Below are 139,781 nucleotides of genomic sequence, written 5' to 3'. Positions count from 1 at the left end.
ATGTTCATTGCTAAGCCAGCTACAAAAAGACAAAGACTATATGTTTCCACTTGTATGAGATACTTAGAATAGTCAAAATCATAGAGACAGACAGCTGTAGAATGGTAATTGTTAGGGTTAGAGGGAGGGAATAATAAGGAATTACTGCTTAATGGGCAGAGTTTCAGTTTCACAAGATGAAAGAAGTTATGCAGATGGATGTTGGTGATGGTTATGCAATATTATGAATGTATTTAACCACTGAACTGGACACTTAAAAATGGTTGAGATGGTAAATTTTACATTATGTGTATTTTTCCACAATTAAAAAAAAAGGGAAAAAATGGAATGCACGGGGTATAGCCAGCTTGGAATCAGATAAGATTGCAGTTTTAAAATTGACCTTAGAACAGATTTTTAATGAATGAAAATGAGAAATTAAGGGATCTGGAACACAGGAAGAGAAAGTCAACATAAAGGTGAATATAATACTTGGGAAAAAACAAATCTTTTCATATTTGTAGTTTATCACTTCAGACTGTTGTTAAAGAGGTTTCCTTTTTTTAATTAAGGGAGAAATAAAATTTAAAGTGGAAAATTCTGGCTTTTAGACTGGCAGCTGCTTTTACCTACTTAAACATCAACTTCTGGGATTAATCTGTTCACTGAACAAATATTTGACTGCCCGTTTGTCCTTAAAAATACATGTCTGACACTGTTCTAAGCCTTATAGACAGAGCAGTAAACAAACAAAAGTCCCACCTTCCTTGAGCTTACATTCTAGTAACTTAAAGTTATCTGTGTATAAAATCTGAAAAAATATGTACAGATTTAGAGAAAATTACATAATCTTAGCACACTATCATCTCTATTAGCTCTTTAATTTTGTGATAATTCCCTTATGCTTAAACATTAAGTTTACCCAACAAATCTGTGGGATTGTTTCACCATCTCCATTTGACACATAAGAAAGCTAAGAACAAGAAGAAAAAGCAGCTTGCTGAGAGACTCAGAGAATGACCTAAGGATATGGTATAACATAAACACAGATTTGTTTGTCTCCAAATGCTATTTTCTTCCCACCAGGCCCAGAAGCCTCTCAAGACAGGGATTGGAACAACAGAGCCATCAGTGAGTACATCTGGGATTAGTCTCGCTGCCCATGGACCACTAACACAGTGAGAGAACATGTGAACATTTCCATTTTAGATGGGTACAAACCCTACCACAAAGAGTCCTAAAACAACGTTCGGCTCAATTTCCTACCTACACTCTAGGCCCACCAGGTCTAGGTCCACCTGCCCTACTCCCTAGGTGGGAACACATATGTAGGTCTGGGGATGGGAAAATTGATGAGAGACAATTGATAAGAGACAATTTGGGGAAATGATGAGGGTGAGGGCATGTGGGAACCAACTTCTAACTGAGAAACAAACATCAAGAACCTCAACTGGCGATTTCCCTGGTGGTCCAGTGGCTAAGACTTTAAGCTCCCAATGTGGCGTGGGGGGCCCAGATTCAGTCCCTGATTGGGGAACTAGATCCCACATGTTGCAACTAGGGGTTCACATGCCTCAACCAAAGATTCTGCAACTAAAGATCCCACATGCTGCAAATGAGACCTATTGCAGCCAAATAAAGAGATTTTTAAAAAAGAGAGAGAATCTAAAACCACATAGAGAAAAAAATATATAAAGTAAGATCCAAGAGGCTAAGTAAAAACTCTATAGTCCTAAATTTGAATTGAAAAAAAAATAAGTATGCATTTATTATATATTTTTAGGGAAAAAAGGATTTCTTACCTGTATCTATTAAAATGGCTTACAAACAATGATCAATGCAATACAACAAACACTGCAAGCACAAAATTGTAATCTCTAAATAGGAGAAAGAGTACATCAAGGCTGTATACTGTCACTCTGCTTATTTAACTTATATGTAGAGTACATCATGAGAAATGCTGTGCTAGAGGAAGCACAAGCTGGAATCAAGGTTGCAGGGAGAAATATCAATAACCTCAGATATGCAGATGACACCACCCTTATGGCAGAAAGTGAAGAACTAAAGAGCCTCTTGATGAAAGTGAAAGAGGAGAGAGAAAAAGTTGGCTTAAAGCTCAACATTCAGAAAACTAAGATCACGGCCTCTTGTCCCATCACATCATGGTAAATAGATGGGGAAACAGAGGCTGGCTTTATTTTTCTGGGCTCCAAAATCACTGCAGATAGTGAGTGCAGTCATGAAATTAAAAGATGCTTGCTCCTTGGAAAGAAAATTATGACCAACCTAGATAGCATATTAAAAAGCAGAGACATTACTTTGCCAACAAAGGTCCATCTAGTCAAGGCTATAGTTTTTCCAGTAGTCATGTATGGATGTGAGAGTTGGACTATAAAGAAAGCTGAGCGCCAAAGAATTGATGCTTTTGAACTGTGGTGTTGGAGAAGATTCTTGAGAGTCCATTGGACTGCAAGGAGATCCAACCAGTCCATCCTAAAGGAGATCAGTCCTGGGTGTTCATTGGAGGGACTGATGTTGAAGCTGAAACTCCAATACTTTGGCCACCTGATGCGAGTGCCAAAGAATTGATGCTTTTGAACTGTGGTGTTGGAAAAGACTCTTGAGAGTCCCTTGGACTGCATGGAGATCCAACCAGTCCATTCTAAAGGAAATCAGTCCTGAATATTCATTGGAAGGACTGATGCTGAAGCTGAAACTCCAATACTTTGGTCACCTGATACGAAGAACTGACTCATTTGAAAAGACCCTGATGCTGGGAAAGATTGAGGGCAGGAGGAGAAGGGGACGACAGAGGATGAAATGGTTGGATGGCATCACTGACTCGATGGACATGGGTTTGGGTGGACTCTGGGAGTTGGTGATGGACAGGGAGGCCTGGCGTGCTGCGGTTCATGGGGTCACAAAGAGTTAGATGCGACCAAGTGACTGAACTAAACTGAACTGAGCTGAAATAGCATTTTTCATTAAAATAAATTAGGTATTCTTGGAAAAATAACTGATTTCAGATTTGGGCCATAAAATGTAAGATAATTTCAAGGTTAATTTCATTGACCATTCAGTCAGTACCAGAAAGCAAGGAAATATTATATATACTCGGGTCTTGTCAAAAGGACTCAGGAGTCAACTTGAAGACACTCCCATGGGTCCAAGATGAGATGATTTGAGCATCAATAAGAATGACTGCAATGGACTGAAATACATCAAATAAGTTTAAATCAGTGAGTTCAGAGAGATACTAAAATAAAAAATTTCAGTGATCATATTCAGAGGATATTAGGCAATGAACTCATTTTTCAAGCTGGTAAATAAAGAAAAAGAATAAAAATTTATTTTGCTTTTCCTGTACAAAGTGTATGCCAGGGTAATGAATGTTTGACATGAAGTTCTCTTCCTAGGATTATTCCAACTAAGAAAAAAAAGAAGGAATAATAAACATAGAATACCACATCTTATCTCTCGTTGAAAGGCAAATCTAGACAATGATCATCAATGGCTGCTAACACCACAAAAGGAGAGCCATCTGGGTATTTGAGGGGTTTTTTTTGTCCTCCTAATTGAAATATATAAAACCAATCATGAAGTATTCTTGCCAGAATATTGAACCTAGAAGTAATAATCTTCTTCACCTAATTACCAATTTACTCGAAACACAGGAAACATAAGAATATATTAAATAACATCACAAGAGGTAATCAGCAAATTCCAGATGGCCAGAAATTGTACAGGACAAATAACCCAGTTTTATCAATAAATACATTTCAAGGGGGGAAAAAAGAGGGAGGGAGGCCTACACATTAAAAGATGCTTAAAAGGTATAGTAATGGATTGCAACATATAAATTTTATTTGGATAATGATTCAAACCAACTTTTTAAAAAGTTATGAGACAGTCTCTCAAATAGTTACACACAGAGTTAGCATATAATCTAGAAATTTCACTCCTAAATATGTCAACAGAAATAAGAACATATGTCCAACCAAAAAAACCCACTTTTACATAAATGCTCATAATAGCATCATTATTATAATAGCCCCAAAGTGGAAACAAGCCAAATGCCCATCAACTGATAATTGGATAAATAAAATGTGTTATATCCATACAATGGACTATCATTCATCAATAAAAAGAAATGTGTAACGATACATGCTACATATGGGTGGATTTGAAAACATGCTATGTGAAAGAAGCCACTCACAAAGAATTACATACATCGCATGATTCCATTTACATGAAATGTGCAGAATAGGTAAATCTACAGGACAAAAAGTAGATTAGTGTTCATCTAAGGCTGAGGTTGCCAGCTGGGGCAGTTACAGTGCTGGCTAAGGAGTGTGGGGTTTATTTTGGGGGTAATGAAAATGTACAAAAGCTGCAATGACAGACACACAACTCTGAATATATTAAAAGCCATTGAATTGTAGATTTTAAATGAGTGGATTGTATGGTGTAAGAATTACTGATATATCTTATATCTCAATAAATCTGTTAAAAAATATAAAGCTACCAGAAAAAAATTATGAAACAATCAGAAAATTTTAAATATTGAATGGATATTTAATGATATTAAAGGATTACTGTTATTTGGTTTTGGTGTGATAATAGTTTTTCAGGTTTTTTAAAAGTGTTTTTATTTTTTAGAGAATATACTGACATCTACAGGTGAAATGATAAATTTGGGATTTGCTTCAAAATAATGGAGGGAGCTTGACAGCCAGGCCTGTCGAGCCTGGCAGCCTTGGGGAAGGGTCTTTACCTCAAGGACTCCCTCCACCCTCCAGGGTCCTTTCGGGTTGCCTTTCTTCATGCCGCGGAGAAAATGCAGAAGATTGTATTGCAGCTTAAGGAAGGTAAAATAGACTGTCTCCTTCCCCCAGGCACAATTAGCAAACCCAACTCCAGAGACCCCTGTCCGCTCCGTCAAGCCAACCCCCTGGCCCGATCTCTGAGCCGAGCTTCCCTTGTGGGTCACTCTGGGCACAGCCTCTTACCCTGCTAGGACCACTCTGGGTCCAGCCCCGCCTCCGATGCAAGGTTACCTCTAGCTGGGACAGCTTTGTAGGACAGTCCTGTCCCAGACTAGCTCGGGCCTCTTCATGGATCTGTGTCTGACCCTGGGCACTCTGTGACACGTTTCCTTTCCATCCGGGGCGTCTTAGTGGGCTACGTCCAGCCTGGCCACACCTCTAATTGGGCCCCCTAATTAGGCTCTGTCCTCTCCGATGGAGAAGGCAATGGCACCCCACTCCAGTACTCTTGCCTGGAAAATCCCACGGATGGAGGAGCCTGGTGGGCTGCAGTCCATGGGGTCGCTAAGAGTCCGATATGACTGAGCGACTTCACTTTTCAATGGAGAGGCATGTAGTGGGGAAGGAGAGAGAGAAAATCATATTTGTGGCAAGTTGGTCATTATTGAAGATGGGTGATAAGTGCAAAGCAATTCACTACATTATTTTTTCATATGTGTTTGAAATTTTCCAAAATAAAATGGCCAGAGGCCACAAGACAAGAATCTTTCTCAGGTTTTACCCCTGACTTCCTTTGTGAACCTCTCTTATTGCAGGGTTCCCGATTAAACTTGAAAATGACAATATCTTTATCTCACACCACTCTTGTGAGGCATAAAAGTGAAGATGTGTAAAGTTCCCTCCCCAAGTAACAGGGCTCCATTTTGTCTAACACGGACAGGGATTCCCAAAAACAATCCAAAAGAAAATCCGCTCATCACATATACTGTGCACGAAACCCAATTTTAGACAATATGAACCCAGAGTAGAGAAACACTCTCTGTAGAAATCAGTCTGCCTATCTCTAATCACTTTCCTTTACAGCAATGTGAGATACTCCCAATTTAAACATCCTTGACGTTAGGTGTCAACGGACATTCAACAGGTGGTGTGAGGAGAGAAAGATTTAGAGTGGGAGGCAGAAAAACACCAAGATCTTCATTCCTCTCCCTTTGGTTTATCCGGTAAAACCCTACTTTTCAATCCTCCCTGCACCGACAGGTTCTATTCCCCAAACTGGAACTGGAGCAGCGGGGTGTAAGTACAGAGGAGGATGAGCTCCCGGTTTCCCAGATAGGAGGAGGCTGAAAACTCAAGACTATTTGATCATGAGACGGTGACTGCCTCCTCTCTCTGATTCCCACCTTACCCGACTCAATAGAACGGGACTTGAAGCAGACGGATCGTTTGGATTGGGGTGGGGGGTGGGCAGGCACAGCAGGAAGGAAGGAGCGTGGGAGGGTGGGGCTACAAGGTACCGGAGCCAATGGGTGATGACCCGGAGGTTCCCATCCCTTCCAGCCCTGCAGTCTTCAAGCTTGAGCTCGAAACGTCCGAGGTCCGGATATATCTGGGATCTCTGCTCTTCCCATTCACCAGACTCACCTAGGGGTCCCACGCTCCAGTGGTTGAGGATGTCCGCTCTTTCTTCTTTTGTCACAGAAACTTACACAGGGACAACCTCCCTGTGAGTCCTAAGCAATTTGAAGTCCTGGGATCTCTTGAGCGTTTAAGGGAAACCCATTCCCTGGATCTTCGGAAGTCTCCAAAACCTCCACCCACAGCCTCCAATCCCCAGTCCCTAACGGACTGACCCCACCTCCTCTTGAGAAGTGCTTCAGCTGTTATGGAGTCACCCCTCCCACAAGTTTTGAAATACTCAGTTATCATCCACTGTGGGGGTTCCCCGGCGGCTCAGCGGTAAAGAATCCGCTTACAGTGCAGGAGACATGGGTTCAATCCCTGGGTCGGGAAGATCCGCTGGAGAAGGAAATGGCAACCCACTCCAGTATTCTTGCCTGGAGAATCCCATGGACAGAGGAGCCAAGTGTGTTAGTCATTCAGTAGTGTCCCACTCTCTTGCGACCCCATGACTGCAGCCGTCCAGGCTCCTCTGTCCATGGAATTCTCCAAGCAAGAATACTGGAGTGGGTTGCCGTTTCCTCCTCCAGGGGATCTTCCTGACCTAGGGATCGAAACCGAGTCTCCTGCATTGCAGTCAGATTCTTTACTGTCTGAGCCACCAGGGAAGCCCTATCATCCACTAGGCAAATTCATTTGACATAGCTCTGTGGTAAAACCTGCCATGTCTCTTTTACCAAACAGATATGGGACCCTGATGGGCTCAGCAATACAATTTGGTAGTTCCCCAAGCTGGTTGTGTGTCAATTCACAGATACACAGTCCACAACAGTCCTGGAATCTATTGAAAATTAATTTTTAGACGAATGATAGGGTTACCACTTCCCATCAGCAAGTGTATTAATATCCTTTACATCTTTATTGAAGTCACCATTTCCTGGGTTTCTTCTGGCTCAAGGTCAATCCTTGGATAAAACAAGTCGAGTAATCTAGCATTTAATTTACCATGGCAAGGAAAGGCAGGAACTCAGGGCTGGACATTTGGCTCTCAAAAGAATGGAAGCCTCATGAGAGGAAGACTGAACATCTGAGATATTTATAGAAGAAGAAAAAAAAAAAAATCTGCTCACACCCAGTGCTTAGAACCCAGTGGACTAATTTATTGACCAACAGCATTATTCCTCCAGATTCATTCCAGAAACTGGGTAAACCAGTTGAGAAGCAGGTTCTGTAGGCATCACCAATGGCATATAAAATGGTAAGTGTATATACTCAGGCAGGGATGGGGAAAACACAATGAAAGTAGTGACCAGGGAGGATGTGGTCTAGGAGACGAACTGCAAAGCCAGGCTCCATGAGCTCCCCCACCCCGCCCAAAAATGTCCCTATCCTTGGGAATAAAAGCAGCTCTGGGTCTAGAGACAAAGACAGTTGCAATTTGATATTGACTTGCCTATTAAGAGCTGCTTTGAGGGATATATGATGTCAGGCCAAATAAATAGTTAGGAAGTCACACTACAGGTTGATCAGCAATTTCAATATCACCTTGGAGGATTTCTTCGTTTTCGACCTCTTTAATGGGTGTCAGTTGGAAACTTAGGGGTAAGGACTTGGAGGATATCACAGGCTTGTCCCAGCTGGTGGAGTTGAAGGGAATCCCATGAGTGAAGCAATATACAAAGTATATAGGGATGGGAAGGATGACAATGAGTAAAAGGGCGAACAATGTGAACAGCCCCCAGGATGGGTATTGTCGAACAATTTCTTTTGACTGTGGAGAGATGGGAAAGGGGTTCAGAATGTAGAAGTTCCCGGAACAGGAAAGACTGGGGAAGGGGAAGGTCAGAGGAGAACCAGGACAGAGGACTAAGGGTTTTCAGGGAGTCGGAGAATGAGATGATAGTCTTTAGACCAAGAGTGGATTGAAAAATCTAGCCCCCCACTCCCTATGAAGGTCGGGGGTCTGAGGAGGGTGACTTACAGTGCTTGAGTCCCAGGCCAAATAGGTGATATTCTTCAGAGATAGTTGAAATACAGTGGTCACAGACAGGGCTAGCAGCACAACTGGAATTAGATAGGACCACAGCCAACGAATGATGGAGTACATAGGATGGCCCCACAGGTTAGCCATGTCTGCAAAGAAACTGAGAGGAAGGGCCACAGGACTGTAGAAGGGCCTTACAGTTGGGCCTTACCCAGGCTTGGAGGACAAGATCAGCCAGACCTTAGCCCCCGCCTCAGCTCAAGCCTCATCCTCTATCTTCTTCTCAGTCAGTCTTCTATCCCTACTCAAGAAAAAATTTCAAACATTCCTCTACTGCTCCAAAACATTTCATGGATATCAGTGCCCTCAGGATAAAGGCCAAGTCCCTTTCATTCACTGTGAATATGAGAGTGTCTATGACATACCAGGGATTCTTCTAGTTGCTGGGTATCCATAGTGAACAACACAGACTCTAAAAGAGTAACATTTGGCCCTCCTTCAGCTTTTCTTCCCTGGAGAAGGAAATGGCAATCCACTCCAGTACTATTGCCTGGAAAATCCCATGGACAAAGGAGCCTGGTAGGCTGCAGTCTATGGGGTTGCAAGCTTTTCTTAGCTTCTTCCAGCCAATATATTCAGCCTCCTTTACTGCATGTTCTCAATCTCAATGAATACACAAATGGGGTCCTTTGGTCTAGAGTGCCCTTCTCTCTCCCTCTTTGTCTGCATATTCATCTGTCCAGACTAAGCTCAACCATCCTCTCGCCTAGGATGCTTTCCCCGACTCTCCAGATGCCTCTAAATGTCCCAGGCTACCTCTACTATAGGCTTTCCTTCTTGTACTGGGATTGTCTGCTCATACATGTCTTCCTCCTTGGACTCTGCCCTCTTTGAGAGGAGGAGTTTATTCCATTCATTTGTACCCCAGTACCACAAGACTTTCTTGACACAAAGAAAGACTCAAGATACATGTGAGTGAGTTAATGAATGAGTAAACTGACTCCAAGAACCACTGTTAGCTGAAAACCCTGCCACCTGAAACTTCTACCCTTAAATTATACCACGTAGATGACTACACATCTGCCTGTTTAAAAATTGGGCCTGGGAGTTGTTTGTATTCCTTGTATTTTATTTGGATTTTCCCACTCTTCCTTCCACAGTTATGCTTGATGTTCCTGATTATCCTGTTCCCTCTTCCTTAGTAGCTTTTCCTTGCAGAATTAGACCACATCTCTCAATCTACACCTCTCCCACCTTAGCCCAAGCCATTCAATAGCTCCCATTTGGAATATTACAATAGCTCCTAACTGCTCTCTTTGCTTCACTCTTGATTCCTCATAGTCTATTTACCATACAACAATCAATCATAGGTATCTTTTTGAAAAAACAAACCTGATAATGTCAATCCCCTTCTCAAAACCCTTCCATACCTCCTCTCTCATTCTACATAAAAAACTAAGTCCTGCCATAGCTAAAAAGTCCTACATCATCTCCCATTACCTCTCTGGTGTCAGCTCGTAACATTCTATTCTAATCTCTGATTTCCTCATTGCTCAAAAACTTCAGGAATGATGCTTCCTCTTGCTTTGGTACTTACTGTTTTCTCTACTTGGAATGCTCTCTCAAAATTTTTTCATGGTTCCTCCTCTCATTTCATTCAAGAGTCTGCTCAAATGTCACCTTACCAGAGAGGCCTTCCCTGTGATCCTATCAAAGTTATTAATAGCACATACTCCCACTCTTGATCATCTTATCTCACTTTTTTATTTTTCTCCTGTCAGTTATCACCTCTTGACATTTGTATTTGTTCATTTGGTTATTATTATGAATCTCTACCACTAGAATGTAAACTCCCTGGGGACAGGGAGTTTTACTCAATGCTTGTTTTACTCAATGCTCTGTCCTTGATTACTGAAACAGTTCCCAGCACATATTAAGCACCCCAGAAATATGTTAAATGAATGAATGAATAAAAAGGTTTCTCAGAAGGCCCTGGAATTGCCTGAAGTTAAGGGTCCCTATGTCACTGTTGTCAAGTGAAAATAGAGGCAGGCAATAAGAAAGGGGTCAACCTTCCCTATAGACCCAAGCTATCACCTGCTAGCCTCTCTGGCCCATTTCACAGCCAAGTTTTCAAATATGATGACGATGATTATAGGGAGGATTGTCCAGTAGTCAGTCAGCAGTCTGATGTAGTAGCTGCCTGAAGGTCGAGTGAAGAAGAGGCCACACAGGAACATGATCATTAAGACAACCACTGGAGGGAACATTGGATTTAGATCAAGGTCAGAGGTCTGGCTGGGTAACAAGGGCTAGGCAGAGGTGATAGACTAGGGCTGGATAAGAATCTGAATGAAGTCAGGGTCATTGATGGGTATACACATGTAGGTCAGAGTACCTGTAAACAGCTTTGTATATTTCTGGACAGAAATAAAGATGTCTTGGAGAGAGGTAATGATGCTGTCCATGATCCCTATCATGGTGGACATCTCCAGATTCAGCAACATTAGGAAGAACAGGAAGGACCAGAAGACAGACCCAGGAATGAAAGACATGGCTTCAACGAAGGCCAGGAAAGCAAAGTTTGTGCTCTCCTTAATCTGTGAAGGGGAGAAAGGGCAGGAGTTAAAGTGTCCTTGAATTTAACAAAAACAACAAAAAGTACAGAGAGATATCCTATCTTTCCTGAAAATGTTCTTAAAACCCCTGTGTCACTGAGAAAACCAGATTTCCAAGCTGACCCTCTGACATGGAAAACCAATCCCACCTAGTATTACTCATAGAAGGGCATTCTGCAAACTATAGTTCTTTGCATTACCAAGGTTGCAGCTTATCCTGGTGCTTCTGGGATTTTTTTTTCTGGTGCCAACAAAAGCTGAAATTTCTGTTTTACAAAAGGTTTTGAAGGAACTCTAGGACTCATTCACCTATTTTTACTGACCTTCAAAAACTGCTCCTCTAAGTTGCACTCAGGCACATGGCTGAGGACCTCCTTCTTGATGGGGTTGGAGAGGCTGTTGAACCAGGATGTGAAGATGGAGGTTGGGTTGCCAATCAGATTTTGAGGTGGCTGGGCCTCAGGAGGCAGTATCCCCATGTTTACCAGATTCAAAAGTGTTTCAGTATTCCTGAGGATAAGGAGTTGAATCACATAGAATCATTTTGCTTCTTAGAAAATGATCTGCTTTTCCCTTATCTTCCAGATAAGAAAGGACATCATGTTACTGATCTGGGTAAGGTAGAGCATAAGATTAAATCTAGAAGCCATCCACCTTCAAAGTCATGAATTGTTATGAGCCTGGATAATTTATGACCCTAAGGGGATGGGGCAGAAGCCTTTCCTATAGTCTTCTTGAGTCTTATAGAGTTCTTGGAAACTCTGAGTCTCTGCTCCAATGATGGGGTCTCTTATTCACTCCCTACCTCTTATTCACGCCCTACCTCTTTCTTAGACTAACAGGTGGAAGTCAACCTTCTAAGCTTTGTATAACTGAATATCAGGGAGCATTTACTTAAGTGTACCATATGCATAACAGTCCCATGAAGTTGTACTATGCTGTGAGAAACTTCTTGCACTTTTTGATCTGGGTCCTGCTCTTTATTTTATCCCATGACCTTCTGCAGATCTACTCAGCTCACACTTAACTTCTTACAGTTTCAGGGCATGCGATGCTCTCTCATGCTCAAGACCAACCCAACTCCCACCATCATTCTTCACTTGGGCTAATTCCTATAAATCCTTAAAACTTCAGCTCATTGCTCTATAATAACTTCAATGGAAGGTTTGTTGATAATAGCAAAATGCAAGTGGCAGAGATCAAACCAGTCAATCCTAAAGGAAATCAACCCTGAATATTCACTGGAAGGACTGATGCTGAAGCTGAAGCTTCAATACTTGGGCCACCTGATATGAAGAGCTGACTCACTGGAAAAGACCCTGACACTGGGAAAGATTGAAGGCAAGAGGAGAAGGGTAGGACAGAGGATGAGATGGTTGGATGGCATCACCGACTCAGTAGACATGAGTTTGAGCAAACTCCGAAAGATGGTGCTGGATAGGGAAGCCTGGCATGCTGTAGTCCATGGAGTTGCAAAGAGTCAGACATGACTTAGAGACTGAACAGCAACAATAAAGCGGCATTTCTAATCACATTTTAGAAAATAAAATACTATGTGCTCTTCTGGTAATAGGCAAGTTAAATATTTGAACCAAACTTCTCACTGGAAATAATTTAAAAGACTCAAAGATATTTTTAAATCTTGAAAAATAAAAATACTGACAAGATAATAAGGAATTACAGTATTGGACAAAAATCAGAGTACAAACAAAAGCAGTGGGGAAAGAAGACTTGCAAAGCAATTTTGCCTTGAAGGGTATGTCAAATACATCAAACTATACCTGAAATGTCCAGGCATAGTTTGATGTAAAAGCACCAGAGCATGCCCAAAGTAAGGATCAGAACAGAAGGTCTTCCCCTAAATCTGGCATTTCAAAGGGTTGCACCTTCAATAATAAAAAATGAACCAGAAGCTTGCACCCAACTGTTCCACACCACAGGGAACACAAGGAGGGCTGCTTCAGAAAAGGGCAAAACAAGGGCAAATTTTTAAGGATCCTGAATGTCATAACCACAGCCAGCCCTAGCTTAAACTTGGAGCCCAAATATTTGAGCCCGGTTGTCACAAAAACTCAAGTTGGAGTCTTTCTAATGTCCCTATGTATCAAGTAAAAGCAAAAGTCCTATCTGGATGAATATACCCTCTTCTTAGGCCTTAAAGAATTCTTACAAATAATAGTCAAATAAATAGGACATGGAGAGAACCACACACATAAAAACAAGACATCATGAGAAATAACACAATAAAAATATCCCTAAAGTTACTACAAATATTAGAATTACAAAAAAATATAATACAACTAAGTTTACTATGCTTAAATAATAAAAGACAAGCTTGGAAATATTTGCAGGAGACAAGAAACTATAAGTCAACGATAACGATTTTTAAAAATGAAACAGAACCTCTTGAAATAAAAAGTAACTGAGATTTAAAAGTCAGTATGGATAATTCTAATTTCACAATTAGGCACAGGGGCACAACTTATCCTCCCACTTTAAACAACTATACAGCTGGACAAAATGTATAAAACAACTGTTTTTAGACATTAGATAACAGGCAATACAGAACTGTGATCCCTGCTGCTGCTGCTGCTGCTGCTGCTGCTAAGTCACTTCAGTCATGTCCAACTCTGTGCGACCCCAGAGACGGCAGCCCACCAGGCTCCCCCGTCCCTGGGATTCTCCAGGCAATAACATTGGAGTGGGTTGCCATTTCCTTCTCCAGTGCATGAAAGTGAAAAACGAAAGTGAAGTTGTTCAGTCGTGTCAGACTCTTAGCGACGCCATGGACTGCAGCCTACCAGGCTCCGCCATCCATGGGGTTTGCCAGGCAAGAGTACTGGAGTGAGGTGCCATTGCCTTCTCCATGATTCCTGAGAAAAGGAAAACAAATGAGGTGCACCATGTAATTATCCTGGTTTTCTGCCTGAAAGCACATTCTAATCTGCAGAGCAGAAAAGATCACAAGTAAACCATGGCAGTCTCACTGAATTGGGGAGACAAAGAAGGAGTTCAGGGAGGCCAAAGAAGTTGAAGTTCCAAGGAAGAATTCTGGAGGAAATGTAGTTATGAAGAAAAAGAGTTCTAGAAATTTGCATCCAGTCTGTTGAGTGTGTGCTGAATTTTAAGATTCACACATACAGGATGAAAATCTGCAAGGCTATATATAAAGAATAACTCAGTTCAGTTCAGTCGCTCTGACTCTTTGCGACCCCATGAATTGCAGCACGCCAGGCCTCCCTGTCCATCACCAACTCCCAGAGTTCACTCAAACTCACGTGCATCGAGTCGATGATGCCATCCAGCCATCTCATCCTCTGTCGTCCCCTTTTCCTCCTGCCCCCAACCCCTCCCAGCATCAGAGTCTTTTCCAATGAGTCAACTCTTCGCATGAGGTGGCCAAAGTACTGGAGTTTCAGCTTTAGCATCATTCCTTCCAAAGAACACCCAGGGCTGATCTCCTGTAGAAACAATAACTGGAAAACATCCAATCTGAATGGGGTATTCAGCAGAGAGTCCAGGAGGGCCATGCCTTCCAAATGGGACTGAGAGACTCCTGGAGGAAAGAGGGCTCTAGACGCACCCTACTGAAGCTTAAAATCAAAACTCAAAAGTATCAAACTGTAATTACTTGCTAGAACAAAGCTCAATCAATACTCATTCAAGGAAGGCAACAAAAAGTCAGACACTCAAAAATACAGAATTCACAAAGTCCAATCTCCAGTCAAAAATTAGTAAACAAATGAAGAAAGAGAAAAATGTGACCTTGATCAGTATAAAAACCAGTAAATAAAACAGTCACAAAATAGAGCGATAAATGACAGATGAAGGACTTAACAGTCAGGGATATTAAAATATCTATTAAAAAAAAAAAACAATGTTAAAGTATTTTTTAAAAATATGAACCTAACAAGTAGAGAAATGGAAGACAGAAAAAAGAACCAGGGGAGATTCCCTGGTGGTACAGAGGATAAGAATCCACCTGCCAATGCCGGGGACACAGTTTCAAGCTCTGATCCGGGACGATCCCACATGCCATAGAACAACTAAGCCCGTGTGCCGCCACCACTGAGCTTGTGCTCTAGAGCCTGTGCTCCACAACAAGAGAAGCCACCAAAATGAGAAGCCCACACACCACAGATAGAGAGTAGCCCCCACATGCCACAACTAGAGAAAAGCCCATCAGCAACAAAGACCTATCAGAGCCAAAAATAAAAATAAATAAATGCTTCAAATTAGTTTTTAAAAAATAACACTTGATGAAATAAAAAGAGCCCCACAATATACTAGATAAATTGAAGTATAATTAAGAATCTTCCCACAAAGAAAATTCTAGGCCCAAATGGCTCACTGGCATATTCTGTCAAATAATTTGAGTCAGAAATAATAATATTACAGAGATTCTTTTGGAAACCAGAAAAGGAGGAGCTATTTCCCAGGTTGTTTTATGAAGCCAGTATTACCTTGATAGTAAAACCATGCAAGGACACTAGAAGAATATCGCACATCAACCTAGATTCAACATCCTTAACAAAAGTCAACAGACTTAATCCAGCTATAGATAAAAATATAATACACCATGATCAAGTGGAGTTTATTTCAGGAATGCAAGAATGTTTAAACATTCAAAAATCAACCAATATCATGGATCACACTAAAAATACAGAAGAAATAAACAATCAACTCAGTAGTTGTAGAGTAACTGTATAACAAAATTCCAGCATTCATTTATGTAAAAAATTGCACAAAACAAGGAATATAAGGGAACTTGCTTAACCTAATTAAAGACATCTGGGGAGGAAATCCTGCAAATAATATGGTACATACTAGTGATTCACTGCTTTCCCCTGAAAATGGCAAAATGCGTGAATGTCCATTCTCACTCTTTCTATCCTCTACTGGAGATTCTAGTCAGTGAAATAAAGCAAGTAAAATAATTTTGTTAGAGGTTAGAAAGGAAGAAGTAAAAGTCTTCATATGCAGATATGTGATTGTGTATATATAAAAACCTAAAGCTACAAAAATAAGTGAATTTATCAAGGCCAATACCCATAAATTAGTTATATTCCAATATACTAAGAGTGAACAATTAAATGATTAAAATTTCAGAATATTATTTACAATAGAACATAAAACACAAAATCATTATAGAAAAACTTTACAAAATATTATAAGACATGCCATATATTGAAATTTACAGAATACTACTGAAAGAAATTAAAGAACATATAGGTATATACCATGTTCTTAAACAAGAAGACAAAATTTTGTTAATTATTCGTTCTTCCCAAAATGATCCATAGATTCAACGCAATCTCAACAGCAGAGCATAACTCTTTTTGTAAAAAAAAAAAAAAAAAATTGACAACCTATTTCTAAAACTTACATGGGGGACGTGGCCAAGAGGGTGGAGTACAAAGACCCTGAGCTCACCTCCTCCCACAGGCACACCAAAACTAAAATTATTTACAAGGCAATTATTGATATGAACAATAAGAAGATTAGTAGAAAAAAATCTTCTACAACTAAAGATATAAAGAAGGAAATACAATAAGATGGGTAGGAGGAGTGGAGACAAGGTACAAGCAAGACCCCAGGGCAGGTGACTCACAAGTGTGAGGATAATTACAATTGTAGAGGTTCTCCCCAGGGAGCAAGGGGTACAAGCCTCTCATGGGGCTCCCCATCCCCTAGGTTCTGTACTGGGAAGATGAGACCCCAGAATCTTTGGCTTTGAAGGTCAGTGGGGCTTATTTCAGGAGAGTCAGGGCTATGGGAAATAGAGATTCTACTGTTAAACGGTGCACACAAAATCTCATAAACTCCAGGACTCAGGGAAGAAGCAGTAATTTGAAAAAAGCTTGAGTCAGACTCACTTGCTGAGGGAGGAACCAAGATGGCGGAGGAGTAGGATGGGGAGAACACTTTCTCCCCCACAAATTCATCAAAAGAGCATTTAAACATCGAGTAAATTCCACAAAACAACTTCTGAATGCCAACAGAGGACATCAGGCACCCAGAAAAGCAACCCAACTCTTCGAAAGGAGGACCTCATCAAACGCCTCCATACCGACACTGAAACCAAGCACCACACAAGGGCCAACGAGTTCCAGGGCAAGACATACCAAGCAAATTCTCCAGCAACAAAGGAGCACAGCCCTGAGCTTCAAGATACAAGCTGCCCAAAGTCACCCCAAAACCATAGACATCTCATAACTCATTACTGGACATTTCATTGCACTCCAGAGAGAAGAAATACAGTTCCACCCACCAGAACACCGACACAAGCTTCCCTAACCAGGAAACCTTGACAAGCCACCTGTACAAACCCACACACAGCAAGGAAAAGCCACAATAAAGAGAACTCCACAAACTGCCAGAATACAGAAAGGACACCCCAAAATCAGCAATTTAAACAAGATGAAGAGACAGAGGAATACCCAGCAGATAAAGGAACAGGATAAATGCCCACCAAACCAAACAAAAGAGGAAGAGATAGGGAATCTACCTGATAAAGAATTCCGAATAATGATAGTGAAATTGATCCAAAATCTTGAAATTAAAATGGAATCACAGATAAATAGCCTGGAGACAAGGATTGAGAAGATGCAAGAAAGGTTTAACAAGGACCTAGAAGAAATAAAAAAGAGTCAATATATAATGAATAATGCAATAAATGAAATTAAAAACACTCTGGAGGCAACAAATAGAATAACAGAGGCAGAAGATAGGATTAGTGAATTAGAAGATAGAATGGTAGAAATAAATGAATCAGAGAGGATAAAAGAAAAACGAATTAAAAGAAATGAGGACAATCTCAGAGACCTCCAGGACAATATTAAATGCTACAACATTTGAATCATAGGGGTTCCAGAAGAAGAAGACAAAAAGAAAGACCATGAGAAGATACTTGAGGATATAATAGTTGAAAACTTCCCTAAAATGGGGAAGGAAATAATCACCCAAGTGCAAGAAACCCAGAGAGTCCCAAACAGGATAAACCCAAGGAGAAACACCTCAAGACACATATTAATCAAATTAACAAAGATCAAACACAAAGAACAAATATTAAAAGCAGCAAGTGAAAAACAAATAACACACAAGGAAATTCCCATAAGGATAACAGCTGATCTTTCAATAGAAACTCTTCAAGCCAGGAGGGAATGGCAAGACATACTTAAAATGATGAAAGAAAATAACCTACAGCCCAGATTATTGTACCCAGCAAGGATTTCATTCAAGTATGAAGGAGAAATCAAAAGCTTTTCAGACAAGCAAAAGCTGAGAGAATTCTGCACCACCAACCCAGCTCTCCAACAAATACTAAAGGATATTCTCTAGACAGGAAACACAAAAACGGTGTATAAGTTCGAACCCAAAACAATAAAGTAAATGGCAACGGGATCATACTTATCAGTAATTACCTTAAACGTAAATGGGTTGAATGCCCCAACTAGACTCACTTGCTGATCTTGGAGAGCCTCCCAGAGAGGAGGAAGACAAATGGGACTCATCCTGGGGACAAAGACACTGGTAGTAGCCATTTTGGGGAACTCATTCTACCACGAGGACAGTGGAGCTGGCAAGTGCCATTTTGGAAATGTACCTCTAGCTTATTAGTCCCAGGACCCAGATCTACCCACCAGTCAGTTGGCACCAGTCCTGGGATGCCTCAGGCCAACCATGTAGCTTGATGGAGACCCAGTCCGAACCACTAGAGGGCCCAGGATTCAACCCCACCCACCAGAGGACAGACAACATACTGGAATCTTTTATGACCAAACACTATGCAACTAAAAATCAACTACAAGGAAAAAACTGCAAAAATTAAAAAAAAAAAAAAAACCCACAAACACACGAAGGCTACACAATATGCTACTAAACACGGAAGAAATCAAAGAGGAAATTTTAAAATACCAGGAGATAAATGAAAATTAAGACACCACAATCCAAAACCAGTGACAAAAGAGGCGAGAGTACACAATGGGGAAAAGACCACCTCTTCAATAAACGGTGTTGGGAGAACTGGATAGTTACAAGCAAAAGAATCAAACCGAATGACTTTTTCACACCACATACAAAAATAAACTAAAAATGGATTAAAGACTTAAACATAAAGACCTGAAATCATAAAACAGCTAGAAGAAAATTTAGTATACTTTTTTATATCAGTCTTAAGAATGTATTTTCTCAGGCAACAGAACAAAAGCAAAAATAAACAAATGGGACCAAATTAAACTTAAAAGCTTATGCACAGTGAAGGAAACTATTAATAAAACAAAAAAGGCCACCTATTGTATGGGAAAAGATATTTGCAAATGATATACTAGCAGGGGGCTAAAATCCAAAATATACAGAGAACACATACAACTCAACGTAAAAACAACCCAATTAGAAAATGGGCAGAGGACTGAGTAGACATTTTTCCAGAGAAGACAAACAGATGGACAACAGGCTCATGAAAAGATGCTCAAGATCACTAATTATTAGAGAAATGCAAATCAAGACTACAGCAAGATATCACCCAACACCTGTCGGAACAGCTATTATCAAAAAACAACAATAAAAAGTGTGCTGAGGAAGTGGAGAAAAGGGAACCCTTATACATTATTGGTGCAATGTAAACTGCTACAGCCACTCTGGAAAACAGTATTGAAATTCCTCAATAAATTAAAATAGAACTACCATATGATCCAGCAATTCTACTCCTGGGTATTTACCCAAGAAAATTAAAACACTAATTTGAAAAGATATATGCACCCCATGTTCATTATTACTTACAATAGCCAAGATATGAACTCAACCTAAATGTCCTAATAGATGAATGGATAATAGGTAAAACTGAATCTCTTTGCTGTACACTTGAAACTAACACAACATTGTTAATCAAGTATGCTCCAATATAAAATAAAAAAAAATTTTAATTGATGAATGGATAAAGAAGATATATATATATATATATATATATATATATATATATACATACACACACACACATACACAAACCAAGCTTCCCAGGTGGCCCTGCTGCTGCTGCTGCTAAGTCACTTTAGTCGTGTCCGACTCTGTGCGACCCCATAGACGGCAGCCCACCAGGCTGCCCCGTCCCCGGGATTTTCCAGGCAAGAACACTGGAGTGGGTTGCCATTTCCTTCTCCAACGCAGGAAAGTGAAAAGTGAAAGGGAAGTCGCTCAGTCGTGTCCGACTCTTCGCGACCCCATGGACTGCAGCCCACCAGGCTCATCCGTCCATGGGATTTTCCAGGCAAGAGTGCTGGAGTGGGGTGCCATTGCCTTCTCCGCCAGGGGGCGCTAGTGGTTAAAAAAAAAAACAACACACACCTGCCTGACAACGCAGATGTAAGAGACTCAGGTTCAATCCCTGGGTCTGGAAGATCCCCTGCAGAAGGAAATGGCAATCTACTCCAGTATTCTAGCAGGGATAGTTCCATGGACAGCCTGGCGGTCTATAGTCCACAGGGTCGCAAAGAGTTGGACACGACTGAGTGACTGAACAACAACTATATATATATATATATATGTAAAATGAAATATTTACTCAGTCACAAAAAATAAGGAAATCTTGCCATTTGCAACAATACAAATGGATCTAGAGGATATTATGCTAAGTGAAATAAATCATACAGAGAAAGACAAATGTATGAAATCACTCATACACGGAATTTAAAAAACAAATGACTGCACATAACTAACAGAAACAGAGTCATAGATACAATCATAGTTATAGAGAACAAACAGATGGTTGCTAGAAGGGAGGTGTTAAGGCAGGAGAGAAATTGGTGAGGGAGATTAAGTTACAAAATAAATGAGTCATAGGTATAAACTGTACCATGTGGAGAATACTGCCAATATTTATGTAATATCTTTGTATGGTGACAAGATGATATCTAGACTTACATTTTGAAATGTAGAGAAATAGTGAATTACTGTGTTATGTGCCAAGAATGAACACAGTGTTGTAGGTCAATTATACATCAAAAAGAAAGAAACTCATAGAAAAAGAGATGAGATGTGTGGTTACCAGATGCATCGGGGCAGGGGGCAGGAGCAACTGGATGAAGACAGTCAAAAGGTACAAACTTCCAGTTATAAGATAAGTAAGTACTAGGATGGACTGAATCGGAGGTAAGTTGGTGAACTTAAATATAGATCAATAGTGTTATACAATCTGAGGAGCAGGAAACCATATTTTAGAACATAGTGAACAGAGCCTCAGGGGCTTACAGGATGTAACAGAGTTTAACATACATACACGTAGTTTAGAGTTCAAAAAGGAGGAGAGAATGAGGCAGAAAAAATATTTAAAGAGAGAATGATGGTTAAGTTCTCAAAGTTGGTGAAAAATACACATTTACAAAGTTACAAAGCTTAGCCAATTCCAAGTAGGATGAACATTTTTTGAATGTCTTCTCATCAGAAATGACAGAGTTCAGATGTACATTCTACCCTACTTTTATCTGATGCAACTGAAAGTCCTGTACACGAAAGGACTCTGAAAAGTAAGTGGTAGCGACAGGTAGCTCAGAGAAGGAAAGCCAAATTCAAAGTACCACTGTATTAGCAGTGAATTTACAATGATTTTTCCCAATAACATCTCCTGACCTGGACTCAAAAGTAGCCTGAAACCAAGAACTATCTATCGAGTATGGACATAATTCCAAGAGAAAAGTCTGATATTTCTGGCCCAAGGAATAGAGGCCTCAAATTTCAGAGAGAACAAGAGAAATCCCCTAATTTTTCTTGTTCTTTTCTGTTTTATCAAACATGTCAGACAATCCTGCAGCGACAGAGGTGGCTGGACGAGCACCTATACATCTGAGATGGAAATCCTCCTCTGACCAAATAAACTGTGGTTCCAAGTACACGCATAAGGGAGGAAAATCCATGTTACTTTAAATATTTTTTCTATTGTCTCAATATGTAGCCCTGGAGGCAGATGGAGTTGATGAAATGAGTAGCAGAGCAGGGAAACTAAAGCTCTAGTTTTCTAGGCAGAAAGCCAAGTAGCAGGGCTTCTTAAGAACTGGAAAGTGTTGGGGAGACTTCAGATAAGAAGGAGCTGAAGAAGGCGACCCCATAAAATGTTATATGAAATTCTTGGTAGCACAGGGTTATATCTGACCCTGAACAGCATTCCAAAGACTGGGACAACTAGAAAATAAGGTATATCACTGCCCAGCTTCCAAACTATTAGTGGCACACAACTAAATGGATCCAAACAGCACTGAAATTAAAAACTGAACTGACATTGGAACCACAGCCCACAGAAGATGGGAAGAAACTTACAACATAAATCTAGCCAGGGCAGTTCTCTCATAAAACTGTAAAAAAAAAAAAAAAATTCTCCAAAGAAAATTGATACAGTCTCATATATGTTTAAAATAACTATATACAACACAAAATTACTTGATGTATAAAGAATCAGGAAAATCTCAATATGCCACAAGGAAAAACATAATCAATACATAACAACCCCAAAATGACATAGAAGTTTTTACTATCAGACTTTAAAGCAATTATTATAATCATACTCTGAGAAGTCAGAGTGAACACTCTTGAAACAAGTAGAAAGACAGACTATCAGCAGACAAAAGATACAAGAAAAATACTAAGTGGAAAATTGTATAACTGAAAAATACAATAACAGAAAATTCACTTGACTGGCTAAATAACAGAATGAAGATGACAGAAGAAATAGTCAGTGGCCTGGCTGAAAAAGTTCCCTGAAACTTTGGAATTTGGTCAAAGTCATAAAACTTTAGATTCAAGAATCTCAATGAAACTTAAACAGGAGTTGATAAACCTGAAAAACCTATGCCTAGACACATCAAAATCAAACAAATGAAAACTAAACATGAAAAAATCTGGATTATATGGATTTGTGTATGCAGTTTGCTGTATACCTGAAACTAGCAACACTGTATATCAACTACACTTCAGTTTTTTACAATTGTTTTTAATCTGAAAGCTGCCAAAGAAAAACAACACATTATATACAGGGGAACAACAATTTGAGTGACTGTGTTTCTCATCAGAAATGGAGACCAGAAAGAAACAGTACATTTTTTAAGTACTGAAAGAGAAGGATTGTCAACACACAATTCCTCCAAGAAACAAGTGTAAAATCCTCACTCACCTAGAGCCAGACATCCTGGAATGTGAAGTCAAGTGGGCCTTAGAAAGCATCACTATGAACAAAGCTAGTGGAGGTGATGGAATTCCAGTTGAGCTATTTCAAATCCTGAAAGATGATGCTGTGAAAGTGCTGCACTCAATATGCCAGCAAATTTGGAAAACTCAGCAGTGGCCACAGGACTGGAAAATGTCAGTTTTCATTCCAATCCCAAAGAAAGGCAATGCCAAAGATGCTCAAACTACCACACAATTGCACTCATCTCACATGCTAATAAAGTAATTCTCAAAATTCTCCAAGCCAGGCTTCAACACTTTGTGAATCTTGAACTTGCAGATGTTCAAGCTGGTTTTAGAAGAGGCAGAGGAACCAGAGATCAAATTGCCAACATCCACTGGCTCATGGAAAAAGCAAGAGGGTTCCAGAAAAACATCTGCTTTATTGACTATGCCAAAGCCTTTGACTGTGTGGATCACAATAAACTGTGTAAAATTCTGAAAGAGGTGGGAATACCAGACCACCTGACCTGCCTCTTGAGAAACCTGTATGCAGGTCAGGAAGCAACAGTTAGAACTGGACATGGAACAACAGACTGGTTCTAAATAGGAAAAGGAGTACGTCAAGGCTGTATATTGTCACCCTGCTTATTTAACTTATATGCAGAGTACATCATGAGAAACGCTGGGCTGGAAGCACAAGCTGGAATCCAGATTGCTGGGAGAAATATCAATAACCTCAGATATGCAGATGACACCACCCTTATGGCAGAAAGTGAAGAGAAACTGAAAAGCCTCTTGATGAAAGTGAAAGAGAAGAGTTAAAAAGTTGGCTTAAAGCTCAACATTCAGAAAACCAAGATCATGGCATCTGGTCCCATCACTTCATGGGAAATAGATGGAGAAACAGTGGGAACAGTGTCAGAGTTTATTTTGAGGGGCTACAAAATCACTGCAGATGGTGACTGCAGCCATGAAATTAAAAGATGCTTACTCCTTGGAAGGAAAGTTATGACCAACCTAGATAGTATATTGAAAAGCAGAGATATTACTTTGCCAACAAAGGTCCATCTAGTCAAGGCTATGGTTTTTCCAGTGGTCATGTATGGATATGAGAGTTGGACTGTGAAGAAAGCTGAGTGCCGAAGAATTGATGCTTTTGAACTGTGGTGTTGGAGAAGACTCTTGAGAGCCCCTTGGACTGCAAGGAGATCCAACCAGTCCATTCTAAAGGAGATCAGTCCTGGATGTTCATTGCAAGGACTGATGCTGAAGCTGAAACTCCAATACTTTGGCCACCTCATGTGAAGAGTCAACTCATTGGAAAAGACTCTGATGCTGGGAGGGATTGGGGGCAGGAGGAGAAGGGGACGACAGAGGATGAGATGGTTGGATGGCATCACCGACTCGATGGACATGAGTTTGAGTGAACTCTGGGAGTTGGTGATGGACAGGGAGGCCTGGAGTGCTGCGATTCATGAGGTTGCAGAGTCGGACACGACTGAGCGACTGAATTGAACTGAAAAGGCATTATTAGATGAAAGAATCTCAAAAAATTCATTGCCAACATATCTTTAATATTAAAGAAATGCTAAAAGTTTTTCAGATGGAATGGAAATAATACTGGAGGGAAAATTCAAACTTCAGAAACTAAGGAAGAGCAACAAAAATGATATCCAGGTAAATATAGCAGGGTATTTTTCTCCTCTTAAGTTGGAGAATACGTATGTCAGTTGAAGGTAAAATGTATAACATTGTTTGATAGAATTTTCAGTGTATGTGGTACATATGACAACCATAAAACAAAGTGGGGAAGACAAAGGGTCTTATTATGATTATACAGTTTTACATGTCACTTAAAGTGTTAAAATATTAATTCTAATTAGACTGTAAAAAGTGCACATTTTTATTGGGTTGTTTGCCTTCTCATTGAGTTGAAAGATTTCTTTACATATTCCAAATAACATGTAGTTGATCCTTCAACGAAATGGGGGTTAGAGATTTCCCTGGTGGTCCAGTGATTAAGAATCCATCTGCCAATGTAGGGGACACAGGTTCAGTCTCCGATCTGGGAAGATTCCACATGCTGCAGGGCATCTAAGCCCCTGTGGCACAACTAGAGAAAGATCTATCACAGCCAAAAATAAAATAAATTTTTTTCAAAAAAGCTCATTGAAAGTTATCTATTTTTTAAAAATGGGATGTTGGGAGAGCCATCCCTCTGCACGGTTGAAAGTCCACTTTTAACTTATAGTCAGACCTCCACATCTGCAGCTCCTCAGTATCCAGTTCTGTATCCATGGATTCAGCCAATCGCAGATCATGTAGTAGTGTAGTACTATTGAAAAAAATCCATGTATAAGTGGGCCTGTGCAATTCAAACTTGCACTGTGCAAAAATCAACTGTGTACAGAATATATAAATTCCTCCAATTTTGTAACATGTACTTTCATTATCTTAATGGAATCTTTCAAAGAGAAAATGATTTTAATCCCAATGGTGTCCAATTATTAACCATAATAAGGGCTCTCCTAATAGCAGCAATGAGAACTCTATGAAGTATAGAAAAATAGCAGATATACAGAATGGCAGGCAATACCACTAGGCCTAAGGCAAATTAATAAGAAAGGAACAAATGTGAAAGAGTGATTTCTAGGATATCTTTTTAAATTCTTTAAAACTGGAAAACAAGAGTATATATAGTATCCCATCTTCTGTGTAAGAAAGAAAGTAAATAAGAAGATACACATTTTTCTACTTATTTTTACAAATACAAGAAGGATAAAGTAAAAAATAATGAGTTTTCTTCAGAGGACAGGTGAGAATAGGGTTGAAGAATTGGTTGAGAATTGGGTGAAGGTCAGTTCAGTTCAGTTCAGTCACTCAGTTGTGTCCAACTCTTTGCAACCCCGTGAATTGCAGCATGCCAGGCCTCCCTGTCCATCACCAACTCCCAGAGTCCACCCAAACCCATGTCCATCAAGTCGGTGATGCCATCCAACCATCTCATTCTCTGTCATCCCCTTCTCCTCCTGCCCTCAATCTTTCCCAGCATCAGGGTCTTTTCAAATGAGTCAGCTCTTTGCATCAGGTAGCCAAAGTATTGGAGTTTCAGCTTCAACATCAGTCCCTCCAATGAACACGTAGGACTGATCTCCTTTAGGATGGACTGGTTGGATCTCCTTGCAGTCCAAGGGGCTCTCAAGAGTCTTCTCCAACACCACAGTTCAAAAGCATCAATTCTTCGGTGCTCAGCTTTCTTTATAGTCCAACTCTCATATCCATACATGACTACTGGAAAAACCATAGGGTTGACTAGATGGACCTTAGTTGACAAAGTAATGTCTCTGCTTTTGAACATGCTATCTAGGTTGGTCATAGCTTTTCTTCCAAGGAGCAAGCGTCTTTTAATTTCATGCCTGCAGTCACCATCTGCAGTGATTCTGAAGCCCCCAAAAATAAAATCTCTCACTGTTTCCACATCTATTTGCTGTGAAGTGATGGGACAGGATGCCATGATCTTCGTTTTCTGAATGTTGAGCTTCAAACCAATTTTTTCACTCTCCTCTTTCACTTTTTTTTTTTTTCTCCTCTTTCACTTTCATCAAGAGGCTCTTTGGTTCATTTTCTGCCATAAGGGTGGTGTCATCTGCATATCTGAGGTTATTGATATTTCTCCCAGCAATCTTGATTCCAGATTGTGCTTCTTCCAGCCCGTGCTTCTTCCAGCCCAGCGTTTCTCATGATGTACTCTGCACATAAGTTAAATAAGCAGGGTGACAATATACAGCCTTGACGTACTCCTTTTCCTATTTAGAACCAGTCTGTTGTTCCATGTCCAGTTCTAACTGTTGCTTCCTGACCTGCATACAGGTTTCTCAAGAGGCAGGTCAGGTGGTCTGGTATTCCCACCTCTTTCAGAATTTTACACAGTTTATTGTGATCCACACAGTCAAAGGCTTTGGCATAGTCAATAAAGCAGATGTTTTTCTGGAACCCTCTTGCTTTTTCCATGAGCCAGTGGATGTTGGCAATTTGATCTCTGGTTCCTCTGCCTCTTCTAAAACCAGCTTGAACATCTGCAAGTTCAAGATTCACAAAGTGTTGAAGCCTGGCTTGGAGAATTTTGAGCATTACTTTACTAGCGTGTGAGATGAGTGCAATTGTGTGGTAGTTTGAGCATCTTTGGCATTGCCTTTGGGATTGGAATGAAAACTGACGTTTTCCAGTCCTATGGCCACTGCTGAGTTTTCCAAATTTGCTGGCATATTGAGTGCAGCACTTTCACAGCATCATCTTTCAGGACTTGAAATAGCTCAACTGGAATTCCATCACCTCCACTAGCTTTGTTCGTAGTGATGCTTTCTAAGGCCCACTTGACTTCACATTCCAGGATGTCTGGCTCTAGGTGAGTGATCACACCACCGTGATTATCTGGGACAGTGACATTTCTCTGTATCTTCTTGTATAATTTTGTCTTTGGAATCCATATTAATGTTTAATAAAATAAAATTAGGGGCCCTAAAATGTCATACAAACAGAAACAAATGAACATAACTGTATTTCAAGTGAATAACGTAACTACACTGAACTGAGGAGAAAGAACTAGCCCAAGTTAGTTTTGAACACAGCATTCTGGCCATAAAATTCAGGATAAAGACAAGTTGTCAGTGAACACTGGAACATAGGATCAGTGTAGTGTGTGTGTGCATGCACGCTCAGTCGTGTCCTACTCTTTGCTACCCCATGGACTATAGCCCACCAGGCTCCTCTGTCCATGGGATTTCCCAGGCAAGAACACTGGAGTCGGTTGCTATTTCCTCCTCCAGAGGATCTTCCTGACCCAGGGATCAAACCCACGACTCCTGTGTCTCCTGCACTGCAGGCAGATTCTTTACCACTGAGCCATCAGGGAAGCCATATTCTAGTATCAGAATTAAGCAATGGGTGTGTGTGAGAGACAGACAGACACAGAGAAACACTGTGGAAAGCAATTTGCATTATCTAGTGAAGCAGAAGATAGATGCAGTAGATTGAAGAAACATGGTCACGATATTTAACAGCTCTTCCCATCAAGAGACAAAGTCTACTTTTCCACTCCTTGAATCTGGGATGTCTTTGTGAATTCCTTTGACCAAAAAAAAGTAACAGCAGTGACAACTGGAGCAATCTCATGCTTAGGCTTCAAGACATTTTTCTGATTCCACCTTTATTCTCTGTGAGCTGCCATATGAGGAAGCCTAGGCTAGCCACAAGGTGAGGCCTCCTGGAGAGAACAGCCTTTGCTGACCCGCCAACTGTGCAAGCAGAGTGAGCCCAGCTACCACCATACACAGCAGAGCAGTGCTGCTCCAGCTGGGCCCAGCTGAATGCAGACATGTGAGTTAACCCACCCACACCCAGAAGAAGAATTTTCCAGTAAACCCACAGAATCAGAAGGAAATAATAAACCACTGCTGTTTTTAGCCACTTACTTTTGGAGTGACATGTCTCACAGTAATAGATAACTACACTCCAACAATTTCACTTATACTTATATACCCTTGAAAAATGTACACAGAGGTAGTGCACTGAGGAAAATGTATAATGTTTAGAGAAACATTGTTTCAATAGCCAAAAACTAGAAAGATTGTACAAACATTCACTAGTAGTAGAATGGGTAAATAAACTGTGGTATGTCCATTTACTGGAATATTATACAGCACTAAAAAAAGCACAGACTAGAGGAAGATACATGGCACCCCACTCCAGTACTCCTGCCTGGAAAATCCCATGGATGGAGGAGCCTGGTAGGCTGCAGTCCATGGGGTCGCTGAGGGTCGGACACGACTGAGTGACTTCACTTTCACTTTTCACTTTCATGCATTGGAGAAGGAAATGGCAACCCACTCCAGTGTTCTTGCCTGGAGAATCCCAGGGACGGGGGAGCCTGGTGGGCCGCCGTCTATGGGGTCACACAGAATCGGACATGACTGAAGTGACTTAGCAGCAGCAGCAGAGGAAGATACAACAATACGGATGAATCTTTCAAGGACAGGTTGAATTAAAAAAGTAAAACACAAAAGAATACAAAGAATATGTGTATGTAAATGAACAAATTAGACTACATAAATGGATACATTAAACTACTGCTTTGTATAAATGTTCAAATTAAACTATATTGCTTAGATAAGCATACATATAAGAAAATGGAAAGAAAATAAAGAACTAATTATCATAAAAGTCATGATAATGGGTACCTCTAGGAAGGAGGAAAGAAGTAATAATTAGAAGTCCCTCTATATGTATGCAATATACAATAAATGTTTTTTAAAATATTAAAAATACCATTACACTCCTACCAGACTGGCAAAATTTTAAAGTTTGACCAAGCTTAATCGAGTGTTGTGCAGAAAGTGAAATACACGGAATTCTCACTATCATAAACCATGTTGAAAATCAGACAACGTATGTTAAGTCTATAGGTGTGCCAACCCTACCCAGCAATTCCATTCTTAAACATATATATTAGAGAACTCTTGCAGGTGTGCGTCTGAATATGCCCAGCCTTCTAGAAGGAAAACAGTGGCCATTTGCATGGATTAGGATTACCAGCGATAAATTCAGCTTAGGTTTGCCTCCTCTGGGAGTTCTTCTCTGAGTAGCTTAGGAGGAATGAATAGCTCTGTATTTTGTCCTCCCCATGACTTCTGCTCCTCGTTATCATGAGTTTAAGACCATATAATCAAGTATCTAATTCCCCTCCCCTTCTCCTTCCAAATCTTAAAACTCTGTGAAGGCAAGGTCTATGGTCTGATTCACCTGTCCAATCTTCATGTTATACAAGGAGTACTTTCTAAATGTTTGATGAGTGTTTTTGAAATTAATGCCTAAAGTATTAAAAATGGGGATGAATTAAAGAATAAAAATAATTTAAAAATAAAGGCTTTAGTTCTGAGAGTCCTTTTAGGGTTAAGTATGATAGACTGGGTGTTCATTGGAAGGACTGATGTTGAAGCTGAAACTCCAATACTTTGGCCACCTCATGCGAAGAGTTGACTCATTGGAAAAGACCCTGATGCTGGGAAAGATTTGGGGCAGGAAAAGAAGGGGACGACAGAGGATGAGATGGCTGGATGGCATCATCGACTCGATAGACATGAGTTTGGGTAAACTCCGGGAGTTGGTGATGGACAGGGAGGCCTGGCGTGCTGCGGTTCATGGGGTGGCAGATAGTCGGACACAACTGAGCAACTGAAATGAACTGAACTGATGACAGACCAACAGAAATCCCTAAATTTAGGAGCTGATGGTAAAGAATGAAGGCATTCAAGAAGTGGAGAGTTCTACAGATGACTGTGGTTCTGGATGCGATCTGGGACTGGAGTAACCTTGAATGCTTTCATATCTCTGTGGTGGTACTCTGAGGTAAACAGTTGGCATTCTCAGAGTTTGAAGATTTCTAGGACTAAAAAAGGGCTCTAAGAAGGATACTATATGACAGGGATTCTACTGTCTGTTTTTCACTCTAGGGAAAAGTAGAGGCTTGCAAGTACACCTGAGATTGAGATGTGTGAATGTAGGTCTTTGTAGAAACTTTAAGTTAGGCTCCCTGTGTTTTGTAGTTCCCTGAGGTTGGGATCCTCAACTAAGAGGTTGGCCTTACTTCTCATTGCAGCGGTGCGTGAGCTGTGTGGCCCAGAAGCCCAAGACAGAGAAGATAAAAGGTGTGACAAGCATCATGGAGATCAGGTTAGCCAGAGCCACAATAACGGCATCATTGAGACAGCTGCTGGATGATTGAATGTGCGAGGCTATGGAGATAATGGAGCCAAAGCCGAGGCCCAAGGAACACAAGACTTGGTTCCCTGCTCCGCGCCATACGTTCACATTGTATATAGCTGATATCTAAAAGGGAGAAGACAAGTGTTAAGGGAAGATGTCAAAGAAGGAGAGGAGAATCTTAAAAGGGTTAAAATGGGGGAGAGGGGACACAGAGAGAGATAATGGGGAAAGGATGCCCTAAGAATAAGCAGGAAATGTCCTCCAAAGCCTGAGAGGGGAATGAGGAAGATACACCTTACCTTGACAATTGTCATATAGTGAAGGCCAAATACTGCCCCTTCTAGCATTATACTCCGCACGACAAAACAGAGCATTATGAGACCGCTGCTTGATACCAAGACGCACATTACCTGAATTGAGAGTGGGACAAAGCATGTACCAGTGGGAGTCAACAAATAATCAGCAAAATCAAAAGTTCTGAATCAGAAATAAGGAGGAGTTAGAAGACAGCTTCTAGCAGGGGTCAGGGGCTACTGGGAGTAAAAAGTCAGAGGGAGTGAAAAATTAGGAAACCAAGGAGTAACAAAGTTAGGTGAGGACCAAAGCATCTGAGAATGTCAAGATATAAAAAAAATGGTGGCTCACCTTCCCAGTCCACTTGAGCCCATTAAGCATGAAAACACCAAGAAGACACACGGACAGGAATAAAGGCAGGCACAGACTGAACACTGGTGGCCCATCATCCTCAATACTGTCTGAGGCCTTCAGAGTCATCCGGTACCAGAAGTACAGGGTGGGTGTCGTCCGTGCACATTCAGGATCTGAGGGGACCTGGCTCTGGACATGCCTGCTAGACAGGATGACCCCTCCCCTCTTCTTTATCCCCCCCCTTCCCCCTCTTCCTTTCCCCTCCCCCCATTTCTTCTTCCTTCCACAATCTTCCTCTTCTTTATCACTCCTTGCTCCTTTCTCCTCTTCCAAATTTCCTCCTACCTCTCTGTTTCCCCCTTCTCATCTTTCACTTCCTCCTCACCAAAGCCACTGGCGTTCTCCAGTAAGGGACATTTCTCCCATGGGACAGGATACTGGAAGGACTGACTCAAGTAGAAGAGGATCCAGGCAGTGACCACATTCAAGAACAAGCCGTTGATGAAGCACACCTAGGGGCCAGGGAGGAGGTGGCTGGGGAGGAAGGGAGGGATCAGGAAAAAGGAGGGGATTTGACAGAGGATTGGGGGACTGAAGGGATCTGACCCATGGAAGTGCAGTCTTGGGACCCATTCCAGGATGAGGGTTAGGATGGGGATGGGGTGTAAAGGGTAGGCCTGGGAAGCCCAGAACTCCTCACCATGAAGCTTGTATACCCTACACCACCAATCCAGGGGCTGATGACCTTCCACACACCAATATTGCCCTGACGCATCCTCTGGCCAGCTGCCATCTCCAGGAAGAGGAGAGGAATCCCGATCAAGAACAGCAAGAAGATGTAGATGATGAGAAAAATGCCTGTACAGGGGATTCAAGGAGGAGCTCTCAGAACCAGCTGGCTTTTTGGTACCTGGACTTCTTCATGGGTACAGAAAAACTCGTTCCCCACCAGTGACCTCCCTCAGGGGCATAGGTATCAGGGGTCAACTGTTTCCACATCCCTTACAGTTCCAGGCGCCCAGTTCTTTGGTCTCTAATTCCTGGAAGACCCAAACATCTAGTCTTCACCTCCACCCTTGACCCAGGCTTCTAGCCCCACCATCCTCCTGTTCAGATATTCTGTACCTCTAACCCCTCTCATGATCCTTCACGTTCAGGCATCTGACTCCTATCCTGCTCAGAATACCAAGTCTTTATCCTCTACAGGTCCCAGAGACCTTGGGAGTTTGAAGTCTAGACAGGCCTCCATCTTGTTAGCCCCTTGTGGATCCGTGGTTCCTGGTACCCAGACTTACCACCTCCGCTGTGAAGCCACAGGTAGCAAAAACTCCAGAGACTGGCCGGCCTCATGGTATAGCCCATCTGGGCCAGGAGGTACTCAGCCTTGTTGGACCAGAATGGACGAGTAATGAGGACTTCACTCTTCTCCTTCTCTGGCACCTGAACTTTCTCAGCTAAGAGTCTCTGTTTTAGGACTGGGGCAGCCTCTGCCTCCGTGACAGGGGTTGCCTTGGGATGGCTGGCCCTGCTCTGAGCCTCAAAAGCTTGCGTCTCCCAGGCCTGAGCCCTCACAGCCCGGGCCTCAAAAGCCTGGACCTCGGAGACCCAGGCTGTCAGAGACCAGGTGGCCGTGCCCTTGTCTTCCAAAGCGTGACTTCCGGGGGAGCTTTCAGCAGATGAGACTTTGGCCAATGATGTTCCTGAAGCCTGGGCGTCTGTTGTAATTTCAGGCAGACTTTCAGGAGCAGCTCCAACTTTCGCAAGGGAGGATTTGATTTTGTGAGTAGACCTGAAGGACACCAAAAACTAGATTTTAGGTTTTAAAGTAAAAAGATGACTGAGTTACACAACAATCCTCAACACCTCCTAAGGAAACCTTCCATTTCTGTCCCTGTGTGTATATGCTAAGTCACTTCAGTCGTGTCCGACTCTTTGAGACCCCATAGACTGCAGCCCGCCAGGCTCCTCTGTCCATGGGATTCTCCAGGCAAGGATACTGGAGTGGGTTGCCATGCCCTCCTCCAGGGGACCTTCCCGACCCAGAGATCAAACCCACATCTCCTGCATTGGCAGATGGATTCTCTGCCACTGAGCCACCTGGGAAATCCCAGATTTTACCATGCATGTGTGCGTGCTAAGTGGCTTCAGTCATATCCGATTCTGTGCAAGCCTATGGACTGTAGCCTGCCAGGCTCCTCTGTCCATGGGATTCTCCAGGCAAGAATACTGGAGTGGGTTGCCATGCCCTCCTCCAGGGGATCTTCCCAACTCAGGGATCAAACCCGCATCTCTTATGTCTCCTGCATTGGTAGGTGGGTTATTTACCACTAGCACCACTGGGAAGACCCATTTCTGTCTCTTCCACCACTGAAATTCAAAGCACAAAAGAATCTTTCACGTAAGTTTTACTTCTTAGAAACGTTTCAGTGCAAGGGATAAAGACAAACAGCCAAGCTAATAGTGAGGAATTCCACTCAAAAAGTTTCTGAAAACTTTGAGGTACACTCCATACAGAGGATAGTACTATTTATAGTGGGCTTCTGAATCAAAGAAAGGACTTTAATACTAAATCTGCCTGGTAAGCCAATCTTAGGAAAGCTGTTGTACTTCTCTGAGCTGTTTCACCTGTAAAACACTCAGGTTTCTGCTCAATTATCACCTCACCAGAGACGCCTTCCCTGCCAGCCTATCTAAAATAGTAGCTGCTGCTGCTGCTGCTGCTAAGTCGCTTCAGTCGTGTCCGACTCTGTGCGACCCCATAGACGGCCACCCACCAGGCTCCCCCGTCCCTGGGATTCTCCAGGCAAGAACACTGGAGTGGGTTGCCATTTCCTTCTCCAATGCATGAAAGTGAAAAGGGAAAGTGAAGTCGCTCAGTCGTGTCCAACTCTTAGCGACCCCATGGACTGCAGCCTACCAGGCTCCTCCGTCCATGGGATTTTCCAGGCAAGAGTACTGGAGTGGGGTGCCATCGCCTTCTCCGAAAATAGTAGCTACCTACCCACAACTCTACCTACCCACAACTCTCTCCATCAAACCTACTTTTATTTTTCTTCATAGCATTTCTCACCTCCTGATGTGATTATCTCTTGACGGTTAGTCTAGTCACATCTAACCGTGCTCCCCACCCCACTGCTCTGTTCCCAACAAGTGGATGGTGCTTTACCTCATATCTAGGGCCACTTTCCTCTCTGTTCTCTGTGCTTCCACCACTCTGACCTGTTGTTGGCTCTTCAAATGCTCTACAAGAGAATAGAAAAGGAAAAAAACAAGATGTGGAAGAGGGGAAGAGAGGGAACTGGAGTTTTCTTTCAAAGGAGGAAAGAGTATGCCACCCAAAAGCAGAGGCAGCGAGTAGGTGCCAAGACAGCACAGGCACATCTAGGGCACAAGGATAAATCAACTGTGAGACACACTGTTTCCAAAGAGTTCTTAAGTAGCTCAGGAAATGCTTACATTTCAATGATAGGTTAAAAAAAAAAACAACTCAGATATAAATTTCCATCTTTAGTTCTATTTCTACTACATTTTAAAATGCAATGAAAAAAAAAAATAAAATGCAATGAAAAAAAAAGAATTAAAAAAACGCAAAGAAAGTCCAAAAGAAAATACATTAATATATAGAGGACAAGGATTATAGGTATTTTTCTAGCCTTCCCTCTGATTTTAAATCAGTCTAGTAAATTTTCTAAAAGTGTTACTTAATTATCAATAAAAATATATATCAATAAATAAAAACTAAAAATAAAATGATGATACTGGACACAGAAGTCAAATTGAAAGAGCTCCCATCAGCCAAATCTTGGACAACTGGAGCATCAAGATAAATAATAACAGATAAGAACACACAGAATAAAATAAGAATCTATGAATCCACAGTGATATAAATAAGGAAAAGGAAAATCTCTTCCTTACAGTAAAATGCAAACTAATAAATGCATAGGAATGATGAAATTAGAAAATTATCATTCGCCATGAGTAATAATTGACTCAAGCAATAATTGTTAATCATTGCTCACACAAGAAAGTTTGACAGGGACAGAAATGAGTGCTTAGTATTAATGTGTCTCCCCACAGGATACTCTCCTCCCCACCAAATAGAAAAATAGTATCTTTACAGTCTTAAACACTACCTTAACCACATAGTGAAAGTCAGTTGATACCATCTGCTTCCCGATCTGAGGCGCTGAGAAGAACACAACATCATTTCAGTGGTATTCTTGCCAAAAATGTGCGACCAGAATCTAATCATGAAGAAATAGCAAACTGACGGACATTCTATAATGTAACTGACCTCTAGGCATTAAAAATGTTGAAGTCAGGAAGACAAGAAAAGACAAAAGAATTTTAAGTCCAAAATTACAATTGTAAGCCTGAAATTATGTCAAAATAAAAAATTAATGCTGGAACTTGAAAAACATCTGGGTTGGACTTCTAGTGTCTGATTCTCATGTAAGGGGCTTGTAAGGAGGGCCTGCCACTCCATCTTAATAAGCAAAAAATCTGAACAGACTGAAAAACCAGCAACTCTTGTTGGATCCCTAAGGGAAGTGAGGACAGAGGGAAAATCACTGCCCTTAAGACTGGAGAGACAGATAGGCAAATACAAAAATTCACTGAATAACAGAATATCAGAGGAAAAAATCCCCTTGGGTTTCCAGCAAGGGAAGGGGAAAAAAGAACCATGTTAGTGTTATCGTATTTTCATAATTTAAAAATGAAGAAAAAGAACCATTTTGAAGCACTCTAGAATACTCTGTTCTTAATGATGCCTCCCCTCAAGAGAAACTAGTTAACCAGAGCCTCATCTGTTAATATCAGAGTCAAATTGACCTAGGGTAAGGAAATACCCAACTCCAGCCCACTCTAGACACCCTGTCTCACCTAAAAGAGAAGGGGAAAAACAAAAACCTGAGAAACATTTGTTAAGTTCACAGTCCAGAAACACAGGCACTAAAAGACTGAGATCTAGTCACAGGATTATTGAACATTTCCCCTCGTCCTACAACTCACCACATTACTAAAGGCTGATTTATAGTAGTTTACCATTACAGCAAGTTCAGGCTATCAAGGTAAAAATTAAAAGGCATACCAAAAAGTAAAAAAACACAATTTGAAGAGAGAACAAGGATTAACCAGACATGGTTAATTAACTAACCAGACATGGTTGAGATGTTGAATCATCAGACCAGGGATTTAAAATAACTATGAGTAATATGTTAACGGTGCTAATAGATTAAGTAGACAGCACACAAGAACAGATGGGTAATGTGAGCAGAAAGATGGAAATCCTACGAAAGAACCAAAAAGGACTGACAGAGATTTAAAAATACTGTAACAGAAATGAAAAATATTTTTGATGGGTTTTATTTGTAGACCAAACATGGCTGAGAAAATCATCTCTGAGCCTGAGAATATCTTGAATAGAAGCCTCCAAATCTGAAAAGCAAAGAGAACAAAGACTGAAAATCAGCAGGCAGAAAATAAGTAAAGATATAGTTAAACTCACCACCACCACCAATCAAAAGGATATAATTGGCGTTTACAGATTACTTCCTCCAGTAACAGCAGAATACACATTTTTCTCAAGTTCATTCACCACAACAGACCACATTCTGAGCCATAAAACACCTTAACAAATTTCAGATTTGTTATTTGAAGTCATACAATGTCTGCTTTCAGTCCACAATCAAATTAAACTAGAACTAGATGAAATAGACTGATTCTTTGAAAGACACAGTCTTCTAAAACTCATACAAGAAGAAACAATCTAAATAGGTCTGTCTCTATTAAATAAGTTCAACAAATAATAACCTTCCAAAACAGAAAGCACAAGAACCAGATGGGTTCACTAATGAATTCTACCAACAATTTAGGGAAGAAATTATACTGATTTTCTACAATCTCTTGGAGGATAGAAGCAGAGGGAATAATTCTATGAGACCAGCATTACCTAGACACCAAAACAAAGATATTACAGAAAAAGAAAACTATTAATTAATATCTCTCATAAACATAGGTGCAAAAATCCTCAACAAAATATTAGCAAATACAACCCAACAATGTATAAAAAGAATTATACATCATGACCAAGTAGGACTTATCCCATGTATCCCATGTATACAAGGCTGAATGAATACAACATTCAAAAGGCAATTAATGCAACAACAGGCCCATGAAAAGATGCTCAACATCATTAATCATTAGAGAAATGCAAACCAAAACTATAATGAGGTACCACCTCACACCAGTCAAAATGGCTATCATTAAAAAAATCTACAAATAACAAATGCTGGAGAGGGTGTAGAAAAAAGGGTCTCTACCCCTCCTACACTGTTGGTGGGAATGTAAATTGGTGCAATCACTATGAAAAACAGTATGGAGGCTTCTCAAAAAACTAAAAATAAAGTAGCCATATGATCCAGGAATCTTGCTCCTGGGCATATATCCAGACAAAACTATAACTCAGAGAGATACATACATGCACTCCAATGTTCATAGCAGCACTACTTACGAGAGCCAAGACATGGAAGCAATCTAAATGTCTATCGACAGATAAAAGCATAAAGAAAATGGTATAAATACACAATGGAATACTACTCAGCCATAAAAAAGAAAGAAAGAATGTCATTTAATGGGTGGACCTAGAGATTATCATGTGTGTTTAGTTGTTCAGTCGTGTCCAACTCTGCGACACCACGGACTGCAGCCCACCAGGCTCCTCTGTCCATGGGGATTCTCCAGGCAAGAATACTAGAGTGTGTTGTCATGCCCTCCTCCAGGGGATCTTCCCAACCCAGGGATCAAACCCAGGTCTTCCACACTGCAGGCAGATTCTTTACCTTCTGAGCCACCAGGGAAGCCCAAGAATACTGGAGTGGATAGTCTATCCCTTCTCCAGGGGATTTTCCCAACCCAGGAATCAAACCAGGTCCTCCCGCATTGCAGGTGGATTCTTTACCAGGTGAGCTACCAGGAAGCCCAGAGATTCTTTACCAGCTGAGCCCAGAGATTACCAACTGAGCGACCAGGGAAGCCCAGATAAGCGTAAATCAGAAAAAGAAAGACAAATAACATAGGATACCATTTATATGTGAAATCTATCAATAAAGTAAGACACAAATGAACTTATCTATGAAACAGAAACAGATTCACAGACACAGAGAACAGACATATGGCTGCCAAGGAGGAGATGGGGTGGGGGAGGATAGGACTGAGAGTTTGTAATGAGTAGATCAAACTGTATATGAAAACCATATACAAGATGAATAAATAACCATGTCCTATTGTATGGCACAGGGGACTATATTCAATATCCTGTGATAAACCCTAATGGAAAACTATATGAAAAATATATATGTGTGTAACAGGATCACTTTGTTGAACACCTGAAACTTAAAATTTTTTAAAAATAAAATTGTCAAGCAGAACTGCATTAAAATTCACTGCATGGTCTAGTGATAGAACAAAGAGTCAGTAAACTTCAAGATGCACTCATATAAATCATCTAATTTCTGAAAGAAAAAGAGGGAGGAAAATATGAAAGTCATAGTCTTAGGGACCTGGGTGGCCAATCAAAAGATCTAACAATGGATAAGCAGAGGCGTTAAAGGAGAGAAAAGAATGAAAATAGGTCAGAAAAACATATTTGAAGAAATAATGGCAGAAAACCTCCCAAATTTGGTGAAAGAGATAGATTTTTATTTAAAGAAGCTTAAAGAGTACCACATAGGATAAACACAAAGAGAAAAATGTCTAATATGAGCACAGTCAATCTGCTGGAAATCAAAGATAAAGAGAAAAATCTTGAAAGCAGCCAGAGAAAAAGAACATATTACATACAAGGGAACAATACTAAATACTATGTACTTGTCATCAGAAGTTATGGAGGCCAAAGGGAATGGAATAATATTTTCAAAGCACAAAAAAAGGGGAAAAAAAGACTGCCCATCAGAATTCTATAATCAATAAAAATATCCTTAAAAAAAAAAAAAAGAAGCCGCAGACTTCCCTGATGGTCCAGTCGTTAAGAATGGACCTGGCAATGAAGGGGTCACAGGTTCAATCCCAGGTCCAGGAAAATCCCAGATGCTGCAGGGCAGCTAAGCCTGTGGGCCACAATTACTGAAGCCTGTGCGTCCTAGACGACTCCGCAACAAGAGAAGCCACCACAACGAGAAGCCTGTGAACAGCAACTAGAGAGCAGCCACGGCTCAGGGTAACTAGAGGAAGACCACAGGCAGCAACAAAGACCCAGCACAGCCAAAAATAAACAAATAATTAATTTAAAAAATAGATTAAAAAAATTTTTTTAAGTTTGTTCTTTAAAAAGGAGACAAAACAAAAACATATTCAAATAAAGAAAGATTCAGAGAATTCATCACAGCAGACCACAAAACAAAAGATGATGAAATTAGTTCTGAGAATGAAGGTAACAATATCAGAGGGAAATTCAGATCTTCAAGAACAAATAAAGAATGTTGGAGATAGTATGTATGTGGGAAATAGTAAAACTATATTTTCCCCTTCTTTAAAATACATGTGAATTTTTAAAACAAAACTTACTTGTGAATTTTTAAAACAAAATTATGATTTTAAAAAACAAAAATTATAATTGTACCAATCATAAAGAAGAACAAAATAATGCCATTTGCAGCAACATGGATGGACCTAGAGATCATCATACTAAGTGAAGTAACTTAGACAGAGAAAGACAAATATATGGTATCACTTATATTTGGAATCTAAAAAATGGTACAAATGAACTTATTTACAAAACAGAAATAGTGTCATAGAAAACAAACTTATGGTTACCAACGGGGGAAGGGAGGGACAGATAAATTGGGAGATTAGGACTGACGTATACACACTACTGTATATAAAATATATAATTAATAAGCGCAGGGAACTTTACTTAATACTCTGTAACGATGTATATGGGAAAAGAATCTAAAAGAGTGGATATATATATATATATATATGTATAACTTATTGAGAGTCCCTTGGACTGCAAGGAGATCCAACCAGTCCATCCTAAAGGAGATCAGTCCTGGGTGTTCATTGGAGGGACTGATGTTGAAGCTGAAACTCCAATACTTCGGCCACTTGATGTGAAGAGCTGACTCATTTGAAAAGACCCTGATGCTGGGAAAGATTGAGGGCAGGAGAAGAAGGGGACAACAGAGGATGAGATGGTTGGATGGTATCACCGACTCTATGGACATGGGTTTGGGTGGACTCTGGGAGTTGGTGATGGACAGGAAGGCCTGGAGTGCTGCAGTTCATGGGGTCACAGAGTAGACACGACTGAGCGATTGAACTGAACTGATTCACTTTGCTATACAGCAGAAACTAACACAATATTATAAATCAACTACACTCCAATAAAAATTAATTAGAAAACAAAAAGTTTATAAGTTGTAGGTTTTATACTGCATAGTAGATGTAAAACACATTGAAAGCAGGGGGGCATACACTGGACATATACAATTGCAAGATATCTACATTATATATGAATTGATAAAATATTCTCTCTAAACAGACTATAAAAACTTAAGAATATGACTTGTAATCCCTAGACAACTGCTAAATAAATGTTACAAAGAGTTACAGTTACCAAGGCAAAAGATAAATTAAAATGAATACTAAAAAACTATTCAAACTATCTAAAAGAAGATAGAAAGGAAAAATGGAAGCCTAAAATGGACAAAAAGAAAAATAATGAAATGGAAAACTAAAATCCAACCATATCATTTACATTAAAGGTTTTCAATTTAAGCATTCCAATTAAAAGGCAAAATTTGTCAGGATGAATAAAAAAGCAAGACCCAATTATATGCTGGTGAACAGATATGCTGTTAAGTTCAAAGATACAGATAGATGAAAGTAAATTACTAGAAAAAGTTATATCATGCAAAACTTTTTTCGAGTAGGTGAGTCTTTATTTTTCGCACACCATTCTCAAACACTATCGTGTATGTGCGTGTGCGCTCAGTCACTCGGTCATGTTCCACTCTTTGTGACCCCACAGACTATAGCTTGCCAGTCTCCTCTGTCCATGGAATCTCCCAGATAAGAAGGACTGGAGTAGGTTACCATTTCCTTTTTCAGGGGATCTTCCCGAGCCAGGGATTGAACCCACAATGGCAGGCGGATTCTTTACCACTGAGCCACCAGGGAAGCCCAGTGGCCCTATTAGTATAACAAAATTATGTTTGAGATAAAGAATATTATCAGATAGAAAGAAGGACGTTTATTCATAATAAAAGGTCAATTCATCATGAAGGTAATATTTACAAATGTGTTCAAACATAAAAGTCTCAAAATACATGAAGCAAAAGTTTACAAAAATTAAAGAAAAAATAAATTCCAAAATCATAATATTAATAGAAGTTAGCAGGAAAAAAGAAGATGAAAATATCAGTAAAGATGAAGATCCAAAAACGCTATCAGCAGCTTTGGCCTAACTGATATTTATACAATCTCAGAATTGCAGAACACATATCGACCATAAAACACATATCAATAAATTCTCAAGGATTAAAATCACACAGAGTATATTCTCTGACTACATGTTAGTAAATTTAAAATCAATAACCACATATTTAAGAAAACTTCAAATACTTGGAAATTGAAGAAAATTGGGACTTTCCTTGGTGGTCCAGTGGCTAAGACTCTGTGCTTCCAATGCAGGGGATCCAGGATTCAATCCCCAGTCAGGGAAGTAGATTCCACATTCTGCAACTTAAGATCCTGAATGCCACAACAAAAATCAAAAGTCCTGTGTGCCACAACTGAGACTTGGCAAAGCCAAATAAACAAAATATTTTTTAAAAGAATATATTACTAAACAATTCAGAGGTCAAAGAATAAATCACAAAGAAATTATAAAAATTTTAAAACTAAAGGATAATAAAATTATAAAATGCCAAAATTTGTGGAATATAGCAAAAGCAATGCTCTGAGAGAATTTTATAACTTTACACGCTGATATTAGAACAGAAAAGAGGTTTAAAGCCATTGTCTGAGGGACTTCTCTGGTGGTCCGGTGGTTAAGAATCCACCTGCCAACGCAGTGGACACTGGTTCAATCCCTGGTCCAGGAGCTCAAATCCCACATGCCATGGGGCAACTAAGCCCATGTCCCACAACTACTGAGCCCACGTGCCATACAGCCCATTCTCCACCATAAGAGAAGCCACCACAATGAGAAGCCTGGGCACCGCAACTAGAGAGTAGCCCCTACTCACCATCACTAGACAAAGCCCGAGTGCAGCAACGGAGAACCCGAGCACCACCCTGAAGACCCAGTGCAGCCAGAAATAAATAAATAGAGGACGGAACAGAAAACAGACTACTGATGAAAGTAAGAAAGCCAAAACTGGTTCTTTGAAATGATCAACAAAATGGGTAAACCCCACAACAGATTGATGGGACAAAAAGAGATATGCACATCACCAATATCGGGAATGAAAGAGGATTATTACCGCATATCCTATAGACATTGAAAGGATAACAAGAAAATATTTCATGCCAACAAACAACTTAGATGAAATGGGGGAATTCCTTAAAAATACAACTTAACAAAACTGATATCCAATGACATGGGAAATCTGTATAGTCCTATGACTATTAAATAAATTGCATTCCTTATCAAAATCCCTCCCACCAAGAAAATTCCAGGCCCAGATGGTTTCAATTAGTGAATTTCATAGAATATTGGAAGAAAAAAAATAACACCAAGTATAAGTACTTCTGAAAACAGAAGAGGAAACACTTCCCAGTCCATTTTATAAGGCTGCTACTGCTAAGTCACTTCAGTTGTGTCTGACTCTGTGTGACCCCATAGACGGCAGCCCACCAGGCTCCCCCGTCCCTGGGATTCTCCAGGCAAGAACACTGGAGTGGGTTGCCATTTCCTTCTCCGTTTATAAGGCTACCATCACCCTAATAACTAAACTTGATAAAGATATTAGTAAAAGAAACCATTTAAGACAAATATCTTCATGAACATAGATGAAGACAAAAATCCTCAACAAAAACTACAAATGAATCCTGAAATATACAAAAGGGGTAATAACTAATGATAACATGGAGTTTGTCCCAGAAATGCATGGTTGATTTAACATACAAAAGTAGCAATGTAGGGAACTTCCCTGGCAGTCCAAAGCTTAAGATTCCGTGCTCCCAATGCAGGTGTGCTGCTTTGACCCCTGACTGGAGGACTAAGATCCTGCACAGCCCACCACATGGCAAAAAAAGTAGCAATGTAATTCGGAAATAAACCCATAAGCATATGGACTTTGATTCTTGAAATAGAGTACAAAGACATCCAACTGGAAAAGAAAGGTCCTTTCTGGAATAACTGAATTATACAAATAGGGAAAAAAAGAATGAAACTCAAATCCTATTTCATGCTATACACAAAGACTAATTTTATATGAATCATCAATCTAAATGGAAAATCTAAAACTAAAAAGCATTTAAAAGAAAACCTAAGAGCCTCAGTCAGGCACGGAGTCACTTGTGGAAGGAACATCGTGATGGTTGCCCAAGGAGAACCCAAAGTTCAGTTCAAACTTATAATGGTTGGTGATGGTGGTACTGGAAAACTACATTCATGAAACGTCATCTGACTGGTAAATTTGAGAAGTATGTAGCTACCTTGGGTGTTGAGGTCTATCCTCTCTTGTGTTCCATACCAACAGAGGACCGATTAAGTTCAATGTATGGGATACAGCCAGTCAGGAGAAATTTGGTGGACTGAGAGATGGCTATGATAGACAAGCTTAAAGTGCCATTATAATGTTTGATGTAACATCAAGAGTTTACTTACAAGAATATGCCTAACTGGCATAGAGATCTGGTACGAGTGTGTGAGAACATCCTGATTGTGTTGTGTGGCAACAAAGTGGATATTAAGGACAGAAAGGTTAAGGCAAAGTCAATTCTCTTCCACCAAAAGAAGAATCTTCAGTACTATGACATTTCTGCCAAAAGTAACTACAACTTGGAAACTCCCTTCCTCTGGCTTGCTAGAAAACTGATTGGAGACCCTAACTTGGAGTTTGTCGCTGTGCCTGCTCTTGCCCCGCCAGAGGTGGTCATGGACCCAGCCTCAGCAGCACAGTACGAGAGTGATTTAGAGGCTGCTCAGACAACTGCTCTCCTGGATGAAGATGATGACCTGTGAGAAAGTGAGGCTGGGGCCCAGCGTCAGAAGTCTAGTTATATAGGCAACTGTCCTGCGATGTCAGCGGTGCAGCGTGTTTGCCACTTTATTAAATAGCTAAGCAGAACGTGTGCTTAATCTTTGGATGCTTAAGGAGATGGATGGGCTTTGGAGTGAATGTGGCAGTTTAAAAAAAAAAAAAAACCTTCATTTTTTTTTTGACCTGCATATTTAGGTGTTTTGGAACACAGTTGTTTCCTCCTTGAGTTTCAAATATAAGACTGCTATAGTCACATGACAATACTGAGAAGTGGAACCTTGTTTGTTATTGTCATTCCCATTCCTTTTCGTTTAGAATCAGAATAAAGTTGTATTTCAAATATCAAAAAAAAAGAAGAAGAAAACATGAGAGAGTACCTTTATGACTTAAGGGTAGGCAAAAGTTTCAAATGTAGAACATAAAGTGCAATAATCTTTAGAATTAATCATTTAGATTTCACAAAGTTAAAAAACTCTGCTCATCAAGAAACTTAAGAAAATTAATAGGCAAAGTCAGAGACTAGGAGAAAATGATCCCGAGATACATAGATGACAAAAGACTTGTGTTTAGGGAATATAAAGAACTACTGCTTAATTAAAAGATATAAAACAGTAGTAGGGGTATAAGAGGTACAAACTACTATGTACATAATAAATAAACTACAAGTATATATTGTACAACACAAGGAATATAGACAATATTTTTTAATAACTGTATACCGAGTATAACCTTTAGAACTTGTGAATCACTATGTTGTACATTTGCAACTCATGTAATATATCAACTATATGTCAAATTTTAAAAGATGTACAATTAGGACTTCCCTGATGGTCCAGGTGTTAAGAATCCACCTGCTAATGAAAAGAACACAAGTTTGATCCCTGATCCTAAAAGATTCCACATGTCTCCAGGCAAATAGGCCCATGCACCACAACCACTGAGCCCACACACCCTAGAGCCTGTGCTCTGCAACAGGAGAAGCCACCAGTGAGAAGCCCTTGCGCTGCAACTAGAGAATAGCCTGTACAGCAATAGACCCAGCACAGCCAAAAATAAAAATAAATAATTAAAAATTATAAAAAAAAAAACACATAACCAGTATCAGGAATAAAAGAAGGGGACATTATTATAGATGCTGCAGATATTAAATAAATAATAATAATAAATATTAACATTATTGTACCAATAAATTTAAAAAATAGATGAGATACTCAAATACCTTTTAAAAATTAACCAAGGAAGTATCTCATGAAAAATAAAGAACCCCCAAAGTCCTGTAGCCATTAAATAACTTGAAAATCTTTTAAACACACATGTGTTCATGCACACACTTACACACATACATATACAAACCTTTCTAATACCAGGTTGTCAGCAATGGCAAATTTTACCAATGTTTAAGAAAGATATACTTGTCTATAAAACAGAAAGAGGAACACTCCCCAACTTATAAGACCACCTCAACCTTGATACCAAAATTTATCTGAAAATTTTGAGTTTCAGCCAAAAAATAGCTGAAATACTTCTGAATAAAAACAAAGTGAGAAGTCATGCTCTAACAAGTATTAAGTTTTGTTATAAATTTGTAGTAAGACAGTGTGAATGGATACAAGGACAAACAGCCTAGTGGAAAAGAATAGAGAGCCTAAAATTAGACCCATCCTTATACGGAGTCTGATACATGAGAGATATGCCTTAGCAGATCTGTGAGTAGGGGCTGAACTTCTCAATAAACGGTGCTGGACCAACTAGGCGTCCATATAGGAAAAAAAAAAAAAAGGCCCCTACCTCAAATGACTGTCCATGGGGTCGCAAAGAGTTAGATACAACTGAAGCAACTTAGGAAGCATCTCAAAGGGCGTGCAAAAATTAATCTCACGTGGAAGAAAGAAGTAAATTGGAAAAAAAATACTATAAAATTCTAGAAAAGAATGGAGGCTCACTGTTATACTACTCCAGGGAACAAAATTACTGATGATGCAAATGCTGCCCTTTAAAGCACAACACCTTGGTGTTTCTCGTAAAAGACACAATGACCATAAAATTTCAATTTGAGGACTTCCCTGGTGGCACAGTGGATAAGACTCCACCTGCCAATGTAGGGGACGGGAGTTCAATCCTGGGTTAAGGAAGAACCCACGGGCCATGGAACAACTAAGCCCATGCACCACAACTATTGAGCTTGTGCTCTAGAGCCTGGGAACCACAGCTACTGAGCCCATGTGCTGTAGCTACTGAAGCCTGCCCATCTAGACTCCATGCTCCACAACAAGAGAAGCCACCACAGCGAGAAGCCTTCATACAACGCAGGCCCAGCGCAGCCAAAAATAAAATAAACAATAAAATTATTTTTAAAACTTTCATCTGATACATTCTACTACATTAAAATTTAAAACGGCTTTTCATCAAAAGGCTCCAAAAGGAGAATAGAAAGAAAAACTGTAGAGTGGGAGAATATATCCACAACCTACATAACAACAAATGACTAATATTCAAAAGATATAAAGAACATTACAAATTAGGAAGAAAAGGACAGACAACCCAATAGGGAAATGGGCAGGGGGCTGAAGAAGCACTTCAAAAATACTGTATAATATTTAAATAAGTATTAAATAATTCATTTAATTAAATTATTCCAATAAATATTACAAATTCTATGTCATTAACAGTCAATGAAAGGTAATTAAAATAACAATGAAATACCACTGCACACCAACCAGATTGGGAAAAAAATGGAAAAGTTTAATAATATCAGGTGTTGATGAGATGTAAAACAACCAAAAAGTCTCATCCTTTGTTAATGTCAGTGTAAATGGTTATAACTACCTTGGAGAACAACCTAGTACCAGCAGTAAAACTGAATACACACACACACTACGGCCCAACAACTCCCAATGTATTCTCTAGAGAAACTCTTTCACTTGAGCCAAAGAATACAGTAATAATTAATGATAACATATTGTGCTTGCTTTATGTCGAGCACTGTTCTAAATGCTCTATATTTTTAAATTACATTACTCTTCACCATAACCATGTAAGGTAGGTACTATTATTACTCCCATTTTACAAAAGTGAAAAAATTGAAATACGAAGCAACTTCTTCAATTGTACACTACCGATGAGTGGTAGTCAGGATTTAACACAGTTTGGTTTCAGAAACAGCTCTTAACCAACTACATTCTTCTACTTCTCACAAGAATGTTTTCAGAAACATTATTCATAATTGTCACAAAGCTGAAAAACACAAGTGCCCATCAACAGCAAAATGCATAAATCATAGACTTTTCAATCAAAAGAATACTATCCATATGTGAAGAAAATAAAGGAACTACAGCTACATGCAACAGTATAAATAAATTTCACAATGTTGAGCAGAAGAAGCACAATATAAAATATTCTAGACAGAGAATCCATAGTTCTAAGTTGAAAACAGAAGCAAAATCATGGCAAAAGTATAAAGAAAATCAAGGAGATGATCAGCACAAAAGTCAGACTTGAAGTTATCTCTAAAAGGTAAGAAGGGACTATGAAATGATAATGACAGAAGATCTTCCAGAGCCATGGTAACATTTATTTCTTGATCTGGGTGGCAATTACACAGATATAAGCTTTATAATTATTCATTTAAAACTCTGTTTATACATTCTATGCCCTTTGGTGGCCACAGATTTCATGATTTAGAACGTTAGAAATAAAATATAAAGAAAAGAAGAAATGGCCAGAGAACAAGGAGAAACATCAGAAGGAAATGCTGTCACAAAAAGGAAAAAGTAGCAAAGAACTTCCAATTATCAACACAATTCAAGTAAGATAAACCCTAAAGTGTATCCATAGGGAATTCTTTCATTTGGGTTTTTTTTTTTAAGTGACTTTTATTCTTTAAAGGTAGTTAAAAACCCATGTAGCATATTAGGTTATCAAATGTTAAATCATTCATAACAGTATGTGTCTTAGTACTTCTTACTTTTTTTTATTTTAATTGGAGGCTAATTCCTTTACAGTATTGTGGTGGTTTTTGCCATACAGTGCCATGAATTTGCCAGGGCTGTACATGTATCCCCCTGCCTCCCCTCACCCCATTCCCACCTCCCTCCCCATCCCATCCCTCTGGGCTGTCCCAGTGCACCGGCTTTGAGTGCCCTGCTTCATGCATTGAACAGAAATCTTAATTCGATTTGTTCAAAAATTAACCAAGTTGAGGAAGCTGGAGATATTTCTCAGATAGCCGGCAGCTTACCTAAGAAAGGCAAATCTTCACTATTACCAGATGGTTTGCCAGCAACTGAAATGAACCATAACTCAAATAACAGGAAGTACTTCTGATCCCCCGTACTTCTGATCCCCCGTACTTCTGATCCCCCTAATTCTTGCTAACACTGACCCTGACACTGAGTTCCACTAAAAAAAGGAAAACTGTGTTTATGAAAAATAAATCCACCTTTCCTAAAAACATTCAAAAAGCGTAAACTGGTCAATTTACCAGAATCTATAAGTTTTCTGGTAAATTGGTAAATTTGACTCTTACTGAGAGAAGTAATTTTGGGCGAACAGATTCTGCAAACGGGCCACCTGCAACCCCCCCTGAAAGCCCCTTTGTGTTCTAGCAGCCGAGAGGCCCTGATGGTGGCCCAACGCCTGAGACCCTACCTCATCCTTCCCGGCAGACTCTCCTCAACCACTGCTTCCAGGGAGCTCTCGGAGCTCCTGGAAGTGCCCCTTTACCTCTGTCCCTGTAACTATAAACCCCAAAACGAAAGGAAGGAGCTGGTGTCCAGCTTCCTCAAGAAAAAAGCAATAACTTCGTCCCCAACAGGCCGGTGAAGGCCCGGTCTCTGCAGCCTGGGGGCCTGAACCCATTGGCTTCCCTGTTTGGGCGGGGACCGCGGCCTGCGGGTCGCGACTTGGGACGGCCTCAAAGTCGAATCTGGTGAGCGAAGGGGCTGACACCAGTTTCCCAGGTTCTAGGGGAGAAAAAAGGAGGGTCCTCTCAGGCCGTTTGACCCCTCAGCTCCACAGAGCCCGGGCAGTCTGGGAGGCTCCGGACGGTGGCCAGTTATCCCTTGGCTGAGTCCGATGACCTCAGGGCATGACGTCCAACCTCACACACCCGAGATTTATGAACGTTTCAGGGATCCCATAGGCGCCAATTTCACCTCACCCTCGAGGCCTGGGCTCTTCAGTCTGGTCAGTCAGGCGAAAATGAGGGTGTACAAGGCTCAACTGAGAAGCTTAGCGACCGAGGCCTCAGGCCCCACAGGCCTCATCTCGCGACGCTCCTCGCTCTACCTCTAGGCGCCTTTCCCGCATTCTTCTGCGCGCATGCGCGTCCCGCGTGCAGGCGCGAGCGACTCCGTGCCTCCGCTCTTTTCAACAGCTATCTCCCTCCCTGTACATGTAAGTGCATGTACCCACATGCGCCTACTTCCACGCATACGTCCGTCCATCCCGCCTTTCCTTATGTTCCCATTTAGACAGGGTGCCCAATCCCTTCCCTTTCTACCTCCTGGCACTGTTCAGTCCAGGCTCTAAGGCCAGTCCCTAGTCTGGAGCACTGGCTTCACTTCCACTTCCCTGAGTAATGTGGAAGCAAGGGTGAGGTGGAATCGTTCTTCACATTCATTTCTTCTTGCCTTCTAACCTTTTGACAGTAATACTTAAGGCTTCCATACTACTAGCCAAACCCTAAATATATGTCCTATAAGACAGATGGGGATCTTGCCTTCAGAGTTCAGTAATATGCTGTGCTTACAGAGAAGATTCTAAAACCCAAGATTTACTCAAAATTTCTGGTCTTAGGACTGCTTTGATATTCTTAAAAATGAAGGACCTCAATTATTTTTGTGGGTTATATTTATATAGATTGTGTTTATGTGAGCTATATCTATCAATATTAAAATGAGAAATTTCTGAAATATGTATTGGCATCATAACACAAAAATCCATTGCTTTAACATAAATAACATCTTTAATAACTAATTTCCACACCAAAAATAACAATCCCAAAGAAGGGCAATGCCAAAGAATGCTCAAACTACCGCACAATTGCACTCATCTCACATGCTAGTAAAGTAATGCTCAAAATTCTCCAAGCCAGGCTTCAGCAATACGTGAACCGTGAACTTCCTGATGTTCAAGCTGGTTTTAGAAAAGGCAAAGGAACCAGAGATCAAATTGCCAACATCCACTGGCTCATGGAAAAAGCAAGAGTGTTCCAGAAAAACATCTATTTCTGCTTTATTGACTATGCCAAAGCCTTTGACTGTGTGGATCACAATAAACTGTGTAAAATTCTGAAAGAGATGGGAATACCAGACCACCTGACCTGCCTCTTGAGAAATTTGTATGCAGGTCAGGAAGCAACAGTTAGAACTGGACATGGAACAACAGACTGGTTCCAAATAGGAAAAGGAGTACATCAAGGCTGTATATTGTCACTCTGCTTATTTAACTTATATGCAGAGTACATCATGAGAAACGCTGGACTGGAAGAAACACAAGCTGGAATCAAGATTGCCGGGAGAAATACCAATAACCTCAGATATGCGGATGACACCACCTTTATGGCAGAAAGTGAAGAGGAACTAAAAAGCCTCTTGATGAAAGTGAAAGTGGAGAGTGAAAAAGTTGGCTTAAAGCTCAACATTCAGAAAACAAAGATCATGGCATCTGGTCCCATCACTTCATGGGAAATAGATGGGGAAACAGTGGAAACAGTGTCAGACTTTATTTTGGGGGGCTCCAAAATCACTGCAGATGGTGACTGCAGCCATGAAATTAAAAGACGCTTACTCCTTGGAAGGAAAGTTATGACCAACCTGGATAGCATATTCAAAAGCAGAGACATTACTTCGCCAACAAAGGTCTGTCTAGTCAAGGCTATGGTTTTTCCAGTGGTCATGTATGGATGTGAGAGTTGGACTGTGAAGAAGGCTGAGCACCGAAGAATTGATGCTTTTGAACTGTGGTGTTGGAGAAGACTCTTGAGAGTCCCTTGGACTGCAAGGAGATCCGACTAGTCCATTCTGAAGGAGATCAGCCCTGGGATTTCTTTGGAGGGAATGATGCTGAAGCTGAAACTCCAATACTTTGGTCACCTCATGCGAAGAGTTGACTCATTGGAAAGGACTCTGATGCTGGGAGGGATTGGGGGCAGGAGGAGAAGGGGATGACAGAGGATGAGATGGCCGGATGGCATCACTGACTTGATGGACGTGAGTCTGAGTGAACTCCGGGGGTTGGTGATGGACAGGGAGGCCTGGCGTGCTGTGATTCATGGGGTCGCGAAGAGTCGGACACGACTGAGCGACTGAACTGAACTGAACTGAGAAGAGTATTTTACATTTTTGCAAATCTCTTTTAACACCTGGCTTAATAGACAACAGTTGCATTATCATATGTGCTTGGGGTGTTGGGGGTGGTGCGGCTTGTCAAAATAGCTCACATGCTGTAGCTTTCAAAATACATCGCTGTATACTCAAGAGAAAGTGAGAGTGACATGGCAAATAACATCTTAATAGTATTATGAAAATAATTTTCACTTCATGAACCCCTGAAAGTGTCTCAGGAACCACCAGCAGTCCTTAGGCCACATTCTGAGGACTACAGGCTTAGATCATTATGACTGAACAAAAAGATATAAAGAAAAATGCTAGGTGCTATAAAAATACATCACAATCTGAGGGAAATTATCCAATCCTTCAACTCAGAGACCTAATTTGGAGAAAGCATGACTGAGTCTAAGCTCATACTACTCATCACACAACAGGCCAATAAATCCAGAGACAAATTGCTAGGGCAGGAATAGAAACTTTATTTGGAAAGCCAACATACCAAGAAGATGGTGGACTAGTGTCCCTAAGAACCATCTTACCCAAGTTAAAATTCAGGCTTCTTTTATATTAAGAGAGGAGGTAGGGTGTAGCTGGTTGTTGCAAACTTCTTGGTGCAGGAATCTGTTCTTGAAGCTGTCCATGTGGGTCTGGTCACAGTGTTCCTATAAGCGTCCAACAAGACGAGTTATTTTCTGTTCTGCAGCTCTTTATCTTCATATGAACGGAAGAGTGTTATACTTCTAAAGGTCAGAGCCTTGAGAATGGACTGTCATGTGTATTTCAGGCTATAGGCAACATTCTTTTACAAAGGTGCAGAGCCAGGATGACTAAGCACAGGGAATAGAGCACAAAGGTTAGACCTAAAGGAATAGATCCGATATGCAGTTAGGGTTGTTCTTCTCTGTTACAAGAGGAGTTCTCTGAGGAAGTAACACTGGAACTGAGACATAAAGGATAATTTACTAAGTGTAAAATGGAACATGAACATCTCAGTCCCTGAGGCTATGCAAAGGCCCTGGAGCAGGAAAATTTGTGAATTCTAGACACCAGGAAAAATGTCAGTCAGTAATTGTTTTAAATTGTATGTATTTTTGGTTGTGCTGGGTCTTTGTTGCTGCATGGGCTTTCCTCTAGCTGCAGAGAGTGGGGGCTACCCTGTAGTTATGGTTCAGGGCCTTCTCATTGCAGTGGCTTCTGTTGTTGTGGAACACAGGCTCTAGGTGCACGGGCTCAGTAGTTTCAGCTCCCAGGCTCTAGAGCACAGCCTCAGTGGTTGTGGCACACAGGCTTAGTTGCTCCATGGCATATGGGATCTTCCTGGATCAGGGCGCTAACCCTTGTCCCCTGCATTGGCAGGTGGATTCTTTACCACTGAGCCATCAGGGAAGTCTCAGTAAATATTTAATGAATGATGTACCCTACACTGCCCTAGACCCTCAGGATGCTGTTGTGAAAAAGATTTTACATTTTAGTTGCAAAAGCAGGAAATATAAACAAATAAGAATTTCTGAGCATGGGAGTGCTGTTAAGAAAGCAAGACAGAGTGTTATCAGGGGACAAGACAGAGAACTGTAGATAGTAGTCAAGTAAGACCTCTCTGAGGAAGTGACATTGGCAGAGACTTGAAGGAGATGAGGAAAGCAACCAGGAACAACATGAGGAAGAGCATTCCAAGCAGAGGGAACAGCAATGACAAAGGTCTGGAGGCAGAAGTATACTTGATAGGTTCTTGAAACAGTAAGGAAGCCAATATAACTGGATCCCAGTGATTGAAGGGAAGGTGGGTAATAGGTGAGATAAGAGAAGTAATAAGGGTCAGAGTATTTTATGGAGGCCCTTGGAGGTCATGGTAGGAAGCTGGGTTTTTTTCCCTGAGTGAGATAAGAAGCTATTAGAGGGTTCTGAGTCAAGAAGTGACTCATGTTTTAACAGAAGGATTCCTATGGCTTCTAGGCAGACAATAGGATGTGTGTGGGCTAAGGGTAGTTTCCAGGCATTTCTTGGCTTATATCTGCATAACTCCAATCTCTGCCTCTGTCTTCTTCTCCTCTAGGAGTGCCTTTGCTTTGAGTGTCTCTTTTAAGAACATTTGTCATTAGATTTAAGGCCCACTCAGATTATCCAGAATAATCTCATTTTGAAATCCTTAACTACATCTTCAAAGACCCTTTTTCCAAATAAGGTTAAAAAAACAAGTAGGGTCACATTCACAGGTTCCAGTGGTTCGGACAAGAACATTGAGTCGGTGATGCCATCCAGCCATCTCATCCTCTGTCGTCCCCTTCTCCTCCTGCCCCCAATCCCTCCCAGCATCAGAGTCCTTTCCAATGAGTCAACTCTTCGCATGAGGTGGCCAAAGTACTGGAGTTTCAGCTTTAGCATCATTCCCTCCAAAGAAATCCCAGGGCTGATCTCCTTCAGAATGGCTGTGAATTTGAGGGACCACATTCAACCCACTACAGTAGGTCTGGGATGAGGACTGAGAATATTAACAAATGCCCAGCTGAGGCTGATGTGTGGGGACCGCAACCAGTGATATAGAGAAGTCAAGTAAGATGGGGACCAAGAATTGACCACATGGATATCATTGGTGACTTTGACCAAAGTGGTTTTGGTGAACAAGTCAGAATGAAAGTCATATTGAGAGACTTGGAAGAGAGGAAGTAGCAGTGAGTATAGCCAAATTTTTAATGGATTTTGTTATCAAGAAGAGGAAGAAATGGGACAGAGGTGTAGAAGGATGTGTGGTCAATGAATGAGTTTTTAGGTGGAAGAAATAATAGCATGATTGTGTGCTAATAGGAAAGTATTGGTAGGGAGGGAAATTTTGATGATTCACAGGAAGGAGTCAACCATGTGATACCACACTAACAGAATGAAGGATAAAAAAGCATACGATCATTTCATTAGATGAAGAAAAAGCTCTTGAGAAAACTCAACATCCTTTCATGATAAAAATTTCCAACAAATTAGGTATAGACGGAATGTACCTCAACATAATGAAGACTATATGACAAACCCTCAGCTAACAGCATACTCAATGGTGAAAGGTTAAAAACCTTTTCTCTAAGATCAGGAACAATACAAAAATGCCTGCTCTCACCATTTCTATTCAACATAGTCTTAGCCACAACAATTAGGCAAGAAAAAGAAATAAAACTTATCCAAATCAAAAAGGAAGAAAATTATCTGTTTGCAGACAACATGATCTATTGTAGAAAACCCTAAAAACCTATAAAAAAAAAAAACCCTGTTAAAACTAACAAATGAATTCAATAAAGTTACAGGATAAAAATCAACACAAAAAAGTCAATTGCATTTCTATACACTAACAACAAACTATCTTTAAAAAAATTATGAAAGCAATTCCATTGGTAACTGTGTCAAAAACAATAAAACACTGAAAGACCTGTAAATTGAAATCTATAAGACACTGAGGAAAGAAACTGAATAAGACACAAATAAATGCAAAGATATCCCATGTTCTTGGACTGAAAGAACCAATATTGTGAAAATCCCCAAAGTGCCCAAAATAATCTACAGATTCAGTGTAATCCCTATCAAAATTCTCATTGCATTTTTCACAGAAATAGGAAAAAAACTATCTTAAAATTTGTATGGAACTACAAAATACCCTGAATAGCCAAAGCAGTCTCAAGAAAGAACACGATGGGAGACATTGTACTTCCTGATTTCAAACTTTGTAATATATACAAAGTCATAGTGATCAAAGCAATATGGTAGTGGCATAAAAACTAGCACATAAACCAGTGAAACATAATAGAGAGCCCATAAATTTACTCATGCATATACAGTCAACTAATTTTTATAAGGGTGCCAAGAACACATGATAGGAAAAGAACAGTCTCTTCAATAAATGGGAAAACTGCATACCCAGATGCAAAAGAATGAAACTGAACCACTATCATACGCCACTCACAAAAGTCGAGAAGGATTAGACTTAAATGTAAAACCTGAAACTATAAAACTAGAAGAAAGCATAGGAAAACAGTTCCTTGAGTTTCACCAAATTGGTCTTGGTAGTAATTTATTGGATAAGACACCAAAAGCACAGGAAACAAAAGCTAAAATAAACAAGTGAGATTACATCAAACCAAAGATCTTTTGCATACCAGAAGAAACAATCAAGGGCTTCTCTGGTGGCTCAGTGGTAAAGAATCCACTTGCCAATACAGGAGACACGGGTTCCATCCCTGGGAAGGTCCCACATGCAGAGTAACTAAGTCCATGCACCACAAGTATTGAGCCTGTGCGCTAGAGCCCGGCGTTGCAATTACTGAAGCCCAAGCGCCCTACAGCCCGAGCTCTGCAACAAGAAAACCCACTGCAATGAGATGTCTGCATACCGCAACTAGAGAAAAGCTGGTGCAGTAACAAAGACCCAGCCCAGCCAAAAATAAATAAATACAACTTTTTTAAAAAAGGAAATGATATATTGAAAAGACACCCTTTTCAATGGAGAATGGGATAAAATATTTGCAAACCATATATCTGATAAAGGACTAACATTCAAATTACATAAATAATTCCTATAACTCAACAGCAAAAAAAGCCAATAACTCAATTTGAAAAAATGGGGGAAGGATTTGAATAGACAATTTTTTTCTGAAGAAAACACCCAAGTGGCCAATAGAGGCATGAAAAGGTGCTCAGCATCACTAATCATGTGTGTGTGCACATGTGTGTATGCTCAGTTGCTCAGTCGCATCCAACTCTTTGCAACCCCATGGACTATAGTCCACCAGACTCCTCTGTCCATGGGTTTTCCCAGGCAAAATACTGGAGAGGGTTGCCATTTCCTTCTCCAGGGGTTCTTCCTGACCCAGAGATTGAACCCACATCTGTTACGTCTTGCATTGGCAGGCGGATTCTTTACCACTAGTGCCACCTAGGAAGCCCCACTATTCATGAGGGAAATGTAAATCAAAACTATCAAAACCATAAGATACCACCTCATAAGAGTTAGGATAGCTGGTATCAAAAAGAGAAGAGATATCAAGTCTTGGCAAGGATATGGATAAAAAGGAATCATTGCACACTTTTGTGTGAATGTAAATTGGTGATGCCACTATGGCAAACAATATGGAGATGCCTCAAAAAGTTAAAAATAGAAGCACCATATGCTCCAGCAATCCCACTCTGGGTATATATTTAAAGGAAATGAAATCAGTTTCTTGAAGGGATATCTTTTCACTCATGTTCATTGCAGCATTATTCACAATAGCCAAGATATGGAAGCAATCTAAATGTCCTTCAACAGATGAACGGATCAAGAAAATGTGATATATATATATATATCTCTATATTTTCTAATATATGTATTACAATGGAATATTATTCAGCCATAAAAAAGAAGATAGTCCTGCCACTTGGAACAGTATGGATGAACCTGAGGGGGACATTATGCTAGATGAAATTAGCCACAGATAGAAAGGTAAATACTGGTATCATTTATATGTAGAATCTTTAAAAAAAAATTTTAAGTCCAATTTCATAGAAACAGATTATAGAATGGTAGGATGGGTTGGGGAGTAAGGAAAATGGGGAGACATAGATCTAAGGGTATAAATGTTCAGTTATAAGAGGAGTAAGTTCTGATCTGAGGGTCTAAATGTACAGTATGGTAACATAGTTAATACACTATTGTGTGCTGGAAAGTTGCTGAGAGTACATTTAAGTGTTCCACACACACACACACACACACACACACACACAAACACTGTTTACTATGTGAGATGAAGAACATGTTAATTATCTTGAGCATGGTAATCATTCCACTATATATATGTATATATATAATACACATATATAAAATCGTCCCGTATACTTTAAATATACATAATCATACTTGTCCGTTATTCCTCAATAAAATTGGGGCTAAAAAAAAGAAAGCCTAGAGTTAAAAATCAGAATATTACTAATATGAATTGATTTTTTATGACATTAATAAGAAAATAAATTACATTTAGAGCCTTAAAAAAAAAAAAAGGTAGATGAGATTGCTCAGAAGAGAGAGGGGGAACTGGCTCTCTAAGGAGGTCTGGTTTTCCTGGGTACATGTCGAGATAGTAGGAACATCCATAATGTTAAATAAACATCTATGAGGATTTGGGACTTGACAAGTGAGAAGCCTGCAGGATGTCAGGGGAGATTTCAGAGGCTGCTGGCTGTGGAGCTCAGGCCTAAAGATGATCAGGTATTGCAAACCTGGATCTAACGGCCAAGGTCCTGGGCTCAGTCTTGACTCCTGTGGGGCCTCCCCTTCTTGGGGCCTCGTTGCTGAAGCAGGAAGTACTGCCCTAGGCTCAGCTTCCGCTCTGGGTGTTTTGGTACTGCCAAATCACCCCTTTGCACTGGGGATCTTCCCACTTGGGGCCTGCAGCACTTTCACTTCCCCCAGGTGCCCAGCCCCTGCCCCAGCACATGGGAGCACCTTGGTCTACCTTGTTGCTAAGAACTGGACACAGATTCGGAGAGCGGGAAATGATAGGAAGGTGGGGGTGGGTAGATAAACAGAAGAAGAAGGAGACCCATGCAGATAAGGGGCCAGAAACCAGAGAGGAAGAGGATGCAGACCTGGTGGGGAAGGGGACAGAGAACTAGAGGTAAAGAGAGTGATAAAGATCCACAGAGAAAAGAACAGAGACCCAGAGATCGAAAAGGCCAGGAAGTGGTGGAGGGGTGGGGGGGGCGGGGGGCAGAGATGAATGCAGAGATGGCAGATCTTTGCAGGCAGTGAGGTCAGAGTGTCTGTGAGGTCGGCTGCTGCCCAGGGCCAGCCTGGGGTCCTGGTGCCCAGAGTAGGTGGGCTGCAAGTACATCAGGATGCCCTATGGGTCACCCAACCTGAGCCATGGAGATCTGGGAGGAACTGCCTGGCATGTCCTTGGTGCCCATCAATTCCAAGACCCCTCAGGTACTGGGGTGTGCATCCCAGTGGGTCAGGCAAGGGGAGATGGGGATGAAGACCCAGAAGAAAGTCACCCTGCATGTAGAGAGGCAGGGGGTGGGGCTCCAGCCCCAGCACTTCCTCTTTCTCTGAGTTCTTCCTTTCTCTTCTGTCTCAGTCTCTCCCCCTCTCTCTCTCTCAAGGTCTCTCTGCCTGTTCTCCCTACTGCCACCACCCCTTCTGTCCTGTCCCTCCCACCGGTGTCTCACCCCTCTAGGAGAAGATGTCAGCCCACGATGGCTGCCTCAGCCTCGTCAAGTACCTCCTCTTCGTCTTCAACCTCTTCTTCTTCGTAAGTTGCCTCTTGGCTCCGGAGCCCAGGCCCCAGCCCCTGCCGTAGCCACCCCATTTCATTTCCCTGTGTCACCCACCAGCCATACTCTCCTCTCCCCAGGTCCTAGGCAGTCTTATCTTCTGCTTCGGCATCTGGATACTCATCGACAAAACCAGCTTCGTGTCCTTCGTGGGTAAGGGGGCTGAGGCAGTCCGGGGCTGGGTGGGGACGTTGTGGGTCGGGGTGGGGGGTGGAGCGGTCTTCCTGGAGCAGATATGAACAGGGCTCTCCTCCTAGGGGACTCCTGGGGTCTCCCTCATCCCAGGGAGGCCCGCAGTGCCCAGCTTTCTTGTTTGATCTTAGGCTCTGCTCCACTCCTTGCTACGGCCACAACTTCTGAGCCTCAGATTCTTCCTCTGGCAAATGAGTTGTGTGTACCAATAACAATAATAGTGGCCATTTCTCAGGGACTTAGGTACCAGACAGCTCAGTGTCACACTTTAGGTGACATGTAGGTGTCAGATCTTGGGCAGAGATGCTCACCAGATTCTCCCATAAGTCTTCCCTCTCTTGAGGTTCAGAGAGGGGAAGTCACTGGATGTCACACAGCAAGGAAGTAGAAAAGCAGATTAACACTAATAATCATTGTAGGAAAATAATACTGGGTAGTAGTCAAAATCCCAATAACTCATATTTAATAAATGTTTACAAGATTTATTAAATATGAGGAGGACTAGAGGACTGGTGTAGAGGAGCAGACTGAACACATGTCTCCCATGTGTTCCTCAAAACAACTTTAGGAAATAGATATCATTATTCCCTAGGTCTCAGGGAGGTTTAGGTGGCTGATCCAATGTTGCAGAACTAGTGATGAGGCTGAAACTACCGAGGGTGAGGAGGGGCTGAAGGAGGAAAGCGGGACTGAGAACAAGAGGGAAAGACAGAGACCAGGAAGAAAGAGGGGCAGAGATCCAGAAAGAAGGGAACATAGACCTAAAGACAGAGAGGGCCAGAGACCAGCGAGAGGTGGGAAGAATTCCAGGAGACAGAGATTCAGTGTAGGACAGGGACAGAGACTCAGAGAAAAGGATACCAGGAGACCAAGAAGAGGCCCCCCCACCCCAAGTTTACTGTTCCCCTCTTGGGAGGTGTGTGGGTGGGGAATGGGGCTGTCTGGAGCTGTGCACATGGAGCCCAAGGTCACTGCCTCCCATTTCTCCCAGGCTTGTCCTTCATGCCCTTGCAGATCTGGTCCAAGGTCCTGGCCATCTCAGGAATCCTCACCATGGGTCTTGCCCTCCTGGGCTGTGTGGGGGCCCTGAAGGAGTTCCGCTGCCTCCTGGGCCTGGTGAGTTCCCCTCCACCCTTCCACCTCTAGGATCGTTCACATCTTGTCCTTAAATAGAGCCCTGGCAGCCCCTTCATCTTGGGGAGTTCAGCCTGACCTGCCCACTCTGTCTTCCTCCCTGCTCCAGTATTTTGGGACACTGCTGCTCCTGTTTGCCACACAGATCACCCTAGGAATCCTCATCTCCACTCAGAGAGTCCAGGTGAGCTCACCTTCTCCTCTCCTCACCCGAGCTAGTGGGTGGGGAGGGAGAGAGTGGAAACAGACAGAAGCAAAGGCAGACAGGGGCTAAGACAGACAAAGATAAATAACAGAGAGAGATAGAGAAGACAGAAAGACAGAGACTGGTAGAGAGACACAGAGAAGGATCTAGAGACAGACAGGGTCAGAGAAAGACTCACCAACACAAAGGAAGACAAAGACCCAAAGGGAAACAGAAGCGAGGAAAGAAAACCCTTGGAGAAACAGCTCCAAGAAAGAGAAACTTAATGAGATCGTGGGAGACAGTGGAGACCCGGAAAGACAAACGGGGGAAACAGGCTGAGGGCGGTTTGGAAGGACAGAGACATAGCTAGCCATTCAGTGAAACACCGAGGCTGCCACGAAGATGCTCAGAGACCACCAGAGGCTGGGACGGCTACGGAGTGGCTGGGGTGGGTTGGAGCAGAGGGCAGTGGGGAAGCAGGTGGGGGATTCAGCCTCACTCTCGGCCTATCAGCTGAAGAAGAAAGTGAAGGACGTCGTGCAGAAGACCATCCAAAACTACCGCACTCATCTGGAGGAGACGGCGGCGGAGGAGAGCTGGGACTACGTGCAGTTTCAGGTGCGTAAGGCCCCGCCCACCAGGATCCTTCCCTCTAGCTCTGGGATTCTGACTTGGCTCCGCCCTCTGCCTGGAGGAAACTTGGCCCCGACGGGATCCAAGCTCCCAGCTCTAGGACCCTAACGTAACCCTACCCACCTAAGCCACCTCCAGCCCTTGGCGACTTGGCCCAGTCCCCCAGCTCTCAACCCCTGCAGTGACTCCTCCCCCTGGCTCGACACACTCCGCCCTCAGTCCCAAGGCCCTAGCCTGACCCCACTCTCTGCCCAGTAGCGACTCTGGTTCCCAAGGGACCAGGCCCAAGCTAGATTCCTTTCCCTGGTCACTCACATGGCCCCGCCCTCCCATCCATTATCCCCCTACTTACAGCTGGTTTGTACTGCCTACCCAATCCTCCAAAGCACGATTCTGCAGCTCTTTCCCCAGCCTCAAGACCCCCGCCCCCATGACTCCTCTCTCCCAACCTCATGTACCCCTACTGTCCCTTGGCCCTGCTGTGATCCCACCCCAGCCCAGTTTTGTTAGCCCTCTACTCCTCAATATGACCCAGTACCCAGTCACACCCATCACCTAGTCCTCTGATCCCCCAAAGCATCTTGCATCTCTCTAGTCCTTGTTCCTGACTTTTTTTTTTTTTTGGTAGTTGCTTTACAATGTTGTGTTAACTTCTGCTGTACCCTGTTCCTCTGACTTTTGTTCTTCTCAGCTGCGCTGCTGTGGCTGGGAGTCTCCTCAGGACTGGTTCCATATCCCCAGCATGAGACGCAACGAGTCCGAAGGGGACCGCGTGCCCTGCTCCTGCTATAACTCATCGGCGACCAACGACTCCACAGTCTTCGATAAGATCTCCCCCCAGTTTAGCCGGCTCGGATCACTGGCGCGGCCCCGACACAATGTAGAAGTTTGCTCGGTCCCCGCGAACAGCTACATCTACCAACAGGTGGGGAAGATGTGGAGCGCAGGACCAGAGGGGTCTGACAGGGTGGGCCTACGGGAAAGGGCTGTTTTACAACAGGGGCAGAACCCCTACAAGGGGCAAGATCTTTTGGAAGGGCGGGGGCCTAAAGAAAAGGCCCAGGCGAAAGGGCAGAATCTGGAACGCTGATACCTGGGGATGAGGTCTTCAGCTTGGATGGACTGAAGCCCAGAGACTAGAGACCCCTGATAACTAGGGAATGGGGTGGTACCTGAAAGAGGGGTTAAGGCTGGACTGAGGACAGTGGGCTCCGGGCTTGAGGGCAAATCCCAAAAGTAACCTACCTATAACCTGTCCCTGTATCCTCAGGGCTGCGAACGGAATCTCTCCAACTGGTTGACCAACAACCTCATCTCCATAGTGGGCATTTGTCTCGGCGTGGGTCTACTCGAGGTGATCTGGTCCCGCCCCCACTCGCGATTGGCCTAGATGGCCCTGCCCCAAATTGCGCGTCCAACCAGTCTCTGGGAAAGGCGCATGCATTGATAGAAGTACAGCCAATCCAGGCCTTCCTGGGACTCCACCTGGCCTAGCCTCTGTGAGCCCTGATTGGTTGCACGGGAGCAGGCGTTCCCGCCCTTCCTCACAAGGCTCCCATTGGTCCTCCTTGATATCTGGGGATATACCTTGCTATTGGCCGCAATATCCCCCTTTCCCCGCAGGTGAGTGTAGCGGGGTTGAGCCTGCTATTACCGCGCAGCCTGTTGCACCGCGAACCCCAGCCGCAGGTGCCGGGTGCCTACAGTTCGAGCTCCGGGCGCAGCGGCGTGCTGAGCAGCAGTGGGCGTAGCGGCAGTCTGTGGGGTGGCTGGGGCATGGCTGACGCCTGCCCCAACTGGGGGGACAAGGCCCCGCTGGGCAAGCTGCCTAAGGTGCTGGGGCTCTGGTTGCTTTGGGATCAAGACGAGGAACAACTTGAGACCAGGAGTGCAGGCGCAGAGATGGAGGCCGAGATGGAATTAGAGGCAGAGACGGAGGAGGAGATAGATGAGTCTCCAGAATAAAGGACCCTGGGCTTTCTCTGGATCACACTCCTTCTCAGACTCTAGACCCTATGCCAGACGGAGCTGAGCTCCCCCTACCCCGCCCTATTCGCCCTTCCTGCTTCAAACTCTATTCCCAACCCTCCCCGGCCTGCCCATATCTTTGGTGTCCCACCCAATTACCCCTAGCCCTTTTACACTAATGCCGCCACATTCTCCAAACTGCCGTCCCTGAGTCTTTCACCACCAGGCCCACCTCCTACCTACTCCCTTCTCCACACCTCCCAAGGCGAAGCCCCGCCCAACTCGCGGGTCCTCGTTTTCTGCCCCTGGCCCGACCCCATAGATTTTTTTCCCTAGGGACCCCCCGATTCTCCTGGCACTCTCTCGACCTCTCTGACCTCGTCTCCTTTCTCTGTAGCTCAGCTTCATGACGCTCTCCATATTCCTGTGCAGAAACCTGGACCACGTCTACGATCGGCTCGCTCGGTACCGCTAGGCCCCGCCCTTCCCGAAGCCCCATCCCGACCCCCTCAAGTGTCCAGGGCATTTGAGTTCCCTGTCGCCTGTAAATATTTGTTTAATCCCCAGTTGGCCCCAGCCACTGAGCCCTCATTCCCCTCGGGGACCCAGGTGTCTGCCTTTCCCGCTGCTGTCACCTTGCCCCCCGTGGGACCTGGGGTTTCCGGCCACCAGCTTCCTGCCCTGAAAGACACCTCATTTCCTTGCCTCAGCTGTCAGCCTACCACCTCCCACTAGATTTATTTTTAGCCCAAGCCCCAAATAAATCCCCTGCGTTTTGGTAAAATAGCTTTATCCTCTGTCAAAACACAAACCAACACATTTGAGCGGGGGTGGGGAGAGGAGAGGGAGGCAACACAGTCTAGCCCCACGGCACATTTAGAAGAGGGCATGAGATTAAAAAGCCTCACCCCACTGCTTGCCCAGCTGAGAAAAGTCACAACCCTAACACCCACTTATAAATATCTCGTTATATTAAAAAAAAATAATAATATATTTCCAGGGCCCACCTGACTCTGCCCCTGCACAGAAAGGGTTAACCTTCAATATTTGATGTCAGGGTTCCCGGGATGGAGGTGGTAAGAAGAGGGAGATTGAGAAGAGGGAGATGTGGAAAAACAGGGAGGGACGAGCTCATGTGTCACTGGGGCCCTCCAAGACATCCAGAACAAAGAAAAGGGAGGGCACCTGTCTGAGACAGAAACCAGTGCTATCCCAGGGGTTGTCTCACTCCTGTCCTCAGTGCCTAATGCTCTGGGGTGATCTGTCCTTTCAGACACCCCTGTGAGGTTCCAAGATCAGGATCCGTCTTCCCCTCTCAGTCCTAGCCCATTCCACTCACCACCCAGCTTTTACAGTCCTAACAGGGAGCAGTCCCCTCCCCACGTAAGAAGCATGGGGAAAGCTGGAGGTCCTGCCTGGGAGGAGAGGGTATTCTGGAGGGTGAGCCACTTTTGGGGTCCCCCTTCAGTCCCTGACCAGGCGATAAATGTGGTGCTGGGCCCCCCGCTCACTGGTGGAGACTTCAAAGACGTAGGCGGTGCAGAGCAACAGTTCCTGGGTGTCTCTGTTTGTCACCACCTGTCAAGGAGGCCAGGAGAAAGGGGTTTATGCTCGGAACAGAGAGCAGGGAACACTGTGGACCCCCCAACCAAGATGTCATGGGATAAGGGGTCCCCACCATGTCATGTTCCCCCAGGTCGACGGGATGCCCCACATGCCAGGCTCTAGGTCTGAGGGTCTGCAGGGAAGGGCCTCACATCACATGGTGTATCATGTTACAGGGTCATCACACTCCCCAGACTTAAAGGATATCCTACCATACATAACATGTTCCATGGGCTCAGGTTAGGTTCCCTGTGAAGGGGGGTCCCCTAAGCTGAAGATCCACTGTGGGGCGTCCTTCAGGTCAGTTTTCCTCTTATGAGAATGCTGTGGAACCCCCACGATATCAGTTTCCTGGGTAAAGGGGTCCCCTAAGTGACGGGTCAAGCGTGAGGTGCCCCCGTGTCAGTTTCACAGGCTGAGGGTCAGTCGTGGGCACTCCCCTCCACATCAGGGGCCCTGCTCAGGCAGGGAACCAGCGCATCACCTGCAGGATGGTGAAGTTCTCCAGGACGCTGTTCATCATATAACGCTCGGGCAGCTGCCGCAATTTGTGCAGAAAATTCACCAGGTACTCGCACATGGGTGAGCGCAGCAGGCGGTACACGAACCTTCCATCCTCCAGCTGGGCACGCTCCGTCTGAACCAGGGGTTGGGAAAGTAGGGAGGACAGTGACTCAGAGACACAGGGGTTCACCCCCAGAGTCCGAACCCACTCTGTGCGACTTCTCAGATGCCACACCCACTCCCCATTGCCGTCTGCTCTCCATTGCCCCATCTGCAGTGACCAGAGATGAAAGCCTGAACCCTCAGGTACCCAGTTCAGGATTACTGAGCCTGCAATGAAGGACCCCTCTAGCCTCTCAGAGCTGTCCTCTGAACCCTCAAAGACCTCTGAACTCATGTGATCTCCAGGTCCTCAGATACCCTCAAACCCTCCAGAGATCCCTCCATGAGCTCCCCAAAGCCTGTATGACCTCTGTACTTGAGACCCCTCAAGACCTCAGCAACCTCTAAGTGTGACCCCTAACCACCTTGCCCTGAGGATTCTTTCATATCCACAAGAACCTTTTGAATCTTAGTGACAGTAAATCTCTGTACCACACAGTAACCTTAAACCCTCAAAGTGACCCCTATAGATAACTTTGGAACTCCAGATTAGCTCTAAGTCCATGTGTGAAAGAGGCTAGGGTACCCCCGCCCCACCACGCAGACCCTCAAAGGCCCGGAGCTGTTGTAACTCCTGGTCCGTTTAGTCTGTGCCCTCCCGAGTAGCAGGTGGCTGGGTGCTTACCCACCCAGAGTGCCACCCCTCCAGCCTCACCTCCACCTTCTCCACCACCTGCTTGCCGAAGGAGCAGACCTTGGAGGAACAGGTGAGGGTCATGTGTTCCAGGCTCTCATACTGGCTGCTCACTCCATAGAAGCCACCGCTGCTGCCGCCTGCCCCCACCTCCTCACCACTTGGGCCCCAGTTCAAGTCCGCCTGGGGGATGGGGAGGTACAGGTAAGTTGGAAGGGATGGCCCTTATAAACAGTGGGAACTCTTCTCAAGTGGGAACTCTGCCCCACAGGCTGGTGGCGCCTATTGCTTTGCAATCAACCATCTGTCTTCCTTAACAAAGTCCCCACCTCTCCAGTTTCTGGAAAAAAAAACCCACCCTTCCTTCCAGCAGTTGGGTCCCCCAGTGTCCCTGACCCTCTCTCCCCGGTAACTTCCCCATCAAAGAGGCCCCGGAATTCAAGTTTTTCTCCTGAAACCTCCAGCTCAGGAGGTCAGCCCCTGCCAAGAGCCTAGTTACTAAGGAGGTAGCTATTCCCTAGCAACCAGAGGCTCTCCCTCAAGGCCCTTCATGACCCTGGTTGCTAAGACAAGCGCCTACTCCCTAGCAGCAGGGCCTGGTGAGGTCTGGGGAAGCCCGACGCCTCTGGAAAACTCTCCCAGGCCCTTTTGTCCAATTCTCAGAGGTCACATCCCGTCATAATCCCAGTGGCCAAGTGGACAAACAGCCCAGGGATCGAACCCTCACCCCCTGCAGTGGAAGCACAGAGTCTCAACCACCAGACCGCCAGGGAAGTCCCAAGGCCAGACAGTCTTAGGAACAGGGCCTGGTGGAACCCAGCAAAGCCTCATCCTCTCTTTAGAAACCAAACACTCCAGGATTCATTTGCTAAGGGGATGGGGCCATTCATCAGCAACGAGGCTTGGTGTGGTCAGATGGGACATAGGGAAATCTGAAATGCCACAAGCCAATCCCCAGGGCCGTATCAGTCGCACGACTGGGTGTAGCAAAGTCTAGTGGAGTCTGCGGAGGATGGAGGTCCCCACACCTGCACTGGTCCCAACCATCCCACCCTGTGGGCAAAACTCCTTCCTGTTCCTTGCTGCTAAGGGAGCTGACACTGGGAGCCATGAGAACTGGTAAAGCTCAGGCTGACCTGGGCAGGTCCTGAGACTGTCTCCCTTAGAGCCAGTGGCCCGAGCTGGGACTTATGAGCCCTTTTGTTTTTAGTGGTGGAACTCACCCAGAATTTGACCAGGAAGAAGGCATGGGGGGGCCCACGATCATACAGCTCCCGCAGACCGCCCTTTTTCTCAGGGAATTTGTCGTAGATCTGCCGGACATCCACACTCTCGAGGGGGGGCGCTCCAGGGCTGGGGCAGTGCTGGCTGATGTGTACAAACAGGTGCCTCTGGTACTAAGGAGGGACGGCCAGGGGTAAGGAGTGGGAGATGGGCTGGACCCCCAGTCCTCACTGCCCAAGCCCATCCCTCACTCCATCACCATCTTCCACAGCTCCTGCAAACTGTTCCACTGGGCCCAGCTCTCAGGCACTGTCCCCACTCCCTGCTGCCCTTTCACTCCCACAGTCCCTCAGGCCCCAAGCCCTGTCCTTAGTGCCCAGTTCTCTGCCCTGTCGCCTGATCTCCATCCCCACAGCCCTTTCCTCTCCCACCCTCACCCCAGCCTTCTCCTTGGCCTCCCAGCCTCCAGTCTCTCCTCTCCAGTTCATCACTCACATGGCTCCAGAGCTGACCAACCCTGCTCATAATCCTCCCATGGCTCCCCAGTGCCTCCCAGGACAAAGCCCACAGCCCCTCAACCTGACCCTATATTAAAAAAGTTTTCATGGATGGATGGATGGGAATCCACACAGCCCACATCAGGACTTCCTATCTGTTCCTTTTTTTTTTTTTTTGGGCTGCACCAGGTCTTAGTTGCCATATGTGGGATCCTCAATCTTTGCTGTGGCATGTCGGTCTAGTTCCCTGACCAGGGATCAAACTCCGGCCCCCTGCTTTGGGAGCGTGGACTCTCAACTAGTGGACCACCAGAGAAGTCCCTCTGCTTCTATTCTTATCACTTCTGTTCATACCCTGAAAATATTCCCCTTCTTCTTTTCCAGAACTAATCCCCTCTCTGATCTTCCCAGGCTCAAGTCCATCCAAATCTGCCTTTTCCTGGAAGGCTCCCTGGATCGCAATCAGATGGCATCTCTCTACCCTCCCTTTCCCATGGTTCCCCATAACCCTCTAGACAAAGCCTGGGTCCCTCACTCAGCTTGGCAATGCCAGCTTCTCCAGAATCAGCTCCCACCATATTCGATTATTTGTTTTCCTGAAAACTTCATGCTGTTTCTATCTCTGTGTCTGAAGCATCCAGTTCTGCACATGGCAAAATCCTATGTAACCCTCAAAACTCAACTCAAATGTTGTCATCTCAGGGATGTCTTCACTCACTCCCCAGATATGATTCTTCTGTACACTCAGAAACACATGAGCTTCCCTTATCCCAGTACATACATGACATCTATCAAAACTGCAGGGACTATTCTGGGTCCCAGGGCTACAAGGCAAAGTCTCTGACCTCAGGGAGCTACTGGCAGAAACAGGAAATTTTTTAAATCTTTCCATAGATGATAGAACCTTCAGAGAGTGATGTATGCTATGAAAAACTAAAGCACAGGGATGAGGGGAAGAGTGATGGTAGTTGGCATTTCCATAAAGTGGCATGGGAAAGCCCATCTGAGAAGATAATCAAGCAAAGCAATGAATGGGTGCAAAGAGAGAATGGGGATATCTGGGATATCTTGCACATCCAGGTGCAAAGGCTCTGAACCAGGAGCGGGTCTGGCATGTTTCCAAACGGGCGTGGAGGTCAGTATGGCCAGACCAGAGTAAACAAAGTTGAGAGGACAGGAAGTAAGGTCAGAACAGGAATAAGGGCCAGACCACCCAGAGCCTTGTCGGCAACTGAATGATGCTAGCTTTTGCTCAAAGTGAGATGGGAGGGTTTTAACCTGATTTGACGGGTTTTACCAGGACCACGATATACAGAAACTGGTGTTTAGATCTCTGTGGCAGATACTGCTGTGTTCACAAACCCCATTTCCTTTTCCCACCACTAAACTACACTTCCCAGGCTCCTTTGCAGTTAGATGTGACCATGTGACTAAGTTCTGGCCAATGGGATGTGAGCAGACCTGATAGTCGCTACATCCAACCCAGACTCATAAAACTTGCATAGTTCTTGACTCTCTGCCTTCCACCATCTGCCAGCCAGATGCAGAGCATCCAGCAGCATCTTCTAGAGTGCTAGAAAATGGCAGAGCCACAAAATGGAAGAAGCCTGGATTTCCCAAATCATTCTGTGGAAGGCTCCTTAACGACCAGCCATATTGAAATGTTAATGAGTGAGAAACTTCTATGATGGTCAACCCCTGCAGGTTGGGAGTTATTACTTCTAACAGTCAGTCCACTTGGGCTGTTATTGGCACCTGTCTTCATCCTAAGCCAGGAAAGCTCACACCTAGAAAGATTTTCTTCCCCAGGTTCCCAGTATTCACCACAAAGCCTAGTGCACAGTTGGCATTCAAAAATGTTTACTTAATGAATGAGCGATGTCCTGAGGGATTTCTCTGGTTTTCCCAACCCATGACCCCATGACCTTCTAGTTCCTTTATTCTAGTAGTTCTCAAAGTGTGGTCCCTGGACCAGCAGCACCAACATCACCTGGTAGCTTGTTAGAAATGCAGATTCTCAGATCCTACACCAGATCAACTGAATCAGAAATTTTAGGAGTGGACCTAGCAAACTATGTTTTAACAAGCTCTCCATGTTATTCTGATGCATGGTAAAATTGGAGAACCACTACTTTATGCTTGCCCTTGCTAGAACCGTCTTCATTCCAAAACCCTCCCGTGACTATGCCAAAATTGTACTCACAGAGTCAGTTGCATCCGGTGGTTCCACAAAGGCCGAGAACTCCACCAGCTGCAACCGAGCAGTGCCCAGAGCCCGAGCCTGCCAGGCTGGGGGTGATGGGGCAGGTGGGGGCAAAGCGGGAGGTGAGAGGGCTTGGGGGGGCTCGTACCCTAGAGAGAGAGAAGAACAAACAGTAAAAATTGCTAATGTTGATTGACTCTGTCAAGCACTGTTCTCTCTTGCCTGCCTCCTCTTAGAAGCTGAAAAAGCTAAATACTCACTTTCCCAGCCTCCCTTGCAGCTAGAGGTGGCCATGTGACACAGTCCTAACCAATGAGACGTTATGGAAAATCTGCTGGGGGGCTTCTGGGAAGGAGTTTCTTCCTGAATGAAAAAGATAGAACTTTGGGAGGAGAGAGCATTTGGCTCTGGCCAAGTCCTGCTTGGGATGTGATGCCTGGAGTCACAACAGCCATCTTGGGATAAGACAGAGGCCACTAGAGAGATGCCAGTCCTGGTATTGCTGAGCTGCTAAACCAGCAAAGGAGCAGTCCACCTCCAGACTTTTTGTTACATGGAATCATAAAGCCTTTACTATTTAAGGCACTATTAATTTGGATATTCTGTAACTTGGAGCCAAAAGCATTCCCACTTGATGAATCTGTGAAACCTGAGAGTTCTTTCACCAATGTGAGTTCTTAGGACCACCCAGCATGGACTTCTGGAAATCATCTTTGCTACCAGGTGGACAGAGCCTGCCAGAGAATGAAGCCACCTTAGAGGAAAGCAGCACCAAGCAACTCCTGTTGCTACCATTTGAGCTCCTGTATCCAGCCATGCCTGAAGCCCTAACTCCTGAAATTTCAGTTAACCTGAACCAATAGAATCTCTCCATTTTGTTTTTTACTTTTTTGGGTCATCTAGCTTGAATTAGATTTTTATCACTTGCAGCTGAAAGAATCTTGATTAACATATCAATGTCCCTGATATCCTTCAGGTTAGCAAGTGATTAAACATAAACCCAGTAGATCTGGTTACAGAAGCAAGGATCTCAACCACTACAAATTCTGGGACATCTTTCCACACTCCCACAGGCCCTGCCTCAGATCTAGATCTCAATAAGACAGTATCCCCTAACTCATGGAAGGTAGAAAGAAAGGCAGCTGGAGCTGAGAAGAGAGGGGAAAACAAGGCAGGGCAGAGAAAAGGCTCTTACCTGGGAGGTCAGTAGATGGAGGAGTCAGTGACAAGGAGAACGGTGTCTGCGAGAAGGGCTTCACACTGAAGGAGAAAGGAAGCTGGGGGTCAGCAAGAAGGAAAGATGCTAATCATACCAGCTAACAATTACTGAGGGGCCATGGCAAGCCAGACCCTGTGCAAGCACATTATGGGCACCATTTCCTTGAAGACTCACAGCCTATCAAGGTAGGTGTGATGATTGCTCTTCTCATTTTGTATAGGAGGAAACAGACAAACAGGGGTCAACTGACCTGCCCAAAGTCACACAGCTGGTATGGCGGAACCTGGGTTCAAACCCAGATCAGCCCCAACCACAAAGCCTGTGATCTTAAGGGGCCCCCAACTTTTCTGGCACCAGGGGCCGGTTTCATGGAAGACAGTTCTTCTCCAGACCAGAGGTGGGAGGGAGGGGAACAGTTTCTGGATGATTCAAGTACATTACATTTATTGTGTGCTTTATTTCTATTATTATTACATCAACTCCACCTCAGATCATTAGGCATTAGATCCTGGAACTTGGGGACCCCTGGTCTCGAGGATATTCTGGTACCTCTCACAAAATGGCAGAAAGAGAACACAAATGGGGTCTCAAGAGGTGGGAAGAAACCAAAACATAGGGAACTTGGAGAAAGAGGAGGCTGAAGGCTCAGGAAGGTAGGGAGAAAAAGACCAACGGGACATCAGGCCAAAGTTCAGGGTAAGGGAGCAGTACAATAGAATCTAAAACAGTGCTGTCCATCTCACAATAGCCAAACATGGAAGCAACCTGTGTGTCCATCAACAGATGAACAGGTAAAGAAAATGTAGTACATATATACAGTGGAATACTACTCAGTCATAAAAAAGAATGAAATAATGCCATTTGCAGCCACATGGATAGACCTAGAGATGATCAGACTAAGTGAAGTAAGTCAGACAGAGAAAGACAAATACTATATTATATCACTTACATGTGGAATATAAAATATGACTCAAAGGAACTTATCTACAAAACAGAAGCAGTCACAGACCCAGGGAACAGATCAGCAGATACAAACTATTATATATAGGATGGATAAACAACAAGGTCCTACTACATAGCACAGGGAACTATTTTCAATATCCTCTGATAGACCATAATGGCAAAGAATGTGCAAAAGAATGTATATATATGTGTAGCTGATAACTTTGCTATATACCCAAAACTAACATTGTAAATCAACTATACTTCAATTAAAAAAAAATTTTTAATAGACATTCTGAAAAACATAATACTGAGAGAAGAAAACTAGCATATGGATCACACTTCAATTTTGTGTTTACATAGGTGATGATTTAATTAACATTCATTGTCCCGCATTTGACTACTAACTCCATAAAGACGGGATCCCGGTACCCAGGGCAATGCATGCTGAACCACCTCTCCTTCCAGCCCAACCTCCTCCCCTGCAAACCTGTGGTTCCTTTGGCCCCCAGAGACTTGTTCAGACAATTTTCTGTGCCCACATACAGCAGCAGCTCCTAATGAACTTTCTTCTCTCCCAGACTGGACCCCACAGCCTGTCTTTCTCTGGTAACACTCGCCATGCTCCTGCCTCACCATCCTGAGGCTACACTGCTCCACCAATGCCCACCTAGCCTGGATCCACTGCCACCTCTCTGGGCTGAAGACTCCATGAACCTCTGTGGCCCATTTCTAGTCTTCCAGACCGAAGGACAGGGAAGTCTGGTGTGCTGCAGTCCATAGGGTTGCAAAGTGTTGGACACGACTAAGCAACTGAACAACAAACAACAGGACTAGAAGCATATCCTGTCACCCTCAGGGCTCTCGGAGATGAAAAGGGGCCCATTTCCTTCCTTCTGACCCTGAGAGAAGATAAGGATCCCTGCTCTACCCTCAGGCCCAAGAACCACCTTTATGGGATGACAATGAGCCTTCCCATGAGCCTCTGGGGCTCCACTCATTCCTCTGGACCTACAGAGGTTCCCAACACTTTGGATCTACAACTGCCTTTCCCATGAGCCTCTGGGACTCAGACAATCTCTCTGGGAGGCCATTACCCCCATGGACATCCTACAGGACTCTCACATTCATCAAATCCCACTCTGAGCTCATTTCCGCCCCAAACCCACTCCTCCCCCAGGCTGCACATCTCTGGATGGTCCCACCTACCCCAGTCACCAGCCAGACCCCAAGTACTGCCCTTGCCTCCTCCCTCCTTACCCCAGCAGACCCCAGCCTCATTTCTCCTCCTCCTATCTCTCTGTCCCCGCTCAGACCAGCTCCTCTTCTCCAGACCACTGCCCCAACCTCCTCCCTGGGATCCAAATCCAGACAGCCTGACTCCAGAGGCTACCTTCACAAGGGAGTTAGGAGCTGGAAGGTGGAGCAAGAAAGGTCTGGGTAGGGAGGAGGGAGGGGGTTGTAGGGGGATGGGGAGCAGGTGCTGAGCTGGAATAGAAAGAACTTACTCAGGAACATTCCACGGGGGCCCAGAACTCCCCGACCAAAACTGGAAAAGCTCCGGGGTCTGAAAAAGAGACAAAGAAGTGTGGCGTCAATCAATTTCCTGTTGCAACTGCAACCCCTTCCCTCCAGCCCTGAACCCCACAATTCCCGCCCAGGCCACCTGAGGACCGGCGGGACCCAGTTTGGCCTGCAGGGAAGGTGCTGAGATGAGCTGGGCAGAGGACATGGTGGCCATTGTCTGGAAAGCCTTGTCCTTGGAAACCTGGTCCTGGAGGAGAAGTTGGAGGTCCATGTTAATGGGGAGTCCCAGTGGACACAGGAAGGGTGGGACAAGGACAAGGCAGGGCAAACCTGGGGAGATGCAGAGTTGGGGAGTCAAGACAAAGCGTTGGGGCGGGTTTAGGTCCCTCTCACTACAGCCCCCTGCCCCTCCTGGCCTCCTCAGGAATGTTTGTCTGGGTAAGGGAGCGAGTGGGAGGATGGGCAGGGGGACTTACCACATTCAGGGCCTGCCCATGGTGGTGGGGGGAGGGTGCCAAAGAAGGAAAGAAAACATAACTTAGGAAATGAGGCCCGGACTCCTCCCATCCAGCCCCTCAACACACACCTTCCTGCCCTCCCAGCCCCTACAGCCCAGCCACCCTGAGCTGAGCAAAGGGAGGAAGGGGGAGCAAGGGATGAATATGGAACAAGAAATAGAGAAGGCCAAACCTAGAGGGGGAAAGGGGCTCCCCCATCCGGAATATAAGACAGCAATGAGGGTTCCTAGGTTTCAGAAATAGCCGGAAGTGAAGGCTTCTGAATATGCAGACCACAGGAAATGAGACTATTAGACCCGGAGGGAAGAGACGCTGAAGGTTTCCCAGCCCAGACAGGGCAGAGGAGGAACAGCAAGCCCCAGAAAAGACCAAAGACTGGAAGTGAAGGTTTTCAGACTTAGTAAAGGGAAGGGGACCTTCTGGATACAAAAAGACCAGGAAGCGGTGGTCCCCAAGTCCTAGGGAAGAGCAAGAAAAGACCTCAACTCGGAAGAGAAGAAAAACGAGGATCTCAGGCCAAGAGGGAACAGGAAATCCAGAGGATGCAAAAAAAAAAAAAAAAGTAAAGGGATATGAACATCTCCAAAAGGAAATGAAGATTTCTGGGCACAGAAAGTGCAGGCAGGCCACATGGGAAGATGAACCAGGAGACGAAGAGGAGATCTTCACAGCACAAGAGGGAAAAGAGCAATGACACCAGGGAGAGAAGAGGGAGGGGAGGGGAAGGAAGACAGGAGCAGTCAGAGGAGAAGCCCAACACCCCATCCTTCTGGCCTGTCCTAAGCTAAATCTCAGTCCCACTCTCTCTATGACATTTTTCTACCCAGGGTCTCTGTTCACCCCCTGGCTGGGCCACGAACCCCCCACCTTGGGTCTCTGCTCTCCTGCCCTGTATGCCTCTCTGGGTGACTCTGTCCCCCTCTCCAGGTCTCTGCCCCCACACCCTGGGTCTCCGCTCTTTCTCTGGATCTCTACTGCCCTCTCTCTCTCTGGGTCTCTGTCTCCCCTCTCTGGTGCCTGTCCTCCTCTCTCAAAGTGCCTGCTTCCCTCTCAAGGTGTCTGTCACAGTTCCTTGACCTCTACCTTGAGCTTGGACTGGATTTCCCTCGATTTCCTTCGGGCCAAAACCTGGATGTGACTAGAGACCTGAAGGGAGAGACAAAGAAGCAGATTCAGGCCACAGCCACTCACGCCTTGCATCCCCTACCCCTTCCCTCCCTCCCCCCATCCAGGTGCCCCCATGAAGCTGGTGAACACGAAAGATGACAAATACACAGAATGGGCCCGTCATCTCGGCGCTTCGGAACAGATGTGTCCATAAAGACCTTTCTCTTCTCATGAACACTACTAATCATCCCCAGATCCAGTAAATCCAGGTCTTATTTCCCTTTCACACCTTGTTCTCTTTGGCCCTCTGTTCACTCTTACCCTCTGGTTCCCATGCAACCACCAAGAGAACTATATACCAAAACAGGCGCAGTTAGCGCACACTAACCAAGGTGTGAAGAGGAGAGACAAAAGCACATGAACAAGCCCCTCCTCTAACCTGAATCTGCCAGGAGGATGAGAGCCTAAGAAGACAAGCCCACCCCAGACAGAAGCCCACCAGACAGTCCTGAAACCTGTTTGCGAGTTCGGGTCTTTCCCGTCCTCAGCTTGATGTAGCGGGCAATCAGTTCATTCCGACCTGAAAAGTCAAAGATGGAAGAGAGTTAGACCTTCAGCAGAACTTCCCAACAGAGAAGACACCAGGGAAGGAGAGAGACGCAACATATCCTCAGCAAGCCGCGGGCTACACAGGAGAGGAGTTATGACTGCAGGCTTTGGAGCCAGGCAGCCTGGGTTCAGATCCCAGTTCTGCCACACACTGGCTCTGTGTGGCCTCAGGCAAATCACTTAGCCTTGCTGGGCTTTGGGTTCCTCATCTGTGCAAACGGTGATGCTAACTCCTACCTGAGTTATCGTGAGCACACGATGTGCTTTTATGTGAACAGTGATTAGAGCTTCCGCCAATGTTCCTTAATATTTTTACTAACCGGTGGGGGCTAAGGCAAAAACGAGGGCTGGACTCACCATACATCTTGCCTTCATCAGACAGGATGATTTTCCGCCGGCCACAGGGCGGGTAGATGGCCAGGGCCTCCTGGAAGCTCTGCTCGATGTCTGGACTCCAGACACCTTCTGCATCTGGGCCCCCGTCGCCCCCCGCCCCCTCACTGCCGCCGGTGCCCTCCTCGCTTCCTTCCTCACTTCCTGTCCAGCCGCTGCCATCGTCCAGAGGGGCCCCAGCGCGGGGTTCCCCCATCTGGGCCTGGAGGAACACAGAGTTCAGCAAGGTTCCCCGGATCCACCCAGAGAGACCTCAGAACAGAGGTCCAGATCACTGGGTCTGAGGGGAGAGGCTGGGGGCACCTGGACTCCCGGATCTGAGGGAGGAGGGGGCTGGAGGCTGAACTCCTGGATCTGAGGGAAGCAGGAGACTGGGAGCCTGGATTCCTGGGTCCTGGAGAAAAAGGGGCTGGATTTCTGGGGAAGTTTAGGGTGAGAGGGTTCTCCTCTGTATTCTCAGTGGAGCCTAGATTGTGATGAAGTCTTGAAGACCCCAGAACAATGCCTAGGGTCCAGGAGGGCTGAAACTTTGGCTGTGGATTACTGGTTTAAAGAAGATAGGCGTCAGAGCCTAGCTGCAGGGAAGGGGGACGTGGGTGAGATCTTCTCAGTCCCATGCCAAGAACAGGTGCCAGGGTGTGAGCAGCAGCTGCTAGAAAAGGAGGGGCACAGGCCCCAGGAAGGCTGAGGGCAGATCCAGACACAGAGACTCAGAGAGGACAGAGATCCAGAGAGAGGAAACACAGACCTAATGTCGGGGGACAGAAACCCAGAGGGAGGGGGACCAGAGATCCAGAGACAGGGGGACAGAGACCTAGAGAGAGAAGGACAGAGACTCAGGGCAGAAACTCAAGCCAAGACCAGGAAAGACCCACAGAACCACAGACTGGGGGGCAGGGGCGCCCTGCCATCAGGAGAGCCAGAACAAAGGGCCCAGGCGTCCCCTCCCCCAGTTTCCCACAACCCCTATCAGGGGAGGGACTGGCCAGCGAGGGCGCCTCCCCTCTGGCCCCCAGCCCCGCCCCTTCCCTCCCCTCCCCCCCGTCCCTGCGCCGTGGGCTCTGATCCAACTCAAGTTCCCAGTGACTTTCCGGAGGCCGGGAACAGGGGGAAACTTTTTCCAATACAGTCAGATCCCGCCTCCCTGGCGGCTCCACGTCTTCCACGGCTTTCCCAGGACCCCAGAGTCCGGACTCCCATCCCCCTCCTCCCTCGGACCCCGGAGCCCCGGTCCAGACAGACAAAGACCCCAGGCCGAGCCCAGTGGCGCTGCGGCATTCAGGACCCCCGTAGGCCAAAATCCCAGCCCAGCTCTCCCCCATGTGGCCAGACAAAGGGACGGAGGAGCCGAGTCAGAAAGGTTCCCCTTAATTTCCCGCCCCAGGTCCCAAACCTCCAGAGAGACAAGATGAAGATCCAGAAAGTCCCGGAGCCCCCTTTCGGCCACCCAGGAGGCCTCCTTTCTCCACGAGGAGGACCAAGCGTCCATAAATGACACGCACAAATCAATTCGGTCAGAAACAAGCATGGGGCCCTTTCTCACTTGAAACCGACACCTCCACAGACACTCACACCCCTCAGCGTTCCCAGCCCTTACTCCCAGGCGCACACTCCCAAACTCAGACACATCAACAGACACCCCAACTCTGGCGAAAGTTGCAACTCCACACTTAGACTCGGTCAAGAGCGCAAATTCCGGCCCCCCGGCATAAAGAGGGCGGCAAGCAATTCAGAGACCATCCCACGAACACCTCAACTCATAAGGTGTAACTTCCCACTCGAACTCACACACCCCAAAGCACGATCCCCGACTCCCGCCGGCGCCTTCCTACCTACCTCCCGGCCTGGGGCTGGGGAGCCGCGGGCGGGCGGGGCTGCGAGGGAGAAAGTTGCCCGGGAGCTTTGTTTGGGAAAAGTGGGAGGGACCGGAGGGGGGGGGGGCGGGTCCCGGCGCCGGACCGCGGGAAGGGGGATCCTACGGTGACAGTTTCGGAGAGGATTTTTGCTTTGGCCAAAGAGAGGTGAAGTCTAGCTGGGGCCTGTGAGAATTCCGAGATTCTGATGCTTGGATCCCAGAGAGAGGAGGGGATGGAGGGTCTGGACACCTGGGTCTGAGGGAGAATTGATTGGGGCCCGGAAACCTGGGACTGAAGGAAGAGGAGACTGGGGGCCAAGATTCCTGAATTTGGAGGAGGAAAGGTCTGGGGCCCTGGCCTCCCAGCCACCCTCCAGTGTAGTTTGTGTGTTGCAGATGTGGAAGTGACTGATGTTAATAGAAACACAAAAGAATCTTCCCTGTTCAACCTCAAGTGTATTTTTGAGGATAGAAGTATGGAGATGGGTTTCTTGTTGATTTCCATTGGTTTCTCTTGATTGATTGGCCTCCTTGTGACCTCATCAGAGTTAAGGATCTTGGGCAAGACGACTGGGAGTTTATTGGAAGTTCACGAAGATGCAGACTCCCACATCCACATGCATTAGTGGACTAGAGGTGGCCGCTGTCCCAGGACCAGGAGAGAGCCTTGGTTGCCAGAGGAGAGAGATGAGAGTCCCTTAATTATATCCCTTAAAGATGAGTGTTCAAACTGACAAGACTAGAGGGGCTGGATCAAGAATCTCATGTCCTGAGGAAGAAGGGAGCCCAGGTTCCGGGTTCCCTGTAAGGTGGGACATAAGGCTGTCTTTAGGGTTTCTAGGGAGGAATTTTTTGGTGGAACCGTGGAGTTCAGCGTCCCTACATTGCCCTCTGTTGAGCGCCTTAATCGTTTCAAAACCTAAAGACGACGAAAAGGGACACGGAGCTTTCAAAGATAGATACAAAACTAAGCAGTGGGCGAATCAGAAGGACTGTTCGGACACCTGTATTTCAAGAGCAGAGGGAGCCTAGGAATGGAACTGAGGGCTCTAGGGACAAGATCCAGGGCACAGAGGCGTGGCCTAGATGTGGGGCGTGGCCCTAAGTCGGGGCGGGGCCACCTTCGACTGGAGCGAGACTCCAGCACGTGGCCAGGATCAGAGAATACCGGCCACACTGAGTCTCCAGGGCAGAGGTCAGCCGACAGGGACGCGGTCTGACTATGGGGGTGTGAATTTGAAATCAATGCCCCGCTCTGGCTTAAGGGGCGTGGCTCCTACTCATGGGTGAGACTACCCAATAGTGGGCCGGCCTCAGGGGTGAGGTAAGCAGATGGGGCGTGGTCAGACCATAGGGGCGGGTCCAGGGCTCGCGGAGCCCCTCCAACGCTCCAGTATCCGACCTGGGCTCGAGAACAGAACTGTTTGGATTTAACAGTCCGTGGACGGCGGGAGTCTTGAGTCCGGTGACCGGGCTGTGGTCTAGCATAAAGGCGGGGCCCAGAAGAAGGGGCGGGGCGTGGGAGAAGGTGAGGAGGAATGAGATCTGGATACGAATGTGGGAGAAGGAAAGAAATGAGATAGATCCATTGTGTGAGACCGAGCCCTGAAGAGCCGGGTCTGGGGGGAGGGGAGGGACCGGACTGGACCGGGGGTGTTGGCGTAGAAGGTAAGGGGAGGGGGCAAATGGCCGGAGTCTGAGGAGTTTCCGGACCAGGGGTCGGGAAGTGTCCTTGTCTAGGGAAGGGGGAGCTCTGACCCCTGTCCTCGCCGCAGCCTCCCGGCCCGCCCCGCCATGTGGCACCAGCTACTCCCGTTGCTGCTGCTCTCCTCTGCCTCGGTGCCCCCCTCCACTGCAGCCCCGATCCGCGATGGTGACGTCCAGGAGAGCTCCTCAGGTTTTCTAGGTCTTCAGAGTCTACTCCAAGGCTTCACACGCCTTTTCCTGAAAGTAAGCGGTGGCCTGGGTTGGGGGAAAGAAGAGGTACAGAGAAGAGGAACAGGGGTGACAGATGGTGACTGAGGGACGGAAAGAGTTCAGAGAAGAAAGAGTGGGAGAGAGGGGTCGTGGCCAGGTAGAAAGATAGACAAGAAGAGAGGGAGTCAAGGGGCAGAAAGATGGATGGAAAGACCGAGAGATAGGAAGAGAGGGAGGGAGACAGAGGGCGAGAGGGAGAGGGAGGAGAGGGCAATAGAGACAGAGAGACAGAAGACAGATGAGGGGCAGGAATAGAAAGGTGATGGGACATATGGAGGCAGGAGGTGACCGAGTTAGGCCCTCAGGGTCAGAGGATGGAGAGAGAAGGGGGACCCTAACAAGGCTCCAGGTGTCCTGGGGAGTCTGGATGTTCCACAGCTCACTGATTCCTCCTCTGGCCCAGGATGACCTGCTGCGGGGCATGGACAGCTTCTTCTCTGCCCCTATGGACTTCCGGGGCCTCCCTAGGAACTACCACCAAGAAGAGAACCAGGAGCGCAGGCTGGGAAACAACACTCTCTCCAGCCACCTCCAGATTGACAAGGTGCCTATGCCAGGAAGTCCCTCCTGGAGTATCTCCAAGATCCCTCATGTTGCAGTATCTGGTGGAGGTGGGGTTGAGGAAGGCAAAGGAGGAAGGCAGTTTTGTTCTCACTCTCTCCTCCTGTCCTCACAGGTGACCGACAACAAGACAGGAGAGGTGGTGATCTCCGAAAAGGTGGTGGCATCCATTGAGCCAGGAGAGGGGAGTTTGGAGGGTGACTGGAAGGTTAGGACACACCCCTGGCAGTGTCCAAGCCCAAACATTTTCTGTAGTTTAGCAAGAAATGATAGATTAATGAATTGACTCTCCCACTCCCTCTGTGCCACTCTTCCTCTCTCTGGGCCTCAGTTTTGTCATCTGTCAAAAGGGACTAACCAGCTTTCGGAAATGAGGTTTACAACCTCAGAGATACATCCTCTCTTACTTTAAACCCTAGAGGATTTTGTAAACCAAAGAAAGTGCATTTTTCCCCAAATAAGATTCACCCTCATAAACCTCAGAGTGTTTTGATCTCAAAGTACTCAAACCTCCAAGTATTTTTTAATCTGTCCCAAAGAGCTTGGTAAATCTCTCCCTTGTAAACGTCAGAATGTGATTTTTTAAATAATTCCTAAGTACTTTATGAACCCCCAATCCTTTGTGCATCTCACCTTTGTAAACCTCTAAGAGCAATTCTGATCACAAAGTGCTTTTTTTTTTAACCTAAAAAGGTTTAAGAACCCTTAAGTGCTTAGTAAACCCACATGGTTCTCCCATACACATTCCCAGTTTTTTATTTTAAAAACTTCAAATCTACAGAAAAGTTTAAAAAAAAAGTACAGTAAACCTGTATCCCCTTTCCCACAGAGCAGGGTTTCTCAACAGCATCACTGTTGGTGTTTGGGGCCATGTAATTTTTTTGTTGTGGGGGCTGTCCTGTGCACTATACAATGTTTAACAGCATCCTTGCCTCTACCACTGGACGGAAGAGGCACCCACCCCCTCCAGCTGTGACAACCAAAAATATCTCCTTGACCTGATTCACTACCTGTATAACATTTTACCAGATGGACTCTTTTTTACCTTTTTATTTTTGAACCATATGACAGTAAATGATTGACATCACGACACTTCACCCCTAAACCCTTCAGCAGATATCTCCTTCACCTCCATGACCATAGTTCCATTTTTACACCCAAGAAATGTAACATTGATATCCATTATCTCAGCACTTCCCAGGTGGCTCAGTGGTAAAGAATCCATCTGCCAATGCAGGAGACACAAGAGATTCTGGTTCAATCCCTGGGTCAGGAAGAACCCTTAGAGGAGGAAATGGAAACCCACTCCAAAATTCTTGCCTCAGAAATCCCATAAACAGAGGAGCCTAGAAGACTATAGTAGATGGGGTCACAAAGAGTCGGACATGAGTGATCGACCCAGCATATACACATACACACACACACACACACACACGTCAATTATCTCTGTATTTGTTTTCTAGGGCTGCCATAACAGTCTCACAGATTGGGTGGCTTCAACAACAGATGTGTATTTCTCATAGTTCTGGAGGCTAGGTGTCCAAGATCAAGGTGTCAGCAAGGTTGATTCCTACTGAGGGCTGTGAGGGAGACCTCTGTGCCTCTGCCCTAGCTTCTGGTGGTTTACTGACAGTTACTTAGTGTTGTTGGTGTGTAGATGCATCAGCCCCATCTGTCTTTATCTTCGCATGCAGTTCTCTGTGCATTTCTAGGTCCAAATTTCTAAGAAACTGGTCGTGTTAGATTAGAGCCCACGCTAATGACCTCATCTTACCTAATGAAAACCACAGTGATCTTATATGCAAAGAGGTCACATTCTGAGCTATTAGGGCAACCTCTTTGGTACCACGGATGAGTTTCATGGAAGACAGTTTTTCCAGAGACCGGGGTGGAGGTGGTTTGGGAGAGGACTCAAGCACATTTATTGTACACTTTATTTCTACTATTATTACTCAGTTCCACCTCAGATCATCAAACATGAGATGTCAGAGGTTAAGAACCCCTGTACTAGGGTCCTAATGGACCTCAACACATGAATTGGAGAGCAGGGATTACAATTCAATATGTAACCATCTCCTATAAGGCTTCCCAAACCTCAAGTGACTGAAACACAGACTCTGATTCAGTAGGTGGTTGGTGGGGGATTGCTCATTTGCATACCTAAAGGCTCCCAAGTGATGCTGATGCTGTGGGTCCACAGCCCTCACTTTGAGTCACAAGGACCAAACAGACACTGAAATGTCCCTGCTGGACCGAAAGCTGTCCACAAGAGCTCATATGATTTTTGACCCAGGATTCAATCAATTTTGATCCAGGATCACCCGTTGCAACTATGCTCATGATTCATTAATCCCAAAGAGCTTTGTACATTTCAGATTACTTTCTAAACCTCAGGGGGATGCTTAATCTGGAAGTGCTTTTGAAACCTCCAAAATGTGTTTTAAAACCCAGAGTATATTATAAACATCAGAGTATTTTTATTTCTAAAACACAAGTCCTTTGTAAAAAAGACAAAGTGAGCTTTATTGGACTGGCCCAGAAGTTTGGGTTTGTCCATAAGCTTGTATGAAAAGGGCTTTCCTGGTGGCTCCAACAGTAAAGAATCTGCCTGCAATGCAAGAGACCTGGGTTTGATCCTTGGGCGGGGGTAGGGGGAGATCCCCCGGAGAAGGGACTGACAACCCACTCCAGTATTCTTGCCTGGGAAATCCCATGGTGAGCTACAGTCCATGGAGTCCCAAAAAGTAGGACACGACTGAGTGATTAACATGCTTCTATCAGTTCAGTTCAGTTCAGTTCAGTTCAAGCAACCCAAATGAACTTTTTGGTCAACTCTGTAATTCCCAAAGTATTCCCTAGGTGGCAGAGTGGGTTGAGTATGCCAGGGGAGCATCCTGAGGCTGACCCTTGGAGTTTGAGAGGGTCTCCTTGTTCCCCGCCCCCTTCAACAGGTTCCTAAGATAGAGGAGAAGGAGGCCCTGGCGCCGGTCCCGAAGGCCGTGGACAGCTTCCACCCGGAGCCCCATCCCCGAGTGGCCGTCTGGATCATGAAGCTGCCACGGCGGAGGTCCCACCAGAATACCCAGGAGGGCGGCCACTGGCTGAGTGAGAAGCGACACCGTCTGCAGGCCATCCGGGATGGGCTCCGAGAGGGGACCCGAGAGGACGGACTTGAAGAGAGCGTGCAGAGCTCCTCTCACTCCAGGCTGCCCGCCCGCAAGGCCCACTTCCTGTACATCCTCAGGCCTTCCCAGCAGTTGTAGGGGTGGGGCCCGGGGAAGCCTGCCTGTACCCTCCACCAGACCCCAGCACCATATGGAAATTAAACCTTTTTTCCAGCAGCACCGTCTCCTTTTGGGATCTGTCCCCAGGCCTCAGCCAACCAAGCCTAGCTTTGAGCATGGCCTCTGGCTGAGCTGTAACTTCTTGCCAGCGTCCCCAGGTTGTTCCCTCATTCAGACGCCATCTGTCTTCCAACTGAGCAACTCTGTCATCTCCTCTGTCACCTCTGTCCCACCTGTACCCTCTGCTTCCATCTCTGTTACCGCCTGCTCTGCTTGCCCTCGGGCTCCCAACTCTCACTCCAGTCCTTTCTGTCCACTCTGCATTAGCTTCCTATCCCTGCCACACAAACCTAGCCACTGAAAACAGTGCAAATGTATCCTCTCACTAATCCATAGTTCAGAAATCCAGGATGGCTGGGCTGGTCCTCTGTGCAGGTCTCACAAAGGCAACATCAAGGTGTTAGCCAGCAGGGTTCTTACCTGAGGCCCCGGGATGCCTCTGTTTCCGAGATCATTCAGGTTGTTGGCACAATCAGGTCCCCTGAAGGTTCAACTGAGGTCCCTACTTCCTTGTTGGCTGTCTTCTGGGGCCACCCACTCTTAGCTCCTGGAGGTCTCTCTACAGTTCTTGTATGTGGGTCCCACACCTCAAATCTCACAAAAATACACAAAAATTTTCTCTGAATGTCCCTTCTGCCCCATCTCCCTTATGCCTTCCTCCTCCTCTTCTAGCAGGACAGAGTTCTCTGCCTTGAAGGACTCACAGGATTGGATTGGGCCCACCTGGACAGCATATGAAACAGGTTCCAGGAATTAGAGGGGGGCCGTCTTTGGGGGAGAGGACTTCCCTGGGAGCTCAGCTGGTAAAGAATCTGCCTGCAGGAGATCCTGCTTCGATTCCTGGGTCTGAAAGATCCCCTGGAGAAGGGATAGGCTAACCATTCTAGTATTCTTGGGCTTCCCTGGTGGCTCAAATGGTAAAGAATCCACCTGCAATGTGCGAGACCTGGGTTCAATCCCTGGGTTGGGAAGATCCCCTGGAGGAGGGCACGACAACCCGCTCCAGTATTCTTGCCTGGAGAATCCCCATGGACAGAGGAGCCTGGCAGGCTACAGTCCATGGGGTCGAAAAGGGTTGGACACAACTGAGCGACTCAACACGGCATGGCATCTTTGGGGAAAGCCATTATTCTGCCCACTGCATGTCCAGACTGTCACCTCCAGCCCCCAACTATGCATGTACACTTCCATCTCACATCCACACCACTTGTTTCCACTCTCATCTTTTTTTTTTTTCCTGGCCATGCCACACAGTGTTGGATCTTGGTTCCCAGACTAAAGATCAAACCCATGTGCCCTGCACTGGAAGTGCACAGTCTTAACCCTTAGACCACCAGAGATGTCTTCCTCATTTTTATCTTCTCCTTCCCTCTCAAATCATATGCTGACTCCATCTTGACTCGCTCTGTTTCTCTTTCCCTTTGTCCCTCTGTCTGTCCCTCCATGCCTGGCACTTCAGACTCCATCTTTGAGAGCTAGGCCTGCTGCCTCAGCCACCTGGAAACTGACAGTCCCTGTCTTGGGCACCCTGTCCACTTTGCCCATTCCTTCCAAATCCTCGGAGCAACTCCTATTCCCTCCAGAACACCTCCCTCAAGACACACCATTGAGAAGGCACATCTGGGTCTTTAGGTGCTGGGTCCTGCAGGGGAGGCAGACACAACGTGTGTTTTCCCCCCTCGAAGCCCAGGTTCCAGTTGGAATCACCCTGCACAGAGACTCAGCACATTCAGGAAACTAGCAATATGTGGGTGTAAATAAAAGAGAACTTTCTTTTGGGGGGAAAAATAGATTTTTTTTTATTATCCCAAATAAGCATCAATATGTCTTCATGGAGAATATCAAAACCTGATTGGCCTTTCCATACCTTCTCTCCCCAACCCACCCCCAGTCCCATTCACTTTCCCACCATTGACAACTATTTGTGTTTAATGTTTATTTTTGGTAAGTGTATTTTTGGTATATTAGTCAGCTAGGACTGCCCTAAGAAAATACCACAGATGTGAGTGACTTAAACAAGAGACATTTGTTTTCTTACAGTTCTGGGGCTGGAAGTCTGAGATCAAGTTGTTGACAGGTATCATGTCTTCTAAGGCCTCCCTCCCTGACTTGTAGGCAGCCATCTTTGTATCTTCATGTGGTCTTTTCTCACGCACGCACACATCTGTGTCCAAATTCCCTCCTCTTATAAGGACATCAGTCATTTTGGATTAGGGCCCACCCTAGAGAACTCCTCTCTTTTTTAAAAAGAAAGATATTTATTTCTTTGGTTTTGAGGGGTCTTAGTTGTGGCATATGGGATCGTTAGCTGTGGCATCTGGGATCTAGTTCTCTGGCCAGGGATAGAACCCCAGCACCCCCCTGTATTGGGAGCACAGAGTCTTGACCACTGGACCACCAGGAGGTCCTGAGAACTCATCTTAATAATTCTTTTTTTAGATTTTTTCTAATGTGGACCATTTTTAAAGTCTTTATTGGGTTTGTTACAACACTGCTTCTGTTTTAAGCTTTGATTTATTTTGGCTGCGAGGCATATGGGATCTTAGCTCCTCAAACAGGGATCAAACTCCATCTCCTGCACTATATGGCAAATTCTTAACCACTGGACCTCCTGGACCTCCAGGGAAGTCCCATCATCTTAATTATCTCTTTAAAGATCTTTTCTCCAAATATGATAGAATTCTGAGGCACCAGCAGTAAGGGCTTCAACATATGAAATTTCAGGGGACACATTTCAGCTCCTAACAGTAAGTAGTCTTATTTAATATAATTCCTTTTGATGCATGTATCTTTAATTTTCATTGGAAAAGATGATGGGAAAGATTGAGGATACGAAGAGAAGAGGGCGATGGAGGATGAGAATTGGATGGCATCACCGACTCAATGGACATGAGTTTGAGCAAACTCCGGGAGGTAGTGAAGGACAGGGAAGCCTAATGTGCTGCAGTCCATGGAGTTACAAAGAGCTGGACACGGCTGAGCTACTTGAACAACAAAAATTTTTAATTTACATTGGTGGTATTACATACGTCATTCCGGTGGGCCTTTTTCTTTTCAGTACCATCTTTATTTATTTTCTTGGTTGAATTTTGTGGAACATATGGGATCTTAGTTCCCCAGAGAATGAACCCACACCCCCTGCAGTGGAAGCACGGAGTCTTAACCACCGGACTGCCAGGGAAGTCCCTCAGTACCATCGTTAAGATGCCTCCATATTGCACTGGTACATCCAAAATCCACCCAGTTCCATGGTCAACCTCGCCACCCTCTCAGTGATCCACACCTGAGTTGCCTCTGATTTCCCACCATTACAAATAATGGTACAATAAACACTGGTAGAGAGCTTCGCGGGGCTTCCCAGGTGGCACATTGCTGAAAGAATCCACCTGCTAATGTAGGAGGAGGAAGAGACACAGGTTAGAGCATTGGGTTGGGAAGACCCCCTGGAGAAGGAAATGGCAGCCCACTCCAGTATTTCTTGCCTGGAAAACTCCATGGACAGAGGAACCTGGCAGGCTACAGTCCATGGGGTCGCAAAGAGCCAGGTATGACTAAGTACAGCACAGAAGCAGCAGCAAACACTAGTATATAAGCCCCTTTGTGGTCCAGAAGGACAGGATGGGGGGGCTCTAATCAGCAAAAGAATTGCTGGGTTGTAGGGGATGTATCTACCTATTTTGATTAGGTAGAATTTTCTGACAAGTCTGCTCCCTCTAGCAGACCATACATGCATGCTAAGTTGCTCAGTCGTGTCCAACTCTGTGACCCCACAGACTGTAACCCGCCAGGTTCCTCTCTCCATGGGATTTCCCAGGCAAGAATACAAAAGTGGGTTGCCATTTCCTCCTCCAGGGAATCTTCCAGACCCAGGGATCAAACCCACGTCTATTAAGTCTCATGCATTGGCAGGTGAGTTCTTTACCTCTAGGGCCACCTGGGAAGCCCCCAGTCCATAGGGATACCATAAACCTTAACCACATCTGGCATCTGGGGAAACAGATGTTTGTCTGCAGAACAGTTGAAGTATGCATCCACATGTGATCCAGATACTAATATTAAGACACAGATTTTAAAGTAACTATGATGAATAAGTTCAAAAAATAGATGAAAAGATGGAGAATTTCATCAGAAAACTAGAATCTAAAAGAGAGGGGAAAACAGAATAAAAGAGAGGGGAGAGGGAGATGGAATCCAATGTATATTTTAGGATTTATAAATTAAAAAATCAGTAGATGAGTTTCACAGCAGATGAGACACAGTGGGAAACAGATCAGGAGACAATATCCAGACTGGGGACTTCCCCGGTGGTCCCGGGGAAGTCCACACTTTCAGTGGAAGACTCCTCACTGTGAATGCAGGGGGCAAAAGTTCAATCCCTGGTTGGGGGGTGAAGATCCCACATCCTGTGCAGCCAAAAATAATAAACTCAAAAAAAAATCTAGATGAATCACACTGACTAAGGAGAGAAAATACAGGGCATTTCCTGGTGGTCTAGTGGTTAGGATTCAGCGCTTTCACTGCTGTGGACCTGGGTTCCATCCCTAAGATATCCCACAAGCCAGAAGGCATGGCAGAAAAAAAAGAAACAACTTATATCCAGCTTTTAGGCAAACAGAGAAGGGCATCTATATCTGTTTCTCGACTGTCTTCAGCTCAAAATGATCCTTATGTCATAGTGGGATATTTTGGGAGTGATATATTCTGCTACCCTTCACTGTATATAATATTAACCTACAAAAATCAATTATATCCCTAAACATTATGAACAAAAAGATTTTTACTGAAATTTTTAAAAATATGATTTGAATCAGCATAACAAGCAAAATACCTAAGAATAAACCTAACAAAAGATTTGCTAGATCTCTAAACAGGAAACTATGATACATTACTGAGAGTAATTAAAGAAAATCTAAATAAATAATTCATAGTAACAGTATTCACGGCTTCCCTGGTGGCTCAGTGGTAAAGAATCAGCCTACCAATGCAGGAGACACAGGTTCAGTCCCTGGTTTGGGAAGATCCCACGTGCTGCAGAGCAATTAAGCCCGTGCACCACAACTACTGAGTCCGTGCGCTGAAGCCCAGGAACTGCAACTACTGAAGCTTAGGCACCTAGAGCCTGCACTCTGCAAAAAGTGAAGCCACTGCGATGAGAAGCCCCAGCACTCTGAATAGAGATTAGCCCCCGCGCATCCCAACTGGAGAAAAGCCCGTGCAGCAACAAAGATCCAGCACAGGAATCAATCAATAAATAAAATTCTAAAACAGTATTCATAATTGCCAAAAAGCAGAAACAACCGATGTCCATTGAGAGTAAAATGGTTCAATCGTGGCATATTCAGAGACTGGAATATTATACGACAGTGAAATGAATGACCTACTGCCATGGAATGGATTTTATAATGTTGAGCAAAAGAGGCCATAATTAACAGTGGTCACCTTTAGTGGGGCAATAATTAGGAGGAAATGTGAAGACTTCTGGGCTGCAGGCAATATTCTCTTTTTTTATATGGGTGGTTTCATTACTGTATTACTCTATTAAAAGCTTAATTGACCCATAACCTAGAATTTAGCACTTTATGTATGTTACAATTATACTATAAAACAGTTTTTAAAATTATTTTAGGTCTTACAAAATTATATTCCTCAAAAAAAAGGGAAATAAACAAGAACTACTGAAGGAATAAAATGAAAAATAACAAAAAAGAAAAAAATGAAAGAATGAAATCATATTAATAACGTCAGCAGGGTCCACCACTTGTCAGCCGTGCTAAGAAAACACTAGGCAAACATTCTTATTGAACTCTTATAAGACTCCATAAAGTGGATATTGTTTGTTCCCATTTTAGGGAAGAAGGGGAGGCTCAGAGAGGTAGAATCACTTCCCAAAGTCACACAGCAATGGCACTAGGCTTTCTGATTTCAAATCTCACACTTTTAACCAATCACCACATCACTTGTTAAACAGGTTCTTTCCAAATGTTTAACAAGCCACCACATAATAGCCAAAATAATAACTATCACCCAACAAGGATTACTACTTCAAGCCCGCAAGGTACCTAAAAAGCAATTATCTCCATTTCTAGGTGAGAAACCTGAGGCTCAGAGAGAGGGTAAGCCTTTGTGCCAAGGTTACAGGTAGAGAGTGATGGAGTCAAAATTCAAACCCAAGAATGTCTGACTCCAGTCTTATCATCATTCTACACAGTCCAACAGTTTTGAGGCGTAGATTCTGTACCTTCATTCATTCGACAAAAAATGTTTGAGAACTCACCCTGGGCCAAGGATATTCTAGTTCCCAACAACCTTCTACCGCTAGGAGCTCACATTCCAGTAGGGGGTGACAAAGACAGTGCACAAATACAGACTATTTCACGGCGGAGAGACGAGCCTCGAGGACGAATAAAAAACTAAGTAGAGAGATGAGTCTGAATTATAGACTGTGTGTCAGAGGAAGGACTCTCTGAGGAAGTAACAGCTGAATGAACGATGATGGGATGAATGGGAGAATGTAAAATGATTTCTGGGTCTGGGCTAGCAAAGAGGCCGAGTGAGTGGGTCACGTGTGCATGCTAACTCGCTTCAGTCGTGTCCGACTCTTTGTGACCCTTTGGACTGTAGCCCACCAGGCTCCTCTGTCCATGGGATTCTCCAGGCAAGAATACTATAGTGGCTTGCCACGCCCTCCTCCTAGGGATCTTCCAGACCCAGGAAGATCTCGCATCTCTTAAGTCTCTTAAGTCTCTTGCATTAGCAGATGGGTTCACTAGCGCCACCTGGGAAGCCCGGGTGGGACATCTTTTATCCTAAATGCCCCTCGTTAGGAGTCTGACGGGCTACAGTCCATAGGGTCGCAGAGTCGGACACGACTGAAGCGACTGAGCACGGTCAGAAGTCAATTTGGGATGTAATTCTCGAGACGTAAGAGACGCGGGTTTGATACCTGGATCGGGAAGATCCCCTGGAGGAGGGCATAGCAACCCACCCCGGTATTCTTGCCTGGAGAATCCCACAGACAAGGGAGCCTGGTAGGCAACAATCCATAGGGTTGCAAAGAGTCAAGTGAGATTTAAGTGGCTTAGCATGCACCTCTCTCTAGCCCGAAAAGCTGAGGTTATCTTTCCTCTGCTGCTAAGTCACTTCAGTCGTGTCCGACTCTGTGCGACCCCATAGATGGCAGCCCACTAGGCTCCTCTGTCCCTGGGATTCTCCAGGCAAGAATACTGGAGTGGGTTGCCATTTCCTTCTCCAATGCATGAAAGTGAAAAGTGAAAATGAAGTCTCTCAGTTGTATCTTTCCTCTACTCTTTCCTAAAAGGGAGGAATGAAACCGTTTGGGAAAGAATCCTTCGGGGACCTATTAATACATTGTGACTGGAGCCGCAAAAAAAGGCATGGGAGTAGTGAGGTAGGACAGACAGGACATCATTGTGACGGATTGGCAGCCTGGCACGGAACAGAGGGCAAAAATGACACAACTTAGTGGCTGATAAGAAGTGGGGGGGGGGTGGACAAAGGGTCTCTCAGGCCAAGTTTCCCTTGCCTGGGCCCATTTCACCCAAGCTTGAGGTCGCAGAGAAAACCCCAGCCTTGAGCACTTCTAGCAACCTTAATCTCTTCCGCCTTTATCGACTCAGCCAGTACGCATGCGCCCGCTCCACCAGTCGGGGCACGCCCGGTCAGTCCTACGCATGCGCGGCCTCGCAGGTAACCGTAGCGACAGGAGAGCTCCTTGTCCCGGTGTGCGCCTGCGTCCCGGGAGGAGCCCGGGAGGGGCGTGGCTTAGACCCCTCGTGCGCTCCCAGTCCCGCCCTAGCACGTTTCTTTTTCCGGTGGGAACAGCGCACGCGCATCTCCTCAGGACCCAACTGTCGTTTGTTTGTCGTTCGTGGCCCTCATTTGTGTCCCGAGACTGGAACACTGCGACGTGGCTCCAGGTGCGCCCAGGCCGTGGCGAGGCTTCCCAGAATAGCCGTGTCAGAGCCCCTCCCGAAATCCTGGCAAGCCCCCAAATCCTAAGGGAGAGTCCCCAATATCAGGGCCTTCCAAGTCTTGTTAAAGGTCTTAAAATCCTGACCAAACTTCCTCAGAAATACTGAAGGGAACCCTCCAGGAAATCTCGTAGATGACCCCTGAAATCCTGTCAGAATCGTCTAGAAATACTGTCAAACTTCAAAAACTGTCAAACTTCTCCCTCAGAATGTCAGAGCCTCTAACTGCTCCCAGGACTCAGGGGAGGCTCCCCAGAGGAGCTGGAACCCTCGGCCTGGGAGAACCAGGAAAGATGCTGAGTCCCCCCGAGCCATGAGGGACCTGGAGGTTGGCCAGGGTAGAGAAAAATGACAAGAAGCCAGGAGTTGCAGGAACCACTCTGTGCCACACCAGCCCAAAAGGCTAGGTGGTTAGTCCTGAGGTTACTAGGGAACCATGGGAGGGCTGGAAACAGGAGAAAGATGGGGTTCAAACTCAAGCAGGAGGCCAACAGTTCCAAATACAGGCTGATGGGCGAGAATGTAAGTAGCCCAAGGCACTGTGGGAACCCAGGGACATCACCTAGCCCAGAAACGGTTTCCAGAGGAGGGGACGTGGGAGCCGAGACAGGAAGGGCAGGCAAGAAGGATGTCCCAGGCAGAGACCTGGAGGTGGGAAGAACCAGCCCAGTTTGGTCAACAGCACAGGATTCAGGGTTGCAAGTGGGTTTGAGGGTGGTGGATGCACGTGGGATCAGGCCAAGCTGGGCCTTCAATATCAAGTCCAAGGTCTAGGCTCTGTCCCTAGGGTGCTTGGGAGCCATGGGGCAACACTGTGCAGGGGATGGGCAGGTCAGCGCTTGTGAGGATGAACTGGAGCGGGAGACTGGAGGCAGGAGGCTGAGGAAGAGGCTGGGCCAAGGAGCCAGGAGGGGAGGTTGAGACCTGACCCGAGCTGTAGGGAAGGCAAGGAGGGGAAAGGGAGAATCATAGGGCAGGAGGGACAGGGCTGGGGAACTTGACAAACTGTGGGGAGGAGGGGTGGCAGGAGGGAATGACCCCCACCCACCAGCCCCGCTTTGATCTCTGCCACCCACTCCTTAGGCCCCCATTTTCCCAGCCCACACCTCCAATCCATAAAACAGGTCTGAGCGAAAGCTGCTCTGGTCTTGGCAGGGGTGGGCAAACAGGTTCTGAGAACCCAGAACGGCCTGGGGCACAGGAGGGGCAGGGCGGGTCCCCACCCTCGGGTGGCTGGTTGAGGAGGCCATTCCCCTGTTTGTCCTTCTAGGAGCTTGGGGAGCAGCCAGTCCCTTTTTGGTCCCTTCCAGCGACGGAGGGGAGCTGTTAGCTTCTCCACCAGCTGCAGAGCAGCCAGGGTGGCCCATGGACATGCCAGAGGACCAGGCAGGTGGCCCCACTGCAAAAAGTAAGTGACTGGGCCCCTGTTTGTCCCATGCGAGGGTGGGGAGGGAGCAATGGTGAGCAGGGCACCAGGTTGTGATTCAGGGACTTGGAAGAGCTGGCTTGGGGTGGCTGAGCCTCCACTTTGAGGCAGGGTGGGATGCAGAGAACAATCCTTGATGAGGTACCTGCTGTGTGCCCACCTGTCTGGACACCTTATTTGTTCTGGGGAGGCCAAGCTGCAGGCATAGAAACCTCTGTGCGTGCCCCCTGCCTGCAGCACCCCCTCCAGTGACGTATAGACTCACCGTCACTTCTTGCAGATCTCTGCTTTCTGTAAAGGAGCTCCCCTGTTACTCTCTCTCTCCCCTTTCCTTCTTTACTTTTCTTCAGAGGACTGACATCTCTTCATCTGTCTGTTTAGACTTTGTCTCTCCGACTAGAACGTGAGCTCCACAGAGCAGGCTCAGTTTTATTCACTCTGGTATACCCAGCCCCTGGAGCAGCATTGGCCAACATGCAAACCACATATGTATATATACACACACATACTTTTAAATTTTGTTAATAGCTACATTGAATTAAAAAGAAGAAACAGACAAAACAGATGGCAATAATAGTATTATTTAACCTAATACATCTAAAACAGTGTCCTTTCAGCATACAATCAATATAAAAATGTACTGAAGTTATTCTGTTTTTTTAATACTAAGTCTTCAACATCTGGCATGTACTTTACACTAATGTGAGTGTGTGCATGCTTAGTCACTTCAGTCGTGTCTGACTCTTTGCAACCGTATGGACTGTAACCCACCAGGTTCCTCTGTCCGTGGGATTCTCCAGACTAGAATACTGTAGTGGGTTGCCATGCCCTCCTCCAGGGGATCTTCCTGACCCAGGAGTCGAACCCACATCTCCTGTGTCCCCTGCATTACAGGCGGATTCTTTACCCACTGAGCCACCTGGGAAGCCACTTTATACCAATAGAGCATCTCATCTCACTCTCACCACAGTTCAGGTCTCAAGAATCACTGTGGCCGTTGGCTATCCTGCTGATCGTGCTGCCCAGGAGCAATACCTGACGTATAATTGGAACCCAGTTACTAACTTTTGAATGATCAGATGGACACAGACCAAGGGGGTGTGAAAGTAGCTTCAGGAGGAAGATGTTGGGTTGTCCTTTCTGAAACTCATCTATTAAACAGTGAGACAGCCCAAGGGAAACTCCCACCCTAGAAGAGAGACAGGGCCCCTTTCTTAGAGGCTCCTAGCATCTAGCCTCAAAGCCGGTGTCTTTTCTCTCTGGCCTCAGGAGGCTTGCCAGGTGAAGGCAGGAGGCAGACACCTGGGCAGGCTGACCAAGTGACCAACATCTGAATGTGTAAACTTCATGTGCACCAGCAGAGGGTGTGCGGCCACCGAGGAACGTGTGGCTGCCGGCTGAGCCAGCTTTGGGAGACTCCCAGAGGAAAGGGGAGGGACACACCCAGGAGAGATGGAGACTGAGGAAAGCAGCAGGTGAAGAGAGAGAGAGTAACAGTGGAGTGAGGAGAGAGAAGCCTTGGAGAGTGGAGAGTCGCTGAGTTACGGGAGAAGCAGCACAGAGACCGAGAAGAAGATGGGGGTGGAAGATGTGGAGACAGGCGGGTGGGACTTGAGGGCCAAAGAGATGAGGAGGAGGATGGCAAGAGTCGGAGACAAAACTAGAGAAAGGACAGGACAGACAGACAGGTAGAGACACTGAGGAAGGAGAGAAGCAGAGTGACATCTTCCTGAGGGGCCCCGGGAGGCTGAGGGTCGCATCTGCTCTGTAGATCCATGCAGCTCCTCAGATCCCACAACATCTGGAGCCAGGCAGTCCTGGGTGACCTCACTGGGCCGCAGGGTCCTCCTGCATAATGTAGGGGGGCACCACGTCTCCCCTAACTGTAGGTCCTGCTCCCTTTCCCTAGAAGCCGAAGTTCAAACCCAAAGGGGCTGAATTTTTAGCTCAGTACAGAGAACGCTTGAAGAGTTAGTGGGATGAGAAATGGCAGTCAGATGTTGAACATGTGACCTTGGGCAAGTTTCCCACTTGTCTGTGCCTAAGCATCCTGGTTTGTAAACTGGGACTAATCATAGCAGCCACTGTGGTTCATGTCAAATGCTCAGAAGAGGCTTAGTGTTAGTCGCTCAGTCGTGCCCGACTCTTTGCAACCCCGTGGACTGCAGTCCACCAGGCTCCTCTGTCCATGAGATTTTCCAGGCAAGGATACTGGAGTGGGTTGCCATTTCCTTCTCCAGGGGATCTTCCCAACCCAGGGATCGAACCCGGGTCTCCTACACTGCAGACAGATTCTTTACCGACTGAGCTACAAGGGAAGCCCCCAGAAGAGGCTTGGCTCCTAGTAAATGCTGGATAAATGTTCAGTTTTATTATCGAGCTTCCAGATTTTATTAATATCTTATCTCCTCTCTAGGAGGGAAGTAACCCCCTCACCCACCCACTCATTTTCCATAGGAAGAAACTGAGGCTCAGAGAGACTGAGTCCCTTGCCCAGGTTGCGCTTGAGTCTGCCAGACCTTGCAGCCTGCACTCTGCTATACCCAGCATTAGGGGCAGGGCAGGGAGCTTCAGCAGTCACTTCCAGCCCTGGGAAAGATCTAGTGGGTCCAGGGGTGGAGACTGTATAGGCTCTTTCTATATCTTGGAACATTTTTTGAGTGCTTCTTTGTGTGGGCACAGTGAATACAGCAGCAGACAGACCCCAGGATGTTCAGTTGTGCAGAGGTGGGAAGCAGGAGGTGCTCTTCACTTACACAGACCTCACCCTCCCAGCCCCAGGGAGGGGGAGGATCAATCTATCCACCCATTTTACCGGTGGGAAAACTGAGGCTCCAAAAGGAAGACAGACTTGGCCACAGTCCTGTGGCTGGAACTCTGAGGTTGGAACCGCTCCCCCACCATTCACCCTGCCTGGATTGTCCCATCCCCCTTTGTTTCAGGCCCCAGCCCGTGGGGTGCTGATGACGCCAGCCAGCCTCGGGGATGTGGGGAGGAGAGACCCAGCCATGAGGCGGGCTGGGAGACGGGAGATCTGTGGGCAGGCGGGATCGATCCAGGCTGCCCGCGCAGTATCGGATTGTTCCTGGCTCCTGGGCCCCCTTCACCCTCTGCTTCTCCCAGAATCCTCTCTTCTTCATCCTCCTCTGCCCCTCGCCCCCTCTAAGCCAGGGAAGAGAGGAAAAAAGGCTATAAGAGGTTTTGTTCAGTATTGTGGGCTCCTGAGCCGATTGGACACAAGGGATTAGACAGCGGGGGCACTTCCTGGCCTGAAAGATGGGGGGGGCCCACATTCCCAAATCGGGGGATGGGGAAGGTGACTCAAAGACCCTCACCTTGTGGCCCCCACCAGCCCAAAGCCCAGGCAGCTTGGAATGAATTCCTTCCCCTCTGCAGGAGCCCCTCTTTGTTCTTCATCGGCCCCCTCCCCACAGATGGGCTGGCCCTCTTGTCTCCTCAGTGTACCTCTGGGACCAGGCAGAGGACAGAAGCCTGGGGACACTGCTCAGCTTAGAGGAGCAAATACTCAACTCCACGTTCGAAGCTTGTGACCCCCAGAGAACAGGTCAGAGAGTCAAGGAATAATAAGGAACAGAGCTGGGGGGCTGGGAACTGGGGGGCCACAGAGAGAGGGATGGGCTGGGGTGATGTGGGTGACTGGGAAGCTTCAGGAAGGAAATGGATAGGGGACGGTGGGGGGAGGAAACCTAGGGGAGGAGGGTAAGCAGAGGAAGGTGGGGCTTTGGAGCCTGGGGAAGGGGGGAAAGGCAGCCACTGGGGGCTTGGTGGGCTCAGCTGGTCCTCTTTGGTCCAGCTCTGAGGTGCAGATGACTGGGCCCCGTTTCCAGGTGAAAACGTTGACTCGGGGAAGAGGAGGGAGTTGCCCAAAGGGCACGGTGCAGGGGTGCCACCAGCCCAGCCAGTGGTCCCCACCCCTCCCCCTCTCCTGGCCCAGCCTCCCTCACAGCCTCTCTGTCCCCAGGCACTGTGGCTGTGACCCATCTACTAGCCTACCTGGAGGCCGTGACTGGACGGGGTCCCCAGGATGCTCGCCTCCAAACACTGGCCTGCAGCCTGGACCCCAGTGGGGAGGGCCCTCAGGCCACCGTGGACTTGGACACCTTCCTGGTGGTCATGCGGGACTGGATCACTGCCTGTCAGCTGGATGGGTGGGTCCCCGCACCTCCATCCCCCACCCCAGCCCCCCTCAGAAAACCTTTCCTAAGATCTAAGCTCATACCTGCTTACTGCAGCCAGCACGCTTTAGGCAGAGGGACCTGCTGTGGTTGGAAGGAGGCTGAGAAGAGAGGAGAATAGAGATGAGGTTGGGGTGAGGGGAGGGTCTGAGGACAGAAATGAAAGGGGCTGGAGAGAGGAGAAGGGGGATGTTGAGGGGCTGACAGAGGCCCCTCCCCAACCCTCCTCCAGGGGCAGTCTTTGCCCCTCCTGCTTTTCCATCTGGCCCCAGGCGCTTGCCATCTGGCCTCACCTTCCTCCCCACGGTGCTTGCTCTCACCTGACCTGGCCCCTCCTCCCATCACCCGCAACCCCCTGTCGGAGGCTGGTCAGGATCGGGGGAGGTGGCTGCAGGGGCCCTAAGTCTCATCCCTTTGATACAGGGGATTAGAGCTGGAAGAGGAGACGGCCTTCGAGGGAGCCCTGACCTCCCAGCAACTGCCATCTGGTGAGATCACTATATATAGAATGAAGCAGGCAGGCCCAGGGTCAGACAGTGGGGGGTACTTCCCATGGGGCCAGAGCAGGGGATAGGGCCGGACCCCAGAGACATTTGTTCTAACCTAGCTTTCTAGGCACCTCCATGACTGCCTCCCCACGTGCCCTGAGCTTTGGTGTTTGCTTTTTTTTCCCTCATTGGTTGTTTTCAACTCCTCCTCCTGACACCAGCCCTGCCACGGAGGTCCCTCCCACCTCTTACCATCATCACCCCTCCCTGCACTCTAGTTTCTGCATCCTCTGTCCCTTTGGTCTTGTCCCCATCTCCCGCCTGGCCTGGGCTCAGGCTGTTTCCTCAGCTGACTTTCCACGTCTTCCCTCATCCTTCACTCGGGGTAGGGAAGCCCTGGTGGGGAAAGCCTGGGATGCTGCAAGTGAAGGTCCCTTTCTCTCCAGCATCCTCAGCACAGATCTGCATCCCTTCCCTGTAGAAATATGATTGTGACTCATTACCTGCCCTCTTGTTTTGTCAGTTGATTTGCTCACCATTCTGCCCCAAAGCCTTCAACACAGGAGGTGCTCCATAAAAAAGTGCTGGTGTTACTGGTGTTACATTTCTCCAGCCTTATAAAAACAAAAACCAAAAAATAGAGCTTTCTTAACATGCTCTTGAACCTCCTCCAACGTGGCTTGGGGGCAGTCAGGGGAGGGTTGTGCGAAGGAGAGAAGATGTTAACTCTGGGGGAGGAAAGACCCCTTTGGGGCTGAATGGGGAAAGGACAGGAGGGAGAGGCTGGAGGCCAGGGTGGAGGCTGTGGTGAGGGTCCAGGGGGAGAAGGTGAGAGGCCCGAGGCAAGAGGAGGGAGGGAGCCAGGACGGCCCAGGGGCTGGGTGAGTAAGTGGGGGAACTGAGAGGAGAGACAAGGTTCAGGGCAGCTGGAATGCTGCCCAGGGTCTGGCGTGATGAATGTAGGGTGGTTGGGCCCCATGGGGAAATCTAGCCTGAGCTCAAGGTGCCCATGAACAAGAGGCTTCCTGGAGGGTGGTATGAGTGCAGCCCCAGAAGCAGGTGGGATCACCTAGAGTGAACGCAAGGGTGGAAGCCAAAGGAGGACCAAGGCTGGAGTCCGGGGGTTGCTAACATCTCGGATCACCTGGGAGCCCACCACCCTCTGTCTCCCTCTAGGATGCCCAGAAGTTGAGGATCCGGCCAATCTGGAGAGCTTCGGAGGCGAAGACCCCAGACCTGAGTTGTACCTATCCTCAGTCCCTCCCTGCCCTCCCCCTGCCCATGCCCTCCAGCGGCCTAGGGCCCAGGGCCTGGCCTAGGGCCTAGGGTCCTCCGGGGAGTGGGTGAGGGAAGCAGGCTGGGCTAATAGCTCAGGGAGAACAGGGCTGTCTCCTGTTTGTCTGGAGGAGCCAATTTCCCTGCCACCGGCACCTACCCAACCTGGGGAACGGAGGCCAGGGCTGCGGACAGTGACCCTGCCCCTTCCCTGCCCCCAGGCCTGCCACTGCCGACCTGCTGAGCAGCCTGGAGGACTTGGAGCTCAGCAACCGCCGGCTGGCTGGGGAGAATGCCAAACTGCAACGTAGTGTGGAGACAGCCGAGGAGGGGTCCGCACGCCTCGGGGAGGAGATATCAGCCCTGCGCAAGCAGCTCCGCAGGTAGGCCAGGCCCCACGTCCACCGTCCTGCACCCTCCACGTCCTACCTGCCCACAGGCCCAGGTTCCCTCCCACTTTCTTGGTATTTGAGTAGAAACTGGGTCTCTGTCGCCCACTCTGTCTCTTTCCTTCATTTCTCGCTGGGTCTCTGTGCTCCTCTCTGTAGGTCTCTGTACCCACCCCTCTGAGTCTCTGAGATTTCTCTGTTGCTCTGAGGGGATCTACCTCTGTGACCTCTACCTGTGACCACAGGATCTTCCTCTCTCTCCTGTGGCCTACCTCCCCACCCCCACCAGTACCCAGCAGGCTCTGCAGTTGGCCAGGGGCGTGGATGAGGAGCTGGAGGACCTGAAGACTCTGGCCAAGAGCCTGGAGGAACAGAACCGCAGCCTTCTGGCCCAGGCCCGGCACACGGTGGGTTTTGGGCAAGGGGTACAAAGTTGTTCTCTTCTTCCCACTTTCTTGGAGTCTGAGCAACAGAGCTTGACTACAGAATGGGAAAGGGCAAAGGTCACCCAGGTCTCCCTCAATCCCTTTCCTGCTCACCCCAGACTTTGAGTAGGATGCTTGCCATCCCTCTCATGACAAAGGGGGACAGCAGGAGCCAGCAGGGCTCCTCAGACCCGTTCCCCCAGCCCTGCTCCTCCATGACCCAACCTGAGTCATGTTCCCAGGGGTGGGAGAAGGGCAGCGTGGGGGCAGAGGAGCCCCACAAGAAGCCTTTGTTCTCTCTTTGGGTTTGGTCAGGAAAAGGAGCAGCAGCGTTTGGTGGCCGAGATGGAGACTCTGCAGGAAGAGGTGAGCTGAGGCCCAGCACCCCCTCCCACCCCTTCCCCAGTCCTCAGGATCTTCCTGCCTACTGCCTCCCCAAACACCCTTCAGTCTGGTGAAGGAGACCCCAGAATCACAGTAACGTGTGAATGTCCCTGAAGGTCATGTGGCTGCATGAAAGGGCTGCTACAGCTGAGAAGAGTGTGGGGCGCCTGGCTGACTCCTGGTTTTGGTGAGGCTGCTGACATCAGCCTGGGCCAGTCCGCCTCTCTGTCTGCCTCGGTGTCCTCATCTGTGATAAAGGGCAAGATATCGGACTCTCCCTGGTTGGATTGTGTGAAATTTAAACAAGGGGATGATTACAGCTCGAGGCACAAGGCAGGACACATGGGAAGAGCTCCCTAGAAGCTAGCTGTTACTGTTCATGTATTAGTATTTTTTTATGATGGTAAGAAAACAGGCCTTATAGTCAGCCCTGATTCAAAGTCCATCCCTGCACAACAGACAGCCTGCAGGCGGGTGACCTCCCCTTCCCGAGCCACAGATTTATTCTGTAAGAACAGGAGAGAAGGGTATCTGTTCATTAGGATTGTTGTGGGAATTAAATGGCCTCTGTTATCCCGGAACCTTGCACATAACATGAACAGGCCCAGTCCAGCCTCAGGTCAGATTCAAGCCTCATTCTATCCGAGACAGAAAACATTATCTTAATTAATTCGCGGTCCACTTAGTCCTTTTAGGGGGAAATAAACCCTACACACAAGGTGGCATCTAAGCTGCTGGAAACCCACGCAGCGTCTCAGTGCTCCTCACTCAATGTCTGTTCTCTCTGCTGGTCACAAGATTGATGCTCTTTGTCCCATCTGGTCCTCAGCCTTAGTCACCACTGCGTGCTGGCATCCACTGGGAGGCTGACATTGCCTTCTGGTCTCTGGGTGTACCGTCCTCACTGCATGTGATGGTGGTGGCCCTCGTTTGGACCCCACGACCGAGGAATACCACTAGGGGTTCTCCACACCCTGTAGGGGCACAGAGGAGATCTAACTGCTTTCCTGTGACTTTGTGGCTACAGGGGCCTCACTGGGCCTTCTAGGCTTTTAACTCCTCACACCACCACCTCTATTTTCTTACTCACATATGTTTCTGGTTCACAGACTGAGCTAGGAAACAACCTCCAGATGATATCCCAGAGGTTCTGTGGTTCAACTATATCCATCCTCCTCTCCAGCCCTCTAACCGGTTGCTTGGGGCTGGCCTGGAGGCATTTGCACTCTGTTTTTCTCTTCCTTGACTCTCCTGAACTCCTCCCCAGCCCTGAGAATCTCTGCCCAGTCCAAGCAGTAATACTCATTCCGTCTGGTATCTGTTCATTAGTTGCCCAAAATCTCTTTGTCCTATGTCTGTATTATGGCTTTTACATTCAAACCAAAAAGTATTCCACTACTGTTCCCTGGCTCTTTCATGAAAATTCTCTCTGTTTAGGGCAGTGAGAATCTTGCTGCAGAACAGCTACCATGGTGTGAAGCATGGGCTGCAGGCAGGATGTGACTGTTCTTTCCAGAACATTTCTTTTTAAGAATAAGGAGAGAGACTTCCCTGGCAGTCCAGTGGTTAAGACTATGCACTATTCAGGGGACATGGTTTCAATCCCTGGTCGAGGAACTAAGATCCCACAAAAAACTTGAAAATTAAAAAAAAAAAAAAAGAAGAAGAACAAGAAGGAACTTTCCCTGAAGCCCCATGATGGGATCTCCCTCTTATATCTCATTGGCCAAGAAGACTTCAAATGATTATAGCCAAACCACTCCCTGGCATGGGTAACACAGCCACTGACAGGTCTGGACTACTTTCAGCTCCAGGGAAGAAAATGCCGAAGACGCGGCAGCTTCAATATGAAGAACATTAACTGACAAGAGGTTTTGAAGGTTCTGGGCTAGTCTGGCAGCTTTTTGGCTTGTTTGTCTGCCTGTGGCCTTAGGATCCCAGATGGCTGCAACAGCTCCAGACGTCATGTTCTCACTCAAAGCAGGACAAAGAGGGACAAATGCTCCTCTCGTGGCTCTCTCTCTCTTCATCAGAAGGAAAAATTTTTCCCGGAGCACCCCAACTCAACCCCTGCAGCGACAAACTTCTCTTACATCTCAGTGGATCACGTGACGAGAGGCTGGGCCTCTGCAGTGGGAGGCAAGCGAGTAAGAGGCGGTGAGAATGGCCTCTGGGTTAGCTGACCAACCAGATTCCGGGTGTCCGGAATCTGCTAAGATTTTCATCTTGATTCACCTCTAAGCCTGGGGCTGGGACCCCCTCTCCCCGACTCCCGTGGAGAGTGGACCCCCCAGGAAAGCAGGGCAAATGGCAGTCAGCGGTGGTCTCTCCTTCCAGCCCAGAAGGCCTGCTGCCAGGTGAAGTGCTCTGAGCAGCGCCTGGGACATCCTAGGCGCTCGATAAATCAGCTATTCTTGGTTCCCTCCCCCTACCTTTCCCCTCTCAGCAGCTGCCTACAGAGCATCTATAGATGGAGTTCTCAAGTTACCACAGAATAATGCTGGAGTAAGGGACACTCAGACACTCAGCTTTCCTACAGACCCCACAGAGCGGGCGGGGCTCAGGTTACTGCAGAAGAAGCCAGAGCGGCTGAGTAACCAGGTTTCCTGCCGAGCGGCCCAGAATCCAGCCTGCAAATCCCAGCCAGGTGGACAGATGTTGACACAGCATTCCTGGCTCCGTCCTTCCTCCGCCCTTCACCTGGCAGCCCAGGCCCGCTGAGACACAGGGAGTGAGGGCAGCTGATGGAAGACTTGGAGCTGAGCTGGGTTGGAGTGAGGGAGGAGCTGGCCTTGATTTCCCCGGGGGCACCAGGAGGAGAGGTGTGGCCAAGGAAAGTTGACTGCCTCTGTGCTTTGAAATGCTTTCCCCATATAGAAACTCAGTGCAGGGCTTCCCCCGTGGTCCAGTGGTCAAGAGTCCACCTTGAAATGCAGAAGACAGTGGTTCGATTCCTGGTCTGGGGAGATTGCACATGTCTCCGGGCACCTAAGCCCCTGCAGCACAATGACTGAGCCCACACTAGAGAGCCTGCAAGCTGCAACTGCCAAGCCCATGTACTGCAACCACTGAAACCCCCACACCTAGAGCCTGTGCTCCACAGCAAGAGAAGCCACTGCAGTGAGAAACCCACACGCCACAGCTAGAGAGAGCCGGCATGCAGCAATGAAGACCCACTACAGCCAGGAAAAGAAGTGCTGAAAAAAAAACAACTCAGTGCAGCTTGCTAGGTTTTTGGTGCCTGGAAGCTCTAGGCTACAACTTGGTCCATTTTATCAGGTCCCATTTTTGGCAGGTGTGAGCTGCCCTCTGTTGGCCCCCTTATTTTCCCAGATAACTGCCCTCCCTCTCCCTTGAGGACTCAGCCTCAGCACAACCTCCTTGAAAAGCTCCCAGAGGGTTTTTGCAAGGAGGCTGTGGGCTCCCACAGGGTCCAGGTCCTAGGCCTCCTCAGAGTCTACCTTAGGCATTATTATCATATGCTTCTGTGTCAGTCTCCACCTCCAGTGATGAGCAACTTGAGATGAGGGGTGAAGCTGGTTCCCCATTCTCACCCAAGCTCCAGAGGAGAGTGAGAGCTAAAAGTGCAGGATTTGGAATCAGACTTGAATTTGACCTTATTCTCCATGTGAACTTGGTCAAGTTTCTTAGCCCCTACACTCCTTAATTTCTTCTGTAGAACTGGGGATGGTGACAGTGTAAACATGAATAGTTGGGACAGCCAGACTTTACATTCTTCTGATGCAGATGTGCCATAGTTATGGGCATTGTTACATTGTGCCATTGTTGCTCGACCATGTTGAACATCGTTGTTCAATTGCTGAGTCATGCCTGGCTCTTTGTGACCACAGTACTGCATCACACCAGGCTCCTCTGTCCTCCGCTATTTCCCAGACTTCGTTCAGATTCACATGCATTGAGTCGGTGATGCTATCCAACCATCTTGTCCTCTGCCCCTGCTTCTCATTTTGCCTTCAATCTTTCCAAGCATCGGGGTTTTTTCTAGTGAGTGGGCTCTTTGCATCAAGTGGCCAAATTATTGGAAGTTCAGCTTCAGCACCATTCCTTCCAATTAACATTCAGGGTTGATTTCCTTCAGAATTGACTGTTTTGGTCTCCTTGCAGTCTAAGGGATTCTCGAGATCTCCAGCACTGCAACTCAAAAGCATCGGTTCTTCAACACTCAGCCTTCTTTATGGTCCAGCTCTCACATCCATATATGACTACTAGAAAAACCATAGCTTTGACTGACACAGATAGGAGAGTAGCGCCCAAGAAATCTTCCTGCCAAAATATTGAACAAAAATCTGAACAAGGCCCTGGATCTATCCATCAGTTTATAGGGAATAATGAGGCAGGAGGAACATGGAGACGGTCCTGCACAGGAAACAAGAAGACAGTAAAGCAATTCTACAGGGAAAATAACCTGGTTTCTTCCACAAATGAAGGGCCTGGAGAAGTGCCCGGATTGGGAAGGTGGGGGAATCACTGCCGGGTGAAATGAGACATTTCAACCAAAAGCCATGGTGGACCTTGTCTGGATCCTCATTCAAACAAACTAAATGTGAAAAAAACATTTGTGAGACAACCAAAACCAAAAAAGAGCACTAGGTGTGCGATGATACAAAGGAATTATTCTTAACTTTGTTGAGAGTGATCCTTGCGTTGTGGTCTTACTAAAGGAAAAGTCTTCAAGTAGCAAATAGAAATGCTGGAGTAGTTATAGGTGAAATAATAAGCCTGGGGTTTGCTTTAAAATAATCTGGTTAAACAAAGCAAACTCTTGGCGCATAGAGAAGAAACAAACAGGGAAAATGTATCTAATTACTGAAATTGGGTGACAGATAATGGGAGTTCATAATTTTTTTTTGGCAGAGTCAAGCAGCTTGTGGCATCTTAGTTCCCTAACCAGGGATTGAACCCCAGGCCTTTGCAGTGAAAGTACAGTCTTAACCACTGGACCACTGGGGAATTTCTGGGTTCACCACTTCATTAGTTTTACTTTTGTGGGTTAAAAATTCATAATACAAAGTTTTAGAAATGTCTTTTTAATATAACACCAAATTTTGGTATATGCTAGGCATTGTTCTAAATGTGTTTGTGTTCATTAACATATATTAAACGTGTATTTGCATGAATTCCCATGTATATAACCTGGGCAAAGTTGCTCAGTCTTTCTGTGAGCCAGTTATTTTTGTCTTCATTTTATCTATTTTGGCCACACCTCACAGTTTGCAGGATCTCAGTTTCTGTACCAGGGACTGAACCCAGGCCACCGTAGTGGAAGCGCCAAATCCTAACCACTAGACCACCAGGGAACTCCCATCTTTATCCTTAAAAGAGGGCACAGAAGTAAGTTAGCACTGGCAAGGTGCTCCGTAAATGTTAGCAGTAATTATTAGTTCATTTAATCCTCACATGCATCCCATCATAGCTCCATTTTTGCAGCTGTTTTTATTTTTTCATCTGCAAATCAGAGCTGAGATCCTATAGGATTGTTGGAGGGATTAAATGGGCTGAAACATTAGGAAGAGCTGAGCACAGGGAATCGGAGAAGGCAATGGCACCCCACTCCAGTACTCTTGCCTGGAAAATCCCATGGACAGAGGAGCCTGGTGGGCTGCAGTCCATGGGGTGGGTAGGAGTCGGACACGACTGAGCGACTTCCCTTTCACTTTTCACTTTCATGCATTGGAGAAGGAAATGGCAACCCACTCCAGTGTTCTTGCCTGGAGAATCCCAGGGACGGGGAAGCCTGGTTGGCTGCCGTCTATGGGGTCGCACAGAGTCAGACACGACTGAAGCGACTTAGCAGCAGCAGCAGCAGAGCACAGGGAATAGGGGGATGGATAGAGGAAGAGATAGTTAGGGAGTTTGGGATGGACATGTACACACTGCTATATTTAAAATGGATAACCAACAAGGATCTACTATATAGCACATGGGACTCTGCTCAATGTTATGTGGCAGCCTGAATGGGAGTGGAGTTTGGGAGAGAATGGATGCATGTATATGGCTGTTCACCTTCACTGTTCACCTGAAACTGTCCCAACATTGTTAATCGGCTATACCCTGATAAAAATAAAAAGTGAAAAAAAAGTCTTAGGAAGGCTGCCATTGAAGGATAATTAAAGCCGCATCTAAAAGGCTCAGAAAAAAGAAAGAGTGCCAAGCATGAGGCCTGATGCACATCATGTGCTCAGCACATGTCTTCTCTGAATATTAACATGGCCATTTGCTGAAGTGATCGTGACCAGGGTCCCTTCTTCCAGAATGGGAAGCTCCTGGCCGAGCGGGATGGAGTGAAGAGGAGGAGTGAGGAGCTGGCCTCGGAGAAGGACATCTTGAAGGTGCCACCCCTCCCTAGTGCCTTGACGATTTCCTACCTCCCCAAGGCCCGTTTTTACCCTCACCAGTTTCAGCCCCTGTGGTCTGGTGAGATCAGGGACTTGACTCAAGCCCTGAGGTCCCCAGGGCCAGTGGGCAGCTCACTGAAGTCCCCCTCGGTGTAGCTGATGTCCAGAGACATGAAGGGAGGTTGAGGAGAGGAGCTCCAGAGAGCGGGATAGGCCAGGGAGGGCAGGCCAGACAGATGGACGGGCTCCTTCCTTGGCAGCGGCAGCTCTATGAATGTGAACACCTCATTTGCCAGCGAGATGCCATCCTCTCCGAGGTGAGTGGGCTGGAGGGAAATGTGCCTTTGATGTGTCTCCTGCCTCAAGTCTACAAAGGAAAGTCCTCCTTGGCTCTGGGGCTTCCCAGGTGGCACTAGTGGTAAAGATCCCGCCTGCCAGTATAGGAAACATAAGAGACACGGGTTCAATCCCTGGGTTGAGAAGATCCTGTAGAGGAGACCATGGCAACCCACTCCAGTATTCTTGCCTGGAGAATCCCGTGGACAGAGGAGCCTGGCGGGGTACGGTCCACGTGACGGAAGTGACTTAGCCATGCACGCATACTAGACTCTAATGCTTGGAAACTCAGCCCAGAGAGGTCAGAGGGTTTCCAGGGAAGCTGATGCTCTCTTCAGGTCTCGCTCTGCCCCCAATCCCATCCCATCCATCCGAACCCCCTTCCCCCGGACCTGACCTCAGGGTCTTTGGTGGGTTGAGCCCAGCCTCAGTCAGCTTTGGGCTTTCCCAGCGCACTCGCCACGCGGAGAGCCTGACGAAGACCTTGGAGGAGTACAGAGCCACAACCCAGGTAACCCCCTGGCCCGGCCACAGGCCGCGCTTCTCTCTTGCCATCTCTGGGGTGTCCTGCCTCCTGTGTCTGATGATCTTTTTCTGAGTCTCCACCTCTTGTTTCTACCATCACTGCTGTTTGACTGTGTGCGTCTCTCTCCCTCTCCCCCTCTCTCTGCATGTTCACTTTTCCTCTGTCCTTTCTCTCTCTCTCTGTATCTCCATCTCCCATTCTCTGTGGGTGATTTCTCACAGCATCTCCCCTGCCCCTGTTTCTACACCTCTGCCTGGCTGGTTTCAGTCTCTGCCTCTCTCTGGGTCAGTTCCTCTGTCTCCTGGGGTGACTCCTCTCTCTGTCCCTTATCTTCAGAGTCTCTTGCACCCCATCTGTGTGTGATAGGGGTGTAGACACCCCTTTCTGTGTCTCTCGTTTTCCCATGTGTTTCCATCCCTGCTCTCCTTTTCTTAGTTTTCCTGACTGATAGGTTAGATTCCGGGTTCCTGTTGCTCTTTACCTCTCTTTGGCTTCCTAAGTTTCTGCTACTGTTTCTTCCCCTTCTCTCCTTGTCTGTATGTGTATGGAGGATCCCAAAGAAGTCAAAGGAGTGGACCTGGCCTTGGAAGAGGAGCCCAGTCGTGGGGCTGGGGAAAAGGCAGAGCCAGGGATCCTTTACTCCTTCCTTTGCAGGAACTGAGGCTGGAAATCTCCCACTTGGAGGAGCAGCTGAGTCAGACCCAAGAGGGGCTGGATGAGTGAGTAGAACGACGGGGGAAGAGGAAGCAGGAGGGGAGCCCAAGGACAGGGAGCCCCCACCGTGGCCTCCAGCCCCAAGGTGGGCAGGGCAGTAGCCTCATAGGCTGGCTGACAGGTGGTTGGGCATGGAGGCAGCCTTCCCTCTCCTGACTGTGTGGCCAGGCTATCCGAAGGGGCCCAGGTGAGGAGAGTGGACTGCACCAACCTGCTGCCGCCGTCGCTGGGTGTGGAGCTCCAGGCCATTCAGCAGGTGGGCCTGACACCCCCAGAACACCCTAAGCCACCACCAGCGGCAACTCTGACCCTGCCCTGACTCTCAGCCCACCCCGTTTCTCCCAGGACCACCTTGGTTCTTAACCTCATCCCTACCCCAGTCCTTGGTCGGGGCACCAAACCCTTCCCGGTGCTGCCTCGCTGACCCCCAGCCACCCTCATATCACTCCCCCCGCCCCCATCCTCGTGCCTCAGCCCATCTCCATGCCACCCCTGACCTCTGCCTTCACTGGCCTCTCCCTGGCCTCAGAAACAAGAGGAGAGAGCCGTCGATCTCTCCAGCCCGCTGTGTGGAGTGTGGCCGTGGGAGGAGGTGGTCAGCGAGATGGATGGGGAGGAGGGGCTTCCTCCTGAAACCCCTCCTGGGGGGCAGGTGAGCACGGGAGTGCCCTGAGACCGCCAGGTCCAGGGGCTGGGAGCAGGGCCCAGGACGCTTTTACTGTTCCCCATCCCATAGGCAGGTGTCGACTGAGGGCCTGATGGGTGCTGGCCTCAGAGCCCCTGGCCAGACAGGACACCACCCCTGCCCTCCAGGGACTGGCCTGCTGATGTGGAAGTGAGCCAACCAAACATGCAAATTTCATGGGGGTGGTGGTGGTTTCAAAAACACTGTCTCGGAATCACCTTATTTAAAATGTTACAAGGTGGGAAGGGAGGAAGTGAACTGTTCTTCCTGATACCATGTAGGTACTTTAAGCGTTTACCTTTTGAATACAAGTCACTTTTAAGAAAAAACTTAACAAGCCCACTCTGTAATCCAGAATCCAACAATAGCCATCATTTTATGACTTCTGTATTTACCTGAACAATATTTCAGACCTCATTTGAAACAATGAAGACAGCTCATCTTCAGTGTTCACAGTTGAAAAGTGAGATTTGTAATCTGTTAGTGACAGGAGGATTTTTTTTTTAAGAAAATATTGCTAAAAGTTCTGTAAACAATGCTTTATTGTCTTGAAAATCATACTGCTTCCTAGCTGCTCACCACCCTTGAAAGAGAAAGTTTCTCTGTTCACTTTTTCCCTGAGCTGAGAGAATCTTCTGTTGGATTCCTCGCTGCCCTCTCCCACTGTCTCTGAGGGCTGTAGGCGCCCTCATCCCTCACCCTGTTATTCTTGGGAAACTGAGGCTCAGAGAGAGATCACACAGCTTGTGGGGGCCACAGCTGCATCCCTCAGGGGAAGCATACATTTTAAAAATTATATTTAATTTTGGCTGTGCTGGGCTTCATTGCCGCGAGGGCTTTTCTCTAGTTGAGGCCAGCGGGGGCTGCTCCCTAGTTGCTGTGCGTGGGCTTCCATTGCAGTGGCCTCTTGTCGTGGAGCATGGGCTCCAAAGCAAGAAGGCTCTGGAGCACAGGCTTAGTAGTTGCGGCACACGGGTTTAGTTGTTCCTCCATATGTGGGATCTTCCTGGATCAGGGATCAAACCCATGTCTCCTGCAATGACAGGCAGAGTCTTTCCTGCTGAGCTGCCAGGGAAGCCCACGGGTGCACCTTAGAACTGCTGCTGAGAGCGCTCAGGTGCCTCCTGGAGGGGAAGACTGAGCCAGGCCTCTGGGTACTGCCTGCACTGGGTCCTGGGGACCCCTTGGGGCTCAGGACCTGATAGATCGTGAAAATGGGCCATCTCAGTGCAGGATGATCTGTGTGCGAGGGGGTCGGGGGGTGGGCCCTGCGGAAGCCCAGAGAAGGGAGTGCCTGTGTGGAGTAGGAGATACCACAGGGAAACTGACACTTGAGTTTATATTGAAGAAAAAAAAGAGAGAAGTTAAGTGGTGTGAGAAAGGAGAGGTCTTTCAGGCAGTGGGAACAGTATGCAGAGAGGACATGGGAGCGTGAAACCACATAACACGTTTGGAAGGTAGAGGGCAGTTGGGGGCGACTAGCCAGAGATGAGGTAAGGCCGGATCATGAAAGGAATCCCCTGCCAGTGAGGCTGAGAGGCTGTGCCTGGGGAGGGGCAGTCAGCTCTGGATGTACTGCACAGAAAGATCCCTCTGGGGCCACATGGGAGGCTGGGAGGCCAGGGAGGAGGCTGGGGTAGTGGTCCAGAGTTAGAGGATGAAGCTGGAGCCAGGCCAGGGCCCTGGGATGGAGAAAAAGGGACAGGCAGCGAGAATTAGGCAGGGGAGACAGAGCTGCCAACTCACCAACAGGGGGCTGAGGGCTCTGGGTTCTGGAAAAGGGGGTAGACAGAAAGACACTGAACCTACCTTGTGACCCCCTAAGGGGAGCATCCTGAGGGATGAGGGATGCTGCCCCGGAGGCAGTGGGTGCACAAGGGTGGAGCTCAGTGATGCATTTAGAAAGGTGTCTAGTTGGTGGTTGAGGCCACAGGCAAGGCTGGATGTCTCCAGAGAAAACAGAGAGGGACGTGGATGCCCACGACTGGGGACCTCAGAGGAGAAGGGGGTTGGAAGGGAAATGCTGAGCCTCTTTGGGGCCCAGACGAGTGAGAGAGGCTTGTGAATGTGAAAAGTTCAGGAGGACCTGAATTCCTGGTCCCAAAGGAAAACTGGTCCAGTTTCAGGCTTCTGCCCCTGGAGGGAAGGTAGAGCCACCCTCGAGGAGGAGCCCAGGAGAAGGGCAGGTTTTAGAAGTAGGTGGGGAAGCCCAGGATACCTAAGCTTTTCTTTCCCACAGAGAAACTTGCAGGAAGAGTCAGCGCACCCTCAGGAAGGAAGGGAGGAGCCATCGACGAGGTAAGGAGATTGGTCTTCCCTGAGCCATCCCTCTGCCCCAGGGTGACTCTGAGATGGCTGGAGTACAGGCCTGGAAGAGCCCCAAGGGAGGCTTACACAGAGGCGTGACCTCTGGGTGCCTCACTCCCACAGAGGCGACCCTGGGCCCGCGGACCAAAATGAATCAGACCAGCCTTACCCCCAGACCCTGGTAGTTCAGGAGGACATCTAGCCCCTGACCCCGCCTGAGGGGAAGACTTGAAGGAAGCCCTGCGTGGGGTCCTCTGGGAGTGATATTCATGTAGGAGACCCGTAGGCAAGAAGACAGTCATCAGGCGGATGGGACAGCTCAGTCACTCAGTCACTGTGACTGAACACACTTCTCCAAGGCTCCCAAGGAGCCCTGGGGCAAATGAGACCCAGATTGTGCCCCAGCAGAGCGCTCAGACAGCTGGGAGACCCTGGGGTCTGTGTGATCACACAGCCTGGGTTCAGATCTCCGCTTAGTTACTCTGATGGGATGGGGCAAGCCCGTGCCCTGTGACTGTTAATCGACTATTACGAGGCTTATGTGCCACTTCCAAAGATAGGGAAAGCACCGGATGTCTGGGCCCACCCTCCTCCACGGGGCCTCTGCCTCCCTGCAGGGCCTCTCTTTCCCTCCTCCCCTCTTTCAGGCTCCTGGCTGTGACAGCTAATGAGGCTGCCTGCCACGGCCTCTAATTGGACTTGTCTGGGAAAGCTGAGATTGGGCGGGATGGGGGCCCCCGGCGCTGTAACCTCCCCCTGCGTCACCAGGAAATGGAAAGAAGACAGCGCTGAGCAGCAGCGGGGACCGAGGCTGGTGCAGAGGCTGGGCATCCCAGTCTCCCTGGGGCGGGGGGAGGGCAGTATGGCCCACAAAGTGGGAAGCTGGGTGTGAGGGAAGTGGTGAGTCCTGTGGCCCAGGGCTCAGATACTGAGAGGGGCCGGGCCCCCCCCACCCCACGTAGAAATCCCAGGGGATCAGACAGCTGGTTATCTGACTGGACCAGAGGCTAGGGGCCAATGAGCCTGGGTGCCTTACTGAATCGGAGTTGAGGAAACAGCTGTATCCTGAGGGTGTGGGGTCTGAAACTAGTGGCTAAGGCTGGATCGCCGGGTCCCCGGTCCCCAGTAAAGGTGGTGATGGGTGGTGCAGACGTCTCGGTTTCCAAGGGACGTTGGGGCTGGGCAGCTTGTGTCTTGAGTCCCCAGAGAGGCGCCTGTTTCAGGGGCTCAGGCAGCTGTGACCACGGGGGGCACAGAGGCTGGGGCTTCCATACCTAAGAGAAATGACTTGGGATAGGGGTGGGATCCACAGAGTTGAGTTCTGGAGTCAGGGAAGCCTCAGCTGGAGTCCCAGTTGCAGTGAGACCCAGACTCCCTGAGCATGGCCCAACCCACCAGGCAGGAAGCTGGGGCAGGAGGCAGGGTCTCAGAGATGTCTGAGACCCAGAAGCCTCTGATCACCTGGGGGACCTGCTGGGAAAGGAGCAGCTGAGAAAGCCAATAAGGTGGAGGGGCCCCTGACCCTTTAGGGGTCACACACAGACTCTCTGGGGAATTTGGTGAAAAAATATAGATGCTAACCTACACGCAACGGTCTGCTCGCGGGGCTCCAGGGCACCCTCCAGGTCCATGTACGTGAAGACCCCCTGCTTTAAAGGTCCTGCCACACAGCTGGTGAATGGGAGCCAGGCAGGGGAGACGGATGCTTGCAGTGACTTTGTTGTCGCCCCAGGTTGCCCAGAAGAGAGGAAGAGGACGGAGCAGAGATCCAGGTCATGGTAGGCAGTCCCCAGCACCAGGCCCTCAGATGAGGCCTCTGTAGTCACAGCTCCTCCCCAGCCCCTGCCCACACCCCCAAGCAGACAGAAAAATCGTTTGGCCGAGAGTTAACAACGCCCTCGCTGTAGCTAATGAGAGCAGACGGTGCTGTAGTGGGAGGCTTCAGGCCAGTGGGCAGCCAGAATGTTCCCAGGGGACCCCCACACACACACTGCACACGGGGCCACAGCCTCTACGCCACATACGTGGCTACACCCCCGGATTGCGGAAATGCACACGTATGTACGCCCACACTCCGGAAGAGCCAGACCTTCCCCGGCCAGCCCAGAACTCCTGGGGCACCGCATCTGTCATAGCTGCCCTGCCGGCACCACACACAGCAGCTCCTTTGCTCCTCAGAGCGGCAGGTGACAATCCTGGTGCTCAGGCAGAGGAAGGGAGGGAAGGAAACGTGAGGTCAGAAGCCAGAAGGTGTGCCAGCTTCCATTCTGGGCACCTGGGACTCTTCAGGGTCCACACTGACCAAGATGCTCTCCCTGGCCCACCTCTTTCCCACCACACCACACTCCCGTCTGTGGAGACTGGGGCCCACCTCGGCTTCCTCATGGCTAGTGTGACGACGATCTTACCCAGCTCCCATGGTGGGGATGAAGGTTAAGGATCGCATCATAAAGTGCCTGGCACAGAGCAGACGCACAGTAGGTGACAGAGGTGAAGACAGTGGCTGAGACCAGGGTGTTGCTGGAACTCCTCATTTATTATTGTATTGTTACTGCCATAGTCATCATCCCCAGACCAAAGGCATGCATGAGAAAGCCTGAGATCTACAGAGGGAACACCCTTTCAGAAAGACACAGGGAAAAAGAAACACATGGGGGATGAGGTGGCAAAGTAAGGAGTATTGGGGGCTTTAATCTTAAAATACCTGCTGGGCCCGGTGTGGGGCAGGAAGATGGACCCAAGGAGTGTCCATGCTGCACTAGGCGCAGGCCAGGGCTGGGTTCCTGGAGGAGATAGTCTTTGACCTCAGGGGGCTTGGGTACTTCCAGAGTCAGACAGAAAATGGAAATAATAATACTGAGTAGCTCACATGGTTACTGGGTGCTGTCCACCAGACACTGTTCTAAGCCCACCTCCTGATAGTTTAGGTTTTGCCCACATTTCTCTCATTCATTTTCCACTTCAGCCCTTTGAGGCGGGCGTTGCCATCTCTTCTGTCTGGCAGATGGAGAAAGTGGGGCCTGACAGGTGGGGTGATTTGCAGGCGACACGCGACAGGAAACTGGCAGAGCTGGGAGCCCGGCGCAGCAGCGTGTGCTGGGGAGGCGCTCGCACTGCACCACTGTGTCCCGCCCCCTTCCGCGTGCTCACTTCTGTCCGGTGGGCTGACTCGAGCGCCTCTCCTGGTCCAACAAACCTGAGGCCATTTGTCCCCTTTGTCCTTCCAGGTGGACCTCCCCTTCCATCCAGAAGACTCACACCCTGGAGACATCCTCGGAAACCCTCCTGAGAGGTAGCGGGACCCAGGGGCCTGGGATGGGAGTTGGGGGCCAAGGAGAAGACCAACACCATTGCCCTGCCTTCCTTTGTCCTTAGCAGCCCCTCAGAACCAGAGCTGCAGCAGGCCCTGGTGCCCATGGTGAAGGAGCTGGTCCCAGTCAGGAGGCCGGTCTGGGGCCAGCTCTGCCTGTGGCCCCTGCACCTCCGGTGGCTCAGGTGCACCCCACAGCATCTCCAGAAGGAGGGTGGTGGTCAGACATCTGGGACACCACGGGCCCCCCAGGGCGCCGCCAAGCACTGTGCTGCCTCCCCGCAGGGTCACCCGGCACCTCCTGATCCCAGCGCCACTCCTGGGCCTGCTGCTGCTGCTGCTGCTCTCCGTCCTGCTGCTGGGCCAGTCCCCGCCACCCACGTGGCCCCACCTCCAGCTCTGCTACCTCCAGCCTCCTCCAGTGTGAGCCATGCCCCCTACCCCTGCAGAGCAATGTCTAGTTCGGTGACTTCCTAGGGCTCTTTCTCCTGTTATTCCCGTGGTCGTGCTACTGTGACTTGGGATTATCCCGCTGTCAGGGACCCCAGATACAGTGCTCCAGGAGCCACACCTCTGTATTGGGTTTTTATGTGAAGTCTCTTGGTTTTGTAATGATAGCAAAACGCTAGGGGTTATAGTTTCCTCACAAACCAAGTCTGAAGAAGGGCAGCTGTCAGCCCACAGCTCAGTCTCCACAGCACTGGGGCAGAGTGCTGTAATTCTCTCTACCTCTCTTGGCCCTTCCCTTGTGCTCAGGAGATGACACTATAGCTTCACAAGTGATGTCTGCAGGGAGAAGTGGACACACATCCCTTCCTTTTTATAAAGGAAAGCTATAGCCTTCCCAGAGCCAGCAGCAGACTCTGCCTTGTTGGCCAGAACTGTTCGGCATGACCACTCCTCACTGTAAGGGCAGCTGGGAGACTCCTGGCAGAAAGAGGGAGAATGAGATGTGGGCCACCACGCACACACACACACACACAAATGTCACCAACAGCAGGAAAGGATGTGCTCTTTGTTCATTCAGCTCATTCTTAGTGATCATCTATTTGCCATGGCTAGATCTATAAGACAGAAAAGCAGACCCTCCAATGCCAGGCTGAAGAGTGTTGATTTTTTCCTGAGGATGACAGGGGTTTGGGGATGTTTTGTTACTTGTTTTTGGTTATTTACTTTGTAATTAAGCTGTAACTGACATACAGTGATAAATGGACAAATCCCAAATATCAGCTGGGTAAATTATTGTACATGTAAACACCCATGAAAGCAAAACCCAGGTCAGGATATAAAGCAGTTTCAGCACTGCAGAGACTTCTTCAAGAGAGCTTTGAGCAAGGGAGGGATCATGGTAGAGGTGGCCCAGGCTCTGTGAGAGCTCAGAAAAAGCACCTATCCCCGCCTGGAAAGTTAGAGATTTCTTTCCAAATATGGGACAGATTTTGCATTTAGTCTTGAAAGATGGATAAGGTTGGTTATAGTGAGCAGAGGCGGCGAAGCGTATCCCAGGCAGAGGGAAAAAATGAATGTGTAACGACCAGGTGGATGGAAAACTTGTCTGTGTGCAGAAACATAGCACTATGTTGCTTGAATTAAAAAAAAAAAAAATGAAGCCAGAGATGGATTTGATGCTTTAAAGTTGAGAGAAGTAAGATGGGTAGACAAGAGTCCATTAAGCATTTTGAACACCAGCTTGAGCTGTACTGCCAAGTGTCTGAGAAAGGGCTCTGATCAGAGAAAAGGCAGAATCAACTCTAGGTGGGAAAGAGACCGCCTGAGCCTGTACAGGGGATGGATAATGGAGTGAAACTGGAGGCAGGAAGCACGGAAGAGATAGGAGGGCATGAGGCCTGAGCTGGGGTGGGTGGGTGGATGAAGCGCAGGGCAGAGAGTGGTAGAGCAGGAAGGACGGCACCAGGCCTTGAAGGAGGAAAGCAAGGGCCGGCATGTGACCCAGTGACTGGTGGACAGTGGAGCCATTCCCAATGTGGGGACCCCATGAGAAGGAGTGGGTTTCGGGGGACACTGAACTCATGTGGGGTGGAGTGTTCCAAGAAGGCTGGAGCCCTGAACCTTGAGCTCTTAGTCTGGAAATGGAGTCTGGGTGTTACTATCTATGATGGTGATTGAAGTATGGAGATGGCTGAAATTTCCTGAGGAGAGAGGAGTAGTGTGAGAAGGGAAGGGGTTCCAGGCACCATTCTCTGAAAAGCCTCAAATGCTAGGAAAGAGATCTGGGGAGGAGAAAGTACAGGAAGAGCATAGGCCAGGATCCAACAAGACACAATTACCAGGCCCTTCAGCAAACAGAAGATAAGCCTCCTCATGACATTTTAATTCTGTTTCTCCATGAAAGTAGAGGAATGATCAGACTTCTGAAGTTGCACATATTTGGGTTCCAGTTCTTCTGTCCTTTCCTAGCGCTGACAACCTGGGAAAATGCCCTCAGACTGCCAGAGTCTTGTTTGTAAACTTTGGCCAACTCCTTGTTTTTGTGACATGTGCATGCTCAGTCATGTCTGACTCTTTGCGACCCCATCAACTGTAGTATGCCGGGCTCATCTGTCCATGGAATTTTCCAGGTGAGAATGCTGGAGTGGGTTGTCATTTCCTACTCCAGGGGATCTTCCCGACCCAGGGGTCGACTCTGCGTCTCCCAGGTCTCCTGCGTTTACTGCATCGGCAGGCGGATTCTTTACCACTGAGCCACCAGGAGTACAGTTATTCCTTGCTTAGTATTTCTAAGTAACAGGGAAATAGGCCCCACCCCACAGCCTAACGGCCAATTAGGGCGCGATCCGCCTCTCGGAATGCAAATTATCGGGGAAGTTGCCAATCACAACGTGCCAGCCCCGCCCCCTTTCCCCACGATGACGTGCCCAGCTCCTCTCTTCTGAAGCCCAATCAGAGCGCGGTCCGCGAGAATTGCCCCGGGAGCTTGACTCAGAACCCCCAGCGTCCGGTTAGGGGAGTGGGTTGCCATGGTCACCACTGAAGGGCAAGACTGAAGGGCCAGCGGAGCCTCCAGACACAGACAAAAAAAGCGAGGGGCAGATTCTGATTAGCTGCTTCCTCGCTTCCTTCACGGGTGGGCCAGGTGTTTCCCCGCCTCCGTCTCATGCCTCCTGGAACCTGTTGCCTGTCTCCTTTCTCCTCTCCTCCCGTCCCGACTGGCACCCGGATCTGGAAATCGCGCAGTTCGAACAACACCCTGCAGAAACTGCTGCAGGCTGCTGCAAGAAAGGCCTTTTCTATTTTTTTTGAGGGTGGGTGGGGTTTCGCTCCGTTTGACTTGTGGGATGTGTGTTCCCGACCAGGGACTGAACCCACCCCAGCAGTGAAAGCGTCGAGTCCTAACACTATCACCAGGGAATCCCCAGAAACCCTTTTCTGATAATACATTTTGCTTCCAGAAGGGCACTGTATTTAAGTCTTCTAATTGTATATCTGGTTTAAATCTTACAATAGATGAGGAAAAGGGAGCTGAAAGGTTAGAAGCCCTTCCCAATACCACACAACTAGGTTTCAGGGAGTCTTGATTTTGAATAGCAAGTACATCTCCAGGGCCCGCACCCCATTCCACCGCCTCCGATCTTTCCACTGCGCCCAAAGTAGAAGTCGGGAAGTGATGAGAGAGTGAGAAAAAAGGAATTCAGAGAAAATGAGAGCTGGATGAAAAAGATGGAGACCTATAGGAAGAAAGGGGTAGGGGGGAAGAACATGAATGAGTCAGGCAGAGAAAAAGTGATTAAGAATTGAAGGAAGGTGCTCACTTCAGCAGCACATATACTAAAATTGAAACGATACAGAGAAGATTATCATGGCCCCTGCGCAAGGATGACATACAAATTTGCGAAGCGTTCCTTATTTTTCAGAAAAAGGAATTGAAAGAAGAGTTTTAGGCATAAAGAAGAAGAAAGGAGACGAAGAATCCCCAGAGGGCCGGGAAGCCAGGAGGAAGGAAGAGACTTATAGAGACTCCGAGAGAGGAGGACATATACCCAGTGAGCTATAGAGACCCAGAGAAGGGCCAGTGACCCAGAGGGGACAGAGACCAGGAAGGTTACAGAGAGCAAGAGAAGGGGGGAGGATGGAGACTCGGGGTAGGTTGGGAGCAGGTATGCGAGTGGAGAGGGACAAAGGCACAGAGTGGGAGCAAGGGGCAGAGCTGGGGCAGTAGTGTAGAGGAGGTGGGGCAGAGGGGAAAAAGAATGAGTGCAGGGAAAAAGAACAGAGGGGACGGAGGGGTAGAGGCCAGCGTAGCGGACGCAGGGCCCGCCCTCTGCACGTGTACACACACACACACACACACACACACACACACACACACCCCCACCACCACACGCACACGAGGCGCAGGAAGGAGGCGCAGTCGGGAGGCACAGCACGGTCTTTATTGAGGTGGGGCGGGCAGGCGCTCAGGGCGCGTCCAGCACCAGCAGCTTGTGCATGTACGAGTTCAGCCAGTGGCGGCGCTCGAGGGCGGCCAGCAGCCGCGCGCGCTCCCGGAAGGCCGCGTCGTCCGCCAGCGCCAGGCTCCGCCGCGACTGGGGGGTGGCCGGACCCGCCCGAGCCTCGCCGGGGGTGCGGAGTCTGCCGGGAGATGGAAAGAGGCGGTTACCGTGGGTCTCGGCCCGCGGCCCGCCGCCTGTTCTCCCCGCGGTCTAACTCGAAGCCCTGTGACTGCACCAGATGCGGAGGGGCTCGGTCTCTGTCCCCTGTCTCTTGCTCTGTGTGGGTCTTCGGCTCAGTGTTCACCAGTTCCGAGCCTCCTGAGTACAGAGACCGAGTCTGATGCCCCTGTCCCGCCCCAGCGCTCGGCGCACGCGTGGCACACACCCCAGACCCAATAAACGTTGCTCAAGGAACAAACTCGTTCCTGCTTCGACTCGTTTCAAGTCTCTCAAAGCCTTTCTCAGAATCCTTTTGTATCTCTTTATTTTGCAGATTACCTACCTGTCAATCTCCTATCTCTGGCCTCCTCTCTGGGTCTCTATTTCCCCTTTCTGAGTCTTTGTTCCCCATTCTTTTCGGGTCTGTTTCCACCTCTCGGAGTCCCCACCCTTCCCTGGGAGACTTGGATGTCCCACTTACCTGAAGACCCCCGCAGGAGGTAGGGCGACTCCTGAGGCCGTGCGGTGGCCCCAGGACACAAGAAGCAGGAGCAGCAGCAGCAGCCGCACCCGGGGGCTCCTGGGTACCTGGCGGGTCTCCATCACCTGTGGAGAGACAAGAAAGAGCTCAGTGATGCCCGTGTCTGGGCCCAGAAACCAGACCCCATCATCCACCCACCCACCCCCGAAGCCCATTTGCAGGGTGCCCTACCGCGCAGTGGGCTCCCGGCAGCGAGGCTGGCAGCCCCCTTATATCGCCTCCACAGCCCCCGCAGCGGCCAATGACGCAGACCAGGGGGCCGGGGGCACCGGGTCACCCCCACCCCAGGCTCATTAGGAGCTGCCAGCGGTAATGAGGAGCCGGGGGTGGGGGGCCAGCCGCTGCCTTGGCGGCCACCCACTAATTGGGACCAGGAGCTGGGACCTGAGGAGAATCGGGAGGGGGAGAGACAGACAGACAGAGAAGTGGACACAGGGGGTGTGTCAGAGGGATAAAAATAGAGACTGGCGGAAGGACCATCAGAGCAGAAGCCAGAGACACAGAGAAAGAGAGACAGGGGAAGGAACAGAGGAAGGACAGATGGGGAGATGCAGAGACACAAAGAGATGAAGCAACCATGAGAGGGAAGGACAAAGACTGACAGAGAAGAGGAAAGAGAGGGAGAAAGGGAGCAACAGAGGAAGTAAGGAAAAGGGAAGGAAGAGAGAAAAGAGAGGGAAAAGGGACCAAGAGAGCAGCTATGAGATGGAGGATCAAGGGAACGGCACTTGGAAAGACAGAAGGAGATGAAAGGACAGCCAGCCAGCCTGGGCAGAGATGTCCAGAGACAAATCCAGGCAGGCAGAGACCAGAAAGACTGGGAGGTGGGAGACAGGGGTAGGAAAGAGAAGGCAAAGGGGATGTGTGGTGGTGGGATGTGAAGGCAAGTACAGTGACAGGCAAAATCAGGAAAGTCTTAGCGACCCTGCACAGAAGGGAAAAAGACAAACAAGAACCCTGACTACCCTGAAGTTGTGTCCAAGCCCTTCCCGCGGAGGAATTTGGGGGTGCTGTGAAGATAAGGCCCATCCCCCCAATACTGGCTCTTAACGGGGTGAGCTCTTCACTATGGGATGGTAGGCAAAGGTTGGGAAGTCCCAAAAGGCAGCAGCAATCTGGGTCTCAGATTGACAGGACGTGGGAACCAAGACTCCTAGTTCCCCAGAGGAGGGGAACAAGGCCTGGGTCTGGGAACCTGGATTCCTGGATCTGAGGGGAGAGGTCTGGGGGGAGGGGTCCCAACTCCTGGATATTGAAGTGGGAGGCTACCAGAGACCTGCATGCTTGGTGTGGGTGTAGGAGAGGGCAGAGGGCTGGGACCCTTGGGTTTGCAGGGAGGAGAGCTGGGTTGGGTCACACCCCTCAACCAAAGGATCCAGTCCCTAACTCCCTCCCCCACTCCAGAGACACTATCCTTTATCTCTGGCCCTTTAAGAGCTCAAGCTGTCGCTAGGCTCCCAGGATCCCAAGGGTGGGGATCAGTTGCATCACCTGTGCCCCTGGGATCCTATGTCCCGCCACCCCACCCAGAGCCATTCTGCAGCATTCACCGATCTCTGCATTCAGCTCTGTTCACCTGTTGTTATCTTGGACCCCACTGAGCAGGTAAGAGACCTCAAACCCCAAGAGGCCCCAGCCCATTTGGGTGTATGCCCACCCCACCTTCACCTAACCACAAACCTAGGTATCTCTGCCCGAGACCAGCATGAGACCTGGGGATCCCAGCTTCCATCCTCCATAGAGATACGAGTCCTGCCCCAAGCTGTCTCCTCCTGAAGGCTGAGGAATCCAGACCCCTTACACACCCATCTCTGGAGGATAGGAGACTCAAGAGTTCCCAATCTCCTTCTAACTCAGGACCCAAGAGTTCCAGACACCCATTTCCTTTCTCTCCTGCAATCCACAACCCACCCACCCCCCAAGCTTTGCTCCCTCAAAATTCTAGGCATCTGAACCTTCAGGCCTCTCCTTTCTAGAGAATTAGGAATTTAGACCCACATTGCCCTCCACCCTCTGGGAACAAGGAGTCTGAACCCCAAGCAGCCTTCTTGACCAGGATCCAGGCGCCTTCTGCCTCCTCAGGTTACAGGCATTTAGGCCCCCTCATCTCTCAAATCCAGGGGGTCAGGCCCCCAAGTCGTTCCTTCTGAGCTTCCTCTAATGTAAACAACTGTTGAGTCAAGATGTCCCCAGGGCCCTTGAAGAGGAATTGATCCCATGTCCCCTCAGAGGTCTACACACTTCGAAGCCAAAGTCAAAGATCTGGGGGCTCGGAAATGTGTCTTTCTTTCCCAATGTTCCTGGGACCCCCTTTGGGGAAACAAATAAGGAAATTTACTATGACTCCCAAGAAGCCCTGTGCCTCAGTCTCCCTTAGCTACCATGGCTTCCACCCCACAACCTACTGGGGAGTTGCAGGTGGCATCTCCTTTTCCTGGCTCTGACCTGGGCGGTGCTAATGTGGTCTATCTGGGGACCACTGGGCGTGGCCTCCGGAGTGGGCAGAGGGTCCTCCCGGGAGGCTCTGACCTTAACCCCTTCCTTCCCGCTCCCCTGCTGCTACAGGTATCACCCAAAGCTATGAAATCCTTCAGACCAATCCTCTTCCTTCTCGGCTTCCTCTTCATCTGGCTGGGCTCCAAGGCCGCCCCTACGGTCTCACTGCCTGCGGGCTCCGACTTCTTGGGGATAGACCACCCCTCCCAGCCCTACTCTCCGGCTTCTGAAAATTCCACTCTCTATGGACCTAACCCAGAATCTCCAGGGGCTGCTTATCCTGAGCCCTCTAAGACACCTCATGCGGTTTCCCCTGAGCCCTCCCCTCTTGCCTTCACTAAGACCCCCAGTACTGACCTCCAAGAAACCCCCCACCAGGAGCCTCCTAAGGCCCCCAAACCTAACTCATTCAACACCTCAACACCAGGGTCCCTGGACACCCTCCAAATTAACCCCTCCAAAATGATATATCCAGAACCATCTGAGACCCCCAAAGCTGACCTGACTGAACTTCCACACACAGAATCCCCTGAGGCCTCTACACCTAATTCCTCTAAAACCTCACACCCAGCATTTTCTGAGACCCCAAACCCTGACCCTACCCAAACTCCACACCAAGAATCCCCAGAGATTTCCAAGGTTAACTCCACGGAAATCTCACAGACAGAATCCCGTGAGAATCTCAATTCTAATCCCTCTAAAACTTCACACCTAGGATTTTCTGGGACCCCAAACCCTGATCCTACACAAACTCCTCATCAAGAATTCCCAGAGATTCCCAAACTTAGCTCCCCTGAGATGTCACTTGAAGAAACCCCTGAGACCCCAAATTCTGACCCCACCAAAATCTCTGACATCAAATCTCTGGAAACCCATGACTCTGACACCCCAAACCCTAAATTCCTCCAGACCCTCCATCCTGACCCTACTGAAACACCCCACCCGGTATCTTATATAGGCCACGAGCCCAACCCCCTGGAGATTCCCCAAACAAAATTCCCCACAACCCTCTACCAAGACTCAACAGAGATACCCACAGCCTCTGACCCTGAAATCTCCACTAGCCTTGCTCCAGAAACTCCTGCACCCGTCAAAGAAGAAGTTACTGCTCTTAATGAGCAATCCCTGAATCCCAAACCAGAAGCACTTGCAGTCACCCAGCCCACCACCCTTAAATTGCCCACCTCAGATTCTCCGGGGACAGTTGATCTGAAAGCCCCCCAGAACTCCAGCCCTAAAGGGCTCGACGCCCCTCCTCCCTCAGCCCGGATTGCAGGGCCCCCTGCTCCTCCAGGGCCCCCCAGTCAGCCGGCCCCAGCCACTCCGAGGGCCCCCCAGCGGCGCAGCCGAGGTGAGAGAGTCAACACTATCATCGTGTTGGAGAGAGTGCAGGAGACCGGTGAGGGGCTGGGGAGCCGGACCCCTGGGTCTGGGGGAGGAGGGGCTGGGGTCCTGGATCCTGGGTCTGGGGGAGGAGGGGCTGGGGGCTGGACCACTGGGTCTGCGGGAGGAGGGGCTGGGGGTCTGAACCCCTGGGTCTGCGGGAGGAGGGGCTGGAGGTCTGGACCCCTGGGTTTGTGGGAGGAGGGGCTGGGGGCCTGGACCCCTGGGTCTGCGGGAGGAGGGGCTGGGGGTCTGAACCCCTGGGTCTGCGGGAGGAGGGGCTGGAGGTCTGGACCCCTGGGTCTGCGGGAGGAGGGGCTGGGGTCTGGACCCTGGGTCTGCGGGAGGAGGGGCTGGGGTCTGGACCCCTGGGTCTGCGGGAGGAGGGGCTGGGGGTCTGAACCCCTGGGTCTGCGGGAGGAGGGGCTGGGGGTCTGGACCCCTGGGTCTGCGGGAGGAGGGGCTGGGGTCTGGACCCCTGGGTCTGCGGGAGGAGGGGCTGGGGGTCTGAACCCCTGGGTCTGCGGGAGGAGGGGCTGGGGGTCTGGACCCTGGGTTTGTGGGAGGAGGGGCTGGGGGCTGGACCCCTGGGTCTGCGGGAGGAGGGGCTGGAGGTCTGGACCCCTGGGTTTGCGGGAGGAGGGGCTGGGGGCCTGGATCCTGGGTCTGGGGGAGGAGGGGCTGGGGGTCCGGACCCCTGGGTCTGCGGGAGGAGGGGCTGGGGGCTGGCCCCCCGGGTCTGAGGGAGGAGGGGCTTGGGGTCTGGACCCCCGGGTCTGAGGGAGGAGGGGCTGGGGCCTGGACCCCCGGGTCTGAGGGAGGAGGGGCTGGGGCCTGGACCCCCGGGTCTGAGTCGGGAGGGGCTGGGGGTCTGGACCCCCGGGTCTGAGGGGGGAGGGGCTGGGGTCTGGACCCCCGGGTCTGAGGGAGGAGGGGCTAGGGGTCTGGACCCCCGTGTGTGAGGGAGGAAGGGCTGGGGGCCGGGACTCCCGGTTCCGAGGGCGGAGGAGGGCGGGGTCTGGACTCGGGTCTGAGGGTGGAGTGGGCTAGGAGGTTAGATTGCTCAGTCCCTGGGCCTCATTCCTCCAGGCGTGACCCTGGTGGGGCGTCCCCGGGGCGCGGCAGGCGGGGCCCTCTGCCTATTCCTCGCCGGGATCGGGCTGCTCATTGGCATTTTCCTGCTGCTGTGGTGTCTCTACCGCCGGGCGGCTCGACACCGGCCCTTCGCACACCACCGACTCCCAAACGACGGAGATGAACCGGGTGAGCCACTCCTGCAGCGTCCCGCTCCTTAAGTGCTTGCACGTTTCCTTAACCTGGTTTCGCCTGGCACTTAAGGGCGCCCTACCTAAAAGTACAGGTCCCCATCCAAGATCAGCAGAAGCCCTGACCCCCAATTCTCTGGAAATTTCACAAACACCTGTGAAGTTGCGCCCCCAGCGCAGCGCGGAGTTGCCCCAGGCAGGGGAACTGCAGGTCCCTACAAGCCCCGCCCCTTTCCCCCTCCTGGCGCGCGGCATGCCCCGCCCCTGCTGCGCGGACACCACGCCCCCTTGCTATTTAAGGCCCCTTTATTCGAAAACCCGGTTCCAGTGGAAGCTTGGAGTCCTCGCCCCCGTCTCCTCATCGGCCAGCGGCTCAGTAGAGGGGACAGGCCCCCAGTCAGACCGGGGACGACCTCGCTCTTTTGTCCCCATAGTTATGCATTTGGACGCCCCGAAGGAACCCTACGACCTCTACTTTTACGCGCCGGACGCCTGGGTCCCTTCACACATCGCTACCAAGCAGCCACCACCCACCCCCCCGCTGCCGCCCAAGCTGCCTCCGCCGCCCCGCGGGGGCCGCCCCCAGCGCCTAGAACCGCTCTCCCCTGCCACGCTCCCAAACAACTTCCTGTGAGCCTCTCCAAACCTGCGCCAGCCCCAGACGGAGGAAGCACCCAGGGGTCCTGTCCTCAGGGTCAGCTTTGCTACCTAGTGGTCCTCTAGAATAGAGGACACCCTGAAATGCTTTAGATGTCAGCGGAGAACACAGTCTGAGACCGAATAAATCGCATGTTCCCACAGCTGGACAACTCCTCTGGCCTAAGACCTGGGAGAGGAGGGTGGCTGGGGTCAAGGAGACTGGGGGCTTGGGCTCCTAGGTCCGAGGAAGAAGGAGGTTGGAGATTCCCAAGGCCAGTGACGACGGAGTGTGTACACCAAAGCATTTTATTGGGAGAGGGGCAGGGCAGGATTTACAATCACAGAGACAGAGACACAAAGACACAACCCTGCCCCGGGGAAAAACACCCCTTTTCCCCAGCCCCATTCCCTTTCCTGGGATTCTGTGACTTCTCCTTTACATATGTTCCCCCAAATTCTAAGCCGAAATAGGGGAGTCTGAGAGGGGAAGGATCCCAGATTTGGAGTCATTTAGCCCCTGAGGGACGCAATAAATGGCCACTGAGAAAATGAGGGCAGTTCAAAACCACCCAGGAGAATAAAGTGCAAGGAATTGGGGGTAAGGGGAGCATCTTGAAACCACCATGGGGAAGTTCAGTGGCGGTGGCTTCAAACCGTTGAGTTGATGGACTTGAGCAGCCGCTCTTCTTAGACCTGAAAATCGTGTCAGAAAAAGTGCATGGGGGTGAAGAGAGGCATATTGTTAAAACTGCCATTTTGGTTGTTTCCCTAGGCAATGTGCTAAGCTGGGAGAAGGTTTTGGGGAAATTTGGTGCTGCAGCAGAGTCTGCTGGTGGGGGAGGGATGAAAAGGTTGGGTGGGGGTACTTGAAACTGCCATTTCCCCTCAGAAACGCTGGTGAGAATCAATCCCTAGAATGGCAGGGATGGGTGATTAGTTAAACCAACTTGGAAAAAGCAGAATACAGTTGGGAGAGATTTGAAACTTCTAGAGGAAGACCTTGAATTTTTTTGAAAGAGGAGGGGGGGTTGAGTAATCTCAGGGGTTCTCCTGAGAGTCCCAGGGGTTCAAGGAAAGGGGGAGGTGCCCAAAACCACAAGAGAGAGGAAGAGTCTGAATTGTCCATTCAAATAAAGCCCTGAAAGGAGAGATTTGAAACCACTGAGGCAGAAAAGAGTGGAGAAGAGAAGCTTTAGGGGAATTTGGGTATCCTTGAAACTGCCAGTCTGCAGCTTCACTACCCCTGAGAGGCAAATAGGATGGGAGGAGGATCTGACAGCACTGGGAGCAAGGGAGAGTGCTTCTTAGGCCTGAGGCAGGACAGAGAGGACTGGGGTTCCTTGACACTGTCATTCAGGCCAGAGATGTGAGGAATGGAGGTCCTGGAAACTGCCATCCAGTGGGAGGCACGTGGTCAGTAGTCCCGGACAGGGGGTGGGGGTCTTGGGGGTTGAACTGTGCTGTGTGTAGCCCCATAGGATGGAGGGGGAGCAGGGGGTGCCCCGGGGGGCTCAGCCTCATCCTCCATTTCGCTTTCGTCGCTGCCAGCCAGCTGGTCGTGGCCAACGAAGCCACATTTCTCTTCGCTCATCTCCTCAGGCTCCGCCCACGGCTGCTTCTCTCCTGAAGCGAAGACCCCGTAGAAGATGACGCCCCCATAGTGCACCAGGGAGGCAATGAGGAACACATACTGCCACTCCTCCCGAGTCTGTAGGGGGGACAACGGGGAAATGAAGTCAGAGGACAGATAGGAGAGGGAAGAGGCTGGGATAATAGGAAAGGGGCGGGCCTTTTCTCTGGAAAAGGAGCCGGAGATCCAGAGAGTTGACGTGTGTCAGGAAGGTGCTGTACACAGATTTGGAGGGCAAGTGGGTCAGGGCCCAGGCACGGACCTTGTGCTTAGTCATGGCACCCACGATGATGGGGCACACCATGCCGGACAACGTGCCCACGCCGTTGGAGATGCCCATGAGGATGCTGGCATAGCGCGGGGCGATGTCCAGATGGTTCACGTTGAACCCTGGCGAGGCGAGCCGAGAGGCGTCACAACCGATTCCCACTCCAGTGACTCCTCCCCCAGCCTAGCCTCCCCGACCTCCCGGCAGCTCCGCTTTTTCCAGTCCGCCTTTCGCCAGGCTGGGAGGTGCTCTACCTGAGCCAGGAAGTTCCCCACTGAGCTGAGCAGAGTCCCCCCACCCTCAAGCTGCAGATCGCCGGTTCTCACCGGAGATGGCGAAGCCGCTGAAGCCCACGGCGAGGACTAGGAAGGAGATGGCCACGCCCTTGGAGTGCGAGTAGCCGACCACCAACAGCAGAGTAGCTTCCATGCCAAAGCCTACGGAGGGCCGCCCCCTCTGAGCACAGGCCGCCCCGCACCGCCTCTCCAGACCCACTCCCGGCTCCCAGCCTCCCCCAGTTTGACCCAGTCCTGCCACTTCCACGCCTGTCCCTGGCTTTGTCCTCCATTCTGCCCGCGCCCGCCCTAACCAAGCCCTCAGTTCTCTAGTGCCTGGCCCTTGACCACGTGCACAGGCTTCGCTGCCCCAGCTGGGACCTCAATGGCCCCACCCCCTGACTAGACCACGCCTGAAGACCGAGGGTGTAGGCCCCACCCCGGCACCTTCACGGCTTCCCTCTCAGTCCCCATTCATTACACTCACACCTTTGTCTCTCCGAGTGCCCCTCTTCATCACCCAGTTCCCATCCTACTCTGGCCAGCCTCGTATAGGCCCCGTCCTTCCAGACCCAACGTGGTCTCACCTTTGCTTCACCTGGGCAGCCACACCCGCCTTGCCCTTCTACAGACACTGCCCCGGAGGCTGCCACCTGAGATTCTGTTCCTGCCAGACCTGGTCTCGCTCCGCCTCCGCCTTTTTGGACACGCCCCCATGGACACGCCCTCTGACCCCGCCCCATCCGCCATGGTCCAGCCCTCCAGATCCGCCCAGCCATGCTCCGCGCATCCCAGCCCGGTCCCATACCAGATCCAGGCCCCGCCCCACTCACCCCCACAGTTCATCAACTTGCGCACGTTGGTGGTGGACATGATGCGGCGGCTCCTCAGGAAGTCGGCGATCTGGCCTCCAATGGGCACGATGATGGTCATCACCAGGTGAGGCAACGCTGACACCAGGCCCACCTGCGCCGGCGGGCGTACAGGGAGTCGCGGCTCAGCGGCCACCTGCCCGGGGCTCTCACCACGGCTCAGGTACCATGGGCTTCCTCCCTGCCCCCTTTCCAACCCCTTGGGATCCAGGTTCCTCTCCTTCCCGCGCTCACCCGCCCGCCGCGCCCGCAGCTCTCCCCTTCCGGGCCCAACCTTGCTGATCTCGAAACCGAACACTTCTTCGAAGTAGGCAGGCTGGGAGATAAGAAGCAGGTAGAAAGTCCAGCTACGACAGAAGTTGGCCACGATAATGGCGTAGACTGGCATGGACGTGAAGAAGCGCCTCCAAGGTGTGTTAAATTTCTGTGGTGGGCGAGAGGAGGGAAGGGCTGCTAGGACAAAGAACAGGCCCGGGCGCTCTCCGAGTCCCTTCAGGGATCCCACGATAGTCCCGCAGAGACCCAGATTTCCCTGTCTCACTAAAGCCGCCGAGGAGGCGGGGTTGCCGGCCTGACCGCGTCCCCATGGGAACGCTGACATCCTAGCCTCAGTGGTCCTCAGGCTGGCGGGTGTCCAGACCCCATGCTGACCTTCAGAGAGTCATAAATGTGGACCCAAGAGTCTCCTTCCACCCAATTATGCCCCCTAATTCGATCCTCACCCATCCTGAGGTCTGAGCAAAACCCCACATTCTAATCCGCCTCTGCAGGTTTAACCAGGCCCATCAGTGGTTCCGACCACCTCGCCACCTAGCCCTGCTCTCCGCACCTGCTAACTCCGTCCTCCCTGGGCTTTAATCACGCCTCCTAGGTTCTAGCGCCATCCAACTGGCGATCCCATCGTCTCCTCTAAATGTCTATGGAAATGTCTATGTACATCTACCAAGATCCACACGCAGTGCGGATTCAAAGCCCCTCTTCCTCCCGTCTCCCCTGCCTTGATAGCTCTCCTCTCCCCACCGCGCCCCCACCCCCCAAGCTTGGGCCCGGACCGTGACGGGGTTCATGAGCTTGGCGCTCTCGCCGATGGCGTCCTCGATGTACTTGCGCTCCTCCTCCGAAATGCTAGGGTGCAGCGCCGGGGACTCGTAGGAGACGAGCAGCCAGAACAGGTACCAGAAGATCCCGAAGCTGCCTGGTAGGTGGAGGGGGTCAGGAGGAGGATGGAAGCGAGGTGACCACCGGCCTCGCTCTGCCCCGGCGCCACCCGGACCCAGGCGTCCGGGCCCCTCACCATAGACGTAGAATACAGAGCTCCATCCTGAGTACTGCACCAGGACTCCGGCGAGAGGCATCGCGACCACCGCCCCGGCATAGGAACCTAACGGGGAGGGTGCAGAATGGAGAAGAGCGCATCTTTCTTCAAATGCAGTAGTGCGGATTCCCAGACCCTACCTTCCTGGGACACAGAAGTACCAACCACTGCCCCTCCTCCCTCAGACACATAGGTCTGGGTCACCAGCCCCCTCCTCTCTCAGATCCGGGAGTTCAAGCCCGCAACCCACTCCTCCTTCCACCGAAGAGTCTAGACTCCAGCACCCCCTACCCACGAGTCCGGATCCCAGCCCCTTCCTCTCACCGCAAAAGGCTGTCGTCGCCAGGCGACTCCGCTCTAAGGGCGGGGCCCATTTGCTCCAGATCCCGTGGCAAGCAGGGTACGTGACCCCCTAGGGAAGAGAAAACCAAAGTCAACGAGAAAAGGTGGGGTCGGAACAGCAACGGGGTCATAGGGGGCGGAGCTTTACCTCTACCAACCCCTGCAGGATCCTCACGAAGATGACACAGCCATAGTGGACACGGGCAGCCGAGGGAATCAGCATGTTTAGAGTGGAGGTAGCCACAATAGCAAAGCCGAAAACCCTGGTAGGAAAAGTTTGTGTTCCGAGAAGAGTCCAGCTATCCTGCCAGACCTAGGACTCTGCCCTTTCCTCCTTCAGCACGCCAGGGCCCGCGCCCCCAGAACCCCAGGTCCCACCTTCTATGAGACTCCCCGCTTCCACAATACAAACCCCACCTTTCTCTAGGGCCTCGGCCCTGAACCCAGGCTCCTCCGGTTTTCCCGGAGTCAGCCCCCAAATGCAAGGCCACAGCCTGTAACTCCACCCACACAACTGTAGTTTCTGCCCACTTTGAGACATCCGCCCCGCCCCCCACATACCTGTTGGCTGCGAATTTTTGGCAGATAAATCCTCCAGGAATCTGGGTGACAATGTAGCCCCAGAAAAAGGAACCGTGTATGAGGCCAACAGTCTCTGGATCCCAGTTGAACTGAGCTTTCTGTGGGCCAAAAGGCACATCAAACTAGCACCCCTGCCCCAGACGCTCTGCTTCTCCACCAATCAGCACCCGCAGACAGTCCCTCGGCCAATCAGCAACAAGGATCCCCTCTCGCCTTCAAAACACCTGCCAATCAGAGCTCGGGCCATCTACCCCAACTTTGCTCCTCCATGTTGCTAGGGCCGCACTACCTTAGCAACAGAGCCTGTTGCTGCCTAGAGGCCTAGCTCTGTCTGCTTGCCTGCCTCAGGGTCCCTTATGCATAGGAGCCCATATATGGGGTGGGTTTCTTCCTCCACTTCTAACCAATGTACAAACTGTTTGCAGATTGGATGCGTTCTAGGAAGAGACAAGAAGTAGCCAAAGGGTTGGGCATGATTGGAAAAGAACAGGGGCAGGTAGGCCACAGCCCAAATCAGGATTTTTTTTTTGGAGGCAGGGGCATGGCCTATATGGAAATTAAAACAGAAAATCTGAGACGAAGAGGGGCTTCAGGTTAATGGCCAGAGCAGATGGAGAAGGGATGTAAGCAGCGGTGGAACTTTCAAAAAGCCAGAATCAAAATTCACAATGGGGCCTTCCTTGGTGGTCCAGTGGTTAAGACTCCCCCTTCCAATACAGGGTTTGATCCCTGGTAGGAGAGCTAAGATCCCACATGCCTTATGGCCAAAAAACCAAAACAGAAGCAATGTTGTAATAAATTCAATAAAGACTTTAAAAATGTCCCATATAAAAAAAAAAATCTTACAAAAAAATTTCACGGTGGAGGGACTTCCCTGGTGGTCAAGTGTGTAGGATTCCCTGCTTCCACTGCAAGGGGTGCTGGTTAGATCCCTGCTTGAGAAAGTTCCGCAAGCCGCAAGTTACGGCAACAACAACAACAACAAATTCACGGAGCCTGAGTTGGCCTGGGAGTAACATTCAACACTGGAACAGGTGCGGGAGATGCAGGTGGAGCGAAGTTGCTAGGATGCCCAAAATGAAACAGGAGGAGCCATATCATAGGGAACCAAATGCTTGGCAGAGTCTACACTTTGACAGCAGAGAGGTGAAACAAACAGGAGCGGGGCTTCATTTAGATAAGGGCAGGACTTAGAAAGGGAGAGCCCTGAGGTGAGGTGGAGCTGAGGTTCTGTGCCAAGTGTCTGACTCTTTGTGACCCCATGGACTGTAGCCCACCAGGCTCCTCTGTCCATGAGATTCTCCAGGCAAGTATACCGGAGTGGGTTGCCATGCCCGTCTCCAGGGTATCTTTCCCACCTAGGGATCGAACCCACATCTCTTATATCTCCTGCATTGGCAGGCGGGTTCTTTACCACTAGCGCCACCTGGTTAGGGCCCAGGGTGCGGCAGCGCAAAAAGGCGGGTCTACTCAGGCCTGGGCGTGGAAGGGGCGTGGTCTGGGCCTCGCGTAGGTGAGTGTGACGTCATCAGAGGGCCTGGGCAGGGTTTCCCCCAGCCTCAGGCAGCTCCCGGCCCCGAGCTACCTGCATCACCACGTGGCCCCCGCGGTGGGTCGTGCTGTTGTTGACCATGGAGACGATGGCCACGCCCAGGTTGCAGCGGATGCCAAAGCTAATGCAGAAGCCCAGACCGCTCATGATGGCGATAATGTAGCGGCGAGGGAGGCCAAAGCAGGTGCAATCCACGACCGGCGGGTCCCGGGTCTGCGTCGTGACCGGGCGCCCATCTGCACTCAGCTCCAGCGTCTCGGCACCTTCTTGCCGCTTCTCCAGAAGACTGCGGCGAGGCAGCAAGGATCAGACTCGGACGTCCGGGCCCCTAGCCCCCTCCTCCCCATGACACGAGTCGGGGCAAAACTTCTTGCTTTTCAAGACCAGGGATTCTAAACCCGCAACCCCTCTTTTCCCAAGAGTCCAGCCCCAACTTCCTTCTCCCTCCAGGGTCCAGGAATCTGGACCCCTGGTCTCCATCTCCCTCAGACGAGGAATTCCCACGCGCCCCCAGCCCCTTCCTTCCTCAGACTCGAGTATGGAACTCCCCAGTTCCCTTCTCCACTAGCCTTGTCACCTCTCAACTCAGTTGTTTTAGACCCAGGCTACCCTTTGTGATCCAAAACCCTGTGCCCTGAGCCCCCATCCGCAAGGCCCAGAGACTCTCTCCAGCCCCCTCTCCCAGATATGAGTCTATTTGTGGAAGCAAAAGGCGCTAAGGAGATGCCTCAGCAAAGGTGTCAAAAGAACAGATGCTTCTCAGCCACATCTGCTATATATACTGCACCCCCTCCCCTGCCCCGGGACATGCCCTGCCGGGCTTCCAGGCCCAGGTGTGGGCTGACATCCAGCTGACTCCATTCAGCCACTGGAAGCCCACTCTCAGGGATCGGGGGTGGGGGTGGGGGGGGGGGGAGAGGTCCAGGGCACTGGAATCCAGCAGCCCAGCTGGATATATCTGGGGAAACTTGAGTTCAGGCTGTCAGTCTAGGGGGTGGGGAGGAGGAGTGGCGGGTGGTGTCCTGGCAAGGGACAGATGGCCCTGGTAGGGGGGTTGGCTCAGTCCCCAGCGTGACTCTCGCCCCCGCCTGTTCTGGATCCAGGATTGAATCTATGATGAGGGATAGGGTACTTGGAGGGCCACCTCCATTCCAGAGAGAGGCTGCAGGGATAAAGAGGTGCCCTGAGACAGACGTGGAAAAATTCAAAAGGAGAATGTCAGAAATGGAGTCGGGGAGTGGAGAGAACAGAGACTGAGAGAAAGAGGATCAGAAACACAGGAGGGAGAGAGACTCAGAGAGAAGGAAACAGATACCCAGAGAGGGAGAAACAGACAACCAGTCTGAAAGAGACCGGGGCAGAGACCCTGAGAAAAGATGGGGGAGGGGCAGGAAAGAGACCCTGAGAAGGAAAGGGACTGAAACCCAGTAAGGGACCCAAAGACAAGTGGGGACAGAAACCCAGGAGAGAGAACGCAGAGACAGAGACCCAGAACGCTGAGAGCAAGACGGAAAGACAAGGAGCCTGAGGAGAGACAGGCTGGGGACATGATGTGTGAGGCGTGGCTCTTCTCCGAGGCCGGTAGGCAGCCAGGGGATCCGGCTGGATCCCAGGAAGGGGCTAGAACAGATGGAGGCGAGGGAGACTGGGACGGGGGAGGAAAGAACAGCCAGACGGTCTGGGAGGAGGCGGGTGAAAGAGATGGGAACACAGCAACCCTCCCCATCCTGGAACTTAAGGAAGTGGGGGAGGGGGTTAAGAAAGTGGGGAGAATGGGGGAACGGACAGAAACTAGGGGGATGAGGAATAAGACCCTGGGTAGGGGACAATGAGCCAGATAGTGGGGAACAGAAGCCCCCCACAATGAATAGTGCACGGTGGTAGGGACTGGCCCCTCCCATCAGAACAGGTCGGCCAATGAGATTAAACTTTGACCCAGGTTGCCCTCCCACGCTGTTTGACCCTGAAACTCAAGATGGGATTGCAGCCCCTGAAATTTGATATTCATTGTTAATATGAGGACATAGATCTCGGATCAAGGTTTTCTAAACCACGGAATGCAGTCTCAGTATTCTGTATCTGTAAAATGGGGGCACGAGTAGAATGTGAGGTTACAAGGAGGGAACTTCAAGGTGACATTGTCATTTCAGGAGAACTAGAGACGCAGAGGTGAAGGTGGCCCCAATGCTTCATGGAGGGTAAGAACAGATCGCTTTGCCCTCTCAGAATGCCTGGAACTCAGGATTAGGAACTTGGTGATGATGAAAGGCAGTGGTTAGGGAGCACGTAGGTCACTTTCCTGGTGGTTCAGACAGTAAAGAATCTGCCTGTAATGCGGGAGACCCGGGTTAGATCCATGGGTCAGGAAGATCCCCTGGGGAAGGGAAGGGCTACCCACTCCAGTATTCTTGCCTGGAGAATTCCATGGACAGAGGTGGCTGACAGGCTACAACCCATGAGGTCGTAGAGTCAGACTGCCCCCTTCCACTTTCTTTCACCCAAAATGAAGAGTGTCTCAACCTCCATCTCTGGGTCTCTGCCTCTGCTTCTCAGAGATTCTCAGCCCACCCCCTTACTCCCCCCTCCCCAATCTCTGTCCTCATGTCCCTTTGGTTCTCCCTTACCCTCCCATTGTACAACTGAGAAAACTGAGTCTCAGGAAACAGAAGCAGCATGTCCAAGGTCACACACAAGTAGCAGTGGGACCCAATCACTTCCTGGTCCTCCGAATTGCCCCACCCCAGGCCTGGCTCTCAAAGGAGGCATATTGGCTCCTGTCTCTTGCTGTATTCCCTCTCCCCCCTGGTCCCTGTCCCAAGTCACCCTGGGTTGCTACGTGTTTCCTGATCTGAGGGAGTTTTCCACCCACTCCAGCAGCACTCATCTCGAGGAAATCTGCAGCCCCCACCCAAGACTTGGGCGGGAGACTGACCTGGGTTCAAAAGATTCCATGTGTACTCAGCCACTGACTTCCCCCCTTTTCCCAATGGTGCATCAGTTTCCCCAGCTTCGTCTAGAGGATTAAAAGGAGTCAGGTGTGGGCATTTCCCCCTCTCAGCAATCACCAGAGCAGACCCCAGGATTCAGATGCGATTGTTCTCCTGGGCTCAAACTCCTTAGTGACTGTCCTGGTGGGAACCCTGAACTCTGGGGTCTCTAGGGGCTCCCAAGGCAGCTGAGAAAGGTGATGATCAGGCAGAGTCAGATAGAGAGAAACCCAGACACAGGAGAAGCGGAGACTGAGGAAGAAAGAGAGCCTGAGAAACACATTCCTCCTCCCTCCATCCCCCTTCCCAACCCCCTCCACCAGCACGTCTCTCTCCCTCTCCTGACTTCACGCTGATGTATTTTGAGAAACTCGTGAAAGGAGGTGAGAAAAAGGGTGGGGAGGGGCTGGAAGATTGGGAAAAAGAAAGGGTGAGGTTATCTCAGCTCCTCCACCCCCTCCCTAACACTGCGCCATCCTCCTGCCCCCCTCCCTTCTGTCCAGCTTTATTCCTATCTCTCAGGTTACTAAAGGGTGGGGTAAGTTTGGAGCGTGGAGGTAATCTGCAGCAAGCAGGACTAGTGTTAGACTTAGAGAAGGACTTGCATGGTCTAGTGAGCTGCACTGAAGATCAATCAAAGATAGGGTCAGGGCTGTGGGCCACGGGGACCCCAGGGTCTGAGGGAATGGCAGCAGGGGCATGGTGCTGATGAGGCCCCAACTCCTCCCTGCACTGTGGCCAGATATTTTTAGGCTTCTCCGCAGCTGAGTAATTTCTCTGACTTGGAGCCAGGGCTGGGGTTGGGGGTGAGAGACTCAGGAGAGGTGTAGCAGACTGCTCTGGGGACACCCAGGTCATTGGGGTCATCTCCTTGACTGGGAGGAAGTCCCTTTCAGCCCTAGTCTATACCCTTTGGAAAGTCCATCCTACTCCAGGAGCCTAATGTTTGGCCTGCAACTTCCTTCTCCATCAGAGACCCAGGATACCCTGGCTTCTTCCTCCCAGCTTAGCTCTCCTCAAGGACAAGGACCAATGGACCTCAATCCGATTTAGCTTCAGATTAAACTCTCTGAGAGATGGCAACTGACAAACACACAGAGATGGAGAGATCTGGGATGAGGTAGTAAAAAAAAACCAGAGAGAGTGCCAGAGTTCCTAAAGGAGAGTGTCAGAAATCCTAGGGCAGGGAGTTGGGGGACAGAGACTCAGAGAAAGACACAAAGACCCAGAGAGAGGGTTGTAGAGATCTAGTGAGAGCAAGAGAGAGGGACGGGAACTCAGAGATAAAAGGAAATAGAGACTTAGAGAGAGTGGACAGAGATTTGGAGAGAGGAGGCAGAGAGAATATAGGTGAAGGGAGACCTAGAAGCCGGCGAGGGAATCAGAGATCCAAAAGAGGGGGATATATATTTATAATCCCAGAGAAAAGGGCAGAGAGCCTAGGGATGGGGTGGGGCGCAGAAAAATGATGGATGAGACCCGACCGTCGGAGACCGAGGGAGAAAACTGGACAGATGGGTGGCCCCCCCACGCATGGGTACCGCCTGTCCAGCTGTTCATCTGCGCCCAGGTGGGAATGAGCGTCCTCCTCGGACCCTCGCGTTCTTCCACGCCCAGGACCCCCACCACGCTCACCGGTGTAGCTTCCCGAGGGCGCGACCCGCTAGCTTCCGAAACTCCTCCTGGCGGAACTCCATGGTGGCTGCCCCTGCTGCCGGACCCCCCCGCCGATCCCCCCGCCCGCGGGCCCGGGCGGCCGCGTCCGGGTACCCGGGGTCCGCCCCGGCCCGGCCGGCCCCGCAGCTCCGCTCGGGGGGAAGGAGGCTGCGAGTGCGGGCTTTCTGGGGGCTGTCACCGGACTCAGCGTCGGGGGCGGGGTGGGGTGGGACGAGGCCCCGCCCACCCTGCTATACCCCGCCCCTTGTATTCTAGTCCCGCCCACCTTCCGCTGCCATTCATCCAGGTTCTCGCCTCGCCCAAGACCAAGCCTCTGGTTTTGAACTCACTTGTCTGGGTTGCATCGCTCCCAAATCAGTCCCTTCCCGGAGTTACTTCTCCCTCACCCATTCCCCACTAGCTCCTTCTATCCCAGATTCTCTCTCCTCCAGAGTTCTTTCCTGAGATTTGCTCCCGCCGCTTGTTTCCCCTAATTTCGTGCTCGCATTTTCATCTTCCTCTAAATATCCTCCAGCGTTTGTCCTCCCAGTCCTACCTCTCCGAATTTCTGTGCCCCCCAGTTCCTCATCCTGCCCAGGCATGCCATCCCCAACCCGCCACTTCCTCAGTTCCAACTTTCTCATTCAGAAGGTTCTTTTCTCATTCAGGGAATTCCTTCCCCTTTCGTAGATTCCAACCCCCATTTCGATCCACCCATTGTCCCCTCTAGTTCTTCCCCATCCACCTGTTTCCATCTTTCCCCTTTTGGATTCCATGTCCCTCCAGTTCTATTTCCCCTCTTGGCCCATCACCCCTTCCAGTTCCTTCATTTCCGATTTCCTTCCCTCTGGGTTCATCTCTTCAGTTATACTCCCCCTACCCTCATTGCAGGTCATTATTCCCTCCCTAGCCTCGGATCTATCCCCGCCCTTTTATTTCTCTCATCCTGAGTTCTGTCCCCACCCGTTGAGTGTGTCCCCTTGGATATTTCTTTACCCCTGAGTTCTGTCCCCTCCCCTGGGATCTATCCCTGCTTTGATTTTTGCCCACACCCTCTGGAACCCGATCCAGGTATACATCCGTGAGTACTTTCCGCGCCCGTGAGTTCTAGTCCCTCCCTCTGGAATCTGTCTCCGCCACCTGGGATCTGTCCCCACCCTCTGAACTCTTATTGCACCCCTGAATTCCAGCCCTGCCCCTCTGGGGTTGAACCTCGACTGTCCTCGGCCATCTCCAGCCCGAAGGCAGGTTCTGCTCCGCTCCTTTCGCCGCCAGCCCCTTTCCCCGACGCCGAGTCCACCTCCAGATACAGCCCCCAGGAGGGTGCTCCTTTCCCCATCGCCTCCCTGCGTCGGGCCAAAAATGCACTTGGGATTAAAATTTCATGATGTGGCACAGGTCCGCGAGGGAGTGGGAGGGAGCAGCCAGCGCGGCGGGCGGGCGCCAAGGACGAGGCGCAGCCTCTCGCCTCTAGCTTTGCCTCGCTGAGTCTTTGGGTGTCACAGTTTTGCCTGTGTTTGAGAAAACCTCGAATTCTTAGGGAGGAGAGGCTGGGGGCTGGGACTCCTGGGTTCGAGGGAGGAGGGAGCCGGGAGCTCGGACTCCAGAGTCTAGGGGAGAAGCCCGCGGAGCCGTCCGCACGCGCCACCCTGCGGCGGCAGAATCCCCGGTCTGGGTGTGGAGGCGGCGGCCGCGGCTCCGAGCCAGGTGTGAAGGTGGAGCAGATGGTGAAGAGGAGGGAGTGGGAGGGGAGCCCCGCCGCTGCCAGATCTCAAGCCTTCGCCGGAACCATCACCATGGAGACCGCGGAAGGCAGAGAGGACCCAGCCCCACATTTTCGGGACCCGGGAACGAGTTCTTCAGCCTCCCACGGAGGGTTCCTTTGCAAACTACAAGTCCCAGCGGCCGCTGGACTTCACCGTTTTCTTCTGAATGACTGCATACTCAGAGGGCTGCTGGGAGTTGTAGTTCTCTGAGACAATGGATTGACGTTGCTTTGCGCCCTCTGTTGGACACGAAGCCCAAATTCACTCCTGAGGACCAAGGGATCCTATTCGTCATCCCCAAAACTTTTGACTTTCTCACCACTCAGTTCATTCATTTCCAGCCACATTGGCCACCTGGCTGTTCTTTCAACATCTACCACTGAGGCTCCTGCATTTATCTATCCTCCTAGGATTCACTATGGAAGAAGAGGATGTTGGCAATCA

General features: G+C 48.2%; 8 protein-coding genes, 1 non-coding gene and 1 pseudogene across 14 annotated transcripts; 6 read left to right on the top strand and 4 right to left on the bottom strand.

Annotated features, from left to right (window-relative positions):
• Positions 1-7,875: 7,875 nt before the first annotated feature.
• SLC6A16 (solute carrier family 6 member 16) lies at positions 7,876-34,765 on the bottom strand. The gene is made up of 12 exons (XM_005905025.2): positions 34,696-34,765; positions 32,825-33,318; positions 32,230-32,387; positions 31,915-32,041; positions 31,527-31,702; positions 31,181-31,291; positions 30,763-31,004; positions 11,291-11,477; positions 10,748-10,949; positions 10,447-10,606; positions 8,347-8,509; positions 7,876-8,136 (listed from the first exon to the last, which is right to left on the bottom strand). The coding sequence occupies exons 1-12, from the start codon at positions 34,698-34,700 to the stop codon at positions 7,876-7,878; spliced, it is 2,286 nt and encodes a 761-aa protein (XP_005905087.1). The 5' UTR covers positions 34,701-34,765.
• Positions 34,766-44,071: 9,306 nt separating this feature from the next.
• Positions 44,072-44,734, top strand: LOC102273744 (GTP-binding nuclear protein Ran-like; annotated as a pseudogene).
• Positions 44,735-57,441: 12,707 nt separating this feature from the next.
• CD37 (CD37 molecule) lies at positions 57,442-64,253 on the top strand. Its single transcript, XM_005904981.3, has 8 exons — positions 57,442-59,333; positions 59,436-59,508; positions 60,539-60,663; positions 60,791-60,865; positions 61,382-61,486; positions 62,193-62,426; positions 62,772-62,855; positions 63,867-64,253. The coding sequence occupies exons 1-8, from the start codon at positions 59,265-59,267 to the stop codon at positions 63,942-63,944; spliced, it is 843 nt and encodes a 280-aa protein (XP_005905043.2). The 5' UTR covers positions 57,442-59,264; the 3' UTR covers positions 63,945-64,253.
• Positions 64,211-78,528, bottom strand: TEAD2 (TEA domain transcription factor 2). Of its 2 annotated transcripts, XM_014481204.2 has the most exons (13): positions 78,450-78,528; positions 76,578-76,815; positions 76,127-76,191; positions 75,588-75,650; positions 74,463-74,474; positions 74,126-74,233; positions 73,968-74,026; positions 71,494-71,558; positions 70,299-70,447; positions 67,598-67,771; positions 66,396-66,557; positions 65,559-65,711; positions 64,211-65,047 (listed from the first exon to the last, which is right to left on the bottom strand). In XM_014481204.2, the coding sequence occupies exons 2-13, from the start codon at positions 76,807-76,809 to the stop codon at positions 64,934-64,936; spliced, it is 1,356 nt and encodes a 451-aa protein (XP_014336690.1). In that variant the 5' UTR covers positions 76,810-76,815; positions 78,450-78,528; the 3' UTR covers positions 64,211-64,933. The 2 variants fall into 2 exon arrangements, with proteins under 2 accessions (XP_014336690.1, XP_070243447.1); XM_070387346.1 differs by lacking the exons at positions 74,463-74,474; positions 78,450-78,528 and having other exon boundaries at positions 76,578-77,607.
• Positions 78,529-79,636: 1,108 nt separating this feature from the next.
• DKKL1 (dickkopf like acrosomal protein 1) lies at positions 79,637-84,341 on the top strand. Of its 3 annotated transcripts, none has more exons than XM_005904982.2 (5): positions 79,637-79,792; positions 80,244-80,418; positions 80,849-80,989; positions 81,122-81,214; positions 83,958-84,341. In XM_005904982.2, exons 2-5 carry the CDS (start codon positions 80,263-80,265, stop codon positions 84,267-84,269), a joined length of 702 nt encoding a protein of 233 aa, XP_005905044.2. In that variant the 5' UTR covers positions 79,637-79,792; positions 80,244-80,262; the 3' UTR covers positions 84,270-84,341. The 3 variants fall into 3 exon arrangements, with proteins under 3 accessions (XP_005905044.2, XP_014336694.2, XP_014336692.2); XM_014481208.2 differs by lacking the exon at positions 79,637-79,792 and adding an exon at positions 79,830-79,996 and having other exon boundaries at positions 81,122-81,163; XM_014481206.2 differs by lacking the exon at positions 79,637-79,792 and adding an exon at positions 79,830-79,996.
• Positions 84,342-92,169: 7,828 nt separating this feature from the next.
• KASH5 (KASH domain containing 5) lies at positions 92,170-116,969 on the top strand. 3 transcript variants are annotated; one of them, XM_070387342.1, is made up of 19 exons: positions 92,170-92,287; positions 93,612-93,749; positions 97,228-97,332; positions 97,750-97,936; positions 98,387-98,451; positions 99,628-99,694; positions 99,948-100,109; positions 100,405-100,522; positions 100,856-100,906; positions 107,197-107,274; positions 107,541-107,597; positions 108,068-108,127; positions 108,797-108,861; positions 109,025-109,112; positions 109,386-109,508; positions 111,781-111,839; positions 113,581-113,626; positions 115,076-115,140; positions 115,444-116,969. In XM_070387342.1, exons 2-19 carry the CDS (start codon positions 93,707-93,709, stop codon positions 115,583-115,585), a joined length of 1,581 nt encoding a protein of 526 aa, XP_070243443.1. In that variant the 5' UTR covers positions 92,170-92,287; positions 93,612-93,706; the 3' UTR covers positions 115,586-116,969. The 3 variants fall into 3 exon arrangements, with proteins under 3 accessions (XP_070243443.1, XP_070243444.1, XP_070243445.1); XM_070387343.1 differs by lacking the exon at positions 107,541-107,597; XM_070387344.1 differs by lacking the exon at positions 109,386-109,508.
• Positions 116,970-118,920: 1,951 nt separating this feature from the next.
• On the top strand, positions 118,921-119,027 carry LOC138991897 (U6 spliceosomal RNA). Its single transcript, XR_011467792.1, has one exon. It is a non-coding gene; the product is annotated as a U6 spliceosomal RNA (small nuclear RNA).
• A 546-nt stretch (positions 119,028-119,573) lies between these two features.
• Positions 119,574-120,371, bottom strand: PTH2 (parathyroid hormone 2). The gene is made up of 2 exons (XM_005905027.2): positions 120,250-120,371; positions 119,574-119,748 (listed from the first exon to the last, which is right to left on the bottom strand). Exons 1-2 carry the CDS (start codon positions 120,369-120,371, stop codon positions 119,574-119,576), a joined length of 297 nt encoding a protein of 98 aa, XP_005905089.2.
• Positions 120,372-122,889: 2,518 nt separating this feature from the next.
• GFY (golgi associated olfactory signaling regulator) lies at positions 122,890-126,204 on the top strand. Its single transcript, XM_070386801.1, has 4 exons — positions 122,890-123,478; positions 123,617-124,204; positions 125,278-125,451; positions 125,888-126,204. Exons 1-4 carry the CDS (start codon positions 122,890-122,892, stop codon positions 126,085-126,087), a joined length of 1,551 nt encoding a protein of 516 aa, XP_070242902.1. The 3' UTR covers positions 126,088-126,204.
• A 195-nt stretch (positions 126,205-126,399) lies between these two features.
• Positions 126,400-137,716, bottom strand: SLC17A7 (solute carrier family 17 member 7). Its single transcript, XM_005904984.3, has 12 exons — positions 137,551-137,716; positions 132,962-133,214; positions 131,356-131,474; positions 130,943-131,057; positions 130,777-130,864; positions 130,432-130,518; positions 130,190-130,332; positions 129,412-129,561; positions 129,099-129,231; positions 128,317-128,427; positions 127,985-128,112; positions 126,400-127,800 (listed from the first exon to the last, which is right to left on the bottom strand). Exons 1-12 carry the CDS (start codon positions 137,610-137,612, stop codon positions 127,507-127,509), a joined length of 1,683 nt encoding a protein of 560 aa, XP_005905046.1. The 5' UTR covers positions 137,613-137,716; the 3' UTR covers positions 126,400-127,506.
• Between the last annotated feature and the right edge of the window lie 2,065 nt (positions 137,717-139,781).

The sequence above is a fragment of the Bos mutus genome, chromosome 18 (assembly GCF_027580195.1).
Source record: "Bos mutus isolate GX-2022 chromosome 18, NWIPB_WYAK_1.1, whole genome shotgun sequence".
In the NCBI taxonomy this organism is placed as follows: domain Eukaryota; kingdom Metazoa; phylum Chordata; class Mammalia; order Artiodactyla; family Bovidae; genus Bos; species Bos mutus.
Note: the sequence above shows the minus strand (reverse complement) of the source record. Positions and strands in the feature narration are given on the sequence as shown.

Bases quoted from the DNA above. Each gene is read 5' to 3' on its own strand.
- SLC6A16 (XM_005905025.2), bottom strand. The intron at 31,703-31,914 runs GTGAGGAGGAAG...AGGTCCCCTCAG, and splicing joins GGAGAACGCCAGTGGCTTTG to ATCCTGAATGTGCACGGACG. The intron at 31,005-31,180 runs GTAAGGTGTATC...TCTCCCTTTTAG, and splicing joins ACTATATGACAATTGTCAAG to ATATCAGCTATATACAATGT.
- CD37 (XM_005904981.3), top strand. From the start codon at position 59,265: ATGTCAGCCCACGATGGCTGCCTCAGCCTCGTCAAGTACCTCCTCTTC. The intron at 61,487-62,192 runs GTGCGTAAGGCC...TGTTCTTCTCAG, and splicing joins GGGACTACGTGCAGTTTCAG to CTGCGCTGCTGTGGCTGGGA. The intron at 62,427-62,771 runs GTGGGGAAGATG...CTGTATCCTCAG, and splicing joins ACAGCTACATCTACCAACAG to GGCTGCGAACGGAATCTCTC.
- TEAD2 (XM_014481204.2), bottom strand. From the start codon at position 76,809: ATGGGGGAACCCCGCGCTGGGGCCCCTCTGGACGATGGCAGCGGCTGG. The intron at 75,651-76,126 runs GTTTCAGGACTG...CTCTCCCTTCAG, and splicing joins AGACCCGAACTCGCAAACAG to GTCTCTAGTCACATCCAGGT. The intron at 71,559-73,967 runs GTAAGTTCTTTC...TTTCTCCTTCAG, and splicing joins CCCCCGTGGAATGTTCCTGA to TGTGAAGCCCTTCTCGCAGA.
- DKKL1 (XM_005904982.2), top strand. From the start codon at position 80,263: ATGTGGCACCAGCTACTCCCGTTGCTGCTGCTCTCCTCTGCCTCGGTG. The intron at 80,419-80,848 runs GTAAGCGGTGGC...CCTCTGGCCCAG, and splicing joins TCACACGCCTTTTCCTGAAA to GATGACCTGCTGCGGGGCAT. The intron at 80,990-81,121 runs GTGCCTATGCCA...CTGTCCTCACAG, and splicing joins GCCACCTCCAGATTGACAAG to GTGACCGACAACAAGACAGG.
- KASH5 (XM_070387342.1), top strand. From the start codon at position 93,707: ATGGACATGCCAGAGGACCAGGCAGGTGGCCCCACTGCAAAAA. The intron at 97,937-98,386 runs GTGGGTCCCCGC...CCTTTGATACAG, and splicing joins ACTGCCTGTCAGCTGGATGG to GGGATTAGAGCTGGAAGAGG. The intron at 107,598-108,067 runs GTGAGTGGGCTG...GGGCTTTCCCAG, and splicing joins GAGATGCCATCCTCTCCGAG to CGCACTCGCCACGCGGAGAG.
- PTH2 (XM_005905027.2), bottom strand. From the start codon at position 120,371: ATGGAGACCCGCCAGGTACCCAGGAGCCCCCGGGTGCGGCTGCTGCTG. The intron at 119,749-120,249 runs GTAAGTGGGACA...ATCTCCCGGCAG, and splicing joins CCTCCTGCGGGGGTCTTCAG to ACTCCGCACCCCCGGCGAGG.
- GFY (XM_070386801.1), top strand. From the start codon at position 122,890: ATGAAATCCTTCAGACCAATCCTCTTCCTTCTCGGCTTCCTCTTCATC. The intron at 123,479-123,616 runs GTGAGAATCTCA...TGTCACTTGAAG, and splicing joins AATCTCACAGACAGAATCCC to AAACCCCTGAGACCCCAAAT. The intron at 125,452-125,887 runs GTGAGCCACTCC...TTGTCCCCATAG, and splicing joins AAACGACGGAGATGAACCGG to TTATGCATTTGGACGCCCCG.
- SLC17A7 (XM_005904984.3), bottom strand. From the start codon at position 137,612: ATGGAGTTCCGCCAGGAGGAGTTTCGGAAGCTAGCGGGTCGCGCCCTC. The intron at 128,428-129,098 runs GTGAGTGGGGCG...GGCCCTCCGTAG, and splicing joins CAAGTTGATGAACTGTGGGG to GCTTTGGCATGGAAGCTACT. The intron at 127,801-127,984 runs GTCCGTGCCTGG...TCCCCCCTACAG, and splicing joins GTGCCATGACTAAGCACAAG to ACTCGGGAGGAGTGGCAGTA.